Below are 140,291 nucleotides of genomic sequence, written 5' to 3' on the forward strand. Positions count from 1 at the left end.
CTAGTCCTAGGGTAATCATGGGCTAGGGATTTATTATCCTCAGTTTTCCAGGCAAGCTATTCATTTCTTGTGGTGGGCTTAGAAATTACAATGCCCAGACCCCTTCTTTCATTAGAAGAAACTTCATTTTACCTACTAGGTAAAATGAAGTTTCTTGTGGTGGGCTTAGAAATTAGACCTTTAACAATGTCCCAGACCCCTTCTTTCATTAGAAGAAACTTCATTTTACCTTTTAGGTATGGAAGTTATGGCCTGTTAAATTTTTAATGGGAATATTTGTTGATACCATGAGAGGGTCTTACCTTTGACTCAAAGCCAGTGTCTAGCTCTCTTACAAAAAATGCAAAACAGGGTTTTGAAAATAAAATTTCTAGAAGCCCCCTTCCCCATACAAGTGTATATGAGTGCTTATAAATTTTGAAAACCCAAGAACTTTGGCATAATAATAAGATTAGACTTAAGGAAGGTTTCATAATGATGCAAATTTTCCCTTAAGTGAATTAGAGCAATTTTTCCCTTAAGTGGTTATTCAATCGCAGTGAGCGATTAGAGGCCACATTGTTTTAAATCCCATTCCAATGCTCATTCCTTAACGCATGTGATTGACCTCTTCTAAAGTAGAAGAGTAAAAAGAAATGCCTTGAAAATAATAGGGTTATTAAACCTTATAGAAACTTTCAATCCACACCATGTGATCTTGAAGCACAAAATTGTCCTTTTTACTTAAAGTCTCTCAAGTCTCAACTATTTGTCCTCTACTTCACCTTGAGAGGAGCTCTAGCCTCGTTTAAGCTAGAAAGAAATGTAGGGGAGGTGAAAGAAAATAAAGAGAAGGATGTGATTGGGATAGCCTATCATGAAATTTAAAGTGTGTACATGCTCACATGCACATGCTGAATACCTTGTAATAGGGAGGTCAATGGAGAAGATTGATTTAAGTAGGGGGTTTAGACTTAAGTAGTAAGAAAAACTTTGTCAACATAAAAGTCAGGCAAGAAAGGGAGAAGATTGACTTAAAATCTCCCAAGTCTTTGTGTGCAACATCTACTAAAATTGGTTAGAATTTGTGAGGTACTTGTGGGCATATATTTCATGAGCTTAAACCTTCGAACATATGCATCAAATAATATCCATTTAATCGACAATGTATATGTTGTTGACAAGAGGATTTTAGTGAGCTACAACATGTGTGGAATTAATAAAGTTTTATGTAGGGGTCACTCTAACAATGTAGGCTAGAGAAGAAAGGCTTGGGACTTTTTAGAGATTGCAAATTTAGAAGGGGTAATCTTTTGAAATGATGATGAGAAAAAGAGCAAGCGTTTTTTTTTTTGATTTGATGTTTAAAATGTGTAAAAGGTTTTTAGGGTTTTTTAAAAAAAATCACGGTTTGGTCCCCAATAACTGAGGATTTATTGTGGTGTGAAAATGAGTGTTATCATTTTTGGGTTTCTCGGCTTGCCAACGAGAAAGGCCCCTCCCGAAATAGAAGCGGCTTTCTTGCAACGAGGAAAACACACTCGCGTGGCAGCAAAAAGACCACTTGAATTTCGCATTTATTTTCGTTCCCCTCTCTCTCTCTCTCTCTCTCTCTCTCTCACACACACGATTTCAACACGCCTTTTCACATCATGTCTCGACCCACTCCCGTGAGGACATGTGGTCCCTTTAAAAATGCCAGCTTGGCGGCCCAAGTTTGCTTTGGCCTCACCTTATTTAGACGTGCCACCTTTATAACTTACAAAATGCATATGTCCGTACTTAATGCATACGTGGACACTTTAGTGCTTCCATTTCCAAGTTGACATAGTCCACAAAAACTTTCTCAAACCCTCTTCACACAAGACCATTGAGCATGCTGGCATATCTAATGGTGGTGTTCTTACCGGATTTATTGGTGAGCCCACAACGCAGAATAGGGTGTTCTTACCTAACTTATGGTGGTGAGCCCACATGGTTGGTGCCTTCTTATGAAGAATCTACCCCATTCAACCACCACGCCATGCTAGATGATGTGTATAATGATACTCTCATCGTAGTGAAACAAGTGGTAAGTGTTTGCTATGTTTGTGTCTATCAACATTTCATATTGGGATTAATTAGAAGGGCAATTAATTGAAACAACTAATGTATTTACGTTTGTGAGCTAGGTGATTGAGCAGTGCACGTGTCGTACATAGAGGACCTTATCTATATCATCTCGAAATATTATTATTTCTTATTATTTTGTTGGCCACATGCTAACAAATTGTACATATTATTTATGCACACTTGTGCGTGCATTGCTATATTGTTAGCTTATATTTTAGAAGAGTTTTGATTATTTATACTTAGTGTGTGAACAAGCTCTAGTGTTTGAGCTATTTTTGTAAAAGTGAAAAAAGCAAGCCCAATTTTGTACAGACAACTATTGTTAGCTTCTTGGGGCTATTTATTGAATACAATTCTCAAAATACTCATGTTGTGGAAGCGGGCTACACGCATGAGGGGGGAGATTGCACCCAATCTTATGTTCTTTGATTTTATGCTCTTGAGTCATGCTAAGGTATCTATGGTTTATTTTTGTTATTTATCAATTTGTGGCTTAATCAATTTTCCATATACCTTGGTCTTGTAACATTCTCTACCATTCCACGAACAATTCCAATTCCTCAAGTTTACTTAAATTTCATGGGAATCACTATTTCTAAAGTCACTAAGGTGAAGACTAGAGTATATCTTATAGTGGCTTTGCGTACTTTATTTTAAAATTCATCACCATTGCTATGACTCCCTCGAGGATTCTAAACTTCTAGTTTATCATATGCCTTAGGACTTTAGGTCTTTAAGACTTCAATGGCGGCATAAATATGTCCTCTTTCTTCCTCCACTTCCTCAGCTATTGTAGCGGCTCTAGCTGTTGTGCAGTCTGAGGTGGAACTCTCTCTCTTTTGTTTTCCCAATTTTGGGAAGGAGCTCTAAGACTACTTTGCATTGAGGCTGCAGGCTAAGCTGGCACTCTTCTGGGTGTTGCCCTGATTTTGGCACGAGGGGAACCCTGATGGGATTGATACGAGCATAATTATAAAAAAAATATTTCTCATGAATATGATAAAAATCATTCTTTTTGCATAGGATGTCCAATCCTAGAATTTGGTAGGAAGTCCTCTTTTAGCATTATGCATAAAAATAAGATATGTATTATTTTCTAAAAATTTTGCTGCAGCTTTGCTGCTATTACTAATAATTCTCAATTTTTTTCTAAAGAATAAAAGCTTGTAATATGATAATAGTTCCTCTTTTATGCTTAAAATCAAACTATGAATTTAAATCGTAATTTTAACCATAATTATAAACTTAATTATGATTATCCCACTAGATTAAGCTAATTCCATTATTTCTCTTTTCCCAAATTGATAGGATAATCTATTTCTCATTTAGAATCAATCAAAGTAGTTTTTAACTACTTATAAATAATCTAAAAGAAATAACCATTATTTTGTTAACACAAAATCATAAAATACCATTTTCTTAATCTCTAGCTTATCAAGCCTAGAGTTTAGCTTTGAATTAGGAGACTATCATTGAGAAGCATCCTTTTTCAAGGGATTTAGCCATAAAGATGGCTATTCTTTTAGAGAGAGAGATTTACTTAAAGAAAGCATTACAAATAAGCATAAAGATTAACTTTCTCTTAATTAAGCATTAGGACTTTAAGGGAAACCTTGATTTGAATTAAAACATTCATTTAGAAGGGTTCTCAAGCTTGAGAGGGATTGAGAAGAAGAAAGTCACTGAGATAAATTGAAAAAAATGATAAAATTTGATTTTAGCTCCAAGTTTAGCTTGATTCTCTATTAGTAGTGAAGCCCCCGACCAATCAATTGGTCCACCAAGAGGAGAAGAGAAACTCCAAGAGTTGTTGTAGAGAGAGAGAGCTCCAAGCTCCCAAGAGAGAGGAAAATTTAAGGGATAATAGAAAATATGATTATTTTAATATAATACTAGCATGGTATAGCTCCAATATTTTTTTACAAAAGACTAAGGGTCTATTTATAGGTAAGGGAGGCCACTAACCAAATCCAATTGGGTTCTAGAATTTTCTAGGTTCAGTTTGACTCAATTTGGGACCAGTTTGGCTATCTTTTGATTTGGTTTGATCCAGGAGAGAGAAGAGATAAAAATATCACAATTTTTTTGAATTAAAAATCCTTCCACACACGTGAAATAGGCGCCTACCTCAAGAGTCCCCCTCTCCTTACCAAGGTGTCAAAACGCATTTATTATTCTAAAATATCTTTTTTTTTTAGTAATATCTCATAATTTTTAACTAATAAACCTTGTACTCAGACAACTCTTCATCTTATGTGAGCATTTACTCATTTTTGGGTATTTTCTTTTATTCTTTTGGATTTATCTCATCCCAACACTTGGATTAATCCAATTGGCCCATTGGAACCTTAATTGGACCATAATCTAAAAATTTCTAAAAATGTAGACCCTTAGGCTAAGGTCCCTTATACCATTTTTAGTTAATTCCTAATGAACATTAGAAAGTTCATTTTGAACTTCTATTTTAGGGGAATCCATTTTAGACACTAGGAGGATTTTTATATCCAAAGATATCTCAATTTTGGACTATCTCTCTCTAGACATTTTCTCTCTCAAGGCCAAAACAGGGAAAACAAGATCTTTCTTTTATTTCAAAGAGGGGAATAATTACAAGAACAGAAGGGGAGATTCTTACACCTTTACACCTCAAAAGTTTGAGGGAGGAATCTTACAGAATGCTTGTTATGTAAGTTTTATGGCTCAATTTTACAATTGTAAGTTTTATGGCTCAATTTTACAATTTTTTTAAAAATGACCTAGGTTTTTTTGGCTATAAAAAGGCCCACTTGGGCTCATTTTTTCATTTTTCACTTTGGCATTCCCTCTCTATCTCTCTCTCCCCCAATTGTTGTGTAGAGATGGCTAGGACAAAATAGATAGCAAAGAAGTTAGTACCCAACCTTACAAAAGCCTTGTCAAGCTGAAAGAAGCCTCACATATAAGAGGAACCCGGGATTCTAGCAAAAGCAACAATGATTACTCATCTCACTCTTCAGCATAGCCAACACCTTCTTGGATAGGGATGGAAATACCTCTATAACTCGGGAAAGTACCAAAAGTCAATAAATATTCTGCTGAAGAAGGCTCGCACACAAACAGTCAAAGAAATTTTGTATGAGTATAACATACACGTGCATGAAAATTCTTGCACTTCTTGCCCTTTAGGAAAGTGATGATGTTTGAAGACAATAAACCTACGTGCTATACATCACAAAATAATGACCAAAGATATGGCTTTAGCATAATGTCTATGGCGTGATAACTTCTAGGGCAATTTCATCGCTATATCAGGTTAGAATATGGTAATTTCATAGCCATATTAGGTTAAAATATGCCATAGGCAATTTTGCAATATCTTTCATATTGAAAGCATAATTCCACCTCCCACCATAGATCTTAGTTATATGGATTGTCTCATGGAACACTTAGGGTTTGGGGGCCATAGTGCTTTCATAGGCATGGTGTCCTTAGAGAGGAGCTTCACAAAGTAGCAGTTGGTGGACCCATAGACATTCTCTTCATCTAAGGGCACCATATTTCAAAGGGGTATACTCACCCTACCTACTACTCTGTAGAAAGATCCTATAGGGCTATACTCGCCCTACCTACTACTCTATAGAAAGATCCTTTAGGGCAAGAGTCACACTTTCTAGCCCTACCTACTACTCTATAGAAAGATCCTATAGGGCAAGAGTCACACCATATTTCAAAGGGGTATACTCGCCCTACCTACTACTCTGTAGAAAGATCCTATAGGGCATTACTCGCCCTACCTACTACTCTATAGAAAGATCCTATAGGGCTATACTCGCCCTACCTACTACTCTATAGAAAGATCCTATAGGGCAAGAGTCACACTTTCTAGCCCAACTCTTTTAGCCCCTCTAGGATAGGGTGAAGTATGCATTGCCATCTCAACAACGACTAGTTATTACTGTGCTAGTGGTTGAATCCGCACCATTGTCATTGGACGAGCTTAGTGACCATCAGGATTTAAGAGGATTATGTGGGCTTTCTAAACATATATGTGCTAAACACCACACTAGGCAAAGCCACCTTTTGGAGTATAGTTTGTTGGTTCTTTTTGCAAGCCAATTTTGAGTGTATGGGTGGGGAGTTTAACATGCTAGAGATAGGAGGTGGCATGGCGATAGTTTCTGGTATAAAGTACTTGGCTTGGGAGGATTTGATCTAAGGGACAAGACCCTTGGCATTTACCAGAGTTTAGACGTAGCCCCAATAGTCTATACTTCTTGAGATCTGAAAGGAGGAGCATTGGCCCTAACCTATCTAGATTATATTGGTTCTATGTATATGAGTGGGCTTATGGTCATGGTGGCATGATTGGTATTCTAGCACACACTACTTTTTTTAATCATGCACTTATTATTCTTTCCCTAGAGGACCCAGATAGACATTTGAGCACTCACATCCCTGGTAGCCTCATCCAAGACTGTGAGATATGCAACAGGTTAGAGGAGCTCTGGGGAAGGTAGGACTTTCACTTGGGATCAGGGACTCGGCCACTTGCTTGCAGGTCCCTTGGATGCATGCCTTAGTGAGATTAGTAGTTTATTACAGGAGACATGTTACGATAATTAATTTATTATTGGGTGATCCAATAAGTGAAAAGAATATCTTGGGTGACCCAAGTGTGATTAAGTTGGTTGTGAGTGAGTCCGAACAACTGTGACACGTTTGAACCGTATGGTATACTTTGTGAATACATGTGACACGCATGAAAACATTGTGAGTGAATCCAATGTAGCAGTTTGATCGTGAGTGAGTCCAATCAACTCTAAGACACATGTGACGTGTGCAAAGGTTCTGTGAGTTTGATTGGGAGTGAATCCGATCAACTTTAAGACACGTGTGATGTGTGTGAGGATATGTGGGAGGAGTGAATCAACTTAAATACATAATGACATTGTGAGTGAATCCAATGTGGGAATAATTCATATGTTTGATCACCTGTGTGTGCTAATAGTTAGAACTGAGGATGGTTGTCTTCTCAAACGGGAGGAATATCATGGGAGTGAGATTTTTTAGAATATTTTATCATGGGAGTGAATCTAATTAATTATGTGTGATACATGCATGGTTCATGTGTGAAGCATGGTAGTGAATGATTTCCATTTTTTAGAATTATTTTTGTGAGTGATTCCAAAAGTAATTGTGATCTAACATTGTGGACTGTGTTGAGTATAGATCATGAGTTCGAGACAACCAAGGTGGACATTGGACGAGATTATCTAGCCAAGCACATGTGTGCTAAATATTTAATTTTGTATGGTTTGGCCCATTGTACTGTCACGGTTTGTCCATCCATCCTTCTATGGTGGTTAATTGTTGGGGACGCTAATTACCACTATGTTCAAAGCATGGCACTTGGGTGATTCCAAATATTCCATGTATAGGACATATGAAATTAGGGATAGCTGGAACTAAGTGTGGAGTTATTACTTATGTGCTATCGTGGAGTTGTAGCATGTGTTGCTAACTTGTAGTGTGTTTGAATGGACAACTTTGTAGGTTGGTGAGATTGACGTGATGGCAACGATCTGGTGCAAGCTATTACCAGGATGGTTCTCATTTTGATATTTTTGTTGTACTGTCTACTATGAGATTTTGTATTTGGCCGCCCCATTTTGATGTATTTGGGTGTGGACCTATTGAGCCACCCACTTTTGTTATATTGGGCGTGGACTTATTTATTTGCACGTGAATTAGCCCTTGGGGTTCTTTTTGTAATTATCCTTTAGACAGGAACACTTTATCTAAGCTTGTGTTAAAAGCAACCCCCATTTTTCTAAAGGGCAACCCATGCATAACCCGTGCATCTATTTTTGGCTTATGTGCTATTTTTTATTAATAAAGCATAAATACTCAAGAAGTGGAAGGACGCCGACACTTCTTGAGGGGGGATAGATTGCACCCAATGATTCTCTCTTGTGTTTTTATGCTATGTTATGTTTTTATGATATTTATTAATTTTTTGGTTATGGTAATTTGATTGAAGTGATGAACCAATTGGTATTTGGTTGGACGGTGTGTCTCCCCATAATCTTGGTGTTTTCAGTGGTATCAGAGCAAAGGGGGGAGAGAAGGAAAGAGAGAAGGTACGTGCAACTTTTTGGTTTCTATGAAAGAAGAAAAATTCAGAAAATCTCAAGGGAATTGAAGGCTTGGTTGAGGTCTCTTTTTCAAGTTACATCAAGGAAATATCCAAGGGATAAAAGCTTTACCCAAAGCTTTAAATGAGTTATAATAATACAAAGCTTAAGCAAGCTTAACTAAAGCTTAAGCTTAGCTTAACTTAAAGCTTCTACACAGCTGCAAATTCTTGCCCATCAGGACAACACGGCACATCTACGTTGCTTGGGAAAATCATCTCACAATTTTGCAACCAAATCAAACAAAAGCTGTGAATTTACTCATAATTCATTAGTTTTTGACCTTCCCTCTTCTAAAGATTGGTGGCCACTCTTGTTTCAAACAAGAGTAGATCCCCGTTCAGCATGTTCTCTTGCTGCACAAATCATGTACCCTGAGGTTATGTGGAAGATCCAAGGATTTGAATTTGCAACGGTGGAGGAAGCTGTTGGAATTAGGGTTGCAGGAAAGCACACAAAGCTTGGAGAAGAAAAAGCAAGAATGCACACAACACACACTGTATTAGATTGTGTCAATGTACAAAAGATTAGTTAGCCCTAGAAGGATGGGCGTATATACAAGCCGGGGGAAAAAACCTCCTAAAGAGGGAAAAAGTGCCCCGACGGTCCTAAGTGTGTTCACACACATCACTGCCTATATATATATGGCAACAAATCCCCCCTGGGAGTGATGGTGTGAACGAGAGCTGGCACTCATGTATAGGGGAGTGCCATGCCCGAAGTAGATCAGTCCACAAAGGGGAGCAAGCCCAAAGCTTTGCGGAAAGCTTCGAACTTCTCACGAGGAAGCGCCTTTGTGAAAAGATCGACGAGGTTGTCCTGTGTTGGCACATAGGCCAAGCTGATCTCTCCTGCTGAGAGTCTCTCCCTGACATAGTGATAATGCACCTCAATGTGCTTTGTGCGAGCATGAAAAACTGGGTTTCTCGCAACTGCCAATGCACTCTGACTGTCAGTGAAGATAGAGGTGGCAGACTCCTGTCCAACACCCAAGTCAGCCATAAGCTGTCTGAGCCACACACACTCAACCGTAGCTGTGAAAGCTGCCCTGTACTCAGCTTCACAACTAGAAGTGGCCACAGTAGGTTGCTTCTTACTCAACCAAGATATGCATGAGCTATCAAGCATGAAACAAAAACCACTTGTGGACACTCTTGTGTCATTAGCAACCAGCCCAATCTGAGTCCGAAAAAGCATGTAAATCTGGCGGCAACAATCCCCCCTTGGGATAAAACAACCCAAGATATATGGTGCCACTCAAGTAGCGAAAGATGCGTTTAACTGCCTTCCAATGCTGAGACCCTGGGTTATGCATAAACCTACTTACCTGTGAGACTGCAAACTGAATGTCCGGCCTCGTAATGCATATATAAATGAGGCAACCAACAGCTATCTGATAGAGTGTGACATCAAAGTGATCTCCAGCATCATGAAGACTCAACTTCAAACCTATCTCCATTGGAGTAGCAATAGGCTTGCAGTCTTCAAGGCCAAATCTCTGCAACAATGTCTCAATATACTTTGTCTGACACAAAGCAATACCTCCATCACACTGCTTAAATTGTATCCCCAAATAATGATGCAAATGCCCCAAATCTGACATCTCAAAAGAGGCATTCAAATCAGCCTTAAAATCAGCAATATGACTTTCATTTGGTCCTGTGAGCAGCATGTCATCGACATAGAGAGCAATGATTAGATGTACATCATCCACACATTTAACATATAAAGTGCTTTTTGTTGGACTATTCTGAAAACCATGTTGGACTATTCTGAAAACCATGTGCAGTTAAATATGCATGTATCTTTTCATACCAAGCTCGTGGAGCTTGCTTTAAACCATATAAAGCCTTTTTCAACCTGCACACTTTGTTTTCCTGCCCTTTTTGAACAAAACCACGAGGCTGCAATACATACACCTCCTCATGCAAATCTCCATTCAAGAACGCAGTCTTTATGTCCAACTGATGTACATTCCAACTATTATGAGCTGCCAATGCACAAATGCTACGAATGGTAGTCATACGACAAGTGGGAGCAAAGGTCTCATCAAAATCAATGCCCTTTTCTTGAGCATAACCCTTTGCAACAAGTCTAGCCTTATAGCGATCAACACTGCCATCTGGCTTTCGTTTCAACTTAAAAACCCACTTACATCCAATGGCCTTTTTACCAATAGGCAAATCACATAAAGACCATGTACCATTCTTCATTATAGCATTATATTCACTTTGCATTGCAGCCAACCAATTTTCTGATTTTTGTGCCTCATCAAATGAAAGAGGTTCTTCCTCTTCACACATACTAGACACAGCCAAAGCATAACAATCTGATGCATAAGAGGCATGCTGAAAACCTGAACGAGTACGACTAGATATAGGTGCATCAATTTTACTATCACACGCAAGGTTTGCACCAGCCATTTAGGCATACCTCTAGCCTGCTCATTTTCAGCCCTATTCTCAGAAATTATATCCTGTAAATCTACATCAGAAATAGGCTGATTTATGATGTCGTTTGAAATCTGCATAGGCTGAATATTTACCTCATTAGGACTTACATTTGAATTTCCACCTGTAAACAGAGGCAACAATGTATCAGATACATCCCGTGAGCTCACACCTGTCTCTTGGGTACATGATAACAAAGGCTGCACAGCATCTTCCACAAAAACAACATCTCGACTAATCAAGATACGCTTTGACTGCGGATGATACAATCTGTAACCCTTGCTCTCAGCACTGTAACCAACAAAAATACATTTGACAGCCTTATCATCCAATTTTCTGCGTTGTTGCACAGGCACTAAAGCATAGGCCAAGCAACCAAAGACATGCAAGTGACCAATAGAAGGCTTCCTGCTATGCCAAGCTTCGTATGGAGTAATAGACTACAAGGCCTTAGTGGGATACCTATTGAGTACATATGCAGCACACATGACAGCCTCAAGCCAAAATGCTGACAAAGCTTGGCTCTTGACCATAGATCGTGCCATCTCCATAAGTGACTTGTTTTCCTCTCAGCAACACCATTTTGCTGAGGGGTATACGGCACTGTACATTGGTGTTTTATCCCACGACTAGCCAAAAATGCATCAAACTCTTTAGACATGTACTCCCCCCCTCGATCAGAACGGAGGGTGCCCACAGTACAATTGGATACATTTTCAACCATAAGAAAAAACTGTTTGAAGCACAAAAACACTTTGGACTTTGCCTTCAGTGGATATACCCATGCATGCCTTGAGTAATCATCAATGAAAGTCACGAAGTACAAGTGTTTACCAAATGACGGAGTTTGCATAGGCCCACATACATCACTATGTACAAGTTGTAATTTGCGAGTGGCCCGCACAGAACCATCCTTTGGAAACGTAGAACGCTGCATTTTGTCCAAAATACAGCCTTCACAAACATGTTTCAACGGTGCCTCAAGAGGGGGCAATGAAGCAACCATATCAAATTTTTGCAAACGCAACAAACTAGCAAAATTCAGATGACCAAAACGAGCATGCCATAGTTTTGCATCTGAAACTCCCTTTTCATCAGAAACTGCATTTGCTGAATCTTCCACACACTTGTCATAAGAATTGAGCCTATACAGCCCACGAAACAAGGTGCCAGATGCAATAATCGAATCACCAAAAGTCAAATCATGAACAGTACATCTGTCATCCACAAATTTGACTACAAATCCAAGTCTAGTAAGCGCAGAGACAGACAATAGATTCTTCTTTATCCCTGGCACATACAAAGCATCTGAAAGTGTGAAAGCGCTGCCATTTACAGCAGTAAGCATAATTTTACCAACGCCCTTCACTGGGTAAGAAGCATTATTGGCACATGTGACAGTATTCCCATTAGAGACAGCCTTAAGACAAGTGAACATATCACGATGTGAGGTAATGTGCTTTGTAGCACCACTGTCAAAATACCATACATTAGAGTCAACAAAAACTGCCAAACATGCATCATGTACAGATGGGTCATACTGGCAATACACGCTAAACGCCCATTCTGTATCCTACATAACATTTGCAAAATCTGCATTTGCAGAAGCATCCGCTATTGTGGCTGCATTTGACTCTTTCTTCTTTGCCTCTTTAGCCTTTAGCTTAGGGCAATTCTTAATGACATGATCATTTGCCTTACAATAGTTGCACCTGGTCTTTTTCTTGCCTTTATCAAAAGCCTTCTCAGACTTATTGTTGCTACCTGTGGAAGGAGAAGAAGTTGCAGACCTACTAATAGGAGAAGAAACAGTGGAAGGGGCTGCCTTACCACTTCTTCTCTGCTCTGCTGGGCAGCCAATAAATGCTTGATCAACTGCACGCTGCCTGGCCCGGTTTTGCCTGGACTGTGCTTCTTGCAAGAGCTTGTTGACTAAAGTATCATACTTGACAGCATCAGGTCTGTCCTCAGTAAGAAGTCTCCACGTGGAAGCAAAAGTCTGATATGTCTCAGGTAAAGCATCAAGAACAGTCTGCACAAGAGAATGATCAGGAATAATCTCACCTGCAGAAATCAACTATTCTTTGAGATCTTTAATCTCAGCAAGAAAAACATTCATGTCATCATCTTCCTGCATAATCTTCAATTCTAGCTCTTTATGCAGGTAAGAGATTTTTGCCTCGTTACGACCTACATACAAACCAACTAGAATATCCCAAGCCTGTTTTGCTGTTTTAGCTGAACGAATATGTGGGGTGATGTTACGTTTGACAGAAAGTGCAATCAAGGTATGAGCCTGTGCATCTTTACCATCCCAACGAGCTTGTAGCAGTGGGTGAAACAGTAGCAACAGTAGAGCTGCTAGAACCTGCAACATCCTCAACAGATCCTACATCCACAGAACCTGGACGTACATCCATACCCTGCACAATGTTCCACACTCCTTTTGCAACCAAAACATACTGCATCATGTATGCCCAAAGTGGGTAGTTGCCGTCTCCGTCCAGTTTGTCTTCAGCAGACAACATGCGAAATACATTATTGCTGTTATCAGCCATGGCCACTGACTGAAACTGATGCAAAAGCTGCCTGTAATGAAGCAAAGAATGAACAGAAAACAACTCGTGCTATGTAGCACGGTCCACAATAGAATACGTATGACTGTTTTGCAGAAAACTGCACTGTCGAAATTTCTGCAGAAAATGACGAAAATACCTGTGCAGAACTTGCAATGCAAAAACGGAGCCCGAAACGACCTCAGATGCGATTTCTGAGAACCTGCAAGCGATCGTGAAAGCTCACCTCAATCGGAGAACGTGAGTCGGAGGGTGCTGGCGGCGTAGCCCTGGGAGCTGATGCCTGCTCTGATACCAATTGTTGGAATAAGGGTTGCAGGAAAGCACACAAAGCTTGGAGAAGAAGAAGCAAGAATGCACACAACACACACTGTATTAGATTGTGTCAATATACAAAAGATTAGTTAGTCCTAGAAGGATGGGTGTATATACAAGCCGGGGGAAAAAACCTCCTAAAGAGGGAAAAAGTGCCCCGGCGGTCCTAAGTGTGTTCACACACATCACTGCCTATATATATATATGGCAACAGAAGCTCTGCAAAAATCAAGGGTGGAGAAAAATTACATATTTTCTTTACTCAAAAAGGTCTAAAAAGATAAGAGGAGATTCATACACAAAGATTCTTCAAGCCAAAACTTTATCAAAATCAGCCCGAATTCATTCGAATTTGGCCCGGCTTCGAAGTAGAAATATTTTTAGTTTCTTATTCTGGTTCGGTTCAAAAAATTACAACAATTCAAACTTGTGGGATTTTCAAATTTGGTTATTTTATGCCTTCTTGAAGCTTAAATTCACACTTGATTCTCAATATTTTTCTATCGGGCCAATGCTTTGAGACTACTTCAAGCACTTTGTTGATTGCATTGGATGGCCAAACCGCTCTTCTAATCGCCAGAGGATTCAAGATCTTCAAATCATTTACCACGAGCAAAAAATTATATAAGTATTTCTAACTTTTTTCTATCTTTATTTTTATTAGCATTCATGGTGGCTGATCTACCTGCACTTTCGTCTATTCAAGAGCAACTCACAAGAGCAATTGGTCAATGAACGAACTCATAGACTTGCATTAGAAGACCAATTAAAATCACATAAGAGGCATAAGCATGACACTGAAGGCGATAGTGATGAAGATTCTATTCTTCGAAACGTGAAAGCAACTTTAGATGCTCAAATAGCTCGAAAAGAATCTCGCATTAGTCGCAAAGTTTTTTCTTTTCGAAATTTTTATGGAAAGAAGGATGCACGCACTCTTTTGGCTTGGCTTAGCCAATTTGATGACTATTTTTCGGGAGAGAAATCTTCCGAGAAAGATAAGGTCAAGTGTGCTGCGAATCACTTGATTCAAAATGCTGCTTTATGGTGGAATGCTACCAAGAATGGTGGGCATAAACCTCGTATACTTGGGAGGATTTTCAACACGAAATTAAAAGACATTTTCTACCTCCTCAGTATAAGGCTAAAGCCCGACAACATTGGGATACTCTAATGCAATTAAAAGGAGAGGATGTCCAAACCTATATTGAAAAATTTAGGAATGCTCTCATTCAAATGTAGTCTATAGAAAAAGTGCATGAAAAGCATCTTAAAAGGAAGTTCATCTCAGGATTGGATCTAAAGATTAGAGCGACGGAAGTTAATATGTTTCGTCCTCACACTCTTTCCTCTACTAAATTTCTTGTTCTAAATTATGAAAAGAAAAATGGTGTGCCCAGGTTCCAACAGGAGAATCGTACTTCTAAATTCTCCAAAGATTCGACATCTTCTAGTGGTTTTGATAGGCATTCTTCATTTAAGCGACCTTTTAACAAGGGTCAAGATCAAAGAAGTCAACAGTTCAACAACAAAGCAAAGATTGGCAACAATAGCAATGGAGCGAGTGGAGAACCAAAGAAGATAGATGTTCCAAATTCATTGACTTGAGATGAAAAAGAAAGCAATGTTCAATGTTACACTTGCCACATCAGAGGGGACACTATACTAATAAGTGTCCAAATGACAACAAAAACAAAAAGCCAATGGCATGGCTTAACATGGTGGATGGAGATGAAGACACTGGCAATGGAGACACGATGATGCTATTAACGAACGACAACTATGAGCCAAAGTCTGATGGTAACGAGTTCAATGGTAAATCTGAGCAAGAAGGTACTTCTAACCTTGATTCTCATTCTTTTTCACCACATACTTTACTTAAAATGAAGGGAAAAATTCAAGATAAGGAAATCACAATCTTGCATGATGATGGTAGTACACCCGATTTTATTTTTGAACGTCTTGCACATGCTCTTTATCTTGACATGATTCCTTCTCGTTTTAAAGTAAAGGCTGCTTTTCAAAACCATAAGTATAATTGCACTAAGAAAGTGAAGAATTTTGCTTTTTCTATTGCACAACTTTTGGATCAATATATTGTCTTAGTAGCACCTTTGCATGGTATTGACATGATTTTGGGAATGCCTTTTTGACATGAGTACACACCACATATTGATTATGCAAAGCACACAATGTCTTTTATACATCATGGAAAGAATGTTTGTTTGCAAGGAATTTCTGAGAGTAAGGATCAACCACTTTTGAGCCATACTCAGGCAAAAAGGTCTTTGAGGAAGAGGGAGAAAACCTTTTTAATTTTGGTTAACCAACTTAGTGCTCAAGAACCACCTCCTAGGGATACATCCCATGAATCTTTCATTTCTAAATTCTCAGACTGTTTTCTCAATGAGTTACCTCCTGGACTCCCTAGATCACGTCCTGAAGATCATCACATAGACATTATTCCTGGTAGTTCACCGCCTTGTAGAGAACCTTAAGGAGTTAACCCTCTTGAGCAAAGAGAAATTCAGACTCAAATCGAGGAATTACTTTCTCGGGGACTTATTAGACCAAGTAGTTCACCATATGGAGCACCAGTTCTTCTTGTAGAAAAGAAAAATGGTATTTATCGTATGTGTGTAGACGTATGTGTGTAGACTACAGGGCTCTCAACAAGAACACTATCAAGAATAGATTTCCAATTCCTGGAGTTGATAATCTACTTGATAAATTAAGGGGAGCTAGCGTCTTTAGCAAAATTGACCTAAAATCTGATATCATCAAGTAAGAATGGCTGAGTAAGATATCTATAAAACTGCTTTTCGAACGCAAACTCGTCACTTTGAGTTTTTAGTGATGTCATTCGGTCTTACTAATGCTCTCTTTCTTGAACATCAAAACTTTGTGGTTGTCTTTTTTGATGATATCTTAGTTTTTAGTAAATTTGAAGAGGAGCACAAAAAACACTTGGAAATTGTATTTAATTTGCTCAAGGAAAATGAAATTTACATTAATCCCTTTCTTCCAAAGTGAGATTGAGTATTTGGGACATAAAGGCATACATGTTAATTCCAAGAAAATAGAAACTATTTGCGACATGGCCATGTCCCAAGAATCTTCATGAATTATGATCTTTTCTAGGGTTGTGTAGCTATTATCGCAAATTTGTGAGACAATGTGCCTTATATGCAAAATTATGGACACACTGAACTTCTCAAGAAAACCAAACTTTATGAATGGACCGAAATTCAAGAGAAATATTTTCTTGCATTAAAATATGCACTGCACTTGTGTTACAATTACCTAATTTTTCACATCCTTTCTTTGTGGTTGTAACCGATGCTAGTGGTAAGGGCATTGGTATTGTATTAATGCAAGATGGTCATCATATTGCTTTTGAGAGTAGGAAATTTTGTCCTATTGAAAGTAAGTATAGCACCTATAACAAGGAGTTGTCTGTTGTAGTCCATGCATTGAAAATTTGGAAACATTATTTGATGGACTCAGAATTTCTTATAAAAACTGATTCAGCAGAGTATCAAACATTTACTTTCTCAACCACTTATTTCGGATAGACATATTAAATGGGCAACTTTTATTCAAAGTTTTCAGCCTATTATTCAATACCAACTTGGTAAAGAAAATGTAGTTGCTGCTGACACTTTGAGTAGAAGACCTTCCATTCAACATATTTTTGTGATTGAGAATACATCTTTTGACTCTATGCGTGAGACTTATGACCAAGACCCTAACTTTAGTGATATTTGGTCTAGATTGAGAGACAATCATTGGACTCCTTTTGCTAAGTATTCCTATGATGATGGATATCTTTTCTTCCAAAAAAGATTATGCATTGCTCGACCTTTTAGACATTCTATTTTAGAGGAATTACATCAGCCACCTTATGTGGGACATCGAGGTGTTTCATCTACATTCCAGACTATCTCTAATGACTTTTATTGGCCTAAAATGAAAAATGATGCAGCTAAATTTGTGTCTGAATGTGATGTTTGTCAAAAAGTAAAGAGTTATAAGGGTAAGAAACTTGGTTTACTCATGCCACTTCCTATTCCTAATGCTCCTTTGGGAACAAATTTCTATGGATTTCATCACTGGTTTTCCATTGACTACAAACCATAATGATATGATTTGGACCATTGTTGATAGGTTTAGCAAATAAGCATATTTTCTTCCTTGTAAAAAGACTCTTACTACACATCAAGCTACACATTTGTTTCAGGTGATTGTTTCTGATAAAGATTCTAAGTTTTGCAATGATTTTTGGACTACATTGTTTGATAATCTAGGCACTAAATTGGATTTTTCCATTGTATTTCATCCTAAATCTAATGGTCAAACATAAGTGACAAATAGCACAATATGAGATTTACTTCGTGCATATGTTTCATCACAACCTAAACAATGGGATAAGTATATTCATATTTTGCAATTTGCATATAACAACACATTCATTCATCCACTGGAAAGGCACCTTTTACAATTATGTATGGAAAAGCTTTACCTACTCCTATCACTCATTTGTCACACACTATTGAAGCTACAGATAAATTCACACCATTGATTTCAATTCCATTCATAATCATGTTCGTAAAGCTATTTCATATTTTGCAATTTGCATATAACAACACACTGCATTCATCCACTGGAAAGGCACCTTTTACAATTATGTATGGAAAAGCTTTACCTACTCCTATCACTCGTTTGTCACACACTATTGAAGCTACAGATTAATTCACACCATTGATTTCAATTCCATTCATAATCATGTTCGTAAAGCTATTTCTAATGCACAAGAGAAATACACTAAACAAGCTAATAAGAAAATTAAGCACATGGTTTTTCAAGAAGGTCAATATGTTTTGCTTCGTATTGAAAAGAGACGTCTTAAAAGTGTTGAGACTAATCCTATTGTTAAGTTAGCTCCTCGTTTTTATGGTCCTTTTAAAATTACTCATAAGATTAATGACCTAGCATATAGGCTTTCACTTCCTTCTCATTGGAAAATTCATAATTCTTTTCATATTAGTCTTTTGAGACCTTATAGGGGACCAATTCCTACACATCCTATATATGAGAAAGCGCCTAGTCTTGTTGACCAAGTAGAAGAACTTCAACCTAAGGCTATTATTGACCATGAGACCACTACTACTTGCATAGGTACTGTATATAATAGATATCTTTTGACCTTCAAAAATCATCCTCGCAAAAATGCTAAATGGATGCCTAAGTAATTTTTTCGCGCCGCCTATCCCCCAACATCATCCAATCTTACTTTCAAACACGGGTCGGTTGATATGATACAACTGAGGATAGTTGCTATCTTGGGCAAGAGGGATGTCACGATTTTTTTTGTCCATCCTTCTGTGGGTTAATTGGGGATGCCTAATTACCACTATGTTCAAAGCATGGCACTTGGGTGATTCCAAATATTCCATGTGTAGGACATATGAAATTAGGTATAGCTGGAACTAAGTGTGGATTTATTACTTATGTGCTATCGTGGACTTGTAGCATGTGTTGCTAACTTGTAGTGTGTTTAAATGGACAACCTTGTAGGTTGGTGAGATTGACGTGATGGCGGCGGTGATATGGTGCGAGCTATTACCGTTATATTGGGCGTGGACTTATTTATTTGCATGTGAATTAGCCCTTGGGGTTCTTTTTATAATTATCCTTTAGTGTTTAGATAGGAACACTTTACCTAAGCTTGTGTTAAAAGAAACTCCCATTTTTGTAAAGGGCAAGCCCATGCATAAGCGTGCATCTATTTTTAGCTTATGTGCTATTTTTTATTAATAAAGCATAAATACTCAAGAAGTGGAAGGAAGCCGACACTTCTTGAGGGGGGATAGATTGCACCCAATGATTATCTCTTGTGTTTTTATGCTATGTTATTTTTTTATGATATTTATTAATTTTTTGGTTATGGTAATTTGATTGAAGTGATGAACCAGTTGGTATTTGATTGGACGGTGTGTCTCCCCATGATCCTAGTGGTTTCATGTACATATGTTGGGCATGGTTTATTTTTGATGAGATGCTTTAAAAGCATTGGACTAAGGTTCAATTTTGCAAAAGCCCAATTTTGGAAAAGCTATGCTATTTATGGCTCCAAGGGCTAAATTTATGAATATGATTTAAATACCGCATGTAGGAGTGAAGCGACACACGTCGGGGGGGAGGGGGGGATATTGCACCCAATCTTATGTTCTTTGATTTTCATGATGTTGATTTATGCTATTATGGTTTTATTTCTTTTATTATTTAATTTACAAAATAATCTAATCTCCATGTACCATGGTCTTGTAACAAGACAATGCAGAGCAAATTGGCTAGCTTGCAAAGTTGGAGAGGAGAACATATCATAAGGCTTAGCTTCTTTATATCGGCTTCAAGAGAGTGTTCCATATAGGTTAGCAGGAGAGGAGAATCCCCATCAAGATGAGGGATGGAGACAAGTCCCCATGCATTTCAAGAACTACAAGATTGAAAACTGTAAGGTATGTACCCTATGACCAAAAAGGGATTGAAAACCCTAAGGTATGTACCCTAAGATATGTACCCTATGACCAAAAAGGGATTGAAAACCCTAAGGTATGTACCCTAAGAACAAAAAGGGATTGAAGACCCTAAGGTATATAGTACAAGATTAAAAATCATAAGGTATATACCCTAAGACCATAAGGTATATACCCTAAGGTGTGTACCTATGAAAACCATAAGGTATATACCCTAAGGTGTGTACCTATGAAAACCGTAAGGTATATACCCTAAGTTCTTAGGGTACATACCTTAGGGTACATATATGTACCCTAAGACCAAAAAGGAAGAGACCATACGAACTATGTGTATCCCATGATGGACTTGAGGATGCTAAACAAATTGATCTAGCACAACCTAGTCAAGAACCCAAAAAGGTTTGGATCTCAACTGATTTGACCCTCAAAGGGACGAACTTACAAAGTTAAGGAATATAGAGATGTGTTAGCCTGGAACTATTTAAAACTATTTTGGATTCCCTCTGGAATTTTTCCAGCTTACAATTCCACTCATGGATGGTGCCAGGCCAGTCAAACAATTCCACTCATGGATGGTGCTAGGCCAATGAAACAAAGGCCACTCGTGGATGTGGTGCCAGGCCACTCGTGAATTTTGTCAGCTTACAATTCCACTCGTGGGGATGGTGCCAGGCCAATCAAACAAAAGCCACTCGTGGATGTGGTGCCAGGCCAGTCAAACAAAGGCCATACATGCATAATGAAACCTATTCCAAGACTATTAAGGAAGAAATCAATAAACCCATTTTTGTAGGTTTTATATATGAGACAGAACACATAGATTGGGTATCGCTAGTGGTCATTGTACCAAAAAAGAATGGTAAGATCCTTGTATGCATGAACTTAAAGAAAATAAATGCCACCATAGTGAGAGACCATTACCCTCTAATGTACACAGAGCATTCGAAAGAGTAGCAAGAAAAGAGGCTTACAACTTCTTAGAAGGATTCTTAGGATACAATCAAGTATCCATCGACTCAAAAGATCAGCATAAGGTTGCATTCGTGTAATAGAGTGGGGAACATTTGCATATAGAGTAATGTCGTTTGGACTTACAAACATGCTAGCTATGTTCCAATGATTGATGTCTACCACATATACAAGGATTTCTTACAAAATTCTTTAGAGGTCCTCATGGATGAACTTTGTGTGAACTCAAGGTTAAGAGGATATTTCCCATCTGGATGATGACAAGTCTTGGAAAGATGCCGATATAATAGGTTGTAGCTGGATTTAGACAAATGGTGTGTGGTTTATTACCACGCAAATGTCACCCGAGTGGTGAGTCTTGTCACAAAGATAATTTCTTGAGACCTTGATCTGTGGGTCTTGTCACAAAAACTATTTCTCAAGACCTTGACCCATGAGTCTTGTCACAAAGACGGTTTCTTGTTGAGACCTTGACCCGTGAGTCTTTGTGAGATGAGACTCACCGAAGTGGTGAGTCCTACAACAAAGATGGTTTCTCAAGACCTTGACCCATCTTATTAGGATGACATGGGTGTGATCTTTCGACACGGTCATAGTGTGGGCAGGGCTGCAGTTATACTGGGCAGGGCATATCTAGGGACTAGACATGTGCATCAATTTCATGTGGCTCCTATGACTAGTGGTCGCTGGGCTGGACTATTCTTTCCTTTTGGGAGTGGTATAGCTATTAAGTAGCTCCTTGGATTTTGGCATAGCTACTAGCTTCAGACGCAAGACTTGTGGGCTCCTCGAGTCCCCATAGTGGTTCTAGAGAGTGTTTGGGCTCAGTAGTGTGTATACCTGCTTAGACTCGAGTGATAAGGTATTGATGTATGGAGGCCTAGAGTGAGTTTGCTCTACCCTTAGTCTAGTCTTTTACTGTGGTTTCTCTTTTAGCAGGCGGTAGGGGTCTCACATTTGGTATCAAAGCACGGTTGTGAAAATGACACTTACCATATTTTACTCGAAAGATGAGAACCGTAGCTCAGCTTAGCCAATATGGGTTTATGCCTAGGAGTTTTATAACTTTTAGGCGAGTTTTTTGTGTTCTCAATTATTTCATCTTTGCGACCTAGGATTTTTGCCCATCCTCAAGTCATGGACCGTTTTTTATCATGGCATGACCAGGAGAAAGTATTGTAGGGCTATCTGGATGAGGAATGAGGAGAGAGCTCGTGAGAGGGTAGAGGAGTATGATTAATGAGACTTATGAATCTCTTTCTCTAGAAGATTCTGTTCCCTGGGTTATGAAGAGGATAAGTTGAATGAGTTCTTAGAGCTTGGTCAGGAAGAAGGAAAGTCGATTAAAGCATACCACTAGATGTACATGGGCCTCATCCGTTTTGCATCACTAATGGATGAAGTTTATCTTTAAAAAAGGTTTATCAGAAAGCTTAACCCTCCCTTGGATACTCTTGTTAAGATGTGGTGACAATGGGGGAAAAACTTTGATAAAACCTTTTCTAAGAAAATCTCTCAATCGAAGAAATTCGCACCTCCCACCGTAAACAAAACTTCTGCTTCATTTGGAAATAAATAGAGTTGACTCACAATGCAATTTATCGAATGAAGGAACTCATGAACATGGAAAATATTTAACTAAGGATGATATTAACACAAGGCCTTGAAATGACAACAGTTGTGGTAGGGTCTACACTCGTGAAGATTTGATGCAATCCTAGGGCCTGCCCAGCCCTAATTTAGGTCCTCTGGCTTGTGCTTGGATGAGACTGGGGGAAGTAGCCTAAGGGGTGCATCGGGCTCACTGTTGGTTGATGAGAGACCCTCAAGCAAAGCGACCCTTAGGTGTTAGGCTCCCCCGATTAAATTGAACCTTATGGAGTAAAACATTCTTGACAAAGTCATCTTCTATGGTTATTTGTAAAGAGACTACATAAGTTTAATGTACTACACAACATATAGCATGCAAGCTTGCATCATACTTTATTTTTGGATATTCATTCCTCTTTATATGTGTTCAATTGATTTTTCAATACAAAAAGAAAAATTTTGAGATGCTTGAGCCTCTTGGGCTCAAAAAGGAACTCTAGACCCAAAGAAGGAGGCCACCTAGGCATGCCACATGGTTGTGGACGCGAGGGCAAGTGGGTGGGGGCCTCACAAACCTGACACATATAATGACACCTGTGGAAAGGCAATTAAAAATGAAGTCAATAGACTAATAAATGGGAGTTTCATTTACGAGATTGAGCACACAGATTGGGTGTCACCAGTCATGATTGTGCCAAAAAAGAATTTGAATTTGAAAATAGTGAACACATCCACGATATAAGAGATCATTACCACTTTCATATACTAAATATGTTTTAGAAAGAGTGTTAGGAAAATAAGTATACAACTTCTTGGATGGAGTTTTTGGATATAATAAGGTACCCCATTGTGTAGTAAGGGTGTTATTGCATTTATGAGTCTCCCACTCCTTCTATGCATGATATGGTGTAAGTGTGTAACAAAGTGATGTTAGGGTTCTCCATACATGAGTCTTCCTCCCAATTAATGGCCCCCTAGTCCCATACATGGTATAAGGGTGCTCCATATGTCCAAGTCCCATTTTTTTTCCCTCTTTGTGCAATGGGAATGATGCAAGGGTGTTGCATGCAAGCTCCCTCTCTTCGTGTAAGGAATGGTGTAAGGGTGCTATTGCATTCATGAGTCTCCCACTCCTTTCCTATAGGCAATGGCGTAAGGGTGATGCATACATGAGTCTCCCACTCCTTTTATGTGGGAAATGGTGTAAATTTGATGCATACATGTCTCCCTCTCTTAGGGGGAAATAGTGTAAAGGTACCTCATACACGAGCCTCCCTCCCAATTAATTTCCCACTATTGTGTAAGGATACTCTATATGTCCAAGTCCCCCACGCCCTCTATGTAGTCATAGTGTAATCATGTTGCAACATGAGTCTCCCTTCTATTTTATCCCCCTTTGTGCAGGGGGCAATGCTGTAAGGGTGTTGCATACATGAGTCTCCTTCTCTACATGTAAATATTTCTCTCCCTCCCTTTTATTTTCTCTATGCAAGCAATGGTGTTCCAAGGGGTGCAAAATACATGAGTTTGCCATTTGTTCTATATGCAAGCAATGGTGTCCTTCCCCAAGGGGTGAAAAAAATGAGTCTTCCATTCCCTCTACATAGGCAATGGTGTCCCTCCCCCTCTTTCTTTTCCTCTTGGTGAAGTCCCATTTTTTCCCCTTTGTGCAATGGGAATGATGTAAGGGTGTTGCATGCAGGCTCGCTCCCTTCGTGTAAGGAAACGGTGTAGGGTATTACTGCATTCGTGAGTCTCCCAGTCCTTTCCTATAGGCAATCGTGTAAGGGTGATGCATACATGAGTCTCCCACTCCTTTTATGTGGGAAATGGTGTAAATTTGATGCATACATGAGTCTCCCTCTCTTAGGGGGGAATAGTGTAAGGGTACCTCATACATGAGCCTCCCTCCCAATTAATTCCCCACTATGGTGTAAGGGTACTCTATATGTCCAAATCCCCCACGCCCTCTATGTATTCATAGTGTAACGTGAATGAGTCTCCCTTCTATTTTATCCCTCTTTGTGTAGGGGGGCAATGGTGTAAGGATGTTGCATACATGAGTCTCCTTCTCTACATGTAAATATTTCTCTCCCTCCCTTCTATTTTTGCTATGCGAGCAATGGTGTCCCAAGGGGTGCAAAATACATAAGTTTGCCATCCCCTAGGGGTGAAAAATATGAATCTTTCATTCCCTCTATGCAGGCAACCGTGTCCTTCCCCCTCTTTCTTTGCCTCTTGGTGAAGTCCCATTTTTCCCTCTTTGTGCAATGGGAATGATGCAAGGGTGTTGCATGCAGGCTCCCTCTCTTCATGTAAGGAAAAGGTGTAGGGGTGTTGGTGCATTCATGAGTCTCCCACTCCTTTCTCGTAGGCAATGATGTAAGGGTGATACATACATGAGTCTCCCACTCCTTTTATGTGGGAAATGGTGTAAATTTGATGCATAAATGAGTATCCTTGTCTGAGGGGGAAATAGTGTAAGGGTACCTCATACATGAGCCTCCCTCCCAATTAATTCCCCACTATGGTGTAAGGGTACTCTATGTGAGGTGGGATTTCTATCCAAAGGGACTTGGTGCCTTGAGGGTATGCTAGCCCGCCCGAGTATTATGCATCTATATGGGGAGGAGGTGCAAGGAGAGGCAAAGCACGGACAATGCACTCACGCATCGGGTAGGCACGTTAGGCCTTCCCAGGTGCCAGCGAGGTTCCGTGGGTGCCGAGTGCCCCGGGGGTTGCCCTCTCCTTGCACCTCCTCCCCATATAGATGCATAATACTCGAGGCAGGCTAGCATACCCTCACCAAGTCCCTTCAGATAGAAATCCCACCTCACACTCTATGCGTCCAAGTCCCCCACTCCGTCTATTTAATCATACTGTAATCATGTTACAACATGAGTCTACCTTCTATCTTATCCCTCTTTGTGCAAGGGGGAAATGGAGTAAGGGTGTTGCATACATGAGACTCCTTATCTACATGTAAATATTTCTTTCCCTCCCTTCCATTTTCTCTATGCAGGCAATGGTGTCCCAAGGGGTGCAAAATACATGAGTTCATTTGTTCTATATCCAAGCAATGGTGTCCCTCCCCAAGGCATGAAAAATATGAGTCTTCCATTCCCTCTATGTAGGAAATGGTGTCCCTCCCCCTCTTTCTTTGCCTCTTGGTGAGCTCACAGCAAAGAGGGAGAGGATAGATAACACATCGATAGGGAATTTGTATATGCAACACCCTTATCATTTATCCCTTATGTCATTCACCCCACCACAATGAGGGATAACATTGAAGGGAGATCATGTATGCAACACCCTTACACCATTGCACCCTCCTAGGGGGAATGATGGAGAGGGTAGGGGTGTTGCACACATGAGTTTTCTCCCATTGAATCCCTCTTTGTTTGTAGGGGGGCAATGTGTTGCAAGCAATGGTGTCCCTATCCCTCTCTTAGGGGAAATGGTGTACAATGGGAGATTAAATGAGGGGGAGTACCCTTACATAGTTTCCCCCAAGAGAGGGTGTAGGGGAAATGTACAATGGGAGATTAAATGAGTGGGAGTACCCTTACATAGTTTCCCCTAAGAGAGGGTGTAGGGGTATGGTGTAAGGATGCACGGGCAGAGACTCCCTCTATGTATGTAATGGTGTTCCTTACATCATCTATGCTACATCACCCTTATAGTATTTCCCCATGCACAAGAGAGGGAAATGGAGACTTACAAATACAGAGGGAGACATACATAGCACCCTTACACACCATTTCTACCTGTCGTGCAAAGTGGGATTAAATGGGAGGGAGACCCATGTATGTAGCACCATGTATGTAGCACCCTTGCACATTGACTCCACAAAACATAGGTTCACTACATGCAGCCTGGCTGGATAGTTTGGATATCCTAGGGCCTCACATCATATTCAAATAGTTCCATAGGTTCACTACATGCACCTTGACTAGACAATTCGGATCTCCTAGAGCCTCACATCCTATTCAAATAGTTCCACAAAAGCAAAAAATCAATTATCGCATCATATTTTCAAATAGTTCCATAATAGTAAAAGAACTAGTTGTCCCATCATATTTGCACATCAATTTAGAATTTTTTATGGCCAATTTCTTGGGGGTTTAACCACTTTGTGCACAAGTAGGTTATCTTAATCACATTGGGTTGAGGAGGCCAATAATTGTTTTTGAACAAATATAGAAAAGATCAAAATTCACCATACTTACCTTACAATTTGCTTGATTCATTATTCACGGTAGAGGCCCCCAACCAATCAATTGGTTTAGTATGTTGATGGAGCCACCATGGGAATTGAAGAAAGAGAGAAGTGTCAAAAACTAGTGAATTATTAAAGAATTCACAGTTCTTGGCTTAGGTGGAGTAGAGTAACAATGTGTAAACACTATATTTTTTTCAACAAGGGGAGGCTTCTATTTATAGGAAAAATTGAGCTCCTAACCAAACAAACTGATTCTAGAATTTTCCAAGTCAGTTTGGTTGAATTTGGACTAGATTTGGATCTAGTTTGGTTACTTTTTGATTCGGTTTGGTTCCATTTCGATTTGGTTTGGTTCAAGAGAGAGGAGAGATAAAAATATCACATTATTTTTGAGTTTAAAACTCATTCAAGCATGTGAAATATGCACCTCCTTTAAAGAACTCCCCTTCCTTACATATGTGTCAAAATGGAATGATTATACCCAAAATATCTCATATTTTTAATATTGCTCATAGTTTTTTACTAATAAACCTTGTACATTTTCAACTCTTCATCTTATGTGAGCATTTACTCATTTTTGGATACTCAATTTATCTCATTTTTTTAATATTATTTATAGTTTTTTACTAATAAACCTTGTACATTTTCAACTCTTCATCTTATGTGAGCATTTACTCATTTTTGGATACTCAATTTATCTCATTGTTTTTGATATTACTCATAGTTTTTTACTAATAAACCTTGTACATTTTCAACTCTTCATCTTATGTGAGCATTTACTCATTTTTGGGTATCTTCTTTTACAAATAGGATTTATCTCCTCCCTACACATGGATTGATGCTATTGGTCCATAGGAACCTTAATTGGACCATAATCCAAAAATTTCTGAAAATCTAGACCCTTAGACTAAGGTTCTTTATACCTATTTCCAATTAATTCCAATTGCACATTGGAAAATTCTTTCTGAATTTTTGTTTCAGGGGAATTCATTTTAATAAGGTGAGATATTTTTCTATCCAAAAATATTCAAAATCTAAATATTCTCTCTCTAGAATATTTTCTCTCTCTAGGTTACAACAGTTAGAAACAAGGTCTTTATATTTCTGAAGAGGGATTGATTACAGGGAAATATGCTGGACATTTTGAGAGGCTGGGGAGGAATCTTACATTCTACCCCACTTAAAAAACGCGAGATGTCCTCATCTCGCAAACTGGGATAATTTCGCAAGATGCACGAATTATGAGACTTAGAGAAAAATTTAAATCAGGATTAACCACCAAGAAAAGTCTTAAAGAGAGCAAGATTCAAAATAAGAACAAGATTTAAACTTTATTCATTCTCGAAACTTATACAGTAAAAATAGAAGAACTCTTTACACTTCCATAAGCCTGTCCATCATATGGCACAAAAGCAGCACTCACAAGCTGCACAAGTATAGGGTAACTCATCTATGAGAATGATTCTACTGGTTATTGCCGCACCTATCTCAGTGGTATGAGGTGATCTAACAAAAGGACCTCTGAGAGGCAAGCCAAAAACGGGGTAAAGGCATATCTTCTGATGAGGAAGAAAACACGCCAGTAAGAAGACCCGCTCAGAAAACCCAAGATGCCTTGATCTCATGACGCAGTAGTATCGGGGACCCAAACCTAAGGCTTCAATAACCATGGCCAAGCGGACATTGTTACGAAAGTGCTGCTGACCCCAGGGTGTTACCCTAATTATGTCTTGATAGGTCCGCCATTTGGTCTGAGCTACAGAAGTTCCTAGGTGAGGAAAAAGTGAGTGCTCATACTGTTCTATAAAATCCTTCTTCACAGACTCACTTGCGTCTTGAAGGTGAGAAATCATCATGGATAAAACTAATTCTTGTTGCTAAACCATAAAGGAGATTAAGAAGAAAGGAGATCGATGGGAGTAAGATTACTGTGAGCGACAAGTAAAAGTTACGACTTATATAAAAGAAGGAGCTAGCGTAACTTAGAAGCCAACGGTATCTTGTCACACTGAAGTTTTACCGTCTTTCCATGATTTGGGTTTGGCACATTTTCTATAGAAGGCATTAAGAACTTTGAGATGAGGAGATAAAAGAAGCTTGTAGGCTAAGTCACCTACTTTCATTGAATTCAGATAAGGCTCACAATATCTGGGAGATAACTTCTTATACTCCCCAAGAGATAAAGAACTTCTTTTGGGCCATACTCGAATGAAAACCAAAACCTTGGTATCCAAAACACCGATTTTCACTTCTGAACTCATTGTTCTGAATCCTTAAAACAGCCGTGACTCCTGAAGAAGTATTCTAGGGAAAGGGTCTTCCTTTTTTAAACAGAATCTTTTTTTTTAATTTTAGAGAGGGAATAATTATAAGATCAAAAAGGGAGATTCTTACTCCTGTATACCTCGAAGGCTGGGGAGGAATCTTACATTGAATGATGCAGGTGAATTACACTACCATAGACCGAGAAGAGTTAGCCATGGTTTATGCAGTCAAGAAGTATCAACATTACCTATTGGCCAACAAATTCGTGTTCTCTGTGGACCATCAGGCCTTATTATATTTGGTGAACTATCCTTACACCATTGAAAGAGTCACACACTGGTTGCAATTACTATTAGAATTTAACTTCACAGTTACGGTGACAAAGGAGACATAACATGTGTTGGTTGATCATATGTCGAGAATTCCAAATGGGGAACTGAAACTGATGTTGATGATGATGACGTCCCTGATGCTTGTTTGTTCAAACTGGACATGGTGCTTGAATGGAGCAAGAAAATATCTGATTATCTAGCATATGGTTTTTCATAAGAACGACCCTTGCACAAAGATAAAATGTGGCAGCTTATTAAGCTTGCTGCACCTTATCAATTAATTACGAGAGAACTATATAAGTTAGGTAAGGAGGACATTTTGCTGGAGAGATTACGGCTCGCAAGGTGCTTCAAACAGGACTATGGTGGCCTATGTTATTTGGGAATGCTATAGAGTTTGTCAAAAGGTGCAAAGAATGTCAGCGATTTGCTATCCCACAATAGAGGGACAAGATGCCACTCACCCCTGTTATTATAAGACATCCTTTCAAGAAATGGGGGATTGATTTTGTTGGACCTATTAGTCCAGCGACGCATCCATCACAAGCCCGATATATAATTGTGACCATAAACTATTTCACAGAATAGGCAGAAGCTAGAGCCTTTAAGCGAGCTGATGCACGAACAATAGCAAAGTTCTTATATGAGCAAATTATCTCGTGATTCGACTGCCCATTAGAGTTACTCAGTGATACGGTTCACATTTCATTAATGAGGTGATTGATCACTTACTTACTGGATTCCTGGTAGTCCACTGGAAGTCATCACCTTATTATCCATACGCTAATGGTCAAGCAGAGAGTATAAACAAGATTTTGTGTACTATCTTGACAAAAACATTGGAGCATAAGCTAACAGTAGCCTTATGGCCATACCAAACATCATATAAGGTAGCGACGGGGTACACTCCTTTTCGTCTAGCTTATGGTGTTGAGGTAGTAATGCCAATGGAATACTTAGTTCCAAGCTTGAGAATTAGTGCGTTGTTCGGCCTCACCCTTGTTGATGGAAAAGTAGGATAGTGATTTTGATCATTGAAAGTAGAAGACAAGGCTACCTTTGATGCCTTGAAAGAGGCTTTTAAAGTAGAATATTCAAGACAAGGAACTCGATGGAGTCCGATTGAACAGTTACATATAATGTAAAATAGAAAGAGGGAGAATCCATCCGAGACTATATCAACCGGGTGAGATATCTTCACTCTTGTTGTAAATAATAGGGAGAAGTTCTCTGATGAAAGACTAATCAATCAATTCCTAGAGGGACTTGAAGATGTAGCCCTACATAAAAACCTATATGCTCTAGGGTATACCTCCTTTGAGCAATGCAGCAAAAGTGTCATGGATTTTGAAGGTAATTTCAAAGAAACTTGTTCTCGAGAATAGTCCGAGGTCCGAGGACACGTCTAAAGCTTCCTTGAAAACCACAAGCATGAAATCTGAAGGAAAGGGAAAAGCATCCTCTCAAGACAACAAGTGGAGAAGCTAGCAGCATTAATGCAGCAAATGACCCAACAATAATGGAGAGTAGGCCAAAGACATGGACCAAGCTCGGCAACCTTATCTTTACCCCAAGAGAGAACTAGTGTGGTGCGCCCGATTTGTTGAGAAAACCACACTAGTACAAAATATCCACATTTGAGACCCAGACACACTCTCTATTGCGTTTATTGCTAAAGGTGGTGGTAATTCATGAAACTTCAAACTCCTACCACCAAAGAGCTGCTCAAACAAGGCCTCTACCATAGGCCTTGCCAACCGTTGGCCTTGCTAACCCCAGCACAACACAATGCACCTCAACCTAGATACGAAGTGGCCTCATGAGAGGAATCCTTAGGGTACCCCTAGTCCTCCCACTACAACTACCATTACCTTGAGTGACCATGTGTTCACTAGTTGACCACCTTGACAAAAATCTATGATGTTGCTGATTGTTTTATTGGTTGTTTTTAAACCTCTTACTAATTTGTTTTATGGTTTATTGCTTGTGGTTGTACAAATATCAAGCTTGATAAAGGAATAACCATTAAAGAGACTATCAGGAACGTTCAAAGCCTTCCATGTGAATATAGGCATAGAAATGTTTCAAGGCAAGAGTCCTAAAGAGCCTCTACACATTAGAATATTTTCCTTTGCTCACTCATACATAGTTCCATCTTGGGCTAATGAATATGGTAGGTAGTCCTAAGTGGCCAATCCTAGAGAAAGGGAGTAGGGGTGTATTTAAAGTTGAAATGGGTAGTGACATCCACTCTTGTTTGAAGTTTTCTAAGCTATCAAGGTCCACATGTCTTCGTTACTTTGCTCCCTTACACCTATTTATGCACATGTTTCATAGGCTTTCACCACAACTGACTCTTACCATGTTCATTTGCAAAAAAATTGCAAGCTAAACAAATGAATGAGTTATTAGGAAATAATTGAGATGTTGTGGAAGGAGCATATAAGGGGGATGTATATTCGTGTAGAGTAGTAATTGCAACTATGATATTTAGATACCTCAAGTCACGTTCAAGTTTATACATCCGCTTTCATTATGAGCAATGGATGAAGAAAAAAGGAGAGTGGATTCCATTGCAGTCAGAGAATGTTGATGCACTAATAGAGGTGCCAAGTAAGCTACCACATGGCTCCACATAGCATGTTAATACTAGTGAGCATTGGAGCTTAGCAGATATCAGAGAGCACTTGATGATCATGGGTTTTGAAGATGTCCAAAAACCTCGTATCAAATGGAGAGAGCCTACCTTGCACAATCCTATCAACCCGCCACCACACCAATGTACCAATAATACTTGCCTCACAGGATATACCTTGGATATCGTATGGGACCCTATGAAGCACAAACCAGTCCTCCTTTGAGACAAGGACCCCCAATGGTATGCTATCCATGCCCGGCCCATCTCCCCCACCTATCCTACCCCAACCTGCACCAACCCCAGCTATGGGAGGCTTAACTTCGAAAATGTTAAGGATAGCCCATGAATATAGGGAGAGGGTAGTTGTTGCTGGAATAACACCACTAGCACCAGTTCAACTGGCACAAGGGCCAAAACAAGAGCGAAACAAACTGGCCCACATTTCTAAATTGATCACCAAGTTCAATGGAACTGGAAATCCCATACCGCATATAGAAATGTTCAATCAGATCTGTGAGGCATTTGGCCACGTGGATGACCAGGCTAAGGTGAGTGTCTTTGGTCTCACCCTAGATGGCAAAGCCGGGAAGTGGTTTTGATCATTGATGGTAGAGGATAAGGCCACCTTTGAAGCCTTGAAAGAGGCTTTCAAAGTGGGATACTCACGGGGCAAGTAATTTGATGGAGCCTAATCAAACAACTGCACAACGTAAAACAGAAGGATGGGGAATCCATTCGGAACTATATCAATCGGGTGAGATACCTCCACTCCCGCTGTAATGTCAGAGACAAGTTCTATGATGAAAGGTTGATTAGGAGGTTCCTTGAGGGCCTTGAAGATGTACCCTTGCACAACTCCTTATACGCTTTAGCCCACACATCTCCTTTGAGAAATGCTGCAGAAGTGCCACGGAGTTTGAGGATAATTTCAAGGGAACTCATTCCCGAGAACTGCATGAAGGCAATCATGAAACCGTAAATTGTTACCATCAAAGAGTTGCTCGAGCCTGAGCCCTACCCTAAGCCTTGCCAACAAACCCTAGACAACTCGCTAGCCTTGCCAGCACGAGCACTCTGTAATGCACCTCAACCAAGCCATGAAGTGTCTTAGAGAGGAATTCTTAGGGTACCCGAGGTGCCCTTACCACCCCGTATATTACCACCAACAACAGCCCCCACTACCTCGAATCACCCCTGTTTGTCATTTAACCTTAACTAAAATCTTCGAAGAGGGTGATGAGGGGGGAGTTGCCTAAAGGGACCACCTTTGAGCCCTTCGAATCAAGCAGTCCACCCTCCCAGATCCTAAGTCACTATGTGATGGAGGGAGACCGGAGTTATCGTGTGTACCTAGTAACCCCAACTCCGCGGGGACGAGACTTGAATAATATGGCCAAACGACCACCCACACAATGCTATATTCATTATGCAAGACCTCACCGCGTAGCTGTGTCCGATCAAAAAAGGATGGATAGTACTCCTATGAGTACCTCCACCTTAACTCCCTTATGTACGGGGTGTGGAATTAACCATATAGACTATCCACTAAGAACTAGTGCAATGGGGAAAACACCTTAAGCTATCCTAGCACCATCATTAATTTGCTAAGCATGCGAGATGGCTTCATCCATACGGTCCCTCTTAATATAGTTATCAAAATGCATAATAGAAGAAGGGCCGCAGTTCATGCTATTACACAGCAGAGGCATTGACCTTGCAAAATCAGGGACACCCTGGACACGCAAAATTTTTATCCCATAAGGAAGTCCTAGAATAAGCACGTATGGCAAGGAGCTCGTGAAAGAAGGAAGCCACGAAGATAGGCAAGGGGGATAGCCATGTGGTCATAAAGAGTGGGTCCAAGGATGGATCAACCACCAATGAGTCAACCTCCTTGTCTAAAGGCAAGAAAGAACTACCTTCATCCCCTCTTGTTAGAGGATAGATAGACCCCAAACAACTACCCTCCTAGAAGTTAGTCGAATGTCCTAACCCCATTAAAGAGAAGGAAAGGCTAAAGGTAGCTCTCAAGAGTTGGTTAGGGACTGTTAAGCTCCATTGGAGGATGAGCCTCAAACAACATACCTTGAAGCATGTCCCTCGATCTCCAACATAAGACTGATCGAGGAAGCTCAGGAATGTGATAGAGGTTTCCATGAACAAGTATCCTTTGAGAGACCTTCTTGAGTGGTAGCACACCAAGAGCACTGTAGATACCCCCCACCAAGGAAACCTGGCTACAAAGTATCTCAAAAGCCTAGGAGATGATTAACCAAAAAGAATAGATATGGAAGTCCAGGTTTTGATACCCTACACACGCAAGAGCCTAAACATGGACAAGGGTGATCCAGATCAGGAAATTGCATCCGTTCCTAGAGACATTGCAGGTCTCTCCTCCTTCCTATCTTCTCAAATCCAAATTCCCATTGGCATCTTACTCCAAGGCAGCCCCCCGAGCTTATGAAAAGATTTAAAGGATTGCCTAGGAGCAGGTATGCAAGAGCCCACATAGCTAGAAAGCTCTAAAAGACAGATGAGGATTGCCTAGGAGCAGGTATGCAAGAGCCCACATAGCTAGAAAGCTCTAAAAGACAGATGAGGATGAATTCCTAGAGCTTCATGGAATCACTAGCACCGCCACTATTTGAGTTAACAAACTAGGGTAATTTTTTGAAGGAGATGAACTCAACGCAACACTACCCACATAACCTTTGATTGCCTTCAAGTCACCGCCATCCTAGATGGAGGAACGGGAGTGAGCATTATTACTAAGCAATGCTGCTAGGAGGAGAAATGAGGAGCACCTGCCATGGATGACACGACTTTACTTGTGAAACTTGCTAATGGAGCCACCGCAAGGCCCATAGGTCCCCTGAGGGATTTGAAGATCAAGAACCTTTTGGGACCAACTTCCCTTCGTGGTGGGTGATGAACTTTGGCCAGTAGCTTGTTTCATATGATTGCATCCTAGGACGTCCCTTCGTGAGAGAAACAAAAATGATCCATGACTGGGACATGAATCATATCTATATTTGAAAGAAAGATCAAATGATAAAGGTCAACCTATGCACTTGGAAAGTCCATCCCATGAGTGGTCGAACCTTCGCAAAGGATTCGGTGACAACAAGCCGATCCACCGGCAATCCACCTATGCCAAATGTACCATAAGACAATCGATGATGAGGAGAGGGATAGGGTGGAATTTGCACTCCTCCGAGAGCCAGAAGACTCTCACAATTGGATGCATATCCTTGCTACCTTGGATATACTTCCAAGATGCATAGGAACCCGACAGGCAAGAAATCTTGTCCCTCTACGTGCTAAGCACCGCGTGTATGCCCGAAGTCACAAGTTATGAGCTTGGGAATGACAATAGGGAGGAACCATTACGAGAAAACCAACCACGCAAAACTAGTAAACCCAATGTTTTTTCCAAAAAAGAGACAAATGTCTTCCCTACACTGGGTGAAATATGTAGGGGCTATCGACGCGCATGCATACTTCAGCCAAGTTTGGCAAAAGGAGCTTGCCAATGTCTCTATTCTAGTCAATACGGTCACCTCTGGACTAAAGGAACCCATTGATTCCCAACTTGAACTGCAAAAGATTTGCCGCTCCGCATGCAAGGTACGCAACAAAAAGTTAGTGCACGCGCATAAAAAGAAGCCAAAAATTTGATAGATGAAGAAAACGCTAAAGCTAAGGAGACTAAACAAGTCCTCGAGCACTTTAGGACCTTTCAGATGGTCGATCATTTTGTATAATATGACTTGGTCCAAGAACCCATGATGGAGAGCTAGGGACATTTTATGATGGTTCAGCTAAAGTTAAAGAAGTTAACCTAGCAAGCCCAGGCCCAACCTACATAGGGGAAGACCTCTCACTGGAAAAAGAAAAAAAATTAATCACCCTTCTCATAGAATTCCAGGACTACTTTACATGGAAGTACATGGACATGAAGGGTGTACATCTATAGAAGTGGTCAAACATACCATCCTCATGGTAGAGGAAGTGAGACCAATAAAGTAAAGGGCATACCCTAAGAGCTCCAAATACTCCAAGATGGTATGGGAGGAAATACAAAGACTTATAGATGCCGGGTTCATCTACGAGATAGAGCACACAGAATGGGTTACACCCATAGTGATAGTGCCCAAGAAGAACGAAAAAGTGCGAGTGTGCATAGACCTCAAAAAGGTCAATGCCGCCACAATACAGGATCACTATCCATTACCATTTCACAGAGCATGTGCTTGAGAGAGTTGCAAGAAAGGTCAATGCTGCCACAATACAGGATCACTATCCATTACCATTTCACAGAGCATGTGCTTGAGAGAGTTGCAAGAAAGGAAGCCTACAGCTTCTTTGACGAATTCTCCGGATACAATTGAGTGTTGATCGACCCAAAGGATCAATATAAAACAGCCTTTGTTCAACTGAATGGGACACGTATGCATACTGTGTCATGCCTTTTGGGGGGGCTGACCAATGCCTCAGGTACCTTCTAACGCCTAATGTGCATGTCTTATAAGGAATATCTTTGAAAAATCCTTTAAGTCTTCATGGATGGCCTTCTCTGTGTCAATTCTACTTGGAAAAAGCACACTTTACGGAAAGTGCTAGAGAGATGTTGACTCTACTGCATCTCTCTCAATCCTCTTAAATGCCAATTTTGGGTTTGGCATGGAGTAATCTTGGGACACATTGTCTCAAAACACGGAATCTCCACATATGACAACAAGGTGCGACTCATTTTTGAGCTACCATTGCTGACCAATTTTAAAGGATTCCACAACACTTCATGGGGGGGATATGTTGGGTATTATCAACATTTCATCTTCATGTACGTTGACATTGCTTTTCCCCTCTATGAACTTCTAATCATTTTCAAATGGACAGAGGAGTGCCAACAAGCATATAATACCCTGAGGAAAGCCTTGGCAAGTGCTCCCATCTTGAGGCCCCCCAATTGGGATATCATATTTCATGTTCATATCGATGCCTCCGCCTTTGCAATTGGCGAGCGCTCCCATCTTGAGGCCCCCCAATTGGGACATCATATTTCATGTTCACATCGATGCCTCCGCCTTTGCAATTGGCGGGCGCTCCCATCTTGAGGCCCCCCAATTGGGACATCATATTTCATGTTCACATCGATGCCTCTACCTTTGTAATTGGGTATTGGCGCAACCCAGTAAACATAATAGGGATTTACCTATTAGCTTTGCCAGTCATGCCAACTAAACAAGGTAGAACAAAACTATACCACCATAGAGTGGGAGGGGTTAGCAATGATCTACATGGTTAATAAGTTTTGCCATTATATTTTGGGGCAATTAAATTCATTTCCTTTGTGGACCATCAAGCTCTCCTTTACCTTGTAAATAAACCCTATGTACCACCAATAGAATCACCAGATGGTTGTTAATTCTACTCGAGTTTGACTTCACTGTCATGGTGCGGAAGGGCTCACAACATGTTTTAGTTGACCATATGTCACACATCCCCAATGGTGAGCCACTGGTGGGTGTCGTTGAGATGATGCCACCTTGTTCCACCTATGCTTAATTCTTGAATGGGGAGAGGAAATTTTACAATTCCTTGCCAACGGCCTACCCACTGACCCCACTTCTCAACAAAGAGACTGAGAAAGGCGCCTCATTAAAAAGACTGCCCTTACCTATAGGGAAACTCTACAAGCAAGGGAAAGATAGAATCATAAGACGTGTCTGAGAAGATGAATATGTCTTCCTTCTAGAGTAGGCCCACTCCAGAAGTGCGGGTGGACACTTCACAATAGACATTATTGCTCACAAAATTCTCATAGCATGACCATGGTGGCCCACCTTAATGGCAGACACTGCGAAATACAACAAATGATGTGATGAATGCCAACGAGTGGCAATCCCATGATTTAAGGACATAATGCCCTTGAACCCGATCGTATCCTTTACAACCATTTGAGAAGTGGGCCATTGATTTCATAGGATCCATTAGTCCAGTAGCTTGGTAAACTCAAGCGTGTTACATCATGTAGCCATGGACTATTGTACTGAATGGGTCAAAGCTAGAGCTACCACAAGGCTGACGCAAGATCCACAACAAAATTCCTTAATGAATCAGCGATCACTCGTGGGTGCCCTCTTCTTGAACTAGTGAGTGATAATGGCACACACTTCATCAATGAAGTGATACAATTCTTGTTACAAGAATTCCTAGTCATCCACAAAGGAAATCCTCCCCCTACTATCCTCAAGCCAATGGCCAAGCCGAAAGCACACATAAAGTCCTTTTTTGTACCATCTTGACCAAAATAGTTGAGGCTAGCCGAAATGATTGGGAATAGAAGTTACCCGCTGAACTTGGGTGTATTGCACAACATATATGATAGCCACAGACGCAACACCCTTCAGTTTAACCTATGCTACTATGCCTATGGGGTTATGAGTACCCAGCTTAAGAGTTGTGGTACGGGAGAAACTCATTGGCAATCTCCTAAGATGTCGCCTTTTCAAACTTGGTGACACCTTGAGGAAGGAGGTAAAGCGGTGGAGCTAGCAACCCACTAGCACAGCTTAGAGTCTTCTAGAGATACGAGTTTGGAGCCAACAAGTTCCCTATAATGTGTTAAGGTAAGCATTATCCATTGCATCAGGAGAGGGGTAGTGTAGCCATTAATAGGGATAGCCGAGGAAAAGGAGGTAAGTTCAAGCCAACCACCAAGAGAGAGGGAAGAAGGATGCACAAGGTAGGTCCAAGAAAAAGCACGTAGCCCCGGTAGAAAAAAAAACACGCAGGCAACATGAGGGAGAAGAAATGAAGCCATTTTTAAATCCATAAAAAAAGCACGTAGGAAAATGAGACACGAGTGCTATTTATTCAAAATATCATTGAATTTTTATTTCAAAAAAGGTATACGCATGTTTTTTTAAAGCATAGAATAGGACATTTTTATTCAAAATATGCACTGGTTTTTCAAAAAAACCCGTGTTTAGGTCATTTTTGTTAGACCATGCATAGTTTACTAAAAAAATAGGCATTTTTTTAACATTCATGTGTATCAAACAACATTTGGCTGGTTAAGTGGCCCCTACTATGTAATTTTAAAGTCTCCCAGAGCTTGAGAGACCTTGAAACATACCCAAATGTAGTTTGATGGTGGATGAAGCTTTGTATGGTTATGGGGTGGGACCCATTGCACATGCTTGTAAAGTTTCATCATAATCGAATAAGTTTTGGACAGTCAATGGGGGGCACCCTGGGTGGGAAACTAAGCCTCTTGTAACCAAATCAACATGCTACCTAGCACAAGAGAGAGGGGGAGAAAAAGAGAAGGATGACCATGCAAAGGTTGGTTTAGGAACTAGCAAATAGCCAACCCTAATGAGATTTAACTCCCCTATGTGAAGCCACTAGGGGCTCACTCCACCTCCACTTGTGTCACTTAAATGGAGATTCCACGAGCTAGGTAGAGAGCAAAGAGGAAGGGAGCTATGGAGAGCTCAACCTCTATTCCATGCCTTTGTGTGTGCAAGAGTGATCTCAAGAAGGAGACAAGAAGAGGGAGAAGAGAAAGCAAGACAAGAACCATCACCTACATACACACAACCATAATCAAGAAAGCAATCATCAACAAACACAAGCCTACCACCATAGCCACAAGAGAGTGAGAGAGAGAGAAGGTAAAACTCAATTGTGATAATGGGATTGTCCCTTTTCATATTTCATAAGTCACTTATATACTTGAGCTCACTTTTTACAACAATGACCAGCCATCCATTTAACACTTGGGGGCCCAAAACTGATTTCCTAGCTCTATGTACACCTAGGCTTATTCATGTGGCCGACATTACACAAGTTTGCATGCACCATGTGGGAATCCATTAGATGCACTCGTAGGAGCCGAACAACTTCTTCAAGTTGGCAGACCTTTGTTGAGGTCGAAAGGCAAGGCCTTGGTTGCCCTCGTAGTAGTGGTTCCAATCGGGGAAGACCTCCAAAATCATGATAAAATCAAGTTGAAGAAGCGGATTATGACCACAATTTTTGGGTCCGGGACCAAATCGTGTCTGTTGATGAAGGCATACATCTTGCAAGCTCAACATAATGACCTTTGTGCATGGGCTCTGGGACGTCAGTGGAGCAAACCATGAAAAGTTATTGTAGCTTGGAGTTTGTTGTCTGCTCCTTCTAGAATAGGTCCGAAGCCCAGCGTCTACTTGATAAGTATACGGAGTTTATCCGTAGGTGCCAAACGTGCTGGTAGTACTGCTCCCAGATGTATGGCTTCTTTAGGAGAAAAGGTCGGTGCCAAACAAGGTGCTTACCCACCATGAGCTCGAAGGTTATATGGCAAGCATCGGAGGGGACCTGCTACTAGTAACCCGCCACGTTGTCAATGTGGGTGTTGGCACTTCTAGAAATTGTGTTTAGCATCCAGATAAGGCCGAAGGACATGGATTTCTAGTCGGTCTCTGATCCTACTAATTGGGGCGTGTTGGAGTTGTACCAAGCAAGATACTAATGACCTGCTTCGAACACTGTGCGATCCAGTGGGTCATGCCAGTTGAGGGGCATAAGGGTGGGTCCACCTCTTCATGCTCCTATAGTGGTGGCGAGGGGAATCTCTCCTTCCTCCAGAGGAGGTGTGGGAGAAGGGAGGTCAGGCAGTGATTACGATTGGGGGGGAGGAGCAATCAATGGAGAGGTTACAGTGGTGAGGGTGGTGTTGAGGAGGTGTGGGAGAAGGGAGGTCAGGCAGTGATTACGATTGGGGGGAACCTCCCTTCTCCCACACCTCCTCGAAAGGAGGTGTGGGAGAAGGGAGGTCAGGCAGTGATTACAATTGGGGGGGAGGAGCAATCGATGGAGAGGTTACAGTGGCGAGGGTGGTGGTGGGGACCTTGTTAATGTCGAGTATATCTAAGGTTTTTGGGGAGGCCCAGATGAAATGGAGGATGGGTAGTGAAGAAGGTGTTAGTGATGGAGGAGAAGAGGGTATGTGAGGGGGTGTAGAGGATGGTAAGGGAAATAGGGAAAGGGTTGTGGTGGAGGTGGTGAGGTACAATGTTGGGTACCTCTAGTGGTGGTGGGGATGGTGGAGGTTGAGAGCTTATTCGGATTTGGGACAGATGAGAGGGTGGAGGTTAATGAGTAGTGTGTGTAGGGTGCAGGTGGATCAATGGGCGGATTGTTGAGATCGGCTCCTCCATCATTGTCGTCATCGTCATCAGAGTTGTTATCGGGGCACTTTGAGTAGAAGAAGGCTAGGCATTGTCAGCTCCTTGGGGGGAGAAGTCAAGGGGGAAATCCACGTGGTGGGAATCATCAAACTACATGATCCCAATGGTGTGGATGACTTGGAGTTGGAGGTGGCAGTAGTGGTAGAGGATGACGAGCCCAGAGGGAGTGTAGGGTGGGAGCTCATAGTGGCGTGGAGACTTGTAAGCCCAGTAGACTGTCTCCCACCCCTGGTGCTGGAGGAAATGGAGGGCTTGGGTGGTTTTGGAGGAAATGGAGGGCTTGGGTGGTTTTGGAGGAAGTGTAAGGGTAGGGACATAGACCATCGGGAACTATGAGGTCAAGGATGTTGTCAATATGGTGGGGTACCTGTAGTTGATAAGGTTGGCCCAGTTAATGAGGTTGCCTCCTGAAAGAGGGTGGATGGGGAGGTCAAAGAGGGTGGCAGGTTTGGAGAAAGAGATCTGGGATTGGAAGAAGAGGGTGACAAGGAAAGAAATGGAGTCGGATGGGATTTTGGTGATGATGTAAGAAAGGGTGGCAGCTGAGATGGCATCGATGAAGTTGAAATGCTGAAGGCGGTTAAGGTAGTGGTGGAGGTCGAGAATTTGGGTGGGGTTTTGTGGAGGGTGTGGTGGTGGAGGGTGAGAATTTGGGTGGGGTTTTGTGGAGGTGTGGCGAGGTAAGGGACCTCCATGGCGAAGGTAAGGGAGGTAAGGTCCCTTACCTCCATGGCGAAGTCCATCAACATGTTGACTTTGCATTCAACTACTAGCCCAGAAGATGCGGGTTAAGGGAGAGTGGCACTAGCCTCGACGATGGCTTGCAGCCTCTAGGTCTTTCTAGTAGTGAAGGGGGTCCTCAACAACCACTTCTCTGTATTTGCTAAAGGAAAGGCAGATGCGGTTGCGTTCATCCTCCATGAGAGTAGCTCTCTGCTTGAGTTGGTGGGCTTATGTTTGGGCAAGGGCGAGGGCTTGGTTGAAATGTTGCTCAGACTCTTTGGCGACCTATAGTAGTCGGTGCTATAGCGCTGATAGTGGTGAGGGTTGCTTTGTAGTCCTCCAAAGCCGCGTGGAGGTGCTAGTTGGTGAGCATAGCTTAATGGAGCATTTCCTCTGTTTTCTGCTGGTTGGTCTTGGCAAAGAGCATTTGCCGTTGTGCAGCAGCAATGACCTACTCCTACTATCGCTGCATGTAACATGTCCATTGATGTCAAAAACTCCCACATGCGTGGTTGAAAAAGCCATGTGCAAAATCTAGGACCGCGACATGAGTGGAGCAGATGCTTTTGGAGTAGGCTACTTGGGAACGGAAGGTTCCTACGTGGGCCCAGCACATGCATCCACCGTATTCCATTGAGAGGAGGTGGGGGAGTCCTCCTTGAGTTGGGTTTCGACCACAACAAGCAGCTTGGTGGCGGCAAAGAGGTTGGGGTTCTGGCAGAGGTGTGGGAATGGGAGCAACACCTTGGAGTCAAACAGGCTGGGGGAGTTCTGGCCAGCTAGTAGCGTGCTATATCACTTTGGCGAGAAGGGAGGCAGTGAGTTTGCCTTGGGGGTTGGCAAAAACTATGTGGAGCTCTTTGTTGATGTATTGAGCCCAGTTAACCTGCACCCCTTGATGTATGCAAGCGAGCATGGACAGGTGGCACACCTATTGAAGCAATCAGTCCAATGGGTGGTGAGGAGGAACGAAAGGGCACGGGGGGCTGGCATAATAAGCTCCTAGCAAAAAATGTTCTGCTATTCCACCCCATCCTTGGTGGTGGGCCCCTGGTATGTACCTCGGACCAGTCGGACATAGGGCTGCTCCATGCGGGGGAGATGTAGCGCCTCTCTTGAATGAGGTTCAGAATAAGGTGGATCTAGGGGTAGCCCTTGTTGTCGAGTACCTACCCTATAGCTTGATTCGCATCATAGGTTTTGGTGAAGTACATGCAGTTGAGTAGCTCCGAGCCCCAGGGTTAAAGAATGGGCAAACTGCCAAGCCCTATCTGCTCTCTAGGCCGGCCATTATGGCTAGATCAATGATTGCCCTGTATAGCAAAGTTCCGTATAATATAGCAACTTATGCTTGACCTTGTGGTTATTCTTCATGAGGCTATGGATTATGTAGCCCGTTGAATTGGCACATGAGGTTCTCACTCATGTGGGAGAGTTGGGTGGGGTGCTTTGCATACTCCTCGAAACAGGGACCAGCAAGTCACTTCTTCTTCTTCTGGGGTGTATGAGGGAGAACCTCAGAGGAGGAGTCAGACTGGGTAGAAGCTGCCATGCTGCTGAGGGTACAAGGCTGGTAGGGAAGTGTGAAAGCTCGGGATAAAAAATTGCAACAATAGTTTGGCTAGGGGAGAGAGACAAAAGTGAGTGAAATTAAAGTGGTGGGCCCTTTTTATAGATTCCCAGGAAGAAAGGAACAATCGTGGGCTTCATGAGGGTATGACCGTGGCTAAGAAAATGAGGAGTGAACGACCATGGCTTGATAAAGGAATGGCTGTGGCTTAAGCTTGGACAAGGCAATGGCCATGGCTTCGTGGAGTGAACGATGTGGCTTAACAATTAACAAGGGTACAACCGTGTCTTCATGAGGGTACGGTCGTGGCTTAAGAGAGTACAATCGTGGCTAAATAGTTGACAAAGGAACGGCCATGTCTTCATGAGGGTACGACCATGTCTTTATGAGGGAATGGTCGTGTCTTCAGAGAGAGAGAATTTTTTTTGGCACCCTATAAACAGGTTTTGTACCCTAGGGATGTATAGTGATCACCCCATTGTGAGTTTTTTACTAACTTCTTGCCCAATTTTCAATAGTGAGAAGATGGCTCTAATTCAGTTTTGGCAAGGTTGGTAGCTCCATCGGAAGTTTCGAGGCTTCCATGGAGGGAGATGCTGGGTAAAGGGGAGTTGGAGAAGCAAGGAGGGGCTGAGTGGGAGTCGGATGATGTGGGGTGGTAAAATAGCTGAAATTGAAGGTACATCAATGTCAAGGATAGTGGAAACAGGTTGTATGATGGTGTCCTCATGGAGTTTTGCTTTCCCTTTGTCCCACGCAATAGTAGCGAACGATGGCACTGGAGGCTATCTTGGGTGGCCATTGAAATTTTTGCGATTCTAGAATCACGGGAGTAGGAACGATGCACCTTGGTTGCCGCAAGACCCAGATTTTTCGATTGCCTCCATAGATGCTTGAGCTTGTAGGAGAGGCTTAAGGATCCACCTGTACGTAGTTATAGGAAGAAGGAGGACGAAGTTGGTGGCTGATGGTTGGGCCCCATTGTTGAAGGTCTGTGCATGAGGATCTCCTCTATCTTGTCGGATTGTGGCTATCAAATTTGAGGTCGGCACAAGGTATGAGGAGTTGGTTGTGCCGGGGCATGAGTTGGGGAAGTTGATCTTTGTGGAATCCATAGAGTTGTCATGCCTGCATAATAGCCTTGGTGGGCTGCGAGGAGCTTCTTGGGTGTGAGGGTTCCTAGGTTGTGTATCAGGAGACCAAAGTTGTACCTGGGGTTGGTTAGTCTTGTTACTAGGGTTAGCAGTGGTAGTGGTTTCTTTGATGTGGGTATGGGTTGTGGCAGAGCTTGGTGTAGGTGAGATTTGGTAAGGCAATTGGATATTCACTATGGGAAGAGGCCTCTTTTTGGGTGGCATGGTTTTGTACTAGTCAGAGGAGAGCAAAGTGATGGTGGTTAGTGGAAGGGAATGATCAACTTGGGGTGGGTGATTGGATGGCAAGGGTTCTTTATTATTAGGACTATCCAATTTGTAGGGTTGCCATCCTTGCATCCCAATCAATTTGACACCGGTTGTGTCCCATCCATCCATGCCCGAGAAGGATCTCTTCGCTCATTGATTCTGCCAACATCACATAAAACTTCCCTTTCAAGGAGTTATTGCCAATGTGAAACAAAGTTGTAATTGTGCCTAAACATTGTTTCCTCTCTTCATACAAAGGCTCTCACTCCCACTCTCTCACACTTACGAACACAAGCATAAGAGGAACATGCACCTAGAATAAAGTGCTCTCTCCTCTCAACTCTCTCTCTCTCTCTCTCTCTCTCTCTCTCTCTCTCTCTCTCTCTCTCTCTCTCTCCATAGACATAAGAGAGCAAGGAAATAAGAACTAGCCTCAATTGGCACAAAGGGAGATTGTGTCTTTGCATTGTGAGAATTTGATATTCATACAAATGGACCTTATTCACACTTGGGCACCAAAAACTTAAAAAGAGATGAACCAAATGATTATAAGAGTTATATAGGCTTGGGCATGGCCAGCTACTATTCTCATAATTAAAATCTTTATTATTAGCGATGTTTCATGACACTTATTATGCAATTTCTCATGTGTAACAGATAGTCGCTAAGGTTAACCTCAAAATGGGGTTAACATCCCCCCCACCTAATGTAGATTCTGTCATCAAAATTTGTTGCCTCAAGGCATATTGGCCTAGATATTCCTTATAATGGCTTTTCCTAGTTTGGAGCTTGCTAAGAGTTATGTGGAGAAAGTATAGCATCTTCTAGAAGTTGGTGTCTATCATGTCTTCAAAGGTGGTATGTATGTAGGATGGAAGACAATGAAGCCTATGGTAATAGTATAGTACATTATTGAGATCAAATTTTATGCCCTCACAGTTGTAACCGTGAACATAATCGTCTTGAATATCCATTATAAGTATAATGAGCTTGAAGAATCTGACTGTGGTGACTACTAGATTTGGAATGGCTCTTTATGTCTTGTAGTAGGGTTGGTTTCTCGGCACACTAAGTGGTGGGCTCGTCTCTGGAAAATATGTTTAGAGTCCTCCATGCTCAATGACAGACATAGAAGACAGAATGGAGTGGAACATAACACAAGAGACAAGACTGCAAAGGAAACAAGAACACTTGCACTACTCTGAGAACACTATTACAACTCCATCTTGTACCACGCACACTTAATAGAGGTCACAATGAAGAGGACGACACATAGCTCAAGACGAAGACAAGTGATGGCAGAACACAAACTACAAGGTATGAGAAGAGATGTCCAGGCTCGATGTCCCCCTCCAGATGAGTCGAGGGACCATATATGCCTGCGGTTGAATTGTAGCTTAGGCTTTGCCTGTTCTTTGGTGCAAAATAGGTCCTAGGCCCAACAGTGGCAATGACGAATGGAGAGGTAAGCCAGGTTAATACAAAGATTGCAGGGGGCTTTGTAGTACTCAGCCTATAGCAATACAGCTTGAGTAGGAAGGAAGGCTACCAAACTGGTTACTCTCCCATAAGATCAAATGTGGGGGGCTGAGAGTCAGAGTTTGGCCAGATGTAGCCACTGTGTTGTCGATGTGTGGGTGCTGTCGCTTCCATGCATCCTACTTGGCATCAATGTAGAGTCGGAGGACATGAATGTCCATGTAGTCTATGATCTTTGCGAGTGGCGCTTGTTGGAGCTGTCGGCCTAGTAGGATGCAGATTGCCTTCTCAAACTTGGTGCAATCTAGGGGATCATGCTAGTTGAGGGGGATTGATGGGGGGATCCACCTCATCTTACTCCTATGGGGGTTGGTGGGGTGAGATTTCGCCTTCTTCTAGGGGGGTGGGTGAAGGGAGGTTAGTGGTGGGTTGGGGTTGTTAAGGTAGAGGAGTTGTGGAGGTAGAGGGGGTGGTGCCAAGCAAGGTGTCGAGGAGAGGATGTGGGTGTGCCAATGTAGAAGGGGTGTCCTTGTTGGGGAGCAATGGTGGGACCAATCCAAGATGGAGGGAGGAAGGGGTGGCAAGGGAAAATGAGGAGGGGCTGTATGAGTTGAGGGAAAGAGGGGAAGGGTGACATGTGAAGAGGTTGAAGGGGGGAACTTGGTGCCTGATAGGAGTTTGGCGTGGAGGGTGGGGGGTTTGAGGGAGTGTTGGTGGGCACTAGTGGGGGGTGGGTTCAATGGCAGTTGAGAGCTGGAGCTTGGGTGGGAGTGGGAGTGTTGGTGAGGTGGAGGTTGATGTGGGGAGGTTAGGGGATCTACTCGGGTGGGGGGATCATTGCCCTCATCATCGTTGTTGCCACCATCACTATCATTGGCGGGGTCTCGCGTCAAGCATTTGGAGAAGAAGAAGGCCTTGGTCTCTTGCGCCTCATTCAGGGTGATGTCGTGGGAAAAGGCGATATGGGAGTCATCAAACTTGAGGATGGCAGTGCTGGCGATGACCTCCAGTTGGCAGTAGACATGGTGGTAGAGGACGAGGACGCCGTAGGGGGAGTAAGGGGGGAGAGCATGGTGATGGAAGGCCTTGTAAGCGAAGTAGATGGTGGTCCAGCCGAGATGCTCCAAGAAGGCGAGGGCGGAAAGGGATTTCAAAAAAGAGGGGTAGGGGTATGGACAAAGGCCATTGGAGATTGTAAGCTCAATGGAGGTGTTGGTGTTGGTGGTTGTTCGTACTCTAGGAGGGTGGCAAGAGGTTGAACGGGAAGGGTGAGGAGGATGGTGGGGTTTTGGAAGAAGATGGTGACGGGGAGGTTAATGGAGGGGGGAGGGATTTTGGTTATGAGGTAGGCGAGGATGGAGGTAGTGAGGGGGTCGTCAAGGAAGATGCTATGTTGAAGAACGTTTAGCTAGAGGAGGGTGTAGAGGTGGATTTCCAAGAGTTGGGTGGCGTTTTGGGGTGGGATGGAGAGGTTGGGAAACTCCATAGCGTCCACATCAAAGCATCTCGTTGGTACTGGATGTCTGTCCTAGAGTGGCATGTTGTGCCTGAAGTTCATGTTCCTTAGCTGCTCAAAGCTAGCCATCCTTTTGCCATAGGGTCTGCTCGGTGACTTGCTTGTAGGAATTGAAGGAGGCGAGAATCTCTTTGTAGCCATCCTTAGTAGTTTGGGCTAGATAGCATATCTCCGGGCTTCCCTTTTGGCTAGAGAGCAGGCGTGGTTGTCAGTTTGGGCATCCTCCTAGGCCACGTGGAGCTGTGCTGAGGTTAGGTGACAGCTTGTAGGGTGTCGGCGAGTGTGCGCTATTGGTTGTAGTTGGGTGCTGGCGACGAGGAAGGTGGCTTGGAGATCCTATTGGGTTTGGATTTGATCTACTCAGGCCAGGAGTATGGCTGACTGAGTGGCTATGACCTTCTCTGGATGTAGTCCATCATGGATGTGAGGAGCTCTCGAGGTTAGAGAACCCTTTTGCAAAGTCGGGGAGGGCACTGTAGGAGGACTTGGATTCCTTTAGAGAGGCCTATTGGGAGTGAAAATAGTCAACCTACACCTAGCAGAGGGTATCAATGGTGTGGCGCTGAGAGGTGGAGGGTGAAGTTGCGGCGACCCTTCTTCGGGGCATGTTGGTCAGGGAGAGGGGAGAGATTGACCCCCTGGGGGCTAGGTGTGGAGTGGAGTAGGGTTTCTTTGAGGAATTGGGACGTTCGACGAAGCTCCTCCCCCTCAGTTGCTTTGCATGATAATGCACCTCAACGTGCTTTGTCCGCGCATAAAAACCACGCAACTGCTAACTCACTTTGACTGTCAGTGAAAATGGTGGTGGAAGATAAATGTCTAATACCCAGATCTGTCAATAGAGACGACGGAGCCATACACACTCTACAATAGTTGTGAATGTTGCCCTATACTCAGCCTCACAACTAGAAGTGGCCACTGTCAGGTGCTTCTTTTGAGCCATGAAATGCGTGAAATGTCAAGAAGGAAACAATTACCACCACTGGTTGACACCCTAGTGTGTCATAACATCTTGCATAGTCACTATCAGTGTAGGCGGTCAATCATAAAGAGGACTCATTGCTATAAAACAATGCAAAGTCTTGAGTGCCTTGAAGGTAGCAAAAGACATTTCACTACTTGCCATTGGTGAATGCCACACCAATGCATAAATCTGCTTAACTCTAACGTCGCGTACTGAATATCAACACAGGTAGTGCATAGATATATTACATTATATTGGATTTGATCAATGACCACCCCCCTTGAGAGCAAATTATTCTTAATCCATCCACGGAGGACATCAGCAGAGCTGGAGGTTTAGGACTATGACATAGGCCAAAGAGGACTTTGGCTTGGTAAGATTCCATGCTTTCCTTTACTAAATGGAATGGTAGGGACACAAAAATCTTACCTCTTGCACCTCGATTATGTTAGGCAACTCTACCCAAACTAGGCTCCTTGTAGGTTTAGGGCCATTGGTGAGAGAAGAGGGGTCCATCTAAAGAGAGAGAGGGGGTAATTCCTAATCATCCAGGGTCCCGCCACACAAGAATATGAAGGGCAATACCCTCTTCCTTCAACGTGAAGCTAAAATAGTTTATCCCAAGGGGGGTAAATCATAGCTACATGCATTCACAAACTCAGACTGGGATGGATGTTACAACACACGTGTCCATGAGTGATTTTTCTTTCACCTCGATGATTCATGTATATCATAGCTCAGCAAGAAGAAACTCACTATGGCCATTTCTAGCTATATGAAGCTAAGTATAGGGTAGCATTTACAGCTACAATTGAGTGTGTTGGCTCAGATGCCTCGCACAAAGCACATTGAGGTGCAGTATCATTACATCAGGGAGAGATTCTCTATAGGGGAAATCCGCTTGGCTTATGTGCCAACACATGACAACATGGCATATTTATTCACAGTCTCTCTCATGAGAAAAGTTTGAAGCTTTTTACAAAGCTTTAAACTTACTTCCCTTTGGGGATTAGTTTGGGCTCCCTCTCACAATCCAAAGAGCCTCGCACATCTTTGTACTTTTAGTGCCAGCTCACCCCTTGTTCACATCATCACTCCTCCCCCAGGGGGGATTTGTAGCCATATTTGGTAGTGGTGTGTGAACATGGACCATCCGGGGAACTTTTTCCCTCTTTAGGAGGTTTTTTCCCTCGTGCTAGTATACACCCCTCTTGGGGTATACTTATCATCTTTGTATAACACACATTCATTATTTATCTATCATCTCATTGAGAGCTCCCTTGAGGATCTCCACCACGTGTGTGTGTGTGTGCAGCGCCACATTCTTGCAACCCTATTTCCAACACAAAACGACCATCTAGTATCAAAAGTTCAACTTCAACTTCTATTAAAACTTCAGCATCTTCTACAGTCGACTCCTCCCACCATTGAGCTTATTTTCAATTTTGAGGACAAAACCATGGTTAATGAGGAGTTATGTTAACCATATTGGCTAACATACTGCAAAGGTACGACAACATTTTTGAGCCATACTTTTTGTACTCCACAAAGTTCTTCATGTAATGATTATGGGAAATCTCCTACCTTATGACGTGTAATATTGGAAGATAGTCAAATCAAGCTATAATGTCAGTAGTATTATAAACTTAGACTAGAAAATTAGCCTAGACTAGCACATTACTTGGGCGCTCAAGCATTGTAAATATGAGTCTTGTATATGAGAAATTTTGACTAATGAGAAAACACATCATCCGTTCTCACAATTGATTTTGAGTCTCTCTTGCTCTTGTGGTTGATGCTTCCTTGTGAGCTCTCTTCTCTTTTTTGCATGCTTACTTGAGGATTGTGTGGGTAAGTGGTAGTGTGATGATGCTAGTTCTCTTCTCCCTCCTCCATGTCTTCCCTTCTCTCCCATGTGCTCACTCACCAAGGCATTGAGGTAGAGGTTGAGCTTTTCATAGCACTCTCCCTCTTTGGTCCCACCCATTTTCAAGGCTTCTTGATAGTGACAAAAGCGAAGGCAAGGTTGAGGACCCTAGCTCTCCATAAGAGAGGCTTGCTTTACTAAGAGTGGCTAGAGGTGCAAACCGATAAGACTCTTTCATTCTTCATCTTCTTCTCTCTATTGTGCAAGGCTCAAGTGTTCCCAATTCATTGAACACAGATGTAAGTGGAGACTTGAATGGATAAAAGAGATGCTAATGTGATACTAAAAGAGTATAGGATACCAAAGGAAGAACAAAATGTAGCCAATGAATGATCAAAACGTCCTATTACACAAAATAAATTGTTTTACAAGTACAAGTGTTAATATTTTTATAGGTTATCTAAAGTACTTCAATTTTCTTGCTATTTTTTTTAGAAGAATCTACTCAAACACACATTTTTAAAAAAACTAGATCTAGCAATAGAAAATGTTCCATTTGTACGGTTTGAGGTGATTCATACTTCTTTAAGGAAAATGGATTTAAAAAAGTTAATTAGCCCTTTTAAATTCATAAATTGTGAAATGTGATATTTATTTCAACGGCCACAAATACACTACAAGGATTTTTTGAAACTAGTTCATATATGATAAGCAATATGTTATCAATGGTTTTCATTGCCAAAGTACGAGGAAGCCAAGGAAAGGGGGATGGGGTAGGAAAGCGACATGAAGGGACTTGTGCCCCCATAGTCTCTAGGGATGTCTTTGTATTTCTATTCCAAATGAAACACATACTTGCCAAAGTACGAGGAAGCCAAGGAAGCCAAGGAAAGGGGGATGGGGTAGGAAAGCGACATGAAGGGACTTATGCCCCCATAATCTCTAGGGATGTCTTTGTATTTCTATTCCAAATGAAACACATATTATCATTCATATGTGATTATAAGAAAGAATAGAAAAGATTTTTAAAGTTCATGTTCACCTATAAATTCTTAATCAAAGAGCATACCTTTTATATGTATGTATTATGGTATTGTGGAGATGAGTGGTACGTCATGGTCTCCCTTCAAGTGTAAGTTACTCACATCAATACGGTTTGTTTACACATTGGTAATATTCTATTTCACAAATAAAAATAAACTAGAACACAAAATTATTCTTAAAATTAAAGACATGGAAAGAATTTAGGTTACAAGGATAAAACCTTCATTTGGGATACCTTTTCACCTAAATTGGTTTGCATGGAAATAATTGAGTTGTGTATATGACATTGATTTTTTCATTTGCATACAAAAGCAAAGAGCTAGCAAAACATAAATAGTTATAGGCTTGTCATTTTTGAAAGATCTCTTAAACATTAACAATTTTGTGTGATTTTGTGAAAGTAAACATTATACCACAAAACAAACAAGGAAAAATAAGGCAATCTTACAATAATAACATTCCTTTACAATTTTAACAATGATTAGTAACCCACTTTATACTTTTGACTGATTAGTAACCTACTTTGTGCACGGGTGAAAAGTTGAGTTGTCCTCTTCTAGAAGATGGAAGGTAAGATAATGATTAGTGACCTACTTTGTACATGGGTGAAGTTATCATATTCTAGAAGAAGAAAGGTAAGACTAAAGGATGTGGATGATAATGTAACTAAAACACCACCAAGGTTTGAAAGACAATAAATCAAAGAACATGGAAAAGAAAGACTAGATCAAGAACATGAACTAGTTGCTTGCATATTATGTTGATTAAATTGTTACATATTGCACCTAAGTTAAAGAATTTTTTTTTTATCCCACCTTCCCCCCCCCCCCCCCCCCCCCCCCCAAAAAAATTTCATGTTTTGCTAATTACCCATTTCGAATGTTAAGTTAGTATGCAAGTGGATTTGTAAAGGCACATGCAACTTAATCAATAGTCTCGACATGCTCCAATTGTAAGATATCTTCTTAAACTTGCTATCATTGAAAGTGGCATATACTTAGCATTGCAGGTGGTGGCTTAACCATCTTTAACGGTTGGTACTTCACCATCTTGTAAGATTCTAGTGTAAGCTAAAGATATGCATGACATGATGGCACACATCTAGAGAGTTGAATTGGCCTAAAGGTTTTTACTAAAGATCACCTAATATAAATATTCTTTTTGTCCACGTATTCATAGAAATGTATTTTGACTCCATCAAAGAAAAGAGCTACCAGTGATAATATCTAGGATTACAAGATGTTTACTAACCAAATTTTATGCCTTTTTAGCACACTCGAGAGTATTACCCTTTGTTGGTGTGCCAAGAGAGGCGAGGAACAAGACTAGCTTGACTTGAAGCATTTGAAGAGGATATGAGAGACTCAAGGACTCATGGAAAAAGGTAAAATTAGCTTCAGAGGTAATATGACTTGACTTTGGTATTTGTGTCCTTTCATCCACTATAGCGAGCATACACACATGGTAGATGTTGGGATCCTTTGATTCAAGAAGTTCAGTTTGACTAAATGCATGCATCATACATGGTAAGTGTTAAAGGAGGTGGAAGGTGGCCACTGCCTAAGAAGTATGGTTGGACTAGTGTAGGTGGCCACTAAAGGGATTAGTTTGAGAACTCTTTCTGTAAACCCCACTTTCTAGAAATAAAAGTCCCTAATATTAGGGTGCTTGTGTAGCAAAAAATACCTTTCTTCAACATGTCATTTGTTGATTTTAGCTTCTTTGGTCATTCCGAATGTAAGAAATTGTGATGCTTTAGGGGATTGGATCAATGTCAGCCAAAGCTAGTTGTGTTAAGTATGTCCTCCATTGTTTATAACATGTGAATAACCTAGTGCCTTGCCCAAGGGTGCCCAAGGGGAAGAAAGAAAATGCAAGGGTCAATGTCAGAGCTTACCTCTAGCTGGCAGATGATGATAACCCCCTGTCATGGGGAAGCTAGTACTTCAACCTTGCACACCAAGGGTGTCACTCCAATGGGCCCTTGCCAAATTGGTGAGGAGAAAAGAGGGAACAAGCTGCTCAACCTCAACCTCCATAATGCCTATGGTGTTTGCGCGAAGAAGGAGAATCTCACTAAATGATAGAGGGAAATAGAGGATGAGGGTATACACAAGCAAACACCCAAGAATCCACAAGCATGTAACAAGGAAGCAAGCATACATGTAAGCTATCAAACACAAGAGCTCAAGCCACAAGAATCAAGTTCAATTGTGATTAATATTTTCTCATTACTAAAATGTCTTATATACATGCCTCATATTTATAATGTCTGGCCATCCATGGTATGCCCATATGTCCAAGGGGCTCAAAAAGCTAGTGAGTTGATCCTCAGCTCTATGTAAAATACCCATCTTAGCCGGCAACATACATGTGGTAGGCTCCACTAGATCCCATAATCTTATAAGTAGAGTTATAAACAATGGTTACAAAAGTGGACAATTGCGCATGCTAACTAGTTTGGTTAACACATCCCCCTCCCTGATTCATGTTGTGAGGTACAGTAGGAAGTAAAGTTTAGTAGCTAGAGAAGTGGCCAAAAAAAGTGGTACAGTGACCTTGAGTATTGGGCAGTTGTAGGAAGTTCAAAAAGCTGTCTCAACCATCTACTCCGTCCATGGCTTCCTCACCACCATCACACACCCTTGCCACCAATGCCCACAACCCTCAGAGAAGTTCTCAATGGCCTCAACCTCCCATCCACCTCATGCACCCCATCAACCATTCAAGCCTCTACCCCCAGCTTCCTGAATGGTCTGCCCAAGGTGTGTGGACACATGGTGTGCTTGGACTTGCCCCATAAAGCTAGAATTGAGAGCCTTGTAAGGTTCAGCAAGTATGGGTGAGGTAAATCATGAGCCTTGGGTTAGTGATGTGGATTAGGGTGAGGGTGATGACCGTGTGGCGTTACCTATGATAATGCACTCCAAGGGGTGCTCTTCATTGTTTTCAATGGGTTTGGGTAACTTATTGTGTGCACCCACTTGTGAGGTAGATGTGGAGGGGATACAATTACTAAGCGGGCATTCCTATCCATGGACATAAGTCACCTTCTCCTTGCCTTTGGCTGAGACCTGCACTTCCTTGGGGGATTTTTGTTTCCATTGCCACTATGATAATGTCTCTTACTTTTTGGTAGTGAGCAGTGCAAAAGAGGTTTGGGCTTGGACAATGGGGGTTTGGATCGAGATTGCCTTCTACTATTGGTTGATGGAAAATTGGGTTGCTGCTTTGGGGAGCTGTAGCTAAGCATTTATTTCATAGTACCCATGTGTCTATAGCAAAGCAATGGATGGCTCTTTTGGGTGGTAGGAAAGTGTGAGATTTTGGGGGATGGGGATCCATACTGAGCCATTACCAGTGTCCTACGTGCTCTCTTGCAGATTGTTGCTGCCATGTGTTGGTGGAACAATAGAGAGCAAATGGGTGTATTTTTTAATTTAAAATTGCCAAGTTGGTTACCTTCACACTTGAAAGGTCAACCTCTTGTACCCCTTAACTCCTATGACAACCCAATACCACCTTGTAACTCCCCCCTTGCAAATTTCCATACAAGGAGCCAATCAGATATTCTCTAGCCATTTTTGGGGGCGGGGATAGTCCCTTAATCATGGGCTCCCCGCATAATTTAGTGGTCTCCCATCAACTCAAGGATTTCACTAAACCTAGGCAAGAAATTAAGTAGCACTAATCTTTTTACTAATTAACCTATCCAATCACCAATTTTCGGCCTCTATTTCTCCCTAATGCGATTAGGTCTTTGGCTTGGGAGATTTAACGAGTGCCTTAGCAATTAAATTGATGACCCCTCAAGTGATTAATCTCAATTATTCGCTCTAATTTTCACCTTTAATTTTCCATGTGAAAGAGGATTAAATGAAGCACATAAGAGGCTTGATTAATGCACAATTGCATATAAGCTTAATTAGTTATTATAATTATGAAATTGGATTATGGAGTGTGTTGCATCAATCACTACCCAAGACTCACATTCATCATTTTAAACGTTTTTTTTTTCTTTTCTACTTACGCTAATAACCATAGCCAATAGATTAGGAGAAACTAGTGCTTATTAAGAGTTTTGATATGTTTTTTAATGGATTAAGGGTGAATTAAAATGCTAAGCCTACTATGCCTTCATTTAACAAAAAAACTACAAATATTAAGCACTTAAATGTAGGTTAACACTTCCTAATGCACTTAAATTGAAACTACTTAATCCATTTGATGTTATCCGTTACTCCATTGCTCCCGTGGTCCAAAATCAACCAAAATTAACTCGCAAAACTAGCGGATTTGCACTCAATCCGAGTAACTTCCTTAAATTATTTGGGAATCCTAAACTAGGGCACCTCCCTAGCAACGGCACCAAAGATGTTCACCAAAATTGGAGCAACCTAGTGCCTTTTACAAGTTGGGAAGAAGAGAAAATACCTCTTGTCACACCAATGGTGCCTAGCCAAATGGGTGAGGAGCTATGGAAGAGCTCAACCTCAATGCCTATGGTGCTTGCAAGAAACATACAACACAGAAGAAAAGACTCTTGCTTTAAAGTAATCAAGACTGTAAAATAGGAACTTGGCAGCAGCTAGAAACTGTAACACAAAAGTTCAATTGACTTTTTATCATGCAAAGAGGACTTCGGCGAAAAATAAAATGCTCACCAAAATTCAATAAAAATTGTGAAACTCTTTGCACAATAGAACGACTTCCTCAAGACCCCAGAAGGACTGTGTACACCACCTATGCTTACATTCAAGGTGCATGAAATATTTGGGGTTTTGACCTTGTAGATGGGAATACGAAGATTTGGATGCTTGCAAGAGAGTGTTGAAAGCCCGCATTATAGCGTGTGGCAGTAAGGTTGAATTGGGGGAGTTGCTGCAATCCTGAAGTTATAGGAACCAGCTTGCAGGAGATCACATCCTTGGAGTATGGAAGAATATGTACACTGTCACTATGAGCTCCAGATAGTATGAAACCTGGTGAATCAACGACAGAGAAATTGACTTCCTGGATGAGTGCCGTGAGATTTTCCAGACCTAGAGAGATATCAAAGGGTACACCTAAGATGGCATGCGGAGGGCAATGGAAGGTGGCTAGCAGTAGAGGCTTCTCCACCTGCACAGCAGGTAGTGATATGCTCTTGCACACACTTGTTGGCACTACACTTGATGGGTGCAGTGCCTGGGTATCAGATGCTGCCGTACCACTCTCAACGAACCTTTGCCACTTGATGTAGACAGTCCCTATGGCCAAAGCTGGGCTTGCTTCCACCGGCTGTACATAGAACAAGTTTGCAAAAGACTCTCCAGGCATGATAGTGGCAACACTCTGGCCTGGTTTATCTGTACTGACTGAGATATCTGTGTGCTGTCTTGCAAGTGGCCTTGCAAAGGAGAGATCACTTTTTCCATGTAAAGAGCTCGTCGCTCTAACTGAACAAAGGCTACCGTTGGCCTCATCCACTGTAATGGCTATCAATTCCAGCTTAACTGAGCTACAGTTCTTTAGTGTCAGCATGAGAGTACTAGTCTCATTTGCAGGAATACAAGCTTTCTGTGCTCCTCTGCTGGTGGACTTTTCCAAACCTCCCAACAACAAAGCATCCCTTCGAAAAGGAGCCATGTACCGATGTGTGAGTGTAAATGGCTCCTCACACTGCAACTGCAAACTACTATACACAAAGAACCGAAGGGGGTGTGTTGCACTGGCAGCTGCCACCATTTCAGACTGATAACTAAACGATGCAAACAGGCTGATAGGCTTGGCCTCTTTCCATTTCATGTATATCTGTGTTGAAAAGCAGCTCTCCGTTGCAATGGCTGGTATCACTAAGACACCTGAGAACGTTTCCAGTTTGGGTTCTTCCCCATTTTGAGATGTCAAACCGAGGGTGAAAAGCTCAACCAAAGAGGTATCTACTGGACTTGAAGGGGTTCGCGGCGAGCTGATAACTGACAGTGGTGAAGACTCTACAACACTGAACTTCATTTCACCCGCATGTACTGAATCCCCTTTTGACCTCACCATGATACCAATTGGAAACAACTCACCTAAGAGGGCCGGGCCACCAACATCTTCCAGCACCAACTCAACCAAAGGATCCGGCTCCTCTACCTGGATTGCTTTCTGCCCGAAATATGAGAGTGAGCTGTCCTTCATGGGCAATATCTCAAGCTGAGACTCGAATTTCCAGAACAAAACATCATCCCTGGATGCTGGACTTTCTACTTGACACAAAATGCTGGCGGACATTCCTAGACGGGCAGTCACAGTCAAGCACTCCAGCTTGCCACTTTGGCCTGCACACACAAACAGGAGGGTTATGATGTTGACAGCAACTTGGAAAAAAAAAGTAGTATCAGAGCTTTGGCATATGTAACTATGCACAAGTGGAGTTCGTTAAGAAAATACCTGGGATTATATCAATTGAAAACCGCTTCCATTTGTTCGGTTCTAGATGCAGATCAAAACCTTCTTTTACATCTAACCCTTCACGTGCCACACTGTCCAGATCTTCTACCTCCTTGGTTCTCGCCAGAACCAAGTTGCATGATGATTGGTTGAAATGGACCTCCAGTTCCTCTATATCCAATGCTTGTGGCAAATGTGTTAGCAACGACAATGTCAACAAGGCTACCGTCCCTGGTTTAACTGCCAGGTCATGGAAAGCCACACACACTGCAAGCACTGCCCTCAGAGGGCTTGCCACATCAATGTTCAAAACCACTGGATCAGAGTCTATCACTGCCAGACCAGTCTCTCCCTCCCTAGATGGTAGAACAGACTGTTTTCCATGCAACAGCTTGAAGACCTCAACAAAAACTTGCTTTCTTTGACTATGAGAGAGGGGACCTGCAGGACCGACCTCTCGGTTGTTGAAACCACCTTCCTGTCCCTGCTCACTTCCATCTGGGTCAGGTGAAGTTGGTAAAGAAGCCATCTCTAGAGAGTACTCGATGTATTCTTGTAGGAGCCCCAGTTGCCTTGCACATTCCCTTAGAAAACCTAAAGTAGCCCAAAGTAGCGCCACCCAAGCTTCTTGACGATACATCCCGGCAACAGTGTCGAATAACTGCTTTGCATTCGCATACTCTCTTGCATTAAAGTACTCATGCCCCATCTCACAAGCCACATAATAGCCCATTCGACCTGCTTGTATAAGCTTATACTGCTCATATGCTCTTTTCAACAGGTTGATGGTTGTTGCAGAGTGAGGGAACATTCTTTCTTGCATGACAACATGATACATGTACTCCTGATCTGTAGGACTACAAAGAAACAATATTATGAGCATGCCTTGACTCCAAATATAATACATTAAAGACTTCCTTAAATGCTCCATATAATGATGTCAAGTAGCTTCTTTATGGAGAGAAAAAAAAGTTAGGATAGAAAATAGTTACCACTGAGCATCAATTGTAGTGCCACGTGCAAGAAGCCGAGCTGATTGCCCGACATAGAGAGGTGGGCCAACTTCCTCAGGAGGACCTTCAAGTACATCTACCATTGGTTCCCCAGCATGTGCATCAAAAATACTGGAGCTTGACTGGAAACTGCAACGCCTCTCAATCACATAGTGGGCTGCCACCTGTGACCTTCACAAGTACCATATTCAGGCTTGCAGCCAGCATGGAAAATCTCCAAAAGGATACACATAAAAACAGCCCTAATCTAGTAACAGAACGAAAAGGGACACCTGGTAATAATATCCAGGTTGAAGCTCACGCTCTGTGACTGGTGGCTCAGGAAGGGCAGGTGAGCCAGATTTTGTTTGGGTCTCAGACATCAGACTGTTCTGTAGAAGAACACCGAACACAAGGAACTGTTTGCTAACCCATGACCAATGTATAAAAAATCCTTCTGAAGGCCCGGCAAGCGGTTTGTAAAAGCTTATGTGCTGTCTAAACCATTTCACTGCCTCTGCTTCTTTCCCACCATGTAGCAGCAATGTTGAAACTTTGAAATGCAGCTGCTCTGCAACAGTCTTCAATTCAACAAGCCGCTGTATTGGTTGCAGATCTATTGGAGTTGTCACCACCTGTGCCTTAAAAGTACAAAAAAGTGAGCTAAATAGTAGGCACTCAATCAGACATAGCAGGTGATTTACTACCACAACTCAGTTTCAGCTTCCAGCAATGGCTACTATTTTCCTACTTTAAGTTGGTCACTTTGACTCAAAGATGACTGCATACAAATACAGATTTATCTCTAGGCTGATAATGGCCTGATTTTTCCTCTCAAGGTTGAAGGTCAAATCTTTCAAGTTTTCTTCACCTACTTGGGGCACCTTGGTGTCACACAAGCTGAGCAAGCAGCCATACTGTTTGGGCTCAGCAGCTCTGCCAATATATGTTGGGGAAGCAATGGCAGCAGAAGTCAGAAAAAAAGGAGCAAACTATAGTCTTGCATTAAATTGAAAACTTGATTAATTGCAGTGGTTAATTATATCTCCTTTAGATGTGGAGGTTAGGCCACCAGGAATTTTGGATATGGTACCCAGATTTGATCAAACCTCATATTACCGTTACCCTATGCAACATCATATCAGCAATCAAAGCTAAAAGACCGTATTATAACTCAGGGCTTTAAGCACATGTCCTAAAGACACTGTACACAACCAGGGACTTTGCAACCACCCGTAAGTCTTACCCTCAATTGGTGGATGGACAATATGAAAAAAGCAGGCCCGCGCGGCACAGATACAATAAGCTCTCCCAGGAGCATGGATACATTAATGTGCTCAAGCATCATTGAATTTTCTTAGACACACAGCATTAGTCCAGGAAACATGGACATGGATACATTAATGTGCTCAAACATTATTGCCTTTGCTTTGACACACAGCTAGTAGCACAATATTTGTTGGGTTTTGGAGTCTTCACGTGTGTGTACCCGCTTGTGTGTGTGTGTGTGAACACTCACTTATGTGAGTGAGTGAGAGTGTGTGTGTGTGTGTGTGGAAAACCTCTTATAGCCGTTTTATGTGTGAATTTGATAAGCAGTGATGCCATAGGCCTAGCCATGTGTCATTTCCCCAATAAATGCGATGTGCCAAAGATAAGGCTTTTTTAAGCCTATAGAAGCAAGTATTTGGTGTAAGCTTCAATCATCATTCAGTTGTGCAACACATCTCTCAAGTATTGTCTCTCTCTTTATCACCATAATGCACAACATGGTTCTCAAGCATCAACCACCTTAGGTGCTCCTGGCTAATAACCCTAAAGTAACAAATGGTATCAGAGTGGCAACAAGGGCTGCAGGTCACCAGCTGTTACCATTTGAGGCGATGAGCAGCAGCACTCGCATCAGTTGAAGGCAGCCGCAACCTGATGCAGTCGAGGGCGGCAGCTCAGGTGTCAGTCCGCACAACTCGCAGCAGTCCCACAGATGGCGCCAGGCAGCTACAGTCCGCGCAACTCACAGCAGTCCCACAGATGGAGCTGGCTGTTTGAAGGAGACGGTGATGCTGCTACCGGCAGCGAGTTGGAAGGAGGCGGGGGCAGCAAAAGGACTGACTGGTGCCAGGTTGCTTTTTGACATGTCGGCAGCTGCAGACGATAGCGGAAATATGATCCATGGGGACTGACAGCTGCTGTTGATGGTCTCTCAGGCGAGAAGGTCCAGGTGGTAGGCTAGAATCTAGCTCTGATATTGAAGACCCACTTTGAAGATTCTCATTTGCCTATACGAGCATGCAATGTGAGATTCTTGAGGCAAAAGAAACCAAGAGAATAAATGACCTACCATCAAAAGTTCATTTAGACCCTTGCAGGTTTGCCTAGAAGCACGACAAGTTGAAAAGTGATGCAATTGGGAAAGGCAATCAAGTTAATAAATCTTCACATTAACAGTGGGTACAAAAGATGAACATAATATTTTCTATTGAAAGGTTAAAGGAGGCACCTCTTGCAAAAGAGTGTAAGCAGCTTCATAGAACTTTAGGGCTTCCACCCAATCTCTCCTAAATTCTGCATAAACTGCAACCTGAAAACAATTGCCTGCTTTTAGAAGACAAATTCAAAAACTGCACAACACAAAGTGCCCAACTGTCAGATCTGGGGAACACAAGCAAGCCCCTGGTTTACAGTTATCACATAACGCATTTTGACCCTTGACCCTACCCACTGAAAACGAAAGATGCATTATTGGATTTTTTGCTTCTTCAAGGCATCCACACACATTTTCACCCAGATAGATGCTAAATGCAATGGTTTTTTTTGGGGAAACTGATGCCGAACCTTTTTCTCCCAATTTATTGCCTGAGGAGTAGAAGCACAAAGTATTCCACAAACTAGCTCAAAGCAATTGACAAGTCCCATACCCATGGGCTCATCAAGCCCCTTGCTTTTGAATCTAAAATACCCCTTGTTTTGTGTGTTGTAAATTACAAGGTAAGCTTTGATCTTCGGTTAGTCGTTAAATTACAGGGGGAGTGCAAATAGGACATTTTCTAGATTAGTTACCAATCCAGTTTGCAACCGTTTTACAACCTTTTAAGAAGTAGGGGCAACAAAAACATGAACATAAGATAGGCAATACATAAGAGATCATTGTTGAAACAAAGAGGGGAGGACCATGTTCAAATGCTTGAAGGTCTCTTCCTCCCTTTTTTCCGTTCCACCACAAACCATTCTTTTCCGTGCCCCCCCACCCCCTGGGCGGGCCATTTTGGATGAGACGTGTAGAGGTTTTTTTTGTTATTCATTTAATTATTGTTGTTCCTTTTTTTGGAGAAGGGTAAAGAGACAACTGACATAAGGAATTAAAACACAAGGTTACTACAGCTTCAAATCGTGGACCCAAATAGGCCATTTGTGGTCGAAACAAATGCTAGTGATTGCGATTGGAGCAGCTTTATTCCACGACGGTAGACCAGTGGCTTTTGAGACTAAAAAGCTAAGTGACCCACAGTTTAAATGACCTAAGCATGAGAAGGGGTTTTATGGTAATTCATGCATGGAAAAAGTGAAGATGTTATTTGTATGGATCTACTTTTGTAGTTGATGTGGATAACTCATCTCTAAGGTGTAGGCATATGCTCACTTATGGTAGTGCTATGTGTGAACAGGGCTTAACCAAGGGCACTTTTTCCCATGTGGTTTTTCCCCTTGGACATCAAGTGTGAAAGGACACTATAATATTTTGTACTTCTATATTATATGGATGTGGCACACATGCAAGAGTTGACTTGCATTTTGTGGATACCACACTTTTGGCTCTCTCTCTCTCTCTCTCTCTCTCTCTCTCTCTCTCTCTCTCTCTCTCTCTCTCTCTCATTTCTGTGTGTGAGCTTCTCTACCCTCCACCTAACCCTAATGTGCAGATTTGTGTGTGTGAGTGTGTGAGTCCAACACCCAACATTTGGTATCAGAGCAGGGAGCTGCCTGTGGATTTCTGCCCCATAAAAAACTACTGCTGACTGTGGAATTCCGTCGCCTTCGTCCGCCGCCAGCGGGTCCAACGCCTTCCGTTACCGGCTCACGCCTGCTCGACAAGCCGGCTCCAGCGCCGTGCTGCTTCCGCCTGCTGCTCGCCCGACACCTGCAGGCTGGGCCCGACACCTTGAGCGCCGTGATGCTTCCGACTTGAGCGCCCATTACCTGCGGCTCCTCTACACTCTGCACGCATCTTGCTACCCCGTTTGGTATCACCCGCCTGCAGTTCGTTGAGGCTCCACCTGCAACGTCTCCACCTACTGTGCTTCTGTACTTCCCGACTGTGCTTCCGTACTTCATAAGGTACCTTTGTTTCAACAAACAGAGAAAAAAATAAACAAAGAAAACAAAGGAAGATTTGAAAGCTTGCAGGTGGTGGATTCAGGCAAATTCGGGGATTTCTCAATTTCAGGACAAATTTAAAAAATTGGGCATTTTGCTTTGCCTACAGTTTGGGGGTTTTCAAAATTGAGGTCAAAATTGGCAAATTGAACCTCTTTCACTTGTAGAAATTTGGGGCTTTTGTGAAAATTGGCCAATTAGATGCACATTGAAGCGATTGGAGTGCATAAAAATTGGGGATTTTCAGATTGGAGCATGTAATTGGGCATTACAACAGCGATTTGTCGCGGATGTATACACATTGTGTGTAATTGGACAATTTGGTGCAGATTTACACTTGCTTTGATTTGCAGGCATACATTTGCACAGGACATTTGGTTGCCTGGCAGTGCACATTGGTGCTTGGTTTGCTTGCAGATATATTTTGTTGACATGGCACAGAATGCTACAGATGTATTTGGTGTGCTCACCCAGGAGGACAAGCTGGATGGATCTAACTACTCCCTCTGGAGTTTCATGATCCGTAATTTGCTGGTAGCCAAAGGGCTTTGTGGCATCGTGTGTGGTGATGACATACGCCCACTTACCATAAAGCCAGCCACGCCTCAAAAGGGAGGTGCTCAAAGAGCTCCTGATGTAGAAGAAGAGATGGGACTCTAGAGATGCACAGGCCATGTCATTGATAGCCCTTTCAGTGAAAAGGACTATTATTCCGCACATTCGTTCGTGCAAGACATCGAAGCTTGCATGGGACACATTGGAAGCAATGTATCAGGTACGCAACGAGGCAAGAGTTGCCTACTTGAAGAGGCAATTGGATCTTCTTTCTATGGATGAGGGTGACTCCATGGCAGATCATCTCACCAAAGTGAAAGATTTGCAGGAACAATTGCTCAACATTGATGAGGTTATCCCAGACAGACAGATGGTCACCAACACTCTTCATTCTTTACCGCCTTCCTACTTAGGCTTTCACACCTCTCTCAACCTCTCAATGAGAGGAGGTGGTGATCCCGTCACTTTTGAAGAGCTCGTGGGTTTACTCTTGCAAGAAGAGCAAACAAGAGCAAACTTATCGAGCAACCGTGGTGGAGAAAAGGCATTTACAGCCAAGGATAAGGGTAAAGCAAAGAGCTTTACGCATGGGGGACAACAGTCTAGCAAGGCTGGTCATGGACAGCCCTCTTCTAGTGGTGAAAAGTCTGACAAAGGGGATGCAAACAAGCCCAAAAAGAAGGGCAAATGTCACTACTGCCATAAGCCTGGACACTACATCAGTGAATGTAGGAAGCGGATTGCAAAAGAGAAAAGGAAAGAAGCAGGCAATGCAGTAGCAGACTCTTCTGATGACAAAGCACAACAATCAGCTAATGTAATCCAGGAAGAGTACACTTTTTTGGTCACATGCACTAGTGACACACCAAGTGCTTCAGACACTGATATGTCTTGCATTGCATCTGACAGACAGAATGCATCATGGTATTTTGATAGTGGTGCTTCGAGCCACATCACTTCATGCAAAGATGTATTTCAGCACTTGGTTTATGCTTCAAATGGCCGCACTGTATCATGTGCAGATCATACCTGTTGGGTGTTGGACTCACACACTCACACACACAAACTTGCAAATTAGGGTTAGGTGCAGGGTAGAGAAGCTCACACAGAAATGAGAGAGAGATAGAGAGAGAGAGAGAGAGAGAGAGAGCCAAAAGTGAGGTATCCACAAAATGCAAGTCAACCCTTGCATGTGTGCCACATCCATATAATATAGAACTACAAATTATATTATGTGTCCTTTCACACTTGATGTCCGAGGGGAAAAACCACATGGGAAAAAGTGCCCTTGGTTAAGCCCTGTTCACACATAGCACTACCATAAGTGAGCATATGCCTACAAATCCCCCCTGTAGTGGAAGTGTGAACCTGTACAAGGAAGCAGATCACTCTCTGTATGACAGTAAGATCAAAGCTTTGCGGAAAGCTTCAAACTTTTCTCGAGGTAAAGCCTTTGTGAATAGATCTGCAACATTATCCTGTGTAGGGCAATAAGATAAACTGATCTCCCCTGCATGTAGCCTCTCTCTGACATAGTGATAATGAATCTCTATGTGCTTGGTACGTGCATGAAATACTGGATTTCGTACCACGGCCATAGCACTCTGGCTATCCGTGAGAATGGTGGTGGGTGTCTGCTGACACTCACGAAGATCAACCAATAGTCTCCTCAACCATACACAATCTACTGTAGCTGTAAAGACTGCCCTGTACTCAGCCTCACAAGTAGATGTAGCAACAGTGGGTTGCTTTTTACTCAACCAAGATATGCATGAGCTGCCAAGAAAAAAACAATTCCCACTGGTGGATTGCCTGGTATTATAATCACCAGCCCAATCTGAATCACTGTATGCATAAAGCTGCAAACTGCCCCACCTAGGATAGAACAAACCAAGATCCAGGGTGGAATCAGTGCCAAGATATTTGCAATAAGAAGAATACACTGCTTATGATGATAGCCCTTTCAAGGGATGTGTTAATCCAAAAGACAACTGTCTCTTCCCTGAAAGTTTTCAAGGAGGGCACGACTACCTACTTTGCAATGACCTTCTACCCTACCTTTTAAATCTAAATAATACAAATGACATTAGGTCTATTATTTTGCTTAATCGGCTAGGTCAATCTCCTATCACACATGGTCATAATTTATTTATCGATTTTCAAGATGTACTGGAAGAATGACTCCAATTCACCTCCCTATTTTTGCGAGAAGAGCTCAACGAATATTCAGATGAAGTGGAAAACTCATCTTCTGCGTGTGATAAGCTAAAGTATGTCCAATCAAGAGGGAAAAAAAGAGAACTAGAATCCATAAGCAAGGATCTAGCAATGTTGGCATCCAAACCTGGAGTACCATTACTATCCAAAGACCAGCTAAGCTTGTTAAAAGTGTGTTACAAAAGAAGGATTTTGAGTGATCAACATGCTATTGCTTATGCTACTCGCTTGGGATATGATCGTGGTCATCTCATAAGTGAGTTGCAACAACAAAAGCATACATATCAAGGCTACAAAAGGCTTACTTGAGCTTATGGGTAGGATAATGTCTAGTTTCATTAAACATTGAGTGATAGCATAATCAGATTCCAACCTAGCCCATACTAGTTGTTGCTGCTGCTTTGCTTGTACCTGTAATGAGCATGTCATCTACATACAAGATGACTATGAGAATATCGGCATTGGTTTTCTTCACATACAATGTGCTTTCAGCTGGACTATTCTCATAACCTTGGCTGGTTAGATGAGCATGTATCTTATCATACCAAGCTCTTGGAGCTTGCTTTAACCCATACAATGCTTTGTGCAACCTGCATACTTTTTTATGTTCCTCACCAGGAACTACAAAACCAATGGGCTGATTTACATATACTTCCTCCTGTAAATCCCCATTTAAGAATGCAGTTTTGATATCCAATTGATGCACTTTCCATCCTTTATGGGCAGCCAATGCAATCACTGATCTTATTGTGGTCATTCTCGAAGTAGGAGCAAAAGTCTCTTCATAATCTATTCCCTTTTTCTGGGAGTAGCCTTTAGCCACAAGTCTTGCTTTGTACCTGTCAATAGTACCATCAGACTTTCTTTTGACTTTGTACACCCACTTTGTTCCAATTACATGCTTGCCTTTAGGCAATTCCACAAGATCCCATGTATTGTTCTTCATGATAGAAGAAATTTCAGCTTGCATAGCTTGCAACCAATGCTCATTCTCATGTGCTTCTTCATAAGAAGAAGGCTCTTCTGAATCAAAGAGACCACCCATTGCGAATGCAGACTCCCCACGATGTACATTCAAAGCATGGCTGGAACTAGCCCTTGTTCTACCTGTGAGTGGAGCTGCAAGTTTGCTTTCTTGCAAAGTTTTCAGCAACCATCTTGGCACTGACTTGGCTGTGTCTATGGCTGTTTGCTCTTCCCTGGCAAGATCTTCCACTTCTTCCATAGAAGGGGGCTGAATGGCTGGCTGGTCCACATGTTCTACATGTGGATTTTCTTGTGTAGGGGCTGGCTGATCTGAATCCCCCCTAATTGCAATTTTCCTTTCAATCTGACTTGCACAGAAGTGCCTGCAAAATCTGCATATGGCCTGCACTGGAATGGCTGGAAAATCTGTATTTGTATTTAGGTTTGATCCAAAATGTGTACAGAGTAATACCAGAAAATTGCAATTAGGGGGGATTCAGATCAGCCAGCCCCTACACAAGAAAATCCACATGTAGAACATGTGGACCAGCCAGCGATTCAGCCCCCTTCTGTGGAAGAAGTGGAAGATCTTGTCAGGGAAGAGCAAACAACCATAGACACAGCCAAGTCAGTGCCAAGATGGTTGTTGCAAACTTTGCAAGAAAGCAAACTTGCAGCTCCACTCACGGGTAGAACAAGGGCTAGTTCCAGCCATGCTTTGAATGTACATCGTGGGGAGTCTGCATTCGCAATGGGTGGTCTCTTTGATTCAGAAGAGCCTTCCTCTTATGAAGAAGCACATGAGAATGGGCATTGGTTGCAAGCTATGCAAGCTGAAATTTCTTCTATCACAAAGAATAATACATGGGATCTTGTGGAATTGCCTAAAGGCAAGCATGTAATTGGAACAAAGTGGGTGTACAAAGTCAAAAGAAAGTCTGATGGTACTATTGACAGGTACAAAGCAAGACTTGTGGCTAAAGGCTACTCCCAGAAAAAGGGAATAGATTATGAAGAGACTTTTGCTCCTACTTTGAGAATGACCACAATAAGATCAGTGATTGCATTGGCTGCCCATAAAGGATGGAAAGTGCATCAATTGGATATCAAAACTGCATTCTTAAATGGGGATTTACAGGAGGAAGTATATGTAAATCAGCCCATTGGTTTTGTAGTTCCTGGTGAGGAACATAAAAAAGTATGCAGGTTGCACAAAGCATTGTATGGGTTAAAGCAAGCTCCAAGAGCTTGGTATGATAAGATACATGCTCATCTAACCAGCCAAGGTTATGAGAATAGTCCAGCTGAAAGCACATTGTATGTGAAGAAAACCGATGCCGATATTCTCATAGTCATCTTGTATGTAGATGACATGCTCATTACAGGTACAAGCAAAGCACAAATTTCAGATTTCAAAGCTAATTTGAAAGCTGAATTTGATATGTCAGATTTGGGGCCTTTACACTACTATCTCGGCATACAGTCTGACTTGCACAGAAGTGCCTGCAAAATCTGCATATGGCCTGCACTGGAATGGCTGGAAAATCTGTATTTGTATTTAGGTTTGATCCAAAATGTGTACAGAGTAATACCTTCGTGCAAGTTCAGCAGGCTTGGAGCAGACAGTTGAGTAGGGGGAGCCAGCAGAGCTGGAGACTCAACGATGAGGAAGACTCAAAGCTGCAAATGTCGAGAGTCGTTGCAGATGGAGGCTCAACTAGCTGCAGGCGAGTGCGTGAACTGGGTAGCTGGCAGCCAGGTGGAACAGGGTGCGCGTAGCTGCAAGTGTCAAGGAGGCCTGCAGAGCGTGGGCATGGAGCAGTCGAAGTCGCTGGTGTCGGACCAGCCAGAGAGCATTGGAGTTGTAGGCAAGTCGCTGGCTCTAGCGAACGGAACTTCGAAACGGCGGGCGTAGCACAACGGAACTTCGGAACGGCGGGCGGGCGAGCGAGTCGGCGAACGGCGACGGCCTGAACGGAGTCGGCCGGAACGGAACGTCGACGGGCCGAGCCGGAGCAGACGGCTGGAACGGAACGTCGAGACGGGATCGAGCCGGAGCAGACGGCTGGAACGGAACGTCGACGGAGGTGTAGACTGGCCGGAACACAGAGTCGACGGTGGTGATTCACCAAGCACCGAGAGATGGCGGTGGGAGGCGCACCTGGCCCGGTGCTGGCTGCAGAGGAGGTGCTGCCCGGGAGGATGGGCGGAGGTGGTGGGCTCCCCACTAGTGCCGCCCGTATTTGGCGGCCGGACGGTGGAGCAGCTGGACGGAACTGGCGGACGGAAGCCACGGACGGACGGACGTCGACGGAAAAAAACGTCGACGGAAATTCGCAATCGACGGAAAAAACACAGCGTCGACAGAATTTCAAATGTTTTTTTTTTTTGCAGATTCACACAAGCACTGCTCCAGGGCAAGCTCCCAGCTCTGATACCAAATGTTGGGTGTTGGACTCACACACACACACACACAAACCTACAAATTAGGGTTAGGTGCAGGGTAGAGAAGCTCACACACAGAAATGAGAGAGAGAGAGAGAGAGAGAGAGAGAGCCAAAAGTGTGGTATCCACAAAATGCAAGTCAACCCTTGCATGTGTGCCACATCCATATAATATAGAACTACAAAATATTATATGTGTCCTTTCACACTTGATGTCCAAGCGGAAAAACCACATGGGAAAAAGTGCCCTTGGTTAAGCCCTGTTCACACATAGCACTACCATAAGTGAGCATATGCCTACAATACCACATATCCAGTAAAGGGAATTGGTAATTTCATGCTTATTGCAGCCAATGGTGCCAATATATGTATGAAAAATGTATTGTATGTTCCAGGGATAAAGAAAAAACTGCTCTCCGTCTCAGCCATAAACGACCAAGGTTTAAAGGTTGAATTTGAAGATGGGAAGTGTTTGGTAAAAGACCCATCAAAGGTTATGAAATTGTCACTTCTGGAACACGATACAAAGGCTTGTATAAGCTGCACAACTATGACAAGCGCACTTATGATGCAAATACAGTGGCTGCCCACACTCCTGCTATGCATGATGCAGAGCTATGGCATGCTCGTTTTGGGCATGTAAACTTTCAGAGTTTGATGCTTTTGCAGAAGCATCATATGGTTGATAATATGCCGCCTCTTGAGTCACCACCAAGACATGTATGTGAGGGGTGTATTTTAGGAAAGATGCAACGAAAACCATTCCCCAAAGATGGAGCTGTTAGAGTTGAAAGTAAATTACAGCTCATACATAGTGATGTATGTGGTCCAATGCAGACACCATCCATAGGGGGGCATCTTTACTTCGTCACATTCAATGATGACTACTCCAGGTTTGCTTGGGCTTATCCTTTGAAAGCGAAAGCAGATGTGTTTACATGCTTTCGACACTTTGTAGCAATGGCTGAAAATATGTGTGCATGTAAAGTCCAAACACTCCGCTCAGATAGAGGTGGAGAATACATGTCAAATGCATTCAAGGATTATATGCTTCAAAAGGGCATCAAACACCAATGTACTGTGCCTTATACACCGCAGCAGAATGGTGTAGCTAAAAGGAAAAATAGATCTCTCATGGAGATGGCAAGATGCATGGTGAAAGCACAAAAGTTGCCTCACAAATTTTGGATGGAAGCTATAATGTGTGCAACTCATGTGTTAAACAGGTGTCCAACAAAAGCTTTGAAAACCATAACACCATTTGAGGCTTGTTATAGCCGAAAGCCAACAGTGGATTATATGCGTACATTTGGGTGTTTGGCATATGCACATGTGCCAGAACAACTCCGAACAAAGCTAGATGACAAAGCAATTAAATGCATTTTTGTGGGCTACAGCAATGAAAGCAAAGGATACCGTCTTTATAATCCAACTACACGAAGGATTTTTGTCAGTAGAGATGTGGTATTTGCTGAAAATTCAGAACAGCCCATGTACAGCTTGTATAAAAGCAATGATACAGGCATACAGGACATGTTTGATGGACTTTTACCCATTGCAATTAGGGGGGATTCAGATCAGCCAGCCCCTACACAAGAAAATCCACATGTAGAACATGTGGACCAGCCAGCGATTCAGCCCCCTTCTGTGGAAGAAGTGGAAGATCTTGTCAGGGAAGAGCAAACAACCATAGACACAGCCAAGTCAGTGCCAAGATGGTTGTTGCAAACTTTGCAAGAAGGCAAACTTGCAGCTCCACTCACGGGTAGAACAAGGGCTAGTTCCAGCCATGCTTTGAATGTACATCGTGGGGAGTCTGCATTCGCAATGGGTGGTCTCTTTGATTCAGAAGAGCCTTCCTCTTATGAAGAAGCACATGAGAATGGGCATTGGTTGCAAGCTATGCAAGCTGAAATTTCTTCTATCACAAAGAATAATACATGGGATCTTGTGGAATTGCCTAAAGGCAAGCATGTAATTGGCACAAAGTGGGTGTACAAAGTCAAAAGAAAGTCTGATGGTACTATTGACAGGTACAAAGCAAGACTTGTGGCTAAAGGCTACTCCCAGAAAAAGGGAATAGATTATGAAGAGACTTTTGCTCCTACTTCGAGAATGACCACAATAAGATCTGTGATTGCATTGGCTGCCCATAAAGGATGGAAAGTGCATCAATTGGATATCAAAACTGCATTCTTAAATGGGGATTTACAGGAGGAAGTATATGTAAATCAGCCCATTGGTTTTGTAGTTCCTGGTGAGGAACATAAAAAAGTATGCAGGTTGCACAAAGCATTGTATGGGTTAAAGCAAGCTCCAAGAGCTTGGTATGATAAGATACATGCTCATCTAACCAGCCAAGGTTATGAGAATAGTCCAGCTGAAAGCACATTGTATGTGAAGAAAACCAATGCCGATATTCTCATAGGCATCTTGTATGTAGATGACATGCTCATTACAAGTACAAGCAAAGCACAAATTTCAGATTTCAAAGCTAATTTGAAAGCTGAATTTAATATGTCAGATTTGGGGCCTTTACACTACTATCTCGGCATACAGTTTATGCATATAGATGATGGCATTGTTATGCAGCAAACTAAGTACATAAAAAGTTTGCTAAAAAGGTTTCACATGGATGAATGTAACCCCATTTCTACTCCGGTAGAACCAGGTGTCCGGCTTACTATGCATGATATTGGAGAGCCTTTTGAGGCCGGCATTTACAGCCAAGCAGTGGGATGCCTCATTTACTTGTGTAACACGTGGCTAGACATATCTTTTGGAGTGTCTTTGTTGAGCAAATTCATGCACAGCCTAGGCACAAAGCATTGGCAAGCAGTCAAACGCATTTTTCGTTATCTTAAGGGTACCCTGGATCTTGGTTTGTTCTATCCCAGGAGGGGCAGCTTGCAGCTTTATGCATACAATGATTCAGATTGGGCTGGTGATTATGATACCAGACAATCCACCAGTGGGAATTGTTTTTTTCTTGGCAGTTAATGCATATCTTGGTTGAGTAAAAAGCAACCCACTGTTGCTACATCTACTTGTTGTGAGGCTGAGCACAGGGCAGTCTTTACAGCTACAGTAGATTGTGTATGGTTGAGGAGACTATTGGCTGATCTTCGTGAGTGTCAGCAGACACCCACCACCATTCTCACTAATAGCCAGAGTGCTATGGCCGTGGCACGAAATCCAGTATTTCATGCACGTACCAAGCACATAGAGATTCATTATCACTATGTCAGAGAAAGGCTACATGCAGGGGAGATCAGTTTATCTTATTGCCCTACACAGGATAATGTTGCAGATCTATTCACAAAGGCTTTACCTCGAGAAAAGTTCGAAGCTTTCCGCAAAGCTTTGGGCTACTCTCATACAGAGAGTGATCTGCTACCTTGTACAGGTTCACACTTCCACTACAGGGGGGATTTGTAGGCATATGCTCACTTATGGTAGTGCTATGTGTGAATAGGGCTTAACCAAGGGCACTTTTTCCCATGTGGTTTTTCCCCTTGGACATCAAGTGTGAAAGGACACTCTAACATATAATATTTTGTACTTCTATATTATATGGATGTGGCACACATGCAAGAGTTGACTTGCATTTTGTGGATACCACACTTTTGGCTCTCTCTCTCTCTCTCTCTCTCTCTCTCTCTCTCTCTCTCTCATTTCTGTGTGTGAGCTTCTCTACCCTGCACCTAACCCTAATGTGCAGGTTTATGTGTGTGAGTGTGTGAGTCCCCCCAACATAAGTTACTTTTGAAATTCCTCAAAATTGAGAGAAACAAAAACTCATTGGTTAGAGCTTATTTATAACTTTCTCAAGGGCTTGTATCCAAGAGATTCTTTTGTGGAACCAGCTAAGATGACCCCTATCAGCGTTAGTTTGAGAGGTGTTAGAGCAAGGGCTTGCGAGACTTAAGGATCTATCTGTTTATGTTTCCTATGAGTTGGTTACAATTGTTGAAACATAGGAAACAAAACCTAACAAACAGGTTGGTTTCTAAGAGGTTGATTTTATAGTTGTCATGATACGAAAATACGATACGCTACGGAAATTTTTGGTAGGATATGAAATTTTGGGATACCGTACGATAAAATACGGTTTTTTTTTAAACACTTACAAACTATCGAGCTTGAAGCTTGAAGGTGAGGGAAGGTTGGGAGGGGGAGGGGGGGGGGGAGGGAGTCCACAGTGCTTGAGGAACTAGAACATGGAGATGTGTCTCTCCATGTTGGATCTCCCAATTGTTTTCAAAAAAGAGCCTGTATGGGTAATGCGATACCAAAGGTCGCCCAGTGTAGTGTTTATGACTAAGGGACCATTCTTGCACAAATACGTTATTTTGGATCAAGATAATGAATGAGTGGCAGATTATGTGTTAATCGCGGGTGGAACATGTATTGAACCACTAAAAGACATAATCAAACCGGACAATCTACTTTGTGTAAACACAATTATTAGGCTATATATTTAGATTGTGACTCATCATCAAGAGTTTCTTTATGGGATTAGAACCTTGGAAGATGGGCCCACCTATTGGTTAGCCCACTAGCACGTCTACCATGATACCACTGTAACTCGCTGAGGTTGCGTAACAAGCTTATCACTGCTAAATCACATTAATCCACTTTTAACCATGGCTGAAAATTGAAGTAAAACTTGCGAATTTTCAGTCAACAATACTTGAGCGAAATAGATGGAAGAATAAATGAGAGAGAGAGAGAGAGAGAGAGAGAGAGACGACACAGCATAGACCCGGAACGGCTGGGCCCCTTCACAGGAATATGAATTATTCCTCCAAAATTTTACAAGTGTATGGGCTGATTTGAATCAACATGGTACCGCCATCAAACAAGATAGAAAACAAAGCCTTTGGAATCTCCTAGTTTGTATATGGTGGCCTACCACACACACACACACGTGTTGAAGAAACTCACCCATCTGTGTGCCACCCCAATGGCCTACCAATGGGTCACACAACCGGTTCTCTTGTGGCAAGGTTGCTCACAAGAGTGAAGTCCTTTGATGAAGAAAATCAGCAAGCTCTTCTTCAACTCTTCAAAGCCTCTTCTTGTGTAGCACCTCCGTCTTCACATGATAGCCTTCTCTCTTGAAAAATGATTCTCTACACTTGGTAGAGAAGAAGCTAGTCTTCTTGCCTTCCTGCTCTCAAAAATGCACAAGTTCACATAAACTCTCCTCTTCCAAAATAAAGGGAATCACCTCTTTTTATAGGTGAATTCCTTTCTAAAAAGCTTTCTTAGTTCAAAATAGAAAAAGATTACACATGTTAGGTTGCATGGGAAACTTTTACACATGTTTTAGTTTGCATGGGAAACTTTTACACATGTTTAGTTTTGCATGGGAAACTTTCCTTTGTCAACAAATAGAAAGAGTTAGTTCTCTTTCCCTCTTTGGAAAATAAAAAGAGATGCTAATTACACATGTTTAGTTTTGCATGGGAAACTTTCCTTTGTCAACAAATAGAAAGAGTTAGTTCTCTTTCCCTCTTTGGAAAAAAAAAAGAGATGCTAATAACTCAAGTTCTAAAACGAATTTGCATGTGCAACTGAAGAGATAGTTTCTAAATTGGCCTGGGCGAGTCGCCATGTCACCTCCAAAAAAAAAGTTTAATTTTTTAAAAAAATTTAAAAAAAATTGCCCGGGGGATTTTCAACCGCTCTGATTCCAATTCCAGCCTTTGTTTTTCCAAAAGATGAAGGGAAAGGCCTTAAAATCGACCTCCAACTTAAAAGATACATATCTTGTAAAACTATCAAAATTGAAAGTAGTTTAAGTAAGAAACATACTTAACCTCCCGCAAAATACAAGTCGCTAGATCAGCAACCAGTATTATGCACAAGTTCGATGCTTTAAGATGAATGCCTAAATGTTCAAGCATTCTCAAAATCAGCATCCAATGCAAGATCTTCAAGCAGCTTATTGTGCATGTGCCTAAGGTGAGTACCATCCGTTCCATACACTTGTATCCAACTATGCGCTCTCCCATAATAGTAAGAGTGCATAGTCCATCATGCTTATGAAGCATGTGTCACTAGCCTGGACATTTCCCAGTATGAAAGGGGTCTGGTGGACTCCAAGATGCCTAAATATTTGGAAAGTACAAGCTTTGGGAATGGGGGATTATCCTAGAATACAAAGGACCACACTCCTAAAATTTAGGAGAGTTGTTATTTTTGGCCTGACTCCGATGGAAATTCTGTTCGCGTCATTACATCTGGAATTGAGCAGATACCAAGAGTTGGCAAAGTGCCTATGACAGAATGTCCCCTACCAGTTGGGATATTTTTAGAGATAAAGTTTATGGAAGGACCCATCTCTTAGATTGGGACATGTGGCAAGAAAGTGGACCAAAGTGAGACAAGTGGCCTCACACTTGTCACTTCAGCTATTGTGTGGCTCTCCACTTGTCATTGTAGCCTTCTCTTGTAATTTTAGCTCATGGGAGGCCCAAATCTATACATTGGAGCCCTCTCTCTTCATTAAGAGAGGCTCTCTTGCTACACACTAGCCTCTACCACCGTTACAGGCTGCCCTAATGATGGCTACTCTCTTTCTCTCTCTCTTGAAGGCTGCCCATGAAGAATACCGACTGTTGGGGACTGTTTTGGAGGCTTCCATCGCAAAGAAATATTGAAGGCAAGGGTATTTAATCATTTATTATGATTTCTAGCCATTGTACTCGTTGTACCAGTCCTTGTACTTATTGTACCTGCTATACCACCTATTGTACCGGCTGTACCAGCCATTGTACCTACTGTACCAGCCACTGTACATGTTGTACCAGCCACTGTACATGCTGTACCCGCCACTGTACTTGATGTACCTGTTGTACCAATTGTACCAACCATTCTACCTACTGTACCGGCTGAATGGAGAGTTGTACTTGCTGTACCAGCTCTATTGCATGAAGACCCGTGGTTTTTGGGGAAGAATCAGTACCCACACGGAGGTATATGGATTATGTTGTTGGCTCGGCATTTCTACAGCCTATGTTCCAGCTTGGTTGCCTCATGTTGGGCTGTGTTATGGCATTTGTATATGGATAATCCGGCATCTCCCATGGGGAGAGTAAGGCCCTCAAAGCTTGTACATGATATTATTCTCCTTGGGTAATAAAATACTCCAAGGGGGGGGTCGGCCCATTCCAGCCTCTATGCGGTGTCACACGTGCAAGCTCCACTTTCAGCATTTGTGGATGTTTTGTCTAGCTTTTATGTTTCATGCAAAGTGATGATGATGAATATATGTTAAGGCTGTGGCCATATTTAAATGTTTTAATATGCATGATGGTATCAACAAGTGTGTCAAAGACCCTAGTCCCCCGGGCACCGCCGCGAGATTGGTATCAGAGCATAGGCTTTCTTGGAAGCGGAGGCTTCCTTCTATCAATAAGGAAGAGAAAAGATCTCAAGTGGAGACCACACTTACCATCATTGCTGTTCAGCATGGCCAGCCACTTCATAGCCTATGAAGCAAGAGCATACGCAGTAGACAGCTTGTTGATCTAAGGATTTATTGTTGGATGTTGGACTCACACACTCACACACACAAACCTGCACATTAGGGTTAGGTGCAAGGTAGAGAAGCTCACACATAGAAATGAGAGAGAGAGAGAGAGAGAGAGAGAGAGAGAGAGAGAGAGCCAAAAGTGTGGTATCCACAAAATGCAAGTCAACCCTTGCATGTGTGCCACATCCATATAATATAGAAGTACAAAATATTATATGTTAGAGTGTCCTTTCACACTTGATGTCCAAGGGGAAAAACCACATGGGAAAAAGTGCCCTTGGTTAAGCCCTATTCACACATAGCACTACCATAAGTGAGCATATGCCTACAAATCCCCCCTGTAGTCGAAGTGTGAACCTGTACAAGGGTAGCAGATCACTCTCTGTATGAGAGTAAGCCCTAAGCTTTGCGGAAAGCTTCAAACTTTTCTCGAGGTAAAGCCTTTGTGAATAGATCTGCAACATTATCCTGTGTAGGGCAATAAGATAAACTGATCTCCCCTGCATGTAGCCTCTCTCTGACATAGTGATAATGAATCTCTATGTGCTTGGTACGTGCATGAAATACTGGATTTCATGCCACGGTCATAGCACTCTGGCTATCAGTGAGAATGTTGGTGGGTGTCTGCTGACACTCACGAAGATCAACCAAAAGTCTCCTCAACCATACACAATCTACTGTAGCTGTAAAGACTGCCCTGTACTCAGCCTCACAAGTAGATGTAGCAACAGTGGCTTGCTCTTTACTCAACCAAGATATGCATGAACTGCCAAGAAAAAAACAATTCCCACTGGTGGATTGCCTGGTATCATAATCACCAGCCCAATCTAAATCACTGTATGCATAAAGCTGCAAGCTGCCCCCCCTGGGATAGAATAAACCAAGATCCAGTGTACCCTTAAGATAACGAAAAATCCGTTTGACTGCTTGCCAATGCTTTGTGCCTAGGCTGTGCATGAAGTTGCTTAACAAAGACACCCCAAAAGATATGTCTGGCCTCGTGTTACACAAGTAAATGAGGCATCCCACTGCCTGGCTGTAAATGCCGGTCTCAAAAGGCTCTCCAATATCATGCATAGTAAGCCTTACACCTGGTTCTACCGGAGTAGAAATGGGCTTACATTCATCCATGTGAAACCTTTTTAGCAAACTTTTTATGTACTTAGTTTGCTGCATAACAATGCCATCATCTGTATGCATAAACTGTATGCCGAGATAGTAGTGTAAAGGCCCCAAATCTGACATATCAAATTCAGCTTTCAAATCAGATTTGAAATCTGAAATTTGTGCTTTGCTAGTACCTGTAATGAGCATGTCATCTACATACAAGATGACTGAGAATATCGGCATTGGTTTTCTTTACATACAATGTGCTTTCAGCTGGACTATTCTCATACCCTTGGCTGGTTAGATGAGCATGTATCTTATCATACCAAGCTCTTGGAGCTTGCTTTAACCCATACCATGCTTTGTGCAACCTGCATTCTTTATGTTCCTCACCAGGAACTACAAAACCAATGGGCTGATTTACATATACTTCCTCCTGTAAATCCCCATTTAAGAATGCAGTTTTGATATCCAATTGATGCACTTTCCATCCTTTATGGGCAGCCAATGCAATCACTGATCTTATTGTGGTCATTCTCGAAGTAGGAGCAAAAGTCTCTTCATAATCTATTCCCTTTTTCTGGGAGTAGCCTTTAGCCACAAGTCTTGCTTTGTACCTGTCAATAGTACCATCAGACTTTCTTTTGACTTTGTACACCCACTTTGTTCCAATTACATGCTTGCCTTTAGGCAATTCCACAAGATCCCATGTATTGTTCTTCATGATAGAAGAAATTTCAGCTTGCATAGCTTGCAACCAATGCTCATTCTCATGTGCTTCTTCATAAGAAGAAGGCTCTTCTGAATCAAAGAGACCACCCATTGCGAATGCAGACTCCCCACGATGTACATTCAAAGCATGGCTGGAACTAGTCCTTGTTCTACCTATGAGTGGAGCTGCAAGTTTGCTTTCTTGCAAAGTTTTCAGCAACCATCTTGGCACTGACTTGGCTGTGTCTATGGCTGTTTGCTCTTCCCTGACAAGATCTTCCACTTCTTCCATAGAAGGGGGCTGAATGGCTGGCTGGTCCACATGTTCTACATGTGGATTTTCTTGTGTAGGGGCTGGCTGATCTGAATCCCCCCTAATTGCAATGGGTAAAAGTCCATCAAACATGTCCTGTAAGCCTGTATCATTGCTTTTGTACAAGCTGTACATGGGCTGTTCTGAATTTTCAGCAAATACCACATCTCTACTCACAAAAATCCTTCGTGTAGTTGGATTATAAAGACGGTATCCTTTGCTCTCATTGCTGTAGCCCACAAAAATGCATTTAATTGCTTTGTCATCTAGCTTTGTTCGGAGTTGTTCTGGCACATGTGCATATGCCAAACACCCAAATGTACGGATATAATCCTCTGTTGGCTTTCGGCTATACCAAGCCTCAAATGGTGTTATGGTTTTCAAAGCTTTTGTTGCACACCTGTTCAACACATGAGTTGCACACATTATAGCTTCCATCCAAAATTTGTGAGGCAACTTTTGTGCTTTCACCATGCATCTTGCCATCTCCATGAGAGATCTATTTTTCCTTTCAGCTACACCATTCTGCTACGGTGTATAAGGCACAGTACATTGGTGTTTGATGCCCTTTTGAAGCATATAATGCATTTGACATGTATTCTCCACCTCTATCTGAGCGGAGTGTTTGGACTTTACATGCACACATATTTTCAGCCAAAGTGTCGAAAGCATGTAAACACATCTGCTTTCGCTTTCAAAGGGTAAGCCCAACCAAACCTGGAGTAGTCATCAATGAATGTGACAAAGTAAAGATGCCCCCCTATGGATGGTGTCCGCATTGGACCACATACATCACTATGTATGAGCTGTAATTTACTTTCAGCTCTAACAGCTCCATCTTTGGGGAATGGTTTCCATTGCATCTTTCCCAAAGTACACCCCTCACATACATGTCTTGGCACAGACTCAAGAGGGGGCATATTATCAACCATATCATGCTTCTGCAAAAGCATCAAACTCTGAAAATTTACATGCCCAAAACGAGCATGCCATAGCTCTGCATCATGCATAGTAGGAGTGTGGGCAGCCACTGTATTTACATCATAAGTGCGCTTGTCATAGCTGTCCAGCTTATACAAGCCTTTGTATCGTGTTCCAGAAGTGACTATTTCATAACCCTTTGATGGGTCTTTTACCAAACACTTCCCATCTTCAAATTCAACCTTTAAACCTTGGTCGTTTATGGCTGAGACGGAGAGCAGATTTTTCTTTATTCCTGGAACATACAATACATTTTTCATACATATATTGGCACCATTGGCTGCAATAAGTATGACATTACCAATTCCCTTTACTGGATATGTGGTATGATGTGCACATGATACAGTGCGGCCATTTGAAGCATAAACCAAGTGCTGAAATACATCTTTGCATGAAGTGATGTGGCTCGAAGCACCACTCTCAAAATACCATGATGCATTCTGTCTGTCAGATGCAATGCAAGACATATCAGTGTCTGAAGCACTTGGTGTGTCACTAGTGCATGTGACCAAAAAAGTGTACTCTTCCTGGATTACATTAGCTGATTGCTGTGCTTTGTCATCCGAAGAGTCTGCTACTGCATTGCTTGCTTCTTTCTTTTTCTCTTTTGCAATCCTTTTCCTACATTCATTGACGTAGTGTCCAGGCTTATGGCAGTATTTTGGGCTTGTTTGCATCCCCTTTGTCAGACTTTTCACCACTAGAAGAGGGCTGTCCATGACTAGCCTTGCTAGACTGTTGTCCCCCATGCCTAAAGCTCTTTGCTTTACCCTTATCCTTGGCTGTAAATGCCTTTTCTCCACCACGGTTGCTCGATATGTTTGCTCTTGTTTGCTCTTCCTGCAAGAGTAAACCCACGAGCTCTTCAAAAGTGACGGGATCACCACCTCCTCTCATCGAGAGGTTGAGAGAGGTGTGAAAGCCCAAGTAGGAAGGCGGTAAAGAATGAAGAGTGTTGGTGACCATCTATCTGTCTGGGATAACCTCATCAATGTTGAGCAATTGTTCCTGCAAATCTTTCACTTTGGTGAGATGATCTACCATGGAGTCACTCTCATCCATAGAAAGAAGATCCAATTGCCTCTTCAAGTAGGCAACTCTTGCCTCGTTGCGTACCTGATACATTGCTTCCAATGTGTCCCATGCAAGCTTCGATGTCTTGCATGAACGAATGTGCGGAATAATAGTCCTTTTCACTGAAAGGGCTATCAATGACATGGCCTGTGCATCTCTAGAGTCCCATCTCTTCTGCTCTTGTGTGGGAGCAGGATCTACATCAGGAGCTCTTTGAGCACCTCCCCTTTGAGGCGTGGCTGGCTGTATGGTAAGTGGGCGTGTGTCATCACCACACACGATGTCCCAAAGCCCTTTGGCTACAAGCAAATTACGGATCATGAAACTCCAGAGGGAGTAGTTAGATCCATCCAGCTTGTCCTCCTGGGTGAGCACACCAAATACATCTGTAGCATTCTCTGCCATGTCAACAAAATATATCTGCAAGCAAACCAAGCACCAATGTGCACTGCCAGGCAACCAAATGTCCTGTGCAAATGTATGCCTGCAAACCAAAGCAAGTGTAAACCTGCACCAAATTGTCCAATTACACACAATGTGTATACATACGCGACAAATCGTAGCTATAATGCCCAATTACATGCTCCAATCAGAAAATCCCCAATTTGTATGCACTCCAATCGCTTCAATGTGCATCTAATTGGCCAATTTTCACAAAAGCCCCAAATTTCTGGAAATGTAAGAGGTTCAATTTGCCAATGTTGACCTCAATTTTGAAAACCCCCAAATTTCTGCAAATGAGAGAGGTTCAATTTGCTGATTTTGCCCTCAATTTCAAAAACCCCCAAATTGCAGGCAAAGCAACATGCCCAATTTTATCAATTTTTCCTGAAATTGAGAAATCCGCTGAATTTGCCTAAATCCTGGACCACCTGCAAGCTTTCAAATCTTCCTTTGTTTTCTTTGTTTATTTTTTTTTCTGTTTGCTGAAACAAAGGTACCTTATGAAGTACGGAAGCACAGTCGGTAAGTACGGAAGCGCAGTAGGTGGAGACGTTGCAGGTGGAGCCTCAACGAGCTGCAGGCGTGTGTGAACGGGCAGCAAGACGGAGCCGTGCAGAGCTGCAGATGTTGTGAGATCTGCAGAGCTGCAGACGGGTGCACACAGGTGACGAGGCGTGCAGAGGACAGCAAGGCGGAGGCGTGCTCTGGGCGGTGGCGGACCAGCAGAGGCGGCCTTTGGGCATTGGAGTCAGACAAGCCAAAGGCCAGCGCTGGAGTCGCTAGCGAAGAGACAGGTGCAGGCGGCAGCGGTGGGCTTGCACAGAGGGCGCTACGCGAAGGTTGGACGCGCCGGCTCGAACGGAGCAGGATTACGCGGGCGCCGTGGGAACGAAACAGCAACGGGCGACTGGAACGAAACCGATGGGCGACGCCGTGGAAACGGAACTGAACGGCGAGAGCGGGTGGTCGGCCGGAACTGAACGGCGACGGCGGGTGGGTCGGGACGGCCCATCTGTGAGCGGCCGGACACGAGCGACATGTGGATTGTTGACAGCCCACGCCAGGCCGGGACGTAGGTGACGGAGCTCCCAAGCGCCGTCGGACGGGCGGGAGGTGCAGCTGGGACGCCGGCTGGAGGAGTGGTGCCGCCCGCGAGGCTGGGCGGAGGTGGTGGGCTCCCCACTAGTATTTGGCGGCCGGACGGTGGAGCAGTTGGACGGACATCGACGGAAAAACGCAAGCGACCGACGGAACTTCAGATTTTGACGGAATTTCGACGACGGAATTCCACAGTCAGCAACAGTTTTTTATGGGGCAGAAATTCCACAGTCAGCAGCAGTTTTTTATGGGGCAGAAATCCACAGGCAGCTCCCTACTCTGATACCAAATGTTGGGTGTTGGACTCACACACTCACACACACAAACCTGCACATTAGGGTTAGGTGCAAGGTAGAGAAGCTCCCACACAAAAATGAGAGAGAGAGAGAGAGAGAGAGAGAGAGAGAGAGAGAGAGAGAGAGAGCCAAAAGTGTGGTATCCACAAAATGCAAGTCAACCCTTGCATGTGTGCCACATCCATATAATATAGAAGTACAAAATATTATATGTTAGAGTGTCCTTTCACACTTGATGTCCAAGGGGAAAAACCACATGGGAAAAAGTGCCCTTGGTTAAGCCCTGTTCACACATAGCACTACCATAAGTGAGCATACACAGAATTTATCTTGGAAGTATGGAGCTGGCTTTATGTGCACACGTTTAGCACTCTTTCCATATAGATATTGTGGATTATATTACCAAGCTTACAGGCAAGCTATATGGAGATATATCTCGGGATATCTTAAGGATATGGCGAGGAGATATTTCTTTTGGCTTCATGACTAACCTGGCAAAGAAAAGCTAAGTATACTTTTGAGTTTGCAAAATTGGTGCTTTGGCTATTTACTATGAAGTGTTTTTGATGTTCACTAACCCTTGTATAGCCATGCAAGGAGAAAAGTGGTGTTGTTTGCCTTGGGATGGTTTCAGGGAAACATTGTTTATGGCTCCCTTTATTGGGATGGATTATATCTATGGAGATTTCTTTCTTGGACGAGATTTATATAGATATTGGGCTTCACAAGCAATTTCTATGGACGAATCTGTCCGAGTTTATAGAGAAAAAATCTTTGGATATCTCATGGATATGATGCTTTTATGCGGCTTCCCCAATGAGATATGGAGCTGCCAGATAGATTTTTTCTCGAGGATGTGCAACTTTAGACAACGGAAAATATGCAATAAATTGGTGTATAAATTGTGTGACTGCAAAGGCATATAGAACTCAAAGAGCTTGCTGATGCATTTCATTTGCTAGTGTATGAGGTTTTAAAGATGCATGATGTCCATTGGCTCTCACATGGTGAGGTAGCTCACAGGCTTGTTGAACTTACACATGCTCTTTTGGGTATTTGGATGCATGAGTAATGCCACTATATGGTTTCTTTACTTCTTTCAAGATACAGTTTTTTTATATCTGATTGCAGATCTTTTCCATTACTTGAATATTCTAAACAAGAAGTTTCAATGTGAGCACGTTGATATGGTACAAAGCTTGTTCTCACAATGCAAATCTTGGAGTCTAGATTCTTGCGAGATGATTTCGGGCAAGGCACAAAGTACTATTTAGACTTTGCTATAAAAGCTAAGAGTGGATATCTTTTTATCAAGCTAATACTCATGCACATCTTGAATATTCTAAACAAGAAGTTTCAATGTGAGCATGTTGATATTACATCCATTGGTAAAGAGCTTGTTTTCACAAGGAAAATCTTGGAGACTAGACTCTTGTAAGATGATTACAGGCAAGGCACAAAGTACCATTTAGACTTTGCTACAAAAGCTAAGAATGGATATCTTTATTATCAAGATGATACTCATGCATTTGGAGAGAAGGACCCATGTAGCAATTTAAACTCTTGGGAAAGTTGCATAGCAGTTGGTCGGCAGTTTGTTGGTAAAGTTATCTCATGCGTAAGTGTTCGGTTTCAAGATTTGAAGCTCTTTGAGGTAGCAAAAGTCTTCAATCCAAAGGACTAACCTCATGATCACAAATCTTGCTTTGCTATGGGTAAAATATGGATGTAGGTTTTGTTGGAAAAGTTTGCAAACTTAGTGGATGTGAAAGCATGCGAGGTCAATCTAAGGACTTCATGATCAGATTGAAGCGAGCATGCCTAGGAATGAGCATTCATGTAGCATGGAAGTTTTGTGGTCATGATGAGGAGTGGGATCAAACTTATGGTGAAATGAAGAAGTTTTGGCATGCATGTCTAGTCATTGTTGCAAGCACGGTGGATTGTGAGAGGGGCTTCTTGGAGATGAACCAAATCAAATGTGAAGACCGAAATCGCTTAAGCTTGGAAGTATTGAATATGCTTATGTTTCTTTGGCTCTAAAAACCCGATGGAGGTGAATCTTTCTCATATGGGATGACTTGAAGAGCCATCAAAATCCTATGGTCATGTCATGACCACTTAGAAATGTAGTTTTTTGCTACTGATCTTATCTTCATACGAATTTTTGAAGATATTTTGGGGATGAAGCTATTTATAATAAGCTCGAAATCATATTTTTTTGTTTAACACTTATTGACTCTTTTTCGCTTTATTGGTTAAAGAAGTTTTATATAGATTTTATATTTTTCTTTAATTTTTATGAAAGGTGTACTAATGGAAAGACATTCTGATTTTCAGCACATCCAGGTGAATTTTGTAGGTTGAAAAAAATTCTGAATTGGAAATTGTAATGTGTTTTGAAAAAGAGATTTATTGGGAAAAAAGTATCATTCTTCAAGAAGGGTCCTTTTTATACAGCCCTTCTTTAAAAAATGGAGATTGGGTATATCTCAAGATTATGCAGCAAAGGTTAAAACAGGTGGGCAAGTGATGCCCAAAGTCGTCATTTCGGAGTTTCAAACCTTTTTCCATTATGAAGAAGGTCAACGAGGAGTCCATCAAGTTGAAGTTACCTTCCAACTCAACCATGCAAATTGTGTTTCATGTCGCTTGGCTGAGGCACTATGCCAGACCACCTCCCACATATGTCCAAGATGAACTAGAACTAGATATTGTCGACGACGCTGAGGTGATGGTTCCAAAACAAATCCTTTTGCACCGTTTCAAGCATGGTCCCAACGAAAAGAGCCTCAATTCCTCACAAAGTTTCGGGACAGAGGGACACATGAAGTAGTTTTTCTTGACAAGAACTTCTTTGAAGACTATTCCAGCATTAATGATGGACTATTTGGAGGCTATACGACTTCCTTCAAGTTAAGCAAAAGGGGATGTCACATGCAGCCCGCACTGTTAAGCCACATGGACATATCTGCATAGTAGGTGCAAGACTGACTGAGAGTGGTAACTGGCAATTTGTCAGCCCTTGTCTAGGTGGAGTCTATTGATATCTGCAAGACCAAATGGAGTAAGAGTAAGTTATGCTGGCTTGAAGGTATCCATGGTGTGCCTGTGAGAGAGTAACAAGGCAAGGAGAGAAGTGTAGGTTCAAGCCATGGAGGTGGTGTTGACAGTGAGAGAGAAAAGAAAGAAAGAAAGAAAGATATATTGAGCGTCTACTAAAGACCCAATGGGCCTATGAGAGAGAGAGAGAGAGAGAGAGAGAGAGAGAGAGTTGTGATGAACTCAAATGGAGAAAATGAGAGACAATAATTGCACGATACAATGATGATTGATTGATATCAAACATGCATAGAGGACAATGCTTTTTGTAGACTAAAGAGCCTTATCTTTTGACCCTTAATAATCCACATACACAAATAGGCCAAGTACACATGGCATACTTATCCTATCCCCAACTAAGGGTGAATTCACACACATAAGCGCACACAACACCTAAGTGAGTATTCACAACCTTTTCAGGGGTTTCTTTACAAACACACAAGTGGGTACACACACACACACACACTCTGATACACACACGAAAGCTCCCACATTGTAACGCGCGGAAGCTCTGGGTGTCTTCGTTCAGCCCTAAACACTCTTGGAAACCTTCTGATGCAAAAACGCACCATCTGATGCAAAAACGCAGGTAGAGAGAGAGTAGAGAGAGAGTGAGAAGTGCTGGAATTTCAGTATATCTATTGTACAAAAAGGGTACATGTCTTTGCAACCCTTGGCTGCCCTCTTGAAAAGGTGATAACACACCAAAATACTTGCCCTAGACTAGGATCCTAATGACTCTCACCCCTAGTGGGTGGAATGAATAAAACAAGGAGCAAGGAGGCCCTTTTATAGACCTTGGCATAAATGATGAACTGGCCGACTGCTGGTCGGCCAGTTACATGTCCCAAAAACCCCTTTTAATGCAGCCCAACTGGATGTGCAGCCGACAGCTCCTCTCAGCCGACTGCACCCTGGTCCGTCTCCACATCCAAACTGGCCACTTGTGCTCCAAATCCCTGGCTCTGTCTGGTTCTACTGGTTTCATAATCTTGATCTGTTTGCCTCTTCTGGATCTAGCCCTGAGAAGGTCCATGGCATTGCTGATGCACATGACATCCCCCTCTGCTAAACTTGATGACGGGAATCCAATCTTCTCTTGGATGACTGTCATCATCCCAATCCTGTTCCGAAGTCCCTCTGTCATCTTCCATCCCTGGCAAACCTTTTTCTCTGAAAATCCGGTCTGTTCTCCAAACCACTCTGTCTCTGATGAAGATCTATGCATCTGGTCTTCCTCTAGTCCACAATCCATTCCTGCCCTGACTTTGAACACCGTCTTGGTCTTCGTTCCTGGAACTGAGTCTGGCACTCTCACATCACCCTTGGAGGATCAACCTCCCTTGGGACCGTTCCCTTAGAACCCATCTGGCTCACGGAACTGCCATCCCCATCTGGCACTGTGGAACACCACCAACAAACCTCCTGGGAGTTCTTCCCGCTTCTGTGCTCCTCGCCTTGGGCTTCGAATCCGTGTACTTTCCTGTACCTTGGACCTGTACACCATCATCTGGGACTGAATCAATGTTTAGCTTTGCTGAGCCTGATGCTCTGATACCAATGTAACGCGCGGAAGCTCTGGGTGTCTTCTTTCAGCCCTAAACACTCTTGGAAACCTTCTGATGCAAAAACGCAGGTAGAGAGAGAGTAGAGAGAGAGAGTGAGAAGTGCTGGAATTTCAGTATATCTATTGTACAAAAAGGGTACATGTCTTTGCAGCCCTTGGCTGCCCTCTTGAAAAGGTGATAACACACCAAAATACTTGCCCTAGACTAGGATCCTAATGACTCTCACCCCTAGTGGGTGGAATGAATAAAACAAGGAGCAAGGGGGCCCTTTTATAGGCCTTGGCATAAATGATGAACTGGCCGACTGCTGGTCGGCCAGTTACATGTCCCAAAAACCCCTTTTAATGCAGCCCAACTGGATGTGCTTGTAGTCCTTGATGCGCCTGCTACTGCCACACCTTCCTGGCCTTGCTGACGTCAGCCGACATGCTTTCTGGTACAGCCGACAGCTCCTCTCAGCCGACTGCACCCTGGTTCGTCTCCACATCCAAACTAGCCACTTGTGCTCCAAATCCCTGGCTCTGTCTGGTTCTACTGGTTTCATAATCTTTATCTGTTTGCCTCTTCTGGATCTAGCCCTGAGAAGGTCCATGGCATTGCTGATGCACATGACACACATACCCAACAAACCCTCCTTCGGAGCGAAGGTGGAGTGACCTGAGATAACCTTCATCGTGCTCTATGGTCAGAGTAAGTTGAGTCCCCATCATGGTGGAAGTGAATCTGGGTGTAGTGGGAGATGGGTGGTGATCGTGAGGATGGTCGGGAAAAGCTGAGGCTGAAGGAGAGATGGGCATGGTCGGCTCCAAGGGGGCGGGTGGGAATGGTGAAGGCACGTATGGATGTGGCTAAAGCCGGAGATCCCATCAGGTAATCCACTGTACTCGAGCCTCCGCCATGTGAGAAGCATGTGAGCTCTCCAGAAGAAGGCCAACGGAACATCCCGTTGAAGATGGGTAAGCCATGTGTGGTCCCCAGCACGAGGAACTCTCCCCTCTGTCCTGTGATGCCCACTAAATGCCAATCTCCTCTGGGTCTATCTCCTGCACAGTTGGCTCCTTCTGTTCATATACAGATGTCTGCTCGCTCTGAGTCCTAGCATTGAAGTCCCCTAAAAGGAGAACTTTGCCCAAGGGTAATAACTCAATGATGTCAGCGTGGAGGGGATAAAACTGCTCTCCCTCCTCTAGAATAGCATCTGAGGACTTCCTAGGTGGGAAGTAACATACTGCAATGTGTATATATCTCTGCATTGTGATCTGTAACCTCACCCACATAAAGCGTGCCTCTGTGTCCCTGTGGACTATGGTGATCATGGGTTGTAGCTGGAACTCAATGATGTCAGCGTGGAGGGGATAAAATTGCTCTCCCTCCTCTAGAATAGCATATGAGGACTTCCTAGGTGGGAAGTAACATATTGCAATGTGTATATATCTCTCCACTGTGATCTGTAACCTTACCCACATAAAGCGTGCCTCTGTGTCCCTGCAGACTATGGTGATCATGGGCTGTAGGTGTCCTAAGAGAGAGAGAGAGAGAGAAAGAAAGAAAGAAAGATTTTATTAACGTCTTCCAAAAGACCGAACTCGGCCTATGAGACAAATCGGAGTACCTGTATGGGGTATCCTCTGTCATCCCAACAAAATGAAAAAGTACTGAATAAAAAAGCTGAATCTGGGTGTGCAGGGGATGGAGCTCTATTACTAGGAGAATGCAAAGCTATATGCATGGAGTATACAATCATGATATGCAACCTAGCTAGCTCCATCCTGTACCATACTGGGGGTATAAAATGGTATACATCAGTGAAGGGGGTGTCCACAGCTCCCTGAAGAACATGCCTGGGTGTGCTCTGAAGCGAGCCAGTCGCTCCGCACCCTCTCTGTGAAACTGAGCTCTGATCTCTGTCATCTCTCTCTGGTATAGGCGTGGTGTCCGAAAGCCAGGTGTCCTCTGTCTCCTACGGGCTCTAAGTGTCTCTGCTCTCTGAAGAGTAATTCCCTGCCGTGTAGGGGCTGGGAGGGGTATGGATCTCTGAAAAAATGTAGTACTCTGTGTCTGTCGCTCCCCCTCTGGAGCTGTCTGAGCCTGTAATAATGTCTCTCTGTGGCGCTGTATGTCTAGAATGTATCTCCCCAGTATGCGCTGGTCTGCTGTCTCAAAGATCTGGCGTAGGGAATGTGGCTCTCTGAATAAAATGGGATATCTCTCTCTGATGGCTGTATATGCTCTGCATCTGCATACATAATGCTCCTCACTCTCCACCTCCTCTCTGCACAATCTGCATACCCTCTCCTCTCGCGGGATCCGTGCTGCTCTGCCAGTCTCAATCTCCAATCGGTGTGAGGAAACTCTTAGCTGACCAATAGCCACTCGGGAGCCGTGTGGTAAAAAGCCCTCCATGTATCTCGGCCTCTCTATAAATCCATCATCAGTGATACTCATGAAGTGATCTCTGTAGTATAGCATCTTCGGTGGAAGAGGCTGTGTAGGCGATATCCATGTCTCTCGTGTATAGAGCTGCCATAGATCCTGTCTCAATACTCTGTTCCTCTCACTATGAGAGAGACGGATATGTGGTGCATCCCTATCATACTCGAATGGTGGTAGATGATCCATGTCTAGGCCATGCTGTGAGAACCAATGTGTGACCTGTGCATACCATGATCCTCTGTCTCCTGCCTCAGCCAACTGTCTAGATGCCTGAAAAGCTCTGTATGATAATCTGTCCTGTGGCATCTCTCTGAATCTGTCTAGCAGGCATATAGTCTGAAATATGGCCTCTACCATCATAGGAGGCGCAGCAAACTCTGCTCGGATAATGTCATGAGGTACTGACGGTTTGCTGCGTATCATGCGTGCCATCATGAGGGCCTGTGGTCTCTCTATCTGTGTCCACCAATGGGTAGCAAGGCCTGGCGCCCATACTGCTGCTCCATACATCAATGCCGGTGTGACTAATGTGTCAAATAGCCACCCCTTCGTCCGGGGCTCCGGAAAACGTGCCTGGTGGCACTGTCTCTCTAGCATAGCCAATGCTACATATCCCCGTGTCAATCTAGCTCTGGCTGCTGAACCCATGGTAAAGCGTGTGGCTGCTGCAGAGAAGGTAACCCCTAGGTACACGTATGATGTCACCACCTCCACCTGGCATCCTGCGAGAGTGAATGTCAGCTGACTCCTGCCCTGTCTCGATGTATGAAAGACCATAACCTTGGTTTTCCCAAGGTTCACAGTAAGACCCCTCTGTGTGCAGAAATCATGGAGGGCATGTAGATGCTGCTGTAGACCACCTGGGGACTCAGACACTAATACAATATCATCAGCATAGAGCATAATATGTACTGAGGTACCTGCTAAATCAACTCCATCTCCGCCTCCCCGTGTAATGAAGTCAGCCACCTCATCAATGTATAACCCAAATAGCGTGGGGGAAAGTGGGCATCCTTGCTTCACACCAATGGTGCTAGCAATAGTCTCGGACATACCTCTTGGACATCTGACTCGCCCAAAAACCTGCTCATATAATGCATAGATGCCCCATGTCATATCTGCTGGTATGCCAAGAGACTGCAGGCGCTGAAAGAGCCTCTCTCGTGGTACTGTGTCAAATGCCTTGCGGAAATCCACAAAGCAGCAATAGAGCTTTCTCTTCCTCACTCTGGCCTGATCAATCATACATCTCAAAGTGAATACATGGTCAGTGGTAGAGAAAGCTCTCCTGAAGCCTGCCTGCCCTGATGAGCGTAAACCTGCTCGCTCAGCATATAAGCTAAGCTCCTGCTCTAGCACTGCACCATAGAGTTTGGCCAGCACGTGGCCAACCATAACCGTCCTGTAGTTGCTCGGATCGAGCATATCCCCTGTTTTGTGAATCGGCACAATGGTGTGCATCGTCCACTCCGCAGGCAAACACTCTGCTAGTGCCCTGTTAAACAGGTGTGCAAGAAAAGGAGCTAAAGAATCTACTGCATATATGAGATGCTCACCCTGCAGGCCCATATGGTCGGCGGCCCGTCCATGCTGTAGGCGGCGGATAGCTTCTTGTACCATCGAGTGGGTAAAGAAGCTAGCTGTGGTAGGTCGAGGCTCCTGTGGCTGAGGTATAGGTGGCTGCTGTGGGGCATGGTATAGACCCTCTGCATATGTGTGCCATGTCTGTGGGTCTGCAATAGGTGTCGGGGTCCGGGGCTCTCTGAAGTGCCGCCATGAGACAGGGCTATCTCTACTCATGAAGAAATGAAAGATCTCTAGCTCCTGTATCTCTGCGAAGGCCCGCCTTTTGCGGCGAGTAAGTCTCCTCATCTCTCTCCTCGACTCCTGCTCTGTGATGGCTCCCAAGGCTCTCTGTATGCGGAGTCGTGAGTATAGGGCTCTGCACTCGTCATCATACCATCTGTTCTGGGGCATAGTCCCAGGTCTCACAAGCTCTCCTGAGTGTACACGATGTGGGAAGCTCTGTAATGCAGCCGTGTGTAGGAGTGATGCGAGCTGGGTTGTAATGGTATCCATAGATGCCAGGGGATCCATGAGTAGGAGCCCATCCTCTACTCTGCCAGTGTATATATCTGCCATGTCATGTGTGAAGTAGATGGTAGTGTATGGCGTCGGTATGTGGGGGACTGGTGATACTGGTGATCCGGCTAGTGAAAATGCCAAGTATGTATGATCTGCCCCAATAGGACGAGGTGGAATGGAGAATGAGGTGACAAGCTGTGATGCCTCCAAAGACCCCATAATGTAGTCTACCACCGTGCCTCCGGTCCGTGTATGACCCCCATGTGGGAAGCATGTCAGCCCTCCTGATCCCGGCCACTGTAGCATCCCGTTATAAATAACGAGACGATGCCTGGCTCCCAACTCTAGTAAGTGGTCCCCATAATGTCCTCTGTCTGGTCCAGTGTCCTCTGATGCTCGAGTAGCCCCTATCTCCTCTGGATCCACAGGGTGGAGGATCTCCATGTCATCATAGTCATACACCTCACACTGTCTGCTCTGTGTGTGGGCATTGAAGTCGCCCGTAAGAAATACTTCCCCTAGTGTAGAATAATGCATAATCTCCTCTGACAGACAAGTGTATGGCGAGGCTCCTATCTCCTCCTCCTGTGGCATGTCCTCTGTAATGACATAGGAGGATCCTGATGGAGAAAAGTAACATAGAGCTATGTATATAACCCTGTCCTGTGAGAGCTGTAAGCTGATCCACATGTATCTGGCCTCTGGATCCTGTGCTACCACTCTCAGTCTCCCCTGTAGCTCCCGTCTGAATAGGACTGCTACTCCCCCCGACCCTCTCGAGGTACCCTGGCGTGTGGTCCTCCTGTATGCTGACTCCCACTGGAATCCCTCTACTCGAGGTAGCCCTCTCTCTGGGCTCTGATGTGTCTCTGTCAGAAGTATGATGTCTCTCCCCACCATAACATGCTCCAGTCGTCCAGGCTACACCCATAGTGAACCATTACAATTCCATACTGCTATGTGTATCTCTGTCAGTGGCCTGGTCTGTGTCCCATAGGCCCCAAACCGCTAATCCATGGGCCGGCCATCAATGATGACCCGACCATCTCGATAGAAGGCCTTCTTGCCTTCTCTCCTCGCGTGTAAGACTCGTGGCATGCAAGTTCTCCTATGCTCAAGCTGCATCCTCGTGAGATGATCATCCAAGAAAATAGGAGCTCCCTCTAAACCCCGTAGTATGACCCTCTTCCTCATGAAGGTGACCCTCTCCGTCTCTCCTGCAAACTGGAGGATGAGGGCTCGCTTGCGTGTTGAGTCTTTCCCAGCTCTCCATGCTTTGGTGAAGGGGAGAGGGTGCTCTTCCTTGTAGCCGAGCTTCATGCATAGATACTGTCCATCTTTCTCGGGAGTGGAGTCGGGTGTCTCGGCTATACCTGTGACTCGAATGTTGAGGCGGCGGGCATGCCTCATCTTCTCCTCCTCAATGGTGGTGTGAATGATTTGGTTTTCTTCCCTTTGAGTTTCCTCCCTCACTTCTTTGCGGATGTTCTTCTTCACCACCTCGACCCATCCTGACTGCTTGGCTTCGAGCTTTCCTTCCATGTCCTTTGTGATCTCCTTGGAGATCTCTTCTTTGATGGCCGTGAGAGTGTTGTCATTGATCTCCCCTTCTTCCTTCTCAGCATTCTTGATGGCTACCATTTCCACTTTCAATGCACTCACCTCCTCCTTGAGTGCCGTGTTCTCTTGTTCGAGGTTCGTGACCCGTGCTTCGAGAGCTATGATGTGCTTGTGAAGTTTGTTTTCCACCTCATTGAGGTTGGAATCGGATGTCTTCTTGTGCTCCTTGATTAATGCCTTCATTGCCATCTCAAGGGCCTCGAGTTTCTCTTGGAGACTCGGGGCCATTCCTCCAAATCACTCTGCAGTCCTTCCCACAGGCAGGGAGGAGAGAGAGAGAGAGAGAGAGAGAGAGAGTTATGTTGCTGCCTTGGGGGCCTGAGCAAGGGTGGGTGTGGAAAGGGGAGAGCGAAATGGCGGACTGGGGAAAGGGGAGGCGAAATGGCGGACTGCGGCGAACTGGTGGGCAGAGAGGCGAACTGGCGAAAGACAGGCGAAATGGCGAACTGGCGGGGAGAGCGAAATGGCGGACTGGGGAAAGGGGAGGCGAAATGGCGGACTGCGGCGAACTGGTGGGCAGAGAGGCGAACTGGCGAAAGACAGGCGAAATGGCGAACTGGCGGGCAGAGAGGCGAACTGGGCGGGCAGGCGGAGAGAGATGCAATAAATGTAGACTTGATTAGTAGCAAGACATGCAACAGGCTTGGTTCTGCCAGTGTGCATACACGTGTATACAAATCTACAAAATATTGGAAGGGCCTATGAGACCATGAATAGTACAATGATACCATGGGTATATAGTGCCATGGAAAAACTAAAAAAAGAACGTGAAAACTGAAAACTGAAACATGACTCTATAAGCCTCCTCATGGCAGATGTGGCTATGGTGACGGCGTGTCATATGTCGTTAGAGAATCTCATGGATCTATCTCTGTGTGGTAGAGATCCTTAGTGCTCTGGATCGGGGGTGCCTGGGACATAGGATGGAGTAGGCATGCACATTTAGAACTCCTTTGGGACACAAATATGGCCCCTGTGTACGGCTGGTATCAGCTGATGTCGATGCGGCGGTGACGGCATGGGTGACTGATGTGGATGCTCGTGCTGTGAAGAAATCAGTGATGGATCTCTGGACAACGTCTTGAATGGGTTGACCTTGTCTCTCAGCATGAGAGAGAGAGAGAGAGACAGAGAGAGAGAGAGAGAGAGAGAGTTGAAAGTAATATTAATGTCTTCAAAAGGTCCAATGGGTCTATGAGACCAAAAGTAGTATAGCAAGTCCATGGGAATCTGAGCCATGGAAAAGTCTCAGCATCATTGTCCAAAAACCCATGTCTTTCTCCTCTCACATGCATGGAACCCTTTCCTAAGTTGATGCAGTGATTTGCATCTTCACACACACCCACCCTTGAAGTTAAGAATGAAAGCACACTTCACAGCAAAGCGTACACATGCTATGCAACTACATTCCTTTAGAAAAAACCATCATTAGCAGAAGAAAAGAGCATGCCTTGAAGTTGTAACGGACACCCAATTCGGTAGAGCTAAATGTTTTTTTCTCAAGGCGAAGTTTGATTCTGTGTCCTTCTTCTTTATAAAACATAGTCACTAGTTCGCCCAAGGTGCTTCCAAGCCTGAAATACATGCATGCAGCAGGATAACAGACACAAGTTAGTGCCCTGTAACAGCAATTTAATCAAACTATACAAAGAATGATTTTCCACTCAACCTTGCAAGAGATCGTTTTTGCTCCAATGGCTCTTGACTGCTAAAAGAGAGAAAATACTTAGAATCAACTTCAGCACGCTTCCTCAGAGCCATCAAGCGGTCCTCCACCATGTCCCCTGAACAATTTACTGAATATGAGACACAGCTACTTGATTCCATCTCAAACAGGAACATTCAGAAAAGTAAAGTTGGGGACTTATCGAACACTACACAAAAATCCATGTGACAGTGTGCGCCTAAATACATGTACTACAACTGAGGAAAAACCAAACCTCACAGGACCTACAAGGCAAGGCATCATGGACGGATGCCTTACCATCTAAGATGTGATTGCCATGGTAATGCATTAAATGCGTCTTTATGTTAGAAAAAACCAACAAAGGTAAGCTTTTTTCCTGCTTTTACGTGATTATTAACCATCTCTCCAAGCATTAACTGCTAGCCACTAGTTAGTATTAGTTTGCCTAGAATATACTAACTAGCTGGTCCAGCTAAGCATGTAAAATACTTCCCCCCTTTAAAAAAAGCTCATCTATATGAGAGTGAAGCCAACAAACCAACCTATCAGGTTTATTCATGCTTCCCAATGGGTTTTGGTCCATAATAGCCCTTCAAAAATAAGGTGAGAACATATACTCAGATCGGATTCAAATTTAGCTTCATAGTGTAAGACCTTCCATCTTAACCAACTCCTTCAAGCATCATCCACATGCACGCTAGTCCTCTGCTAGCACATACAAAGTGGTAACGCATTGTAAATTGCAGTGAAGCTCGTGTTTATTGAGCTAGACATGGTATATACTTTACAAAGCTTCCATTATCTTATACTCGTTACAGTATACATTCTACTTCTAAGGTCCTCGTGACCTAGAAAGGCAATCAAATTATACTATAAAGATAACAATACAAATGGAAATCCAAGATGTTTATCTAACCCTCTTTAAACATTTGAATAATCTAAGCCCCCCCATTTACAACTAGGGAAGGTTCTACTAGCCTTCCCACCTTCACAGTTCACTCAATACAATTTTGTTTTCAGCATTGTTTGAACCAAAGCAATCATGGCAATTGGCACTACAAGGAAATCACGCTTCATAAGAATTCATCTATTATTACAGCCTCCTTGTACTGTATTAGTTTAAGCATAAGCATAAACGAGCTATGATAGCCACATGTATTGGGGTAGGTACCATTGCCAACCACTCCGCCTATGTGAAACCTATGCCTTCAGCATCATTTTAAGGTCCCGTTAGCTCTCTCAATCTAATCATTCGTTCCCAAAGACACTCCTAAGATTACAAAGTTGGATTCTCCTCGTTTGCACTAAACTAATAATCAAGGAGTTGCTCTCCCACAACAGACCCCACACTCTCAGCAGATTTTTTACAAAGACCTCAGCCAAATCCGAAGTTTTAATCATAACTCTTACTAGTAAATAGGTATTATCATAAGTCATTCATTCCTTTCTAAGATTAACCAGTTGAGGGGTGAGATAAACGTATTGAATTAACTTGACTCAAGAATTGAGTTCTTTTGGCATGGCATTGTTTCAAGTGTTAAACATAATGTGTCACGTGCACACTCTCCTTGAGTGTGACATGGACATGCTTCTACCCATTGGTCAACTTAGAGGTCGAGTACATGGCCATATTCATGTGTTTGTAATTGACACGTGCACACCCGTGTCATGGCTAACCTTCGGCATGAACTGGCTTAATCCCTGATTAGCGCAGTAGTTATAGGACAGCATCATTAACATCATCAGTAGCAAAGCATCAGCATCATCAACATCTTCATCAGCACTACCATCATCGTCAGTAGGAGAACCATCAGCATCAGCAGCATAAACACCATCATAAGCTAGCTGTAGACATGCTGTCGGCAGCCAGCAGAGGACCCAACAGCAGGCAACTGGATGCCCAGCTATTGGCCGACAGCAGAGATAATAAAGCGCAGCATTTGTATTTATTAAAAAGGGATTTTGTCCAATCAGAACAGGCAAACTGGATGCTGGCCGACCAGCACTCTACACTCATATATAAGCATAAATCAGTTTTCAGCAAGTTCATTCAGTTCATAATCATCATTCAGTCATAGCCTCAGTAGAGCATATGTAGAAGGGGGCCCAGGTCATCCCTATGAGGCTGACCATAGGCCTACATCATGTACAAGCATCTAGTTACCTTTTTGTACCATAGTAATATAAGAAAACCTGACACCTAATCTCTCTCTTCTTCTCTCTCCTCTGCCTTAATCTTGTGTTAATTAGCATCAATATTCTTAATCATGCTTAGGGCTGTGGATTAGTACAGCAAGGCTTCCGCGCATGCAACGGTAATATTGTCTAGGCTCCCAATGAGTAGCCCAGTGTGGGCAGAGTCATTGGGTTGTGTAAACACACTTAGTTGGACATTATTATATTGGTACAGTTGGTAGTCAGCTCACCAAAGTTAGTAGTCATATTATATTCATTCATTGCTCAGTCAGTCAGTCATCATCGAGTCATTGAGAACTCATGAGCAATGGTGCTACCATTGAGTATCGCTTTTCAACATTGCATATACTTCATGTTAGTAATACATGGTAGATTGGGTTTAAGTCTTTGATTAGGCACTAATTGCAATCAATCAATCATAAACACGCTTTTGAAAGCACCCATGTTACATCATGTTCATGATGCACTCTCACCTTTAAAGAAGATCATGCAACCTGTTGTTTCATGCAACCTATTGTTGAGTATGCGAAACCCCACTCTCACTCGGTCAGCTATTATGCAACCTTGAATTCATCCCTTGGCTCCTTGCTTCTCTTTTTAAAGGAAGAAAAAAACATGGAGCAAGGGAGCTCCTTCTCTTACTCTTCCATCAACAAGCTATTTTGCAAGTTGCTGATCTTGCAAGCCTTGGCCTATCGTTTCTCTTCTACTTCTGATGAAGAAAAGTTACTTCTGATGAAGAAAAGTATAAAAACTAAGGCGTACTAAGATAAGGATGGGTTCATCTCCATAATAGGATCTTATTTGCTCCGAAACCACTAACAAAACATTTTAGTTCTATGTCAATCAATTCCTTCGTTATTTTATTTGCAAAGCAAAAGTAAAGATGGCCATTAATGAAGCATCATCAGAAGCATTGGGATTGTTACATTCATACCAAAGCCTCAGTTAGAAAAGGATTGAAAGGTTGCACTTGTTGCTTGTCAAACTAAACAAATAAATCATACGATGTCAGAAGAGAACAAAGAAAAATGGGATCCTACCACTTAAGAGTGTTGATTGAAAAATTACTACTACTAGCTTTGTGTTCCGTCCACGAATTACATTCCTGAACAAACAAACAACAAAACAACTTCATCATCAAGTATTATACATGATCTCAAATGTCTAGACTATGTAGCATAAATTCTAAAAGCATTTGAACTTCATCATTGCCTTCTTCCTACTAAAGAGGCTAATGTCACGACACTTCAAAAAAACGGAATACGTATCATTTTCATTAAGTTTTTAAATTTTTGTTTACTTATAATTTTTTTTTGTAGATAAAAAATCTTTATATCAAAGATCCTATGTGGAAAGAATTCATATTGCATTTAAAAAAAATCGTGCACATGGATTGGCTATTGATAATCTATCTCACAGGTTACAATGGGCTCACGACGTAGACCTAAACATAGATAATGCACACTTCCACACATACGTCAAACAATGCACACATAGAAAGGATTAATGCCTAAGAGAGTGGCATCGATGGAAAAAAAGGCATTGAATTCTTTATTCATCAACGTCTTTAACAAGTCCGCATTAGGATAAGTACACCTAAGTATGTTCAAACTTTTTTATTTTTTTAAGATGGAAATAAAAACTACATAAATCTGAGAAAATTGGAGAAAATTGCGGGATTTTGAAAGTTTTTGAAAATTTTGGGAGGTTTTTAAAAAATGAGAAAATTGGGGGAATGTGTAAAATTGAGGGAAAAGTAAAATTCTAAGAGAAATTAGAAAAATTTAGGTTAAAAAGGAATTAAAAGTTGGGAGAATCTATTTATTAAAAAGGATTGGGTAAAATCGTTTAGGAGAATCGGGAGAAACTCAAGAATTTGATAGTTGGGGTAAACCTTAATTTGAAATAAACAATAAATTTTTATAGTTGGGATAAATTTGAGAGAGAAAAAGAGGGGGAAATCAAGCCATGCTTGGCAAAGGGGCTTGCACACAAGCAACAAGACACACAACAGGATGTGGCATCACTGCAATGAGCAAGAACGAGTGTCATATGTACGAATAAGGCAAAGTTACCACGGAACGCCGTTCCGCATACTAGAACGTGGGGACGACGTTCCCTACAAGAAGAAAATCTAGAGCGCGCCGGAACGCCCAAGAATGTTCCGATTGTGGAACTGTCACCATTTGGCTCCCTGAACAACAAGGTATCTTTAAATAAATGCAAAGATAGATTCTCACTAGATCTTTCTATGCATTTGGAGACCAATTTGATTGTCACACCTCCAGGCCTACTAGTCACACTAGCACTGCCAGAAGTACTGTTGATCATATTAGCAAAGCTCCCATCCCTCTGGAAATACCAATACATGTCACAAAACTACTGATCATATCTGCAAAGCCCAAACACTGGACATCCTAAGGATGATTGTATATTTGCATATGCATTTCATTTTGTGTGTGTGTGGAGATAAAAGATTTATTAGAAGCATGACCTGATTTTGTGTCCTGCATGCTTGCTTTTGTCCAATCTCGTAGTGTTGGGGACGCCCATAACTACTGGCTACGAGGTTGTGTGGATGCCTTTGCTTGTTGATTTGCGATTGGCTTTTTACACACACCGAAACTGGCCATCAAAAGTCTCAAAAACCATGTCTAAGACTTAGTTATGTTTTATAAGGTGGAGTGTTCACACCCACATTGAAAATAGGTGTGAACACCCCAATGGGCACACAAACATTTAATTCATTTGTAAGAGGACTTGATGGACACAATATCACATACGTGGACTCCTGATATTCTAAAATAAAAGATAGTAAACAGGGCATCGATGGCCACGTGGGTAAGTGTTTGGGTGGAGGATTTGTTTTATTTTGTTTTCATCTTTGGTACTTGGAAATCCGGTGCAAGACCACCCTCTACATGTATTTGTAAATACTCCCAGTAATAAAGTTTTATTTATAAGGGGGGAGGGGAGGGGAGGGGAGGGGACCCGTTCCGAACCCATTGTGTTGTCAAGTTTCCCAAATCCTTTATACTCATTAAATTGAGTGTGGGTGAGTGTGGTTGTAACTGGTAAAACTATCTGTACTTAGTGTCTTTAATGTGTGGTTTAATATTCCTAGAAATTTGGATTGTACCATCCACCTCGGTTTCATCGGTATTAGAGCCCGGTTTCCTCGCTCATACCTTGGTGGGATACTAATCCAGTTTCAAGGGATAGCTCCACATTTGTTGCTAATTGAAGAAGGATGACCGTTCACCCACTCATGTGAGTACTTCTCAAGGGAGACGCCTAACGGTTCAACTGGAACTTGACCTTGGGGAAGCTCTTAGACTAAAAGAGAAACAAGTGGAGGAACTTCGAGCCCAGCTTCACATGGAGGAAGAGAAGCTTGAGAAGAGCAAAGCTGATTTGGAAGCCAGACGGGTTGAAAAAGGTAAACAAGTTCTTGACACTTCTCATGTAGAGCAAGAGTCTTCTTTATTTGTGAATTTTGCAACTCAATTGCAAGTAAACCCTAGAGATTTAGCTCTTTCCTATCTCATAAGGAAAGGTGAGGTGGTTTTGGGGAAGGATGCCAACCTTGTATTTATGAAACCTCTTCGTGATAAGTAAGGAAGTGGGGCTGCCAGGACAGCTCAGATATATGCACAAGAGGACACTTCTCTATCCGTGCCAGGTGGTACCTATGCCTAGATCTATTTTTGGTGGACCTCGTGGAGGCATGCAAATGCGGGAAGAGAGTCATGGTGACTTGCAGCCCAAAGCCTATGCAAGAAAGTCTATGCATGGAATCCCAAAAACCACAATTATGCATGATAAAGGCAAGGTGCCTAATGTAAATGTTAAGAAGAACAAAGGGCAAATGTGTGGTGGTGATGCAGGGCCTAATGATGGAGGCAAAGGGAAAAGAAAGCAGGATGTATGTATTATGGAAGATGCCATATCCAAGGACTCCACCCCCCACCAGCATCAAGGGAGTGTAGAGTTTAAAACAGGCAAAATTTGATGATTATCATGGGGATTTGCATGTAGATAAGGCATTGGCTTTTATATCTCAATTTGAGATAGCCTTATTGGAAGAAGACTAAAAGAGAAGTCAAAGCTTCGACAAGTGGGCCATCATCTTAAAGGAATTGCGAGCTCTTGGTGGTTAGCCGAAAAGCTTTTGGGCATTGCACCGAAGACTTGGATAGAATTTAAAGAGAACTTCTGCAAGCAATTTGTACCTCCCCATTTCGAGAGAGATATCATTAAGGAGTGGGGTTCACTTAGGCAAAAAGAGCATGAAAAGGTACAATCATACCATGCACGCTTTTGCTAAGTTTTCCTCAAAGTCTTACCTTTTCAACATATCTCTGAGGCAGAGAAGCTGAGAAAGTTTGAAGCTGGCTTACAACCTATCATTCAGGACAGCTTAGATCTCTACCCTCGTGCTAATTTTCGAGAGGTATTTGCTTCAGCCATGGTAGCTGAAAAAGTGCATGTAAAGCATCTCACAGAGAGGATAAATGCATGTTTGGGTAAGGACCATAAGGTTGGTCCGAAATTGCACAAGTTGGGATACCGAATCTCGTGATGCAAAGAGGCAAAAGAGGGCTGCAAATGCTGAATCAAATCAGCCCCCTAAAAAGAAGGAAAAAAAGGATAATCTGGGCCTCTCTAGGCAAGACAAAATTGAATATATGGAGGGCAAATGTGTCTGGTCTGGCAAGTAAAGAGCATCAAATGTGTCCAAAGTGGAAAATTGAGAAGGAAAAGAAGCTGCAAGTTAATACTATGCCGGATGTACAAGGGAAGAATTCCCATGCTCCACTTGCATTGGGTCAACTCAAGGATCAGCCTACCCTCTTCATGTTTGACAATTGCTCTACAGACAACTTCATCTCATCTCACATGGCTGCTTCTTTGGGCCTTTGCATGGATGATATGGGAAGATTGTTGCATGTTCCGTATTTGTAGACAAGACCGTGAAGGTCACCCCTGTGATTGGGAAACTTCACATTCATATAAAGGGTTATGTGGACCATGAGGACTTTTTGATTGCTCCATTGTAGGGATGTGATGTGTTATTGGGTATGCCTTGGCATGCGCGAAGCCGGATTATAAGAATAAGAAGATAGTGATAACTCACAAGCATAAGAAGCATACTACTGATGCAGGAGTAGCTAGGGACACTATTCCAGTTGTATGACATATACAGATAAATAAAGCGATGAAAAAGAGCATTTCCTTGTACTTGATTTTTGTTCATGATGTTGTAGAACATAATAATGTACATGTGGATGCTCTAGATAAAAGCAAGCTCAATTTTCTTCGTGGGTTTAGTGATTCTTTGCAGAGTCTCTACCTGCTAACATGCATGTGACATGCGAGGGATTGATCGTAGTAAAACAACCTTAGCCTTAACTAAACTGCACTTAGAAACACTTAAGACATAGAGAATGGTTTCAATGCAATGCAACTATATTAAATGAGATGGTTACAACCGAGATCTAAAACGATTGATGATGATGATGATGCTGACTCTGACTGAATGGTTCTGAATGCTGAACTGCTGTACTCCACCCTTCCTATGGTCTTGGGCTGAAGACCACCAAAACGATGGACACCTTGGACTGAATGATGTAATCTGCCTTTATATGTGAGTTTTACTGCTGGTCGGGCTGTGCCTAGGGCTGTTGGCCTGCAGAATATCTCCACGACTACCTTTGATGAGCAGTCGGCTCCTAGAGAAATCCCACGACTGCATAATACATAAACCAAGGTCCAAATGACAAAAATCACACCACAACTTTAGACTTCACACCACTACATGGAAGCATCATGCCATGAGTCATGACTCTCAGCTCTATCATCATTCTGCTTCCTCATCATCTTCTTCTTCCTCCACATGAGAGGGAGATGAAGCATCCTCATCATCACCTTGCCCTGCAGTGGCAACTTCCACTTTTGCATTTCTGCCTCCCAATCCCTCATCCTCCTCAAGCTCTTAAATTTTTTGCAAGGAAATCAGCCTTTCATCATCTTTCTCTTTATTGATCATCTCCAAAGTCACTTCCATCTTCTCATACCCTCTAGCCTTGATTTTAGATATGAGTCGAAGATTTGTGTATATAAACCACCTTCTCGGTGTTTGTGACCTTCACCCTGCTTCTTCTTTTTGTATGAATGAGAGAGAAAGTGCTCCAATTTCTCTCACATGGAGAAGCTGTACTCCCTTGAAAAAGCACACGAATTGCAAGCTGTTGCAATTTGGGAGAACTTGCACCAAATGCCTCCCACCACTTGACTGCCTCATTCATTCTCCTCATCTTTTGCTAGTGCACGAGAGAAGGAACCCCCCTCTGATCTGTACACATCCAACTCATCTGTTAGCACTCATCCACATGGAGCTTCTATACCTGTGTTTTGTTCCTGGCCTTCACAGTTACCCGGTTTCTTCATGTTCCTTGCCTTTTGTTGGCGGTGGAGTGCTGTTTTTTTTTGCTGGACAGCAATGTTTTGGCTGCGTTTTGCTTCCCACATGAGTTTTCTATACTTAGAGGGGGCCTATCTCCAACTACTTCACTTGAAGATCACTTTCAGGAGCTATTTTGTATCTGTGGAGACTTTCTTCTGTGACAGGAGTTTACACATTTTGGAGGAGAGCAGTGATCTTTTTAGAGATCCTGAGCAGATTTTATTTTGTCCTAGCCTGTGTTTTTTGCAGTGTTTGCAAAGAAAGGAGGGCGTTTTGCCTTTGAGATGTGATCCTCTCTCATGGATCATTTATTTGTTGCTGATTCTTGGGATCTGATTCTACTTATGGAACAGTCTTCTGCTATCAGTGATGCTTTTGAGGACTTTGTTACCACTGCAGTTTATATTCCCGCTTCCCTTCCTCATTGTGAGGAGTCTACCGCTACCTCTCTTCGTGATGCTTTTGAGGATGCCCCTCCCCCTACCAGTTCTACAGGTTAGTTGTTTTGGAGGATGGTTTTTTGGACCCAGTGGGATGCTTTGGATCTGTGGTTGCTGTTAGAAGTCATCTCCTGTCTATTTGTATACACCAGGGCCTCTGTTGTGGGTGTGCCCGCCCGTATATCATTTTTCCACACTCCCCGTATTTTTTCCCTATTTTTTCCCATTTTTTCCTAGTGGCTGGAGGGCTGCCAGGTGATGCCAGGACCACTCTGAGGCTGGCCGACTGCATCTGTAGCAGTCGTGGGCCATCTGAGTGCTGGCCGACTTGATCTGAGCAGATGTGGGGATCAGATGCTGGCCGACTGCTGTTTTTCAGCAGTCGTGGACATTTTATGAGTCGTGGGCCTCTTCCAGAGCTGGCCGACTGCCCTCATGGCCTTGTATATATTCCCCCCCATCCTCCTCCACTTTCTCAATTCAGTTTTCTTCGGGATCTTGTGTATAGAGAAGAGTTTACACACATCTCTCAGTGTTTCTTGTGCTGATTATTTTCTGCAGTCTACTTGCTCTTGTCTACCCAAGTTTGGATATCATTTCCGCTGCATATTCTGACATGGTATCAGAGCCCTAGGCTCTAGCAGATCTTGGGCGTTTTTCTGAGCAAGAGGGGGAGCAACAAGTTGCTGATCGGTGGACTGTTTCGGGCTGAACGGGAAGTGAAGGTGCAAGAGGAAGGCGGGCAGAGGTGCTGGACAGCCACTTGCATATTCTCTGATTTTCAGATTTTTTTCCCACCCACCCACCCTTTCAGGTTACTCTCCGAGATGGCGGATTTACTCGAGATGGCAGAGAAGCACGTGAAGATTCCGACTCTCCCCACGTTCCCTGTGGATCGGCAGTTGGACGGGTCCAATTATGGCATCTGGACGGTCATGATGGAGTCAGTTCTGGAGTCATATGATCTTGCTGATTTTATTATCAAAGGGGTGCCAAGGCCGGAAGCTGAGGAAGGGGAGGTTTTATCCGCGAGGAAGGACCGAGAGGCACAGGCACAAATGTGGGACCGTGTCAACGCCAGGGTCCAGTCATTTATATTCCTCAATTGCACACCACAGGTGATCAACCATGTGAAGCACATGACGCTGGCGAGAGGCATATGGGAGCACTTGGCTTCTTTGTACAACAGGGTATCACCCATGAAGCGGATATCCTTGGAAGTGCAGATGCGGGTTATGAACCCTGCAAAGTCTTCGACGATGCGGGAACACATTAACAAGCTGCAGGCCCTTCAGCAGGAAGTCCTTCAAGCTGGGAAAGAGATATCGTCCAAAGATATGGCCATCACGTTACTTTCCCACTTGCCTGGTCAGTATTCCGCTTTCTATTCCTCGTTGATCACGAGTGGCAGGCTCAGCACCATTACTTGGGAGGAGCTTGTGCCAATGGTCTTGGACCAGGAGGAACGTTTCACGAACCCTCCTCACGGCGGAGGTTCGGAGGCCTTAACTGGCCAACGGTCGAAAGGCCGTAATACCAACAAGGGCAAAGGGAAGGCTTCATCAGATAAGTCTTCCGAGAAGAAGCCTGATCCAGAACGAGAGAAGCTGAAGGCCGAAAGATCGTGTAATGATTGTGGCGAGAAAGGCCACTATTGGAGGAAGTGCCCTAAGCGGACAGGGAAGAGTGCTGAGTCCTCAGCCTCAGCTGCGAAGACTCCGGCATTTGTGCACTTGGAGATGGTGGACTCCGATGATTCATCGTCTTCGAGCGAGGGCAATTGGCTTCACCGCAAAGGATACTCGGGAATGGATTCTCGACAGTGGTGCTTCCAGGCACATGACTCCATCCCGTGACTTCTTCCTGGATCTGAAGCGGCAGTCAGGTCGTATCTTTATTGGTGATAATTCCACTATTCCGATTCATAGTGAGGGCCGGATGGAGATCATTCCCGACGGCAAGGGGGGCAAGCATGCTTCCCGTGTTCTTTACGTCCCTGCTCTGGGCTTTCATCTTTTGTCAGTGCATGAGGTATGCAAGACTGGCTTTCGGGTGGAATTTGAGGAGCATTCAGTTGCTCTAAGGGACCGTAAGACAGGCAAAGTTGTTTGGGAAGGCGGTGTGGAGAACGGTATCTACAAACTCTCTGCACTCTCCTCACTGACAGGCTCTCAGGTCGGAGACTTGTGGCACTTTCGTTTTGGCCACTTGAATGTGGATGCTTTGCGGCGCGCCTTCCGGGACCAGATGGTGGTTGGCTTGCCAGATGTTGGTAGTAGGCAAGGACGCTGCAGTTCTTGCATACGTGGTAAGCAGCACAGGGAATCCTTTCCGAAGCAGGCTTCCAGGCGGGCTTCGAAACCTTTGGAGTTGATTCACACTGACTTGTGTGGACCACATCAGATACCATCCTTGGGAGGATCTCTCTACTTCATGCTGCTTGTTGATGATTGTACCAGATTCACGTGGGTCTACTTTCTTTCACAGAAGGACCAGGCTTTTGCTCGGTTCAAGGAATGGCACGTGATGGTGGAGAAAGAGTCTGGATTTCAGGTCAAGACTCTCAGGGCTGACAAAGGAGGGGAATTCTCCTTGACTGTATTCTTTCGGTTTTGTGCAGCTCATGGCATCAAGAGGGAATTGGCCAATACCGGATCGCCTTCGGAGAATGGAGTTGTTGAACGTAAGAACAGGACTGTGGTGGAGATGGCGAGGACCATGCTGGAGCATCGAGATCTTCCTCGTCCACTGTGGGGTGAGGCTGTGGCGACAGCTGTCCATACCATTAACCGCTCTCCGACGACTTCTGTACCCCATATGACTCCATTTGAGGCATATTTTGGCAGGAAACCCGATGTCTCGCACTTCCGTGTCTTTGGGAGTGACGCGTATGTACATATTCCGAAGAAGCAGAGGGGGAAGCTTGACTCCAAGTCCCGCAAGCTGGTATTTGTGGGGTATAACTCTCTTTCCAAAGATACAGGTTGTATGATCCAGAGAGGAACGAGATTGTTGTCAGCCGGGATGTGGTCTTTGACGAGCATGTTCCAGCATCCACTGTCGAGGAGCCGCCACTTCTTGGAGATCCAGAGTCTGATGATGATTCCCAGTCTATCACTCCAGTTGATCCACCTCAGTCATCACAGGAGGTTGAGCCCGCAGCTGGAGTTGAGCCCCCGCGACCACAGGAGGCTCCACGATCTGTTCGAGTACCTAGGTGGTTGATGGACACCCTTCGGGAGTCAGGTGTCACGGAGCTACCCTCCGAGTGGACCACAGAGGACGGCCCTCGAAGATCACATCGAGTTCGAGATAAAAGCAACACGGCAGAGCTTCTTCAGGTGAACTATGCTCTTATGTCTCGTATCATGCGGGATAAAGAGCCCACTTCCGTAAAGGAAGCCCTTTCACAGGATACTTGGAGGGAAGCCATGCAGGTGGAACTTGACGCCATCGAGAAGAACAACACTTGGGAGTTGGTACCGAGGCCGTCGAAGCGGTCAGTCATTGGTGTCAAATGGGTCTTTAAGACCAAGTACGCGGCTGATGGGTCGGTGGACAAACACAAAGCCAGGCTTGTGGCTAAGGGTTATGCTCAGCGGCCAGGCATCGACTACGAGGATACCTTTGCACCGACAGCACGGATGACCACGATTCGGACCGTTCTTGCCCTTGCTTCTTCTCAGAGGTGGCCCGTGTACCAGATGGATGTAAAATCGGCGTTCCCTAATGGTGACCTGCAGGAGGAGGTGTACGTTGAGCAGCCTCCAGGCTTCATTGTTCCAGGATCGGAAGGGATGGTTTACAGGTTACGTAAGGCCTTGTATGGTCTTAAGCAGGCTCCGCGGGCTTGGAATCAGAAGATTGATTCCTTCTTTATTCGGACTGGATTCCAGAGATCGGTTGCAGATCCGAACCTGTATCTCTTTCAGGAACGCGGCATGGTCACACTCATCATCCTTTATGTGGATGATCTCATTCTCACCGGCGGTCATGTGGAGCACATTGGAGTGACGAAGGCTGCCTTGTCAAAGGAGTTTGAGATGACCGACTTAGGCTTACTCCACTTCTTCTTGGGATTGGAGATCTGGCAGACCCAGAGGGGGTTTTTCGTCTCTCAGCAGCGGTATGTTCATGAGTTGCTTGAGGCCTTTGGGATGGAGAACTGCAAGCCTATTACTTCGCCGATGGACCCGAACACAAAGTTAACCGTTACAGATCCTTGTGAGCCAGTTGATGCCTCGCAGTACCGGAAGTTGGTTGGTTCATTGATCTGGTTGCTGAACACCAGATTGGACTTGAGCTTCTCCGTGGGGCTGTTGAGCTCTTTTATGCAGACGCCATTGAAGACTCATTGGGACGCAGGATTGCGGATCTTGCGGTATCTGCAGAGTACGAAGGATCTGGGACTCTTTTACACAGGAGGGAATGGAGTCAAGCTCCAAGGTTGGAGTGACTCAGATTGGGGAGGAGATCCAGACACGAGGAGATCTACTTCAGGATACACTTTTACCCTCGGCTCAGGAGCGGTTTCTTGGAGCAGCAAGAAGCAGCCGACTATTGCCCTTTCTTCGACAGAGGCAGAGTATCGGGCTGCTTGTGGTGCTGCTTGTGAGGTTGTATGGCTGCGGAGGCTGCTTGGCGAGATGGGGTTTCCACAGAGGGAGCCCACAGTCATCCAGTGTGATAACCAGAGTTGTATAGCTATTGCTCGGAACCCGGTTTTCCATGCCCGGACCAAGCATATAGAGATACAGTATCACTTTGTTCGTGAGAAGATCTTGGCTGGTGACATCTTGCTACTTTATTGTTCGACGGAGGACAATGCGGCGGACCTCTTCACGAAGTCTCTACCTCAGGCTACGCTCAGGCGGCACTCCAGCTCCCTGGGGTTGGTTACACAGCCAGGAGCTGAGAGGGGGTGTTAGAAGTCATCTCCTGTCTATTTGTATACACCAGGGCCTCTGTTGTGGGTGTGCCCGCCCGTATATCATTTTTCCACACTCCCCGTATTTTTTCCCTATTTTTTCCCATTTTTTCCTAGTGGCTGGAGGGCTGCCAGGTGATGCCAGGACCACTCTGAGGCTGGCCGACTGCATCTGTAGCAGTCGTGGGCCATCTGAGTGCTGGCCGACTTGATCTGAGCAGATGTGGGGATCAGATGCTGGCCGACTGCTGTTTTTCAGCAGTCGTGGACATTTTATGAGTCGTGGGCCTCTTCCAGAGCTGGCCGACTGCCCTCATGGCCTTGTATATATTCCCCCCCATCCTCCTCCACTTTCTCAATTCAGTTTTCTTCGGGATCTTGTGTATAGAGAAGAGTTTACACACATCTCTCAGTGTTTCTTGTGCTGATTATTTTCTGCAGTCTACTTGCTCTTGTCTACCCAAGTTTGGATATCATTTCCGCTGCATATTCTGACAGTTGCTAACCGTGCCTAGGGCACAATGGTACTTCCAGAGTTTTTTGGATTTGGATCAGAATCAGGTTGGGCTTGTACCAGTCCAACGACATCTTTTTCAGAGGGGGATGTCACGTGCATCCCGCAATTGGATGCCACGTAGGTGCAGGACCTGGGATGGTGAACTGGTCCCATGTGAGCCCAGTCCGGGACGAGTCAGCCAGGGATCCATCTCAGTCATCCGAGGTCAGGTGTGCATTGTCCTGCACATGAGTCCAAGGTCAGGTGTAAACTGTCCTGCACATGAAACAGTGCCAGTCCGCGCTGTGAGTCTCCCTCTAGAATGATGTCAGTGGTTCTGTGTATCTGGTTTGGTACCGGATGCCAGATCACTGAGTAGATTATGTTTAGGACAAGGGGCCAGCCCATAGGGCTACCCCGGATCTGAGTGTGGGCACGGGAACGGTGTAGAACCACCCCCATGAGGGCCAGGAAGGCCCAGGCTGAACCCACCAGCCATGGAGGGGCTGTAGGACAGCCCTAGGGCACAGATCAGGCAATCTCCAGGGGATTACAGCCTTTAGATGGCTGCACCCTTCATCATGTTGGTAGCCAGATCCCACAACCGGCCACCTAAACAGTCTTCTCACAGTCGAGTCCTGGGTAGGGCATGTATGGGGCAGCCCATACAGGCTGCCCAGCCTTGGGATTGTGGACAAAAGTGGTGTCCAGCCAATCAGAAGTAGGCGCATCACTTTCAGCCTGTTAGGGAAAAAAGGCAGTATTTTTTGGGATTTAATTCAGCATTTATTGCTGAATTTCACCAGTCGTGGGACAATAAGCTGTTTTTCAGCTGGCCGACTGCTCCTGAGGAGGAGTATAAATAGGGTAGGCCTAAATCCCATCATTCATCTCAGTTTTCACCAAGTGCTCAAGCCAATCAAGGGCCAGTCAAGCCAAGGAGATTGCCAAGCAAAGGGGTGGACTTCTAAAGGTCAAGGGCAGGATTTTCCAGCCAAGAAAAGGTCAAGTTTTCTGTATTTGTTTTCAGATTTACATCATTCTAATAAAGCAAATACACCATCCGTGGTGGGGGCCCTACAGAGGGTGATTGGGACCCAATACTGTGTCCTCTCCATCTCCCCCTTCTCTCTCTATTTTCTGCACATCTCCTTTCAGTTTGTGCGTTAATTCCGTCGCGAAAAGAGTGCTGATTTCTGAGTTTTGAAGTGCCGATCCTTCTCCGAAGCTTCCGCCTATTACAGTGGTATCAGAGCCTACTTCAAGGACAAAGATTCAGCAAAGAAAACCAGAAAATTTTTTCGCTTGTGTGGTTGGTTTTTAGACGCCGGTGGACTACCCCTTTCGGAGTGACTCCTGTCCCTCGAAGGACGGTTGGTTTTTAGCCTCCGGAAGCCTCCAGAAGTCTCCCACACAGATAGTGGATGGTCAGATTGCGTTCCGGAAAGGAATTGCATTTTCCTGCTATGGCGAGCTTTGGCGACGAGAGAGACCAGAACCATGGGACCAGAGTGCACCAGGCAGCCCAGCTAGGGCACCCGGCTTGAGTGTCACAGACATGTTCCAGCAGATGATGCGAGCAATCGCAGACCAGACAGCCAAGTTGGATGAGCAGAAGGCGCGGATTTTGGCTCTGGAGGAGCGTTCTCGCTCTCCAGTGTCGCGTTTTCCATCTCCTCCTCCCTCTCCCTCTGTATCCCAGATACCAGATCCTCGTTACAGGGACCCTCTCGCGGGGTCACAGCCACAGCCAAGCTCCTTGCTTGAGATGCAGATGCGTGCATTGGAGATTCGACAACGCGAAGACGACGCCATGCGACGAGTGGAACACGAGCGTTACCTCAGAGCTTTGGACGCCAGATTGACACCGGCGGCGCCCTCGAATCATTTTCCCGAGAAAATGAATTTCAGTAAGTATAATGGTAAACTCGATCCCACAACTCTTTATTCATGGTTACATCAATTTGAAGCTTACTTTGCCGCAGTTAGGAAAACAGATACTGACAACGTGATCTTAGCTAGTTGGTACTTGGAAGGTGAGGCCATTCCTTGGTGGACTCAGTGGGCTCATGCCCACACCAGAGCAAGTATGGCAGCTTATGGGTGGGACGAATTCGTCCGCGACCTTAAGCAGCCGTTTCTACCGCCCCACTACCTTGAGCGACTCGAAGACGAGTTCAGGGGAGCGCGTCAGAACGTGCAACCAGTCCTTCAGTTTGCCAATAAAATTTCGACCTTGTGTCTGCAATTAGGCTTATCTGATACGGACAAGAAAGGGCAGTTTTTGTATGGCCTGGACACGCAAATCCAATGGGAGGTGCGTATGTTTAGGCCAGCCACCTTTGAGGACGCACTCTCACTTGTGCAGAGTGCAGAAATGAAACACAATGGTGGCAAGCCCAAGACTTCCCAGCCGGCTTCTCCGAAGGCTAACACCTCGGGGGGCAAAAGCCAGAACCAGACGGGGTCTTCCCCAGGACAAAGCCCGGGAGCCTCTGGCTCCAAGAACTCGAACAATGCGTCTAAGCTTACTCCAGACCAAAAAGCGGAGGCACGCAAGACAGGTGGCAAGTTGAGTGCTGAGGAGCTTTCTGAGTACAAGAAGGAGAGTAGATGCTTCTTTTGTCATACAAAAGGACATACTTCTCGGGATTGTCCGAAGAAGCCTCCAAAGGCCGCCGCCGCCTCCACAGCTTCCGTGGTGAGCACAGCTCCCACACAAACCCCAATGGCTAACCCTAGTTCTTCAACCCCCGGTGCTTCAGTTGGAGCAATTATTAGCCGGGAGCTCGAAGATAAGCAGAAGGGCGCCCATGACCAAGAGTATGAGCGCAACGAATTGCTCAAGTCCTTTGGCTACATAGGTGGCCAGAGAGTCGTCTTGTTTGACAGCGGCAGCACGGAGGATGTGGTTACGGAACAAGCCGCTAGGCGTGCCCGTTTCGAGCTGACCCCGGTGGACAAACAGGTTGAGGGTTTTAGCACAGGTATGACAACGAGTGTCAAGTATGAAGCTCTAGGTGCTAAGTTAGTGATTCAAGGCATAGAGTTTGTGCGTGACTTTATGGTTGCCCCTCTTGTAGGAGCAGACATAATTTTGGGTATCCAGTAGTTTCACAAGTTTCTTCCTAATGTCAAGTGGGACAAGCACACGTTCCAAATCAATCGGAATGTGTCAAACATCCCGGTGACCATTAAGTGTGAGCCAGGTATTCCAAACTTTCCGCTCATAAGCCACTTGCAGGCTAAGCGAGCAGTCAGGAAAGGCGCACAGTGTGCGATGATTTACATCCAGACAGCTCAGACGGTGGCCAGTGCTTCCGAGAAGTACTCGGTTCTCCATGAAAAGTTCCAGAAGATTTTTCTTCGGGACAGTCTCCCTCCCCAGCTCCCCCTGTCCAGACCGGAGGATCACAGGATTGACCTCCTCCCAGGCTCGGAACCCCCGAGCAAGTTTCCGTATCACCTTTCTAAGGCAATGGAATCGGAGTTGGACCGCCAACTCCAAGAATTGTTGCAAGTTGGCTTCATCCGCCCCAGCGTGTCGCCATTTGCAGCCGATCTTGTTTGTCAAGAAGAAAGATGGGTCTTCCCGGTTGTGCGTCGATTATCGTGCACTCAACAAGCTGACTATCAAGAGCAGATTCCCAATGCCTCGAATTGACTATATTCTCGAGAGGCTGAATGGAGCAAGAGTTGATTGGAGAGTGTGTGTTCATATTTCTGGACGACATACTCATATTTTCAGCTACAGTTGAGCAGCATGACATTGATGTGGAGAAAGTCCTTAAGTTGCTAGAAAGCAACGAGCTCTATGTCAATGAAAAGAAGTCAGAATTTTATCTGTTCCAGGTACATTACTTGGGATATATATTAGTGCCGAAGGCATTCGACTTGATCCGGCTAAAGTGGCCGAGATTGTGAACTGGGAAGTACCTCAGACAGCTTATGACATTAGATCATTTGTGGGTATATGCCAGGCATATTCCACCCACATTGACAAGTTTTCTGATCTCTCAGCAGATCTCACCGATCTCCTAAAGGGAGTGAAAACAAGAAGGCAAAAGATTCGAATGACTCCACGAGCATTGGAGGCATTCCAGAACCTCAAGGTGGCTTTGTCAAAAGCGCCTTGTTTAGCCCTTGCCTCGTGGGACGAACCATTTCAAGTAATCACCGATGCGAGTAACATCGCAATTGGAGGTGTATTGCAACACAATGGTCATCCGGTAGCTTACATGTCTCGTAAGTTACTGCCCGCCGAAAAGAACTACTCAGTCTATGATCGTGAACTCCTAGCAGTTATACAGGCCTTGAAACATTGGAAACATTTCCTGTATGGCCGTGACTTCGAGGTTCGCACTGACCATCAGGCATTGCGCTGGATTCAGACGATGCCAAGTGCACAGTGGAGTGATCGACAACACCACTGGAGTCGGATATTCCAGCAGTTCGGTGGCATGATTGAGTACCTTCCAAGAAAGGCCAATCCAGTGGCCGATGCTTTGAGCAGGAAGGGACAAGTATCTGCGATTCAGACCACTAGACTTGACCTTGTTGGTACAGGACTAGAAGACATGAAGCACACGTACGCGGATTCCGAGGAATTCGGTACTCAGTGGGAACAGGCATTGGATGCCACAGGACCATGCCATTTTCTGATACGTGATGGTTGGCTTTTCTACAAAGGCCGACTATGTGTCATGAAATCATTCCGGGCAGCTCTTCTCCATGATGCCCATGATGCCATTACAGGTGGTCATAGGGGCATGAATTCGACTCTGGAGAAATTAGAACGGCAATACTATTGGCCAAAGATGAGGCGTGATGTGTTTACATATGTACCACGTTGTGACATCTGTCAAAAGGTGAAAGCTCCTCGTGGAAAGAAGATAGGGTTGTTACAGCCTTTGCCAACTCCCGAGGGTCCTTTCCAGGACATTTCGATGGACTTTGTCACAAATCTACCTCCCAGTCCGAGTAAGCGTAATACGCAGTGTTTAACTATTGTTGATAGGTTCAGCAAATTTGTTATGCTTATTCCTTGCAGGGCCAATGTGACCGCCGAGGATGTTGCCCAGCTATTCATTCGGCATTGGTACCCGATTGGCGGGATTCCTAGAACCATAGTGTCAGACCGAGATGCCAAGTTTACCAGTCATTTTTGGAGGGCATTGTTTGATAATTTTGGTACTAAATTGAATTTTTCCAATGCATTCCACCCACAGACAGATGGCCAGACAGAGATATACAACCAGTTGGCCTTTGATGTGCTGAAGTGTTATGTCCACGATCAGCAAGGTAAGTGGGAATCGTTTTTGCCTTTAGTTCAAGCTGTTTTGAATGACTCTTTTTCTTCAGCTATTGGTAGGACTCCATATGAGGCAGCGTTTGGAAGGCCTTTCCAGTCGTTGTTAACCAGGAATTCGTCTTCAGTACCTGAGGCGAACAGAGTGACGAAGTCTTACCAGGAGATCCTAGAGTCCGTTAAAGACAGATTGGCTAAAGCGCAAGAGGCCTACACTCGACAGGCCAATAAAGACCGAAGGGACATGAAGTTTTCGGAAGGGGATTGGGTGTATCTTCGGATTATGAAGCAAAGATTGAAGCAGGTGGGCAAGCGATGCCCAAAGTTGTCTTTCAGGAGCTTCGGACCATTTCCCATCCGGAAAAAGATTAATGAGGTGTCTATGCAGTTAAAGCTACCTCCGAGTTGGACTATGTACGATGTATTTCATGTCAGTTGGTTAAAGCCATATGCAGGTCCACCCCCTTCAGAGGTCAAAGACGAAGCGGAACCAGACATTATTGATGAAGCAGAAGTAATGGTTCCAGAACAGATCCTTCTGCACCGTTTCAAGCATGGCTCAGGCCGAAGACTACGACAATTCCTCACGAAGTTTTAGGACCGAGGAACTCATGAAGCGGTATGGCTCGACAAAGAATTTCTCGAAGACTATCCGGCATTATTGACGGATTATTTGGAGGCTATGCAGCTTCCGTCAAGTTGAGCAGAAGGGGATGTCACGTGCATCCCGCACTTGGATGCCACGAAGACATTTCTGTACAGAAGGTGTAGGACCTGGGATGGTGAACTGGTCCCATGTGAGCCCAGTCCGGGACGAGTCAACCAGGGATCCATCTCAGTCGTCCGAGGTCAGGTGTGCATTGTCATGCACATGAGTCCAAGGTCAGGTGTGCACTGTCCTGCACATGAAACAGTGCCAGTCCGCGCTGTGAGTCTCCCTCTAGAATGATGTCAGTGGTTCTGTGTATCTGGTTTGGTACCGGATGCCAGATCATTGAGTAGATTAGGTTTAGGACAAGGGGCCAGCCCATAGGGCTACCTCGGATCTGAGTGTGGGCACGGGAATGGTGTAGAACCACCCCCATGAGGGCCAGGAAGGCCCAGGCTGAACCCACCAACCATGGAGGGGTTGTAGGACAGCCCTAGGGCACAAATCAGGCAATCTCCAGGGGATTACAGCCTTTAGATGGCTGTAGGGCATGTATGGGGCAGCCCATACAGGCTGCCCAGCCTTGGGATTGTGGACAAAAGTGGTGTCCAGCCAATCAGAAGCAGGCGCATCACTTTCAGCCTGTTAGGGAAAAAAGGCAGTATTTTTTGGGATTTAATTCAGCATTTATTGCTGAATTTCACCAGTCGTGGGACAATAAGCTGTTTTTCAGCTGGCCGACTGCTCCTGAGGAGGAGTATAAATAGGGTAGGCCTAAATCCCATCATTCATCTCAGTTTTCACCAAGTGCTCAAGCCAATCAAGGGCCAGTCAAGCCAAGGAGATTGCCAAGCAAAGGGGTGGACTTCTAAAGGTCAAGGGCAGGATTTTCCAACCAAGAAAAGGTCAAGTTTTCTGTATTTGTTTTCAGATTTACATCATTCTAATAAAGCAAATACACCATCCGTGGTGGGGGCCCTACAGAGGGTGATTGGGACCCAATACTGTGTCCTCTCCATCTCCCCCTTCTCTCTCTATTTTCTGCACATCTCCTTTCAGTTTGTGCGTTAATTCCGTCGCGAAAAGAGTGCTGATTTCTGAGTTTTGAAGTGCCGATCCTTCTCCGAAGCTTCCGCATATTACAGGGGATGTGGAGTCCTTTCATTTGGCGATGCCCACCTCAGTGGAGTGTGCTTATGTACAGCATTGGGCAACTCATGGTACGGAGTTTGCGCAGTGGACCCCATCTTTTCTACAGAGTCTTTACATCTTGCGATGTCAGCCTTTTCAGAGGATGCTTTTGTACAACATTTGGGTACTGTTGGTAACGAGTTGGAGCAGATTGACTCTATTTCTTCTGAGGGTTCCAATGAGGAGCAGTTTGCTTCTCCTAGGATTGATTATCTACAGGATATGATCTTGGTTCGTTATGAGGTTTTTCATACCTTCTCCAGGCTAGATACATGACATTCGACTTCAGGGAGTGTTCTTACACTTGGGTTTGGAACCATTATTTGGAGCAGCGCGTCACAGCCTACATGGTTGTTTTCTTCTAGAGGAGCGGTGTACCTAGAAGCTTGTTCTGTTGCTTTTGTAGCTGAGTTGCCGAGGAGATTGCTTGTGGAGCTTTCTTAGTACCTGTTTCTGCAGTCTTTCATCTTTGATCGAGGACGGCGTCTCTAGCTTCTTAGAGTTCACTCAGCATCCGGTGCTGAGAGGGGGTGTTAGACATCATCTCCTTGCTGTTGGCTTCCTGTTTGGTGTCCTATTTTAGCCTCTAGGTCTGACCATGTTAGCTATAGGGGCTGGTCACCCCTCACGTATTTTACCCATATTTTATCCCCATTTTATGGAGTCTTAGGGCACTTTTCCCCACACAATGGACACTCTAGCCACACACGTACGGATGGGCTCTGGTGGTATGGGACGCCAAGGTTTGGTCGTGGACCTCTGGCTGGGGGGGGGTGCTCCAACTAGAACTATGGCTGGGTGGTGATGAGCCGCCGGCACCAATATCGATGTTGGTTTGCATGTGTATTTATCTAGCAAGGGCTGCTGGGGAGTTTAGTGAGATGCTTCACTCTCCCTGGTTCCAACCAGTACATTGATCAGTATTGTCTGGGACTTTTCTGAATGTGAAAGCATACATTGATCAACATTGCCTTGAACTTTCTTCAAGAGATGAGAAGGCATAGGGACAGTCTATTGAGAGCTAGAGAGAGTCGAGACTATTAAACAATAAATCTCTTTCCACCAGGCCAAAAAGAAGTGTGGAAAGCAAGCTTAGGAACCTTCTAGCCTTGAATGACAAATTCTCCTTTGAATTGATGACTATTAATGGTACCCTCTCCAAGAAGGTTGTATATGGCATTCCTAGAAACAAAACCTCACCTTTGCATTTGTTTACTGAAAGTTGAAACAAACTAGTTTTTTAGAATTCAAGATGGTATAAATAGTTGACCAAAAACCTCCAAAATTCTATCTTCCTTACACATTCACGAATGTAGTCCATAGTTGCATGAAACAGAAACGGCAACGGCAACGGCCGGCCTCTAGGAAATGGCAACGGCTCAAAACTAGGAAACGGAAATGGCTAGGAAACAGTGGATGTATGATACATAATATAAAAATAATGAGAAAACTAATAATTAGGGAAAAGTTTGAGGAGTACACCATCATAATTTGAAATAAACAGTGAGCAAAATTTGTAGAAAGTCACTAAGCAAGCACTAGAAAAGACAAATCAATGAGTGATTTTTTATTGGAGAGGAAACGGAGAAACGGAAATGGAAATGGCGACTCTCGGGAAACAGCGTTTCCGGGCTAGGAAACGACCATTTCCTGTTACTATGATGCAGTCCCCTTGCTACGCAACACAAGTATCCTTCGATGTTATTTGCACATGCATGTGGCTGCCTTGGCCACACGTGCACTCTCCTCTAGAGTATTCTTGTTTGTTATACTACCCACTCGCCTTCACATATGCAGCCGCGTCACTACACGCATAAATGTGGTAGAGATAGTCCTCATAGGCCTGCTGCCTTTCAACTCACCTTCACCTCTGCAGCCACCTTGCACAGGTATGGTAGACAATCCTTGCAGGCTTGGTGTCTTGCAACCCACCTTCACACATGCAGCTGCCTTGCTATTCATGTGCAGGCGCCAGGAACAATCCTTCTCGTCGGCTTTGCTGCTTTGCAGCCCACACTTGCCATCAAGCAAACATGCATACCTGCATATCAACATGCATGCTATTTTGGTTGCTTCTACTACTCACAAGCACAGAAGTGCTGCAGACATCTGTGTACAGACATGTATTGACAGCAAGACGTGCACTCCCTGCTTAACCACATATAAGGATGCCCTTGCACACAGGGGGGACCGCAGCTGTTCGTTATGTGCAGGTGGGCACTTGTTTATGTGTGAGCACTGCTGATTGCTGATGCAAGCACTCTACTTGTTGATTGACTAATGCACTGCTGCTACCTAACCAACCTGCACCTGAATAGCCTTGCTACACACGCGCACCTATTTGAATTTTCACCATTGTCCAGCCTGCACAAGCTCAGTGCTTTGAAAATGCACACGCACATCCTCTGCTGCCTTGCAGATCCCACATGCACATCGCAGCGGTCTAAGCTTTTCCCGGCATGTGCTGCCAATAACTCACTTTAGACATTCGTTATGGTAAACCCACCTGCATGCTGATCGCACAAGGCCACACTCTTCTCTGCTGTGTAGGAATGAATGCTCCACCCTAATCATCGCTTGCTAAGGCTCATGCTTGTATGGCCCCTTCACAAGGAGAAACCATGTTTGAACTGATTTTGATACCGCACGGGGGTAATTTGTGACCAAGATGGTTGTGAGGTTTAGGCCTCTGAGTTTGACTACTCTTGAGAGATGCAAAGAAAGACGGTCAGACTTTAGATGGTGTTCCCATTTCTTCAGATAAAATCAAAGTGCATACTTGATGCACAGCATACTTGCTGATCAAATTACATAAAACCCATATTTTTTCAAGGCAGCCCAAATTTTCCCATCAAAACATACACTAATCAAATTACCCTCTGCCCAAATTACGTCAACATGGCCAAAAAGCATACATGATGCCCACATTGCATACTAAACACATACTTGATGTTGTCAAGGTTGGTGCAGACTTGCAGCCACTGCGCAGGGTCACCATAGACTTCATCTCGGCTGAGCAGGACAACAAGGGCAGCAGGCACTCTGGTCCGATGCTTCCGTAGCCAGTCGATCTTGAGGATACCAACAGGTGGAGGTAATCTGGCGTCAACCGGTTTGCGCTCCTTGCCTCCGATGGCGGCCACTTTGGAGAAGTCGGGGAGGGCCAGGGTGTTGATGGGCAGAACCTCCATGTGTAGGTAAGAGGAGATGGTGGAATGGAGCTCGGAAACACCTACCAAGGCCACTAAGGGCACAGGAGGGGTGCGCAGCTCCTCTGGATATATCTCCTCCATTGATTTACCCTGCAGATCAACACAGATCAAGCTCGTAGAAGATCCGGTTTAGCCCAATTCAACCTCACAGAAGCTTGGATTTTGATCAATTTTGCATCCGCCACTTGGGCGATGGAAGCTCCCTGTTCTGGTGAGTACAATCAGAGGAAGGATCTTCGCTTTGCGATGGCACAGCTAAGCTAATATAACGCATAAGTGGGGCGTGTTTCCGCCCACGCCTTGGGGCTCTTTTTAACGCACCGAGTGTGTAATGTACCAGAATTGCGAAAGACTAAGGTAAGAGGGGCCATATTAGTGACACGTAATTAAAATATATTTTTTGGAAACAAAAGATATTAGATAAGATGAAAGCTTTCATATACAAAGGAATTCTTTTTACACTTGCCCATAACTATCTTACTTCCAATCATTGTAAAGTAGATTACAAATTTGGTCCCATCTCTCCTCCTCCCAAACAAAAGATGAGTGCTCACATGAAACATGATACCCCAACTACATACATGCCACAAGTAGAGATTCAGAGGAATTCTTTTTACACTTGCCCATAACTATCTTACTTCCAATCACTGTTAAGTAGATTACATATTTGGTCCCATCTCTCCTCCTCCCAAACAAAAGATGAGTGCTCGCATGAAACATGATACCCCAACTACATACATGCCACAAGTAGAGATTCAGAGGTACTTAGGAGTCCATTCTTCCAAATAGTCACCTTTTGTCCTAATTTTCACATATGGTCTCATGCCCAAGGAATTTTCAATTAAAGCCACAAATGTGCGCACTAGCTGCTACCTGATACTTCTCCTTTTGGTACCATCTTCGGTTTTGGGTCCAAATTTAGGATACTTTATCTTTAGATCTCTTGCCACATATCAAAAATTGTTAGGATGCCCTAGTATGTGCTAATATCCCAAAGACTTGGACCTAGCTCAGCCTATCGTAGCTTGCAAGGCTTGAACTTGCTCAGCAAAAAGGTTATCATTCAGTTTATTTACATAATATACAAACCAACACTGATGTACACACTTATACGTCAACTCTGACACATCCAGACCCTTTTTGAAATATCAAAAATCCCCCATAAACAACAATATCTAATAAGATTGAATACTAAATTAATAGCCCCTCCCTCTTTATTCAACCTCCCTAGCAACCAGTCCCCCCAAGTTCCCTTAACCCCCATGCACCCTACCATCCATTTGCTAATCGTTCCCCAAAGGCATGTCTGCCATCTTCAATTGCTGATCTATATCTACAACAAATTCTAGACGTGAAGTTCCTCATTAATCGTTTATATCCAATGGGCATAGCCCACATACAAACACTCCACAAAAAGGTATGAGCTTTCACAGGAACATCTAATTTCCATATCAACCTCCATCTCTTCATCCAAGTAGTCAAGCTCCAACTTACTTTTCCAAATTTTGTTGCAATACATCACATTAATCTCACTCTTGCTTATCTCTTCATGCAGTGCCTTAGTAGTGACTCTATCCAGCTTAACTCCATTGAACCCATCCCAATCCTTCAGCACAGCATGCCCCATTGTAAGTAGTGCCTTAGTAGTGACTCTATCCAGCTTAGCTCCATTGTACCGACCAGTCCTTCAGCCAGCATGCCCCATTGTAAGTAGTAGAGACCCATCCCTTCCCAATTTTCTCTAGAACATGGCTTTCACCCTGTAGATCTCTCTGCTATATCCCATGCTCCTCCCTAATCTGATTCAATTCTTTCCAACCAACCTAAGAGTAATCCCAACAATCCCCCAATCTTTTCAGCCCTCTGTTATTTAATTTCCTAGCTATTTCTACATTAGGTTAAGCTAGAGGGGGGTGAATCCACCAAATGTCAAGATTGAAAAAGGAATTCCCTGATGCCCTAGTACATCCATCCCACTTCATCAAGCCCATCACTTCTTTCCAATTCAAACATAAAAACCTGCAAAAGGGGGAGCTCAGAATTTTCAAAGGAGCATAGGATGACAAGTTGTCTTTCCAATCCTCCAGCCCAAGCCATATGCCTTTGATTTGAACATCAAACTCTTCAACCACTTCTCTAACCATCCTTGCCCAAGTCACCTCGCTGAAGCTGCTACCCTTGCTTTAGCATGAGTAGGCAAATGCAAAATCCCAAGCCCTCCCACCTTTTTAGGCAAGCTTACTTCGTCCCAGGCCAAGCAGACAAAGACCTTCTTGTCATCATTATAGTTTTTCCAAATAAATTTCCTCATTGGGGCCATGAATATCATCTTATTAAAATAAATTCCCCCAAAATAGAAGTTCAAAAAGAATTTCAGAAGATGCATTAGAAATAAATTATAATCTGTTCAAAAGGCCTTATCCTAAAGGGTCCAGATTTTCTGAAAGTTTTAAATTAAGGTTCCTATGGACCAATAAGATTAATCCAAATGACCCTTCCAATGACACTTTCTAAATTCTATCATAGGGCAAAGGAACATAATGTAGGTAGGCATTGAAAACTATATTAGCAATGACCACTCTATCATGAAAAAAAACTCTTATTCCTTTGTATATCTTTATCTTGGCAAGGAACCTTTCAATTGACCAATTGGTTACATCCTTACTTGTTACTCCAACTCCAAAAGGCACCCCCAAATGCCTAATGATATGTCCTTTCTTTATAACTTCACACCCCTATCTCCCCATGTCAAAGCTATCCTCCTCAGTCAAGCTGATAATTCTGCACTTGTGTATATTACATCTAGAGCCAGAAGCATCAACAAATAACTATATTGTTTGTAAGGCATTCCTTACATTATCAGCCTTCAAAAAGAGAAGAGAGTCATCAACAAAGCACTGACTTTCTTAGCAAAAACCAAAAAATCATCCACAAAAACCCTCAAATATGGCTCAAATACCTTATGTGCGAAAAAAAGATTATACATTTCTGACCAAATGTTTGAGCCACTTCCTTCCCTAGCATTGTTGAGAATATGTTGTCATAAATGGATCTTCCTTTGATGAATCCATATTGTTTGGTGGAGATCATATTTTGCAAGACTGGACTAATCCTTAATGCAATGACCTTGGCTAATATCGTGTAAATCACTGTTAGCAGAGTAATAGGTCTCCAATGCTCGAAATTGCTGTAAGGAGGTTGTTTAGGAATAAGCTTCACAATTACTAATCTTTATCCAGCCTTCCTGTAGCAAACACATTCCTGCATGTGGACCACACCTAGTCCTTGAGAGAGGGGCCAAAAGGCGCTGATCGCCCATCCCATCTAGGGGACTTCCCCTTCCCAAGCTTCTGTAGAGATTTCTTGCATTCTTCCATTTCTATATCCCTTTCCAACCACCTAGCTCAATTAGACTCCACACCTTTGCTAACCATGCCTAGCAGCCTATTTTCTGCCTGAAATCTTCTTTAGCACCCATCCTCCTTCAAGCTCAAAGTGGCTATAAGGAAATCAACCCATCCCCAATCTCTTGATCTCTCTCATCCCTAATATTTCCTAACACTTCTCTACTTCCTTTTTCTTTGGCTAATCCAAATAGGTTCCTAGTTGTCTTCCTACTGTTGCTAAAGGATTTCTACCTTTTCTCCTTTTCTCTTTCCCTAGTCAGCTTGTCATCTTCTCTCTTCAAATGAACCTCGCACTCAACATGTTTATTTATTTTCGCCTCAGATAGACCTCCAACCTATCTCTTCCTTTGTAAATGTTCCAACAGTTCACCCCATACCTTCCTCTCTTGTCTCTTCTTCTCAACCCTTAACTTACCCACTCTCCTGATAATGCCTTGCATCTCATTAGCAACTTTCCTTCAAGATCCCACCCCTATCCCCCTTATTTCTCAATCTAATAATGGCCCCTTGCTAAGCACAATGGTCAACATTATTTTAAGTGTGGTTACGCTTCATGTAAAAGATATATAGTATGACCGAGCTTACGACGTGTGTAACGCCGGCCATGAGCAATAAGCCTAGGTGTACATAGAGCTAGAGAACCAATTTTGGGCCCCTAATACCTTCCTCTCTTGTCTCTTCTTCTCAACCCTTAACTTACCCACTCTCCTGATAATGCCTTGCATCTCATTAGCAACTTTCCTTCAAGATCCCACCCCTATCCCCCTTATTTCTCAATCTAATAATGGCCCCTTGCTAAGCACAATGGTCAACATTATTTTAAGTGTGGTTACGCTTCATGTAAAAGATATATAGTATGACTGAGCTTACGACATGTGTAACGCCGGCCATGAGCAATAAGCCTAGGTGTACATAGAGCTAGAGAACCAATTTTGGGCCCCTAATTGTTAAATGGGCGGGCTGGCCATTATAAAAAAAGAGCTCATATATAATATAAGTGACTTATGAAATATGAAAAGGATATACAATCCCATTATCACAATTGAGTTTTGCTCTTCTCCCTCTTACTTTCTTGTAGCTATGGTGGTGAGCTTGTGTATACGCATGCTTGCTTACTTGGTAGTATGTGTGTGCATGTAGGTGACACTCCCTCTTCTTCTTCTTCTTCTTCTTCTTCTTCTTCTTCTTCTCTCTCTCTCTCTCTCTCTCTCTCACACACACACACACATATACGAAGGCATTGAGTTAGGAGTTGAGCTCTCCATAGCTCCTTCTCTCATTGCTCCCTACCTAGCGCAAGGAAAGTTCCACTTGGGTGAAACAAGTGGTGGTGGAGTGAGCCCCTAGCAGCTTCACATCGAGGAGTTAACCCTCATTAGGGTTGGCTAAGTTCATGTTCCCGAACAGACCCTTGCATTGTCTCTTTTCCCTTCTCTTCTTTCTCTCTCATGCAAGGAAGTATGCTCATTTAGGTGAACATCTTTAGTGCCGTTACTGAAATAGCACTTAGATTAGGGTCCTTGACATTCTATTCCTAAGTTAAAGTCTTGATTTTCTCGGATGGAATGTAAATCGAAGGGTAGCAGTTGGATATGAGATGTTTATTTGATTTTTTTTTCTTCGTATAATGGAGCAATTGGAGCATGAGGAGCTTTGGAGGCTACACCAAAAGCAAGAGCTACAAGTAAGTGCCTTAATCTTGCTATTAATTCTGTTATTTTTTTTCTTTAAGTAGTTAAAAATTGCATATTAGCTTAATCCCATTATTAATCATAGGATATCAGGATTAATTAAGCATTCTATGCATCGTTAGGTAGCTTGGGATTGCCTAAGCCATCCATAAAAAGAAAACCCAAAAAAAATCATAAGTGAAAGAGAGAAATAAAGGAAAAACTAGAGAAAATATGGGCATAGTTCAGTCTCACAGGTTGTATCTCTAAGAAGTGAATGGTCATTCACTTCACAGAGGTATGACTGTACCTTCTTAAGGTGCACCCGTTTACTTCCTATGGCAGAATCTTTCCAAATCTGCTGCAAAAATGAGAGTAATGTGTATTAAAGAGATCATAAAGTGTATTAAAAAGGCATGAAAGTGGTACATCTAAACTACCAAAGGAATATTTGTATAGGCAACTATCAGAAGATAAGCTGTTTCGGTGCAGTTAAGGTACCTGCTACTGCCTATGAGCGTACGTTCATACCTTCATAGACGTGCATCTATTCCTTCACAAGTGAGCGCCCGTACTTTCATGAATGAATGCCCACCCCCCACGAAAAGCTTTTTGTTCACACGACACGGCCGTACTTTTCTTCAGTGAACAACCGTTCCTCCCTCCACTAAGGAATGCCCTCACAAGTGAACACCCGTACTTTCACGAATGAACGTCTTCTCCCCACCACGAAAATCTTTTTGTCGACACAAGACATGGCCGTACTTTGCCCTCTATCCACAACCATACCCCTCAAACTCACGAACGCTCATTCCTCCACTAGGGAACATCCATTCCAGTTCTCAACCCATGACCGTACCTACATCAATGTACAATTGTATTCTTTCCTTCCAATTTTGTACTTGTGGTTTTGAAGGAAGCTTCAAAAGTTCCCTCATGCAATTCTCAGGAACGAGTTCCTTGAAATTGTCCTTAAAATCCATGGCGCTTCTGCAGCATTGCTAAGGACGTATGTCATAGAGCATATAGGGAGTCATGTAAGGCTATATCTTCAAGTCCCTCTAGGAATCAACTGATCAGTCTTTCGTCTTAGAGAACTTGTCCCTATCGCTCTAGTGAGAGTGAAGGTATCTCACCTAGTTGATATAGTCTAGGATGGATTCTCCCTCCTCCTATTTTACATTATGTAATCCTTCAATTGGACTCCATCAAATCCTTGTCTTGGATATCCTACTTTGAAATCCTCTTTCAAGGCGTCGAAGGTAGCCTTGTCTTCTACTTTCAATGAACCACTATCCAACATTTCTATCAAGGGTGAGGCCAAAGGTACTCACTTTAACTTGATCTTCCTTTTGTCCAAATTCCTCAAGTTAAACATCTTCATATGAGGTCTTGGGTCACCGAACCTGTCAAACTTAGTGATAAGTTTGGAGATATGCGTCGGTTTATGGTCTTAGCCCTTGCATCGGCTATGCAGGTGCTGGTGGTACAATTCCTAAAGCTACCCCCTCCCTATTTTCATGGCTATCCTCAGCATTTCGAGTGACTTGCCATAGCCGAGGTTGGTGCGGGTTGGGGTATGATAGGTAGGCCTAGAGGATAGTATCCCATCTGTGGATCGTGCCTCAATGGCGAGCCGGTGTGCACTTCGTAGAGTAAGGATCCGTATGGTATCCGTAATACACTCCACAAGGTAGGTAGTGGTTCTACATGTGTGCCGTGTGCTAGCGGGAATGTTCTGGGTGGGCTCTTTCTCTTTGGTAAGAGGTCTTTAGACCTTGGTGAGCTTGCTTTTGACCTAGGCTTGGTGTTGGCCTATGATCTTGGTATAAATCTGCCCACGGCGGTCAGCATGGCTCCTCAGACCGTTGGATCAATCTAGATTGGTTTCTCTCGGCGGCCTTGCCCCACCTCAAGCCTAGAATCTAGTAGAGGTGTGAAGTCCTCTGTGGTTGATGATCCATGCTTGTGTCCCTAGGATGGGTCTTCTGACTGTGTGTTTCCCAGGATAAAGTTTTTCAGTCTTGAGGCAAGACTCCTTTGTGAATATGCAAGGGATCCCGAGTCTTGCTCGTGAGTCAATGGTCTATCCATGCACTGGGCAACCAATCCTCTGTCTCTAAGTTGGAGTGGTGCATCCCGTACTTGGATGTTCTTTATTGCTTTCATTCATGCCATCAAGGATCAACACTGTTTGACTCCACACTTTGTTGACCGAAGGGTCAAATCTAACAAGTGGTTAAGTGTAGGATATAAGGGTCAGATCTAACAAGTGATTAAGTGTAGGATATAAGGGGTTGTTTCGCACCAATTTCTCTAAGCATAGGTGCATGAATGTGTCAAGTGACAATGTAAAATCACACTCTAGACAAGGAATTTTTTTCCTCTAGGAGCTTAGGAATGGTCGTTTGTTCATAGAGGAACGGGTGTTCACTCGTGAAGGTACGAGCATGTCTTAGTAAGAGCTCTCTTTAAGACAAGTGGAGAAACTCGCACTTGCATTAATGCTGCAAATGAACCAACAATGGAGAGTAGGCCAAGGCCGTGACCAAGTTGGGTAACCTAACCTTTACCCTAAGAGCAGAGAACTAGTGTGGTGCCTGATTTATCGAGCAAACCACACTAGTATAGAGTGTCCACATTTGAGACCCCAACCCACTCTCTACTAGGCTTAGCCAAAGATGGGGCAGTCACAAAACCTCAAACTGCTACCACCAAAGAGCTGCTCAAGCAAGGGCTCTACCATAGGCCTTACCAGCCCCAACACAACACAATGCACCTCAACCTAGCTATGAAGTTCCCCACCATGAGGAATCCTCAAGGTACCCAAAGTACCCTTGCCACCCCCAGTCCTCCCACCACAACCACCATTACTTCGAGTGACTCCTATTCACCAATTGACCCTAACGAAAATATTTGAAGAAGGTGAGGAGGGAGAAGCTATCAAAATAACACCAATTGACCCTAACGAAAATATTTGAAGAAGGTGAGGAGGGAGAAGCTATCAAAATAACACCATCTTCGAACCCCCTAAACCAAGCAGCCCACCCCCAAAATCCTACGTCACTAAGTGGTGGAGGGTGAGCATATGTACCCCGTATACCTAGTAGCCACAACACCACGGGGACGAGACTTGAACAACATGTCTAAACAACTGCCTATGCAGTGTTGTCACTGTGTTAGACCTTATTGAATAGCTGAATGTCCAAACAAGAAAGGAATGGGATAGACCATATGTACAAGGATTACCCACCATTAAGAATGGGTACAATGGGGAAAAGAAACAAAGCTAAGCCTAGTACCAACATTAACTTGCTGAGTATATAGGACATCTTCATCCACACAGTGCCTCTAAATACAATCACTCAAATGCAAAGTAGAAGGATAGCCACATTTCACATTGCGCCGCCGAAGTGTCTAGTTCATAGGAGTAGGAAACCTTGGGACATGCGAGGATCTTATCTTCTAAAGAGGTTTCTAAACAAGGAAAAAAAAATAGGCGCTCTTGAAAGAAAAAGGCCACAAAGATCAACAAAGGAGATAGCTGTGTGATTATTAAAATGGGTCCGACAAGAGGACAACTACCAATGTGTCATCTTCCTCATCTGACAATGAAAAGATACTACCATCTGCCCCTCAAGAAAGAGAGCAAATCGACCCTAGTCAGCTACCCAGGAAGTTAGCCGAATATCCAAACCCGATCGAGGAGAAGGGAAGGCTGAAGGCTGCGGTAGTCAAAGACTACCAAGCTCAAATGGAGGAGAAATATCTAGTCCAAACTGCGCGAAGCTTCTATATGCCCAACTTAAAAACAACTGACGAAATCCGTAGCCATTAACATGACACCCTTCAGCTTAACATATGGAACTGAAGCAGTTATGCCTATGGAATTCTTGGTGCCAAGCTGAAGGGTAGCCATACTGGAAAGAGTCATTGGAAATGTCCTATGCGATCGGCTCTTTAAGCTTGAAAACCTCAATGAAACATGTCTAAAGGCTCTATATGGAATGATTATTGAGAAACTAAGGCACAAGTAGTGGTTTGATGACCAGCTCATGGACAAGGAAATGAATGAGGGGGATATGGTCCTTCTCTATAGCACTAAAAATCATAAGAAAAAACTAAAATACAAAGAAGACTAGGACCCTTCCTATTGATTGAAATACCCCACAAGAGGCGCAGTGCGCATTGAAACTCTTGACGGTGTTGAGATGGCCAGTTATTTCAATGGTAGCAAACTACGACATTACTATGGACTTCTCACGCAAAACACTATTCGCCTCCTCAAAAAGAAGAAGAAACAAAAACACAATGAGATGAAAAAACGGCACAATGTGAGAAGCTAAGGAACGACAAGCAAAGCTTATAGGCAAACAAATCACATTAAACATGGCTCACGTAGTAGACCTTGAAGAAGACTGGGAAGTGAGACCTGCCTGTTTGCAGTTAGGAATGCCCACTCTGACAAGTTTCACCCAAAAGTTAGTGCTTGTTGATAGAGATGTTAACCATAATTTAATGTCCTATGACACATGGCACTCTCTGGGGAGGCCAACCTTACTCCACACCCCGGCCACTATAACTACCATCGCTTGACATTCTGTTAAGTGCTTAGGTGTTGTTACAATTTTATTCACATTGAAAATAACCCCTTAGAAGGAAAGTTCTATGTCATGCCTGCAAAGAGGATGCAAGAAAAAATCCTTCTAGGAAGAGGATGGATGGGACACAATCGGTGTCATATTGATTGGGACGCAAGGACAGGAATACCACAACAATCGGTATCTAGGAAAGTTAATGTCCTTATTTATGACAGACGAATAGTCGGAGTCGCCAATCTCACCTTCACAAGGTGCCCAATCCTCTTCACCAACCATAACCCCCCTTCTTACCAACAAACATAGAACTGTGCCACACCCAAAAAAAGGCCTCTCCATTACCAAGACCCCCCATCCAATAAAGCCTTATTTTAGCGACAAGCTTTGTAGCACATCAAACCTCACCAAGGGAGCCTACTAAGACCGCTAACCTTGCTTGCCAGCATGTACTAACTCACCTCCGTTCCACCCAAACCATTGATACTACTCACCATTGGGTGCCCAAGAAGATCCTCGTTGCCCAAGGTTATTATGAGGGTATCACCTTGTGGATTCCCTGAAGATCCAACCTTTCCCATCAAACCTTGGTAGCCCCAAAAGTTTCGACACATTGACATATTACCCGAACCTCATGTCGACGTCTGCCAAGGCAACCACAAGCCCGCAAGGTCAGGGAAAACATTTGGTGAAGTCCCTCACCATAGCAAAACCGTCAACCCCAACAAAGCCCACCTTGTCCTCACACAACCACTACTTACAGGTGGATCTCTAAAAATCTTTTTTGAAGCCCAAAAGTTTTACAAAGGCATTCAACAAATCTAGCTACCATGACTGCGATGCTTAACGTCCCTACCCCCAAGTTTACTGCCCTACACAACAATTACAATGGAGGCCAAAGCTAGCCATAGTTGCCATCACTAGCATTCTGCCGGATAAGGGCAAAGGAAAGATCTAGGAGGATGCCAAGGCCATGCCACCCCTACCCACTGCCTCCACCAGTGATATCCCCTCAACCTCACCACCCCACTTGCCCTTATCATATGACTTCCCCGCGGTACACCCCTACTCAACCTCTCATCGTCAAGTAGCTCTGTCCCATGGCAACCCGGGTTCAAGAAGAGCTACCAACCTTGCCCAAACCTAAATTGGACCTGACTTCTTGCCATCGCCAATTGGGCCAAGACTCAATACAAAACTCGCAATGGGGTGCTATAACCACATAGTCCCAAGGTACAAAACTAGTTCAGAGGGTGCGTAAAAAAATCCCTCTCTAAGTCAAAACGAACAGTTGTTCACTCATGAAGCCATGCTCGTTCATCTGTAAAGCCTAGGCTGATGGCTATTCACTCATGCTAAGCCACGTTGGTTCACTCTTGTCAAGACATGGTCGTTCCCTTTTGTCAAGGCATGGTCGTTCACTTATAAAGCCACGGCCGTTCACTTATGAAGCCACGAAACTTTGTCAAGACACGACTATTCACTTATGAAGCCACAGCCTTTCCTCTATGAAGCCATGGTCTTACCTCCCTTGCAAATCTATATAAGGACCCATCACCATTCATTTTCTCACTTTTCCTCTTGCTCCCTAGACAAAATCTTATAGTTTTTTCTCTCAAATTTTAACAGCTTCTTGCCCGCTTGCCTTGCTCCCATGGCTGACTGAGACAATTCTGAGATCAATCTTTCTTTTGCCATTGCTTCACTTGGTTTAGATGAGGAACATCTCATAACATGATCATCTCCCATCATGTTATCATCTAAACGTATTGCTTCTTTACAACATTGATCGAATGTTTCTGGGTTTGATACAATGATCAAGTTGTGTAAGCTGTTTTTCTTTAAGCCCATCATGAAACATCTCTTCAATTGAGAATAATTTAATTTTTTTCATAACTCACATCGTGAGTCCAAGAGTTTTATCTAAAGATGGTTGTTTCATTTAGTTGACGCTCAATTGAATATAGTTCTTTTACTACACTCCACCAATCACCTTGTCTGATAAAGGCTGTTTTCAAGGTTATAGAGGAGAGCTGGACAACCCACATTAGGGGAGAGGGTGGTGTGAGGAAGAGAGAGGAGGAAGGAGACAAGGGATAAGTTCTAAGGTTCTACAGCTTAGTAATAAATTGAATAGGATATCATTATAAATTAATTAAATGAACAAGAGCGAATAGATACCCTCCAATATGAACAAGAGCTAATAGGTACCCTCTAATATGGGTCCCAAATGATATTGCATTATTAATTAATGCATGATGCAAAATACCTTAGGAATGCATTAATTCAAAACCTTAGACAGTTTTAAAAAATATATTGATGTCGGGAAGCTTCCTAGTCAATTTTTATGGAGGTTTTAATCTTTAGGAGTGTTTGATAAAGGCTATATAAGCCTTGGCTTGGCATTCGCAAGGAGGGGTAAAGCAAAGAGAGAGAGAGAGAGAGAGAGAGAGAGAGAGAGAGAGAGAGAGAGAGAGAGAGACATCTCTAAGAGAGGACGAGCTCCCTTAAAACCAAACATCCTTAATGCCTCTACACGTGAGGAGCAAAATGCCTTGTGTTAAGTGCAATCACTCTACAACCATCCCAATCCCCATTGTGCATACAAGGCACCTATTTTTTTGTACTGCATATATTGTAAATCCTTTGGTCATGATACTACAAAGTGTCCCAATTCATCAACAATTGACTCAAAATCTCCATCTCCTATACACCAAGTAAAAACAACGAAAGGGTAGAAACTGCTTAAGAAGCAGTTAATCAAACACTTGAGTGTTTTTGTTTTCATGGACCTCACAAAGTGGCAAACTACATAGTTTGGAATACTTCCATGCCCATAATCACTGACACTTTGCAACCCATGTATGAATGATGTGGCATTGACCACATCTTCCAAGATTTCCCAAGATGAGTTACTTTAATGCAACTTGTCTCACAAAATACAACTCTAAACATCTTAAGTGTACAAAACGGGCAATTGTTCCCACGGTACCCTTGAATGTGCTTATACGTTTACAAGCTAAGGCACGAGAGACAATAAAAAAGAATATAAAAGATAACACTTCGAAATGAGTAGAATAACATGCCTTAAACTAGAAACGAAAAGAGAAAACAAAACCTTCTAAACCCAAGAAAAACAAGAGACAACAAACTATCGAAACCAAGGTTGAATTAAAGGACAAGGAAAAGGAGCTTGTGGAGGACATAAACCCAAAAGAGCCAAAAACTACACATGATGCAGAAACATCCACCTCAAAGGTCACTACACAAACCACAAAACCCATATGTGCGACACTGGATACAAAAGCCCAAAAGAGAATTTAATTTCATCGCATGGGCAAACATAAAGAAAACTTGACGACCCAAAGAAAGTCAGAAGATGAAATAAGTTCTAGTATGTCACTTAGTGAGGACGAAACAAGTTCTGATTTATCACCACTCAGTACACTTAAAAGACCAATCAAGAAACTAGAACCTGCCGAACCACCCCAAATTGAAAATCATGATCAAATGACATATGTGGAACGCAAAAAGCAAGCTCAGGAGAGCATGCTTAGCATGGTTGAGTGTCTTACAGGATCACCGGTTGTAATTAAACCTCATAATCTCAATCCTAGAAAAGTAACCAAAATACAAAACCCGGAGGAGTACTACTTTCCCTTTCAAGAGGAAGAAATACTCTCTACAGAATATATATGTGGATGAGGGACCAAGGAAGCGGCCTATGAGTGAAGCGCTAGGTGATCTGCGAAGGATCCTAGAGGATGCTGACCATACGGTGCTCAGGCTCTGGGTTGCCGAAGATACCCACACATGCGTCGGTTGGAGTTGTTTTCGCTGAACATGGACATGGATCTCGTTGATTGGCCTCGCTGGTCTTCAACGGATGAGTTCATGAACCTTTTATATGGACCTTGCTGATTGATCTAATTGATCTTCAACAGAGAGCCCATCTAGATTTTTATGTGATCATATTTTTGCGGGTACTATGAGCTAGGAACTATTGAAAAGGCCCTTGAGTGAGCAGGTGGTGAGTGTTCTGGTTGCCAATGATGCCATAAGTACACCATTGAAGGAATGGTTGAAAATTGAACTTCAAGCTAGATATTTTGGTGGAGGATTATGATCAGTGATACTATGGCTTGATTAAAACTTTGCTTTATAGATACCCAAATCTATGAAGGAAAATTTCATATTGGGTACGTAAGTGGTAAAACATAATTAAATTTCTAAATGGATCCCATCAATACAGTGGTTGAGCGGTTGGCTAGGCTGGACTGATGGATTCCTAAAATAAAATTTAATTATGTTTAAGTTACGACGATAGTTGAAGTAAATCACGGATAATCCTTGTTCTATGGAAAAGAATCAATGACTATGCCTCTTGATGGGAAAAAAAGCGTTGGTCTCTATGATCCAAGTGCAAGTTCCTCCCTTGATCCGAACATGTGACCTACAGGTTCGATCGGAATGAAAAAGGATAAATTAAGGCTCTTGATTACGTTAGAATAAATTTTCCCAAAAGAATCGATGCCTTCTAAGCAAGGGAAGTTTTTCGGGTTTGGTTTTGGAAGAACCGAGGGATTAGTCTGTTGTCCGTGGCCCAAGTAGGGGGTCTCTACCCTGCACATGAAGTTGCTACTTCCACTGCCCTGAATTCGATAGACAGTGGGGACAAGGATCTTTCAATTTTCCCAGGATGTCTACGTAAGTTAGTCCTAAATCAAAAATTAGGGAAACATGTCCAAGTGGAATTGGCCAGTGGTTCACACCTTGAGATAGACCTTATTCAATTTAATCTAGATGGGAACATAACAGACTGCCAGTTTAGAGTCTTACCCTTGGGAATCTATGAAGGAATCCTTGGAATGGATTGGCTCCATATAAGAATCAAGTTGACATTCATTGTCACAAGAGAACCATCTCTTTCCTCGACCTTAACGAGAATAAAGTTCAAGGAACTGAAATTTCCAGATCCCCAGTGCTACAATTAGTCAAAGCTTCTAAATTGCTAAAGGGATTCAGAAAGAGGCAAGCTATCTATATCGTTAAAATGAATCTAGTAGACAAAAAATTCAAGGCTAAGGAACCAGAGTGGTTAAGTGACTATGCTGATGTGTTCCCAGAAGAGCTGACTTAGATACGTCCGACTTGTGAAGTACATCATGAGATAGAGCTAACCCCCGAAGCTCAGCCAATAGCCCAGCGTGCATACAAAATGCCAGTTTCTCAAGCCATAGAACTTACAGAACAGTTATTACTAGAGCAAGGATTCGTAAGACCCAATGTTTCACCTTGGAGTGCGCTTGTTCTTTCAGAAAAAGAAAGATATGGAACGTTAAGACTCTGTATTGATTACAGAGTATTAAATCAGTTAATAATAATAAATAAGTATTTTATCCCTAGGATTGATGAACTTCTGGATTGGTTAAGTGGAACCCAAATGTTCACAAAGATAAATCTCAAATCTGGATATTACCATATCAGAATCAAGGAACAAGACATCCCAAAGATAGCCTTTAACACTCGCTATGGGCATTACAAATTCACAATCGTGCCATTCAGTTTAACTAATGTCCCAACGATGTTTAATCGCCTCATGCAAGATATTCTGAAAGAATACTTGGATGATTTTGTTCTTGTCTTCTTTGATGACATACTGGTATACTCTAAGAATATAGCCGATCATGAAGATCATGTGCGTAAGGTCCTGGAGATCCTAAGGAAGCACCAACTCTTTGCAAAAAAGAGCAAGTGTACTTTCTCTGCTGACCATGTAGAATACTTGAGACTTATATTATCTAAAGATGGGATTTCTCTTAACCCCACAAAAATCCAAGCAGTCGTAGATTAACCAGAGCCCAAGGCGATAAAAGAAGTCAGAGAATTCTTAGGATTAATCGAGTGGTACCAAATCTTTATACCCATATATGCTTAGGTAGCATCCCCTTTAACTAACCTTCTCGAAGGGTACCTTATTTCAGTGGACTACTATGTGTCAGAATGCTTTTGATAAACTGAAGACAACCTTAGTAACCAACCTTGTCCTTAAATTATCAGATTTTTTCATACCCTTTGAAGTAGTTACAGATGCCAGTAGTTTTGCCCTAGGAGGTGCTCTTATGCAATAAGGTCATGCAGTAGCCTATGAATCCAAAAAGCTCAAAACGCATGAGAGAAATTATGATGTCCAAAACTTGGAGTTACTCTCAGTAGTTTATGCTCTAAAGTTGTGGAAACATTATCTCTTGGGATAGAGATTCTTCTTGATGACAATTCATCAAAGTATGAAGTGGATCTTCATCCAAAGGGATCTCAACATGCGTCAAAGAAGATGGATGCAAACCCTGCAAGAATTCGATTTTGAGATTAAGTACCGTCGATCAAGAAAAGAAAATGTGATAATAGATGCGCTCAGTAGGAAAGCCTCTTTTCTTGCAATAACATTAGTGTCAGACCCATTGATCCTACTGATGCAGAAAAGCAAGGCTCCTCAAGAAATGAGTCGAGTTCTTGGGTACAAATTGGATGAAGGATGCATGTATTATAATAATCGGCTATGCATTCCCAATGATGAGAGAACAAAGAGAAAGATTCTGAGAGAAGCCCATGATAGCTTGATAGCTGAACATCCACGGTTCATAAAAACCTACATGTATATAAAGAAGAGCTTCTTTTGGGCTAGAACCCAAAAAGGATATACTTGACCATGTGCGTCAGTGCTTCATGTGTCAGAGTCAAGATAGAGAGAGTCAAAAAGCCAAGACACATTTGACAAGAATCCTGCCATACAAAGGAACATCATTGAAGGTCAATTTTTTCTAATGATGAATGTCTCTTTAATAAATTAAATGAGGACTGTGAATCACCATCTCGTTCTAATGAGTATGTCTGCGTTCCTCTGGATTCTTCCTTATCTTCTCTCCCATTAACATCTCTTAGCATCCCCACTAACACAAATCACATGTAACCTTGCTTATGATTACCAAAAACAAGTGAGCAAAAAAATAACATACTTACACAAATATAAAAATACAATCATTCGCAAAAAATTCTACTCTCATCCCGTTAGGAATTCTCAATATCAAATCCATCGACAAAGCTTGTCCATTCTCCGCACACAAAGGTCTTCAATGCGATCACGAGAACGCAATTGCTATCAAAAAGGAAAGAATATTAACCTATTACTAAGATTTACAAGAACTACCACCATTATCTTACATCAAAAGGAGTTAAGGTAAATACACCAAAGGATCATGCATTCAAGATATGAAGCAATGGTGTCCAAAGCTACAACTTAGATGAACGCCCATAATGGTGTGATGTAATATTTATGACGATTCTCGCTTGAAGAGCGTGTGGTAACAAGTAAGAATGAAGTCCCAAGTGATATACTTCATAGATATATTATGAGAGTTATCATTGTAATAACATTACCTCTCATGAGCCTAAAGTGCCCGACCGACCATATTTACGTGAGTGTGAACACTTATGGCCGCGTATATAAGTGAATTTCTCTCATAATACAAGATACTCTCCCATTGTGCAATTGAGTCTTGCTCTTACTAATCTCTCTCTAATGCATGCTAGTGAGTGTGTGTGAGTGATGCGAGGTGAGAGAAGGGACGAGTACCCGTAGTGCAACACGACGGTGTGACAACACTCATGGGAGGTACGATGGGATTGCCTCTCAAAGAGTTGTAGAGCTTGGAGATCTCAAGGGCTACGAGCTTTGATGACGTTGGATTAAGATTTATCAAATTGTTTTTTAACACCATGACTTTGGTAATGCTCAACAATCAAACAGATTTTACCATGGCCACAATTAAAGCACATATTTGCCGAAGCCACATGCCCACATGCCGTCCCCATCCAAGGCTACGCAGCCCATGATAGCTTAGGCCATCTCACCCCTTTCTCCTCCACCCACCAGGTTATTGGGCCAAACGACGTGACCATGTGGGTGTGGGATGAATAGTGAGGTCATTGCGGTGAGTGTGATGCATGCGTGAAGAAAGTTGAGCAGCGCTGAACCTACAACAGTGTTGACAAAAGATGGATTTCCTACGTATGGTGGTTACTTAACTCTTATGGTGACTAATGAGAAATTTGTTCTCCGCATCCAAGAAATCTTGCCTCTGGATGTGGCTGCACCATTGCTCTATGCAGGAATTATTGCGTATAGTCTCGTGCGCCACTTTGGTATAGCAGAGTTGGGCTGCTTGGCCTCAATATCGATTTTCTCCAAGACTATGCCTTTGGCATGAGAAGAGCCAACAAATGGCATCTTCCATTCATTCCCAAGGTTTCTCTTCTTGTAGAACTTATCAGCCCACAGTTGCACCCACCTGCAGTTCTTCAGCTTACGCCCAGCTCCCATACCACGTGTTTTCCCCATGGCTGCTAGTGGAGAAGAGCGAGCTTGAGCCCAAACAAATGCGACCGTAGGTGAGGAAAACCCGAACTCCGGATGCAAAGACGTTCGAAAGAGAAAGATGAAAGACACTTTGGTATGACAGAGAGAGGCTATGTAGAGGAGGAGGTCTGCTGAGAGTTACTGAAAATGATGTTATCAAAACAACGTTCAAACCCTAACCATCACTGAACTTAGAATAGCTCTAGGTATCATTGGGGAAGGGAAATAGAAAAAGTGAGAGTGAAGAGTGGAGAAAGAGAGAAGGTGGCTGCCTTGCAGAAGAAGAGAAGACCAATTGTTATCTTAAAAACATTACATTGTTCATGTTCCGCGGTTGCTTACCGTCGGAAAACGGCTACTACCATGAAAGAACTCATTAGTGCATTGCTTCTTCAACTCTAGTATACTTGACTCTGGTCCTTGTGCATGCCCACCTTTCTTTGGCATCTTAACCATACTCTTGAACCTACATTATTTCTTGCTAAATTGCAACACTAAAGAAAATATATAATATCCTTATATATTTTTCAAAAAATAATGTGTTACTACATGATCGTTTTTTAATAAGTGGATGCATCTATGAGAGTAGATCAGACAACTCCCTCTAGCTTGTTTGCTTTTGTACTTCATGATCTGTTATAACCATGGCATCAATGATAAGCCGCTTTGCAATACACATTTAAATCTTTGTGGACTAGAGGAAGATATGCCAGAAATTACTTCTTTAACAAGCTCCTTGGTTCTCCTAATAACTTCCCATGATATGCCTAGCTAAACCCCATGGTTATGAAACCCCTAATGTATCATCACCCGTGTTGAATGTGTATTTTCTAACATACAATAGTATACACAAGGTACACAATGAGCTATGTAGATGGCAGATGTCTTGCAATAAAATCATTGCTAGGAACCATAACCTTCAGTCAAAATTCCTATGCTAGGAAACCTAATCCTTTTAACATTCAAACAAATGTGTGATCGATATGTAGTATGTTGCCAATTGTCTACGTAGTATTTTAATTGTGGGTTAATTGTTACTAAAATTACAATGCTAATCCATTATGGGTTAATTATTACTAATTATAATGCTAATCTATTATGTTTTCTTCAACCATTAAAAGAGTGCTCAAAATAATTACCATAAAGCAAATGGTAAAAGGAAAGGCAAAATGAACTAAAGAAGATTGAGATGTCAAAGTCTTAAGAACAAGAAACCAATAGCAGAAGGGAACTAATAAGCTAAAGTAATGTTGTTGGACAATGGAGAAGGAATCAAGTAAGAAATCGCTAAAATGTTTTAGGGTAGAAAAACAAATATT

General features: G+C 43.3%; 1 protein-coding gene across 3 annotated transcripts; it reads right to left on the reverse strand.

Annotated features, from left to right (window-relative positions):
* Positions 1-56,515: 56,515 nt before the first annotated feature.
* Positions 56,516-121,210, reverse strand: LOC147606343 (trafficking protein particle complex subunit-like protein). 3 transcript variants are annotated; one of them, XM_086792189.1, is made up of 9 exons: positions 120,619-121,210; positions 99,236-99,300; positions 95,979-96,093; positions 95,760-95,883; positions 61,878-61,958; positions 59,671-60,012; positions 59,378-59,562; positions 58,386-59,242; positions 56,516-58,273 (listed from the first exon to the last, which is right to left on the reverse strand). In XM_086792189.1, the coding sequence occupies exons 1-9, from the start codon at positions 120,963-120,965 to the stop codon at positions 56,724-56,726; spliced, it is 3,666 nt and encodes a 1,221-aa protein (XP_086648315.1). In that variant the 5' UTR covers positions 120,966-121,210; the 3' UTR covers positions 56,516-56,723. The 3 variants fall into 3 exon arrangements, with proteins under 3 accessions (XP_086648315.1, XP_086648314.1, XP_086648317.1); XM_086792188.1 differs by having other exon boundaries at positions 59,671-60,018; positions 120,619-121,189; XM_086792191.1 differs by lacking the exon at positions 61,878-61,958 and having other exon boundaries at positions 120,619-121,188.
* Between the last annotated feature and the right edge of the window lie 19,081 nt (positions 121,211-140,291).

Source organism: Cibotium barometz, chromosome 57 (assembly GCF_041138505.1).
Source record: "Cibotium barometz isolate CiBa-2024 chromosome 57, ASM4113850v1, whole genome shotgun sequence".
NCBI classification, from domain to species: Eukaryota; Viridiplantae; Streptophyta; class Polypodiopsida; order Cyatheales; family Cibotiaceae; genus Cibotium; species Cibotium barometz.

Excerpts from the sequence above, each read along its gene's own strand:
- LOC147606343 (XM_086792188.1), bottom strand. The coding sequence starts at position 120,965 with ATGGAGGAGATATATCCAGAGGAGCTGCGCACCCCTCCTGTGCCCTTA. Across the intron at positions 99,301-120,618 it reads ACCAACCTTGACAACATCAA|GAATGTAATTCGTGGACGGA; the intron begins GTATGTGTTTAG and ends TTGTTTGTTCAG. Across the intron at positions 95,884-95,978 it reads CAAAAACGATCTCTTGCAAG|GCTTGGAAGCACCTTGGGCG; the intron begins GTTGAGTGGAAA and ends CATGTATTTCAG.